Source organism: Humulus lupulus, chromosome 7 (assembly GCF_963169125.1).
Source record: "Humulus lupulus chromosome 7, drHumLupu1.1, whole genome shotgun sequence".
Lineage (NCBI taxonomy): Eukaryota > Viridiplantae > Streptophyta > Magnoliopsida > Rosales > Cannabaceae > Humulus > Humulus lupulus.
This window is the reverse complement of record NC_084799.1, coordinates 28,805,447-28,949,625: the sequence shown is the minus strand read 5'-3', so window position 1 is coordinate 28,949,625 and position 144,179 is coordinate 28,805,447.

The following is a 144,179-nucleotide window of genomic DNA, read 5'->3' as shown; positions in this document are numbered from 1 at the left end:
TTGGGAGATGTTCGTAAAGGAGTTTTACGGACAATTCTATGCGGGTCGTGTGCACCCAACTGAGGCAAACCAGCTGGTCGAGAAACGCCAGCAAGAAGGAGAGCCACTGAAAGATTATGTCCAGTGTTTCATGCGAGCAGCGGCTGGGGCCAAAACAGTGGGAGACAAAGGCAAAATGATGGCTCTAACTACAGGAGTTAGGCGCCGTACGCCTCTTTGGAGTAGCCTCAGGAAGCATGGGGTTAAAACTACCCAAGAATTTTTGGATCAAGATGATCGATACATCAAGCTCGAGGATGCAATTGCCAGCGAGGGAAAGACCCCAAATATAGATAAGGGGACTGAAGACCCCGCCAAAGCCGCCAATGGGTCAAAGCCCAATGGCAACGGCAAGAATGGGGGGAAGAGGCCCCATAACGAACCCTCTACCTCCGAGAGTAAGCGCACTAAGGTCAATCGTTATGAGCCAAGGTTCACCAACTACACTGCCCTTGTCGAGTCTCGAGCAGAGGTGTATCAGGGCACAAGTTCCAGTGTGCCTTACAAAAGACCCGCTCCCATTCGAAAGGATATTTCAAAAAGGGATGCAACCAAGTTCTGTCATTTTCACAACGATTACGGACACGATACGAATGAGTGTAACCAGCTGAAGGATGAAATCGATTTCCTTATTAGACAAGGACACTTGAGGAGATACGTGCGGGCCGCGGGAGCTTCCCAACGAGAGGCTCTAGGTGGCAACGAGCAGGCGCCTACACACCAACGCTCGCCACCTTTACAGCCTGACCCCGTGGCTGGCACCCTACTCACCATCTGCGGAGGCCCGCACCTTGCGAGAAACAGCGAAAAGGCAAGGGAACGATACGCTCGGACCCTACGTCATGACCAGGACATCGAGATGATGACTGTGGAGGATCGGGCATCAAAGAAGTCTCGGACAGAGGACAGTGCAATAACTTTCTCTGATTGTGATGCCCAGCATGTCCGGTTCCCACATTCCAATCCGCTGGTCGTGGATGTTCAGATTGCCAACATGATGGTGAAAAGAATATTGGTCGATACAAGAAGTTCAGTTAACATCCTGTATAAATCTTTGTTGGAACGGATGAAGTTGTCCGTCAAGGACTTGGAGCCCAGCAACCAAACAATTTATGGTTTCTCTGGGAAGGGACTCGCTCCAACAGGGTCAATCAAGCTTCTAGTAACAGCAGGTATTGCGCCCGCCACCAGGACATTACTCACTACTTTCATAGTAGTTGATTGTCCTTCAGCCTACAATGCTGTAATTGGAAGGCCAATACTGGTCGACCTTCGGGCCGTCACCTCTATATGGTACTTAGCCATGAAATTCCCAACAGACGCAGGGGTAGGACGCGTATTGGGAAACCAGAGGGAGGCAAGGGAGTGCTACAATGCCTCAATCACTAAGGCCAAGAAGGGTATGTCGAGGAGCGCTCCCCCAGAAAAGTTACAGATGGCCATTGATGTACAAGCCCAATCAGGTGATGAAGTCACCAAATAGAGTGTTGCCCAAAATGAGGATAGAGACTTAGATCCTCGCTTTGGGGATTTTGAAGAAGATATAGGACCTGTCGAGGACCTTGAGGAGGTCCAGCTTGATGAAGAGTTTCCGACCAGAGTTGTAAAGGTCGACAAAAATTTAGAAACAACAACCAAATACGCACTGGTGGAATTTTTGAGGAAGAACCAGGAAGTTTTTGCCTGGTCACATAAAGACATGGTTGGGATAGATCCTGCAGTCATCAGCCATGTCCTGAACGTCGACAAAAGCTTTCCACTCGTGCAACAGAAAAGAAGGCTACTCGATAAAGATAGATCAAAAGCCTTAAAGGAAGAAGTTGAAAAACTAAAGGAGAATGGGTTCATCAGGGTGGAATTTTATCCATCATGGGTCTCTAATCCAGTACTGGTTCCCAAGCCGAATGGAAAATGGCAGACCTGTGTGGATTTCACAGACCTTAATAAAGCTTGCCCTAAAGATTGCTTCCCACTCCCAAGGATCGACCAGCTGGTCGATGCAACTGCAGGCCATGAGATCCTCTCTTTCATGGATGCATACTCAGGGTACAATCAGATTAGTATGCATCCCCCTGACGAGGATCACACTAGCTTTTGGACCGATACAAGGCTATACTGTTACAAAGTAATGCCCTTCAGATTGAAAAATGCTGGTGCGACTTACCAGCGACTAGTTAACCACATGTTTAAGGAGTTGATCGGAGTAAACAAGGAGGTATACGTTGATGACATGCTGATGAAGTAAAAAAAGGCAGAAGGACATGTGAAGGATTTACAAGAGTGTTTCAATGTTTTGAGCAAATATCAAATGAAGCTAAATCCTCTCAAATGTTCCTTCGGAGTAGGATCAGGGAAGTTCTTGGGGTTCATCGTCAATTCGAGAGGAATCGAGGCTAATCCTGAAAAGATCAAGGCCCTGATCGATATGAAATCGCCAGTAAAGATCAAAGATGTGCAAAGTTTGACTGGAAGGATTGCCGCGCTCAGTAGATTTATTTCAAAATCAACAGATAAGTGCGTCCCTTTCTTTAATCTACTTAGGGGCAACAAGAAGTTCGAGTGGACTGAAGACTGCAAACAGGCTTTCCAAGCCTTAAAAGCCCACATGGCGTAGCCTCCCGTCTTATCAAAGCTTGTAGATGGGGAAACTTTGTTCATATACCTGGCGATCACCGAATATGCTACTAGTGCGGTGTTAGTGAGAGAAGAAGAAGGCGTACAAAAGGCAGTGTATTATGTGAGCAAGAGGTTAATTAGAGCCGAATTGAGATATCCTCCCATTGAAATATTAGCCTATTGCCTAATTTTGGCCTCAAGGAAGTTACATCCTTACTTCCAAGCCCATCCAATCACAGTCTTGAATGATCAGCCCCTTCGGCATGTTTTGCAAAAGCCAGAGGCTGCTGGTTGTTTGTTGAAATGGGCAGTCGAACTCGGGCAGTTTGATATAACATACTCACCGCGAGCAGCAATAAAAGGACAAGTCTTGGCTGATTTCATTGCTGAATTCACTGAACTCCCAGACAGCGAGCAGGGTGAAAAGCCTAGTGCGCCTGAGACTCAAGTTGAAGCTCCTTCGTGGAAATTATTCACAGACGGATCACCCAACGAATCCTACGCAGGAGCAGGAGTGATATTGATAACGCCAGAAGGGCATCGATTTCATTGCGCAATTAGGTTTGATTTCTCCGCTTCGAACAATGAAGCTGAGTATGAAGCCCTACTCGCTGGGTTAAGGTTAGCCAAAGACATGACATAAAAGTGTTGGATATTTACAATGATTCACAGCTGGTAGTGAATCAGGTCTTAGGGGAGTATCAAGCACGAGGCCTAAAAATGGTGGCCTATTTGAACAAAACAAAAGATCCGTTGGCACAATTTGAGAAATATACCCTCCAACAAATACCTCAAGATCAGAATTCAAATGCAGATGCCTTAGCCAAACTCACGGGTGCAAAAGATGATGACACTTTAAATATAGTGCCAGTTGAGCGGCTACACGCGTCAAGCATATGAGCAGACGAAACCAATATGGAGGTCTAACGACCCAAATTCGCTAATAAGGCTTAAGGGCCTTTATTAGTGTGCCTGGAGGGCATAATGGGAATTATGTGTGACTTTAATGAGTAAAATGCATGATTATGATTTAAAGCATGTTATATGACTATTTGAATATTCGAGATGCATGACTATGTGTATTAGTATGCATGTAGGCCCCGATTAAGTTAGAAGGGCATAATCGTAATTTTGGCCATAATGGGCATAATTGTATACATATATGTGATAATTGTTGAGACCACATTATTATGTGGATATATCTGCGATCTGTGACTCGAGACGATCCTAGTAAGCAGATTAGCGAAAAAGTCACGGCGAAGATTTATACCCGGCTCGGGGTGAGCCTAGGGGTATAAATGAGAATTTAGTGAGTATATTGGAGTCTATTTTGACATCGAGGAATATAATTGGTGATTAATTAGGTATCGGGAATTAAGCGGTAAATATTAGAGACACTCGAGGAGTTAGCGGGAATTGGGATGAAATGACTAAAATGCCCCTAAGTGGATTAAAGGGTTTAGAATTAAAAGGGAGGTCATTAAGGTCATTTGGCTTGTTAAAGATAGGTATTACTGAGGCTTTATGTTAGTGGAAGTGGTAGAATACTACAGAAGTCTGAGGAAAGAAAGAAAAGAAGGAAAAGAAAGAAAAGAGAAAGGGAGGAAAACAGAGCTGATTTTCTAAGGGTCGGTTGGTGATCTCCTTCACCATTTATTTGTGTCTTCTTGGAGCAAAATTCAGAGGAGAGCTAGGTCAACTAAGCCATAAGGTTTCTGAGCTAAGCTTGAGGATTTGGCAAGGGTTAAGCAAGGATAGGCCATCACTTGAGGTAAAATTCTGTAGTTTCTTCAGTTCTGGTTTTGGTTTTTAGCAAAGATATCTAAGCTGTGTTGATGGGGAATTCTAGGGAAGTTAGAGCCAAGGGTTGAGGAAGAGCAAGCTAAGGAGGTCTAGAGGCAACTTAAGGTCGAATTTCTATCAAAGGTATAAATTCTGAGCTTTTAACTTTGATGTTTTGACTGGTTTCTGCTGAGTTCTGAAGTCTAGAAGTGGCTATGGTGAATTTTGAGATTAGGGATGCATGTGCTTGGGTTTGGAGTATTTGGGGTGCTTGGGATGAGTGGAGTGTGTTAATAAGCTTGTTTTTGAGTTTGGTGGAGGTTTGGAGAAGTTTTGGTTCGAGGAAATCGCAGGAAGGAAAATTGAGGTATTGTCTGTCTGTGACTAGCGCTAGCCTTTGGGCGCTGTAGCTCTAGGCCAAGCTTTCTGGGGGATTTTGGTTCTGCTTGTAGCACTGTAGTGCCCTCCTAAGAGCGCTGTAGCGCTACCCTGTTTCCAGAAAGGGATTTTAGGGTTATTTTCAAGGGTTTTTGACTAAGGGTTCGGGGTTCGATTCCACCACCTTGCTTAGTGGAACTAGGACTTCCCGGGGGGCTCGGGATTGGTCCCGAGGCTAGATTTTGAACTTGAGGTTTGGTGATGACTTTGACCTATGGTTGTGTTTAGGTGAGCGCTACAGCTCGAGAGGGATCGTTCTCAAGGAGTCGAGTGATCAAAGCTAGCGAATCGAAAGGTAAGAAAACTGCACCCGATTATATGTTTGTGATGGGACTAAGTGCTCCCGATATTTGTATTATGTCAATGATGGTATTATGCCATGGGACATGTGAAAGAGGCCTTAGGGTACATAATATTTGCGCACGCGACTTGGCCACTGGTAGCCGAGGACAGCTTAATATTCACTGAGCTCGGTTTAAGCGGGCCGGAGTCAGTGGGATAATGGAGGGTGCGACTTGAGGGTGCTAACCCTAGTTATCATATGTGATTTGGTGTATGCCATAGATTGATATGTTTAGTATGTTGAATACTTGACTATTCTGAATGTTAATATGGTTAAGAATATGTGATACAATATGAGATATTGACTTGTCTATTGATTGCTTATGCTCTTTTGTTGTGTTTTCTTGCTGGGCCTTGGCTCACGGGTGCTACGTGGTGCAGGTAAAGGCAAAGGAAAGTTGGACCAATCCTGAGGTGGAGGGCTACAGGGTGGAATGTACATAGCCAGCTGTTCGGTCACCATGGTCGAGGAGTGGATCAGGACAGAGATTGCCTAATTGTCTGTTTTGCCTTAATATGGCTAATACTGTATTTAGTCCTTGAATCTTTTGTGAACAGTTTCAAACTTAACATTTTTGGGATCCCGTGTAAACAGGAAATGTTTCTTTATGAAAATGTGACTTTTGAGACCAAAACATTTTAACCCTAGCTCCTTTATAATTTCAATAACACGTTTTTAATTAAATGACTTGATTAGCAAGTCTAGCACTTTATAAACGCATGGTGTAACGATCTTGGCTATCCAGGGCATTACAGGAGGTCCGGTTAGCAGATACATGGACGACACCATACTTGGAGTATCTCACGAGCGGTATACTACCAGCAGATAGAAACAAAGCCAGGACCCTTCAGAGACGGGCTGTTAGGTATATCCTGGTCGATGGCATTCTATACCAAAGAGAATACTCAATGCCACTGCTCAGGTGTGTTACACCAGAAAAGGATAAAGAGCTGATGAAGGAAGTACATGAAGGCTTCTGTGGAGACCACGCTGGGGGGCAGAGCTTATCAAAGAAGATTCTAAGGCAGGGTTATTTCTGGGCGACCATGAACGAAGACTCGATGGAGTTTGTGCGAAAATGTGATAAGTGTCAGAGGTTTTCCAAGATCCCACGGGCAGCTCCTAATGAGTTAAAGAAAATGCAAAGTCCATGGCTCTTCGCAGTATGGGGTATAGATTTAATCGGGTCCTTGTCGACAAGAAAAGGTGGGGTGAAATACGTAGTGGTGGCGGTCGACTACTTCACCAAATGGGCCAGGCTGAACCACTCGCAACCATAATGATGAAGAAAGTACTTGATTTTGTCATCAAGAACATTGTTTGTCGATATGGATTGCCAAGAAAGATTGTCTCGGACAATGGCACCCAGTTTGATAGTGACATGTTCGCAGACTTCTACGAAAGGCATGGTATCATCAAGAGCTTTTCTTCAGTTGCTCATCCGCAAGAAAATGGGCAAGTCGAAGCAGTAAATAAGATATTGAAAGATACCCTAAAGAAAAGGCTCGAGAAAGCTAAAGGAGCATGGCCAGAGCAGCTGCTTGAAGTCCTCTGGTCGTATAGAACTTCTCACCGAACAGCAACAGGCCATACCCCATTTTCCTTAGCATACAGGTATGAAGCTATGTTGCCTGTCGAGTTAGATCCGCCCTCGCATCGAAGAATCACATACGACCAAGACCAAAACAACCAACTGATGATGGATTCCCTAGACCTGATCAAGGACAAACGAGAGAAAGCCCAACTCCGAGTAGTTGCGTACCAGCAGAAAGTTGCTCGATATTTTAACTTCAAAGTAAAAGAAAGAAAGTTCAACGTTGGAGACTTAGTACTTCGAAGAGTTTTCTTAAACACCCGCGACCAAGCTGCTGGAGTACTCGGACCAAACTGGGAAGGACCTTACTAGATTGAAGAAGTCCTTCATCCAGGCACTTAAAAACTTGCACGCTTAAATGGAGATCTCGTTCCGCATTATTGGAATGGAGAACACCTACGTAAGTATTATCAGTAAACAATCCTTCTTAAAGGACTGACTTGTATTAATTTTTACTTTTTACAAGTTTTGAAAAAGGGTTAGTCATGTTATATGGCTAATCGCTTATAAGTGTAAGATCTTTCAAAGATCACTCGTAAAGACGTGTTTAGTCCATTTAAATACGAGAATTATAAGGGACTGTGCGCAGCCAGTCATTCTTGCCAAACTTTGTAAATTTTTACAAGTATTTTTTCATTACGTGTGTTGTTTTGTTGTATTATAAGTTTTACATTGTATATCGAGCAGTAATGTTCGTACAGGTTATGGTCAAGGCAATTAACCAAGGACCTAAAGCTCCTCGATCACTTGGGGGGCATATAAGGTACATAGAAAGCAAAGCATACCAAGAGGTATGTAAACACATGAACAAAATAAGTGAAAGCATGCTACGGTACTTAGAGTATTTTTCAAAATTTATATTTTGTTAAATCAAGCCAAAGTACTATGCTAAGTTCGGTCATGTGAACAGATGTTATAATAAAGCAGAAATATTATAATATCAAACGAATCCTTTTACACTGCGAGCAGTACTGCTCGGATGTAAATGTTAAGTTAAAAGGAAAAGTTGCCCATGCAGCAATAAGAAAATAAATATTGTTTTAACATCATGACCGGTGGGTCATGTAAGAAAAAGAAAATAAAACAAGTAAAAAGAAAACAAGCTAAGGAGCAGCGAGAGGATCTTGGGGAGCATCTTGGTCAACTGGGTCTTCTGCAGCTTCCCCTCCATCCATCCCCGTGGCCAGCGAAATCTCTGGCCTTTTCTTCGGCAGCCAGTCGAGCAGCACAGCGAGCCAACTCAGCTTTCCTGGCATCCTCTGGAAGGCAGCCGAAATTGGCACTTTGATTATGTTTCCAGAAGTCATAGAAACATCGAAGTGTCGTATTCTTGTACCTCTCTAGGTCCTTGGCGTTCATGAGCTTGAGTTGCTCCACTTAGCTCTTGAGGATGGCGATGCTCCTGTCCTTCGCAAGATTTTCCTCCTGGAGCTTTTTGACTTCGCGCCAGTGGATTCGGCTGGCCTCCTGGTATTCATCTCTCTGTTTTCTGGCATTTTCCAAAGAGGCCTGTTTCTCCACCAGATCCGCAGCCAAAGAATCCTTCTGCTGGGTCACCACCTCCAGCTATCTCGCGTGCCTTGCCTCCGTAGCTTGAAGCTCCTCCATTAGCTTCGCCTCCCGAGCACGGGACTGCTCGGCTCTTGCACATGCACGGGCGCGAGCAGCCGTCATGGTTAGCATTGCCTGCAATAAAAGAATAAGAGTTAGACTGACTTCAAAAAGGAAAATCAAGACCATGAACACAAAAGAGAAGGAAGATTACTTACACTGGTCACTTCATTGAGGGCTCTATTGAGGATCTGGTCGACCCCCATTGTTTCTGCTTTAGCCATGGCCTTTTTGCAGCGGTCATGCTTGAGAATGTGTGTAAGACGATCCTTGGCCGACCTTAGGGAGTGGCCCGATAGTTTAGCCTCAGGGGGAACACCCTCAACTTGTTGAGCCTGTTCAGTAGGGGCCGGAGGTGATGGAGTCGTGGCAGCAGGAGCAGGTGGAGGCAGAATTTCCTTCTTGAGAGGAGCAGGAGGCTGGGCAGATGTTTGACCAGAGGGCCCATCCTTCGAAGGATCAGTGGCTCGGTTCTTCTTAGGCATCTGACTGGGCTCCCCATCATGTTTCCTAGTCAATCTCTTCTTTCGGACCAAAGGAACTTCCTCTTCCTCCTGAGTGCTGTAGAGATCGAAAACGTTTGCAGAAGCCATTTCTGCAAAAGAGGTAAACATGTGGACAGTAAGCCAAAAATAGATGACAAGTTATGTTGTATCAGAAAAGAAATAAAAAAAATTACAAAGTCAAATACCCGAGCTATTACTACTGGTCGCTATACTATTGAATCTACTAGTCATACACTCACTCTCTGGCATGAAGAAGTCTGGCCCTAGGTTTGGAGCATATGTAAAATTGCCGTCCCCGTCGAATAAATGACAGGGAATTGGCAAGTTATCTAAGAGTGAAATAACAATACCGTTTTCGTCAGAGGACTCGTCTAAGTCTATGACGGGCTTGGCTGCCTTTTGTTTTCCCTTTCCTTGGGGGGCAGAAGACCTTTCTGCTGGGGGAGTGCCAACGGGTTCCCTAATTGTAACCCCAGTCGGTCTCTATCGAGGAGGAGACGCTGGTGGTTGCTACTTGGGATTTCCCTCGGCAGTGGCACTTCCTGCCGCGGGTTCCCTCACATCCTGGTGAGGGGCCAGGAGGCCAGCTAGCCTCAAGTTGGCCTCGGTGACCATGGACTTGACGCTCTTCTCAACGTCCGTCATACTGACCAACATGGCAGACCTCAACACCATGTCTGGTGTTGGGTCTGGTCGCAACCATGGGCCTGAAAAACACAAGAAGTTTCAGAAAAATACAAGGAAAATTGCTAAGTAAAAATAGCGACCAGTGGAAAAAGACTTTTACCTCCTCGAGTGAAGGCCAGGTTATTCGCGACCATGTCAAGCGTGAGGAAATACTCCTGACTGTATTTCCCCACGTTGGAAATATGGGTTGTGTCACTCAGGAAGGTTCGGTTGGTCTCCTGGTGACAAAAGTGAAAAAACCCCGTACCAGATTGTTGGGGGTTGGACTTAAGGTCAAAAAGGTAATTGACCTCGTGGGGGGTAGGCTCTGGCCATTTCTTATGGTTATGAAGGATATAGAGTGCAGCGAGCATTCTATATCCATTTGGTGTAATTTGGAAGGGGGCGACTCCAAAATAGTTCGCCACCCCCTGGAAGAATGGATGGAGAAGAAGGGTAGCCCCAGCCTCTATGTGATACCTCGACCAGGCGCTGTAAACGCCTCCAGGCAAGTTCGCCCGCTCATCTGCAGTATGAAGTTTGAGGGTTACCCCAGTAAGGCCGTACTTTCTGAGGTAGTTGGCTAGCATCCTAGGGGTTACTTGGCTGAGTGGGGAAAGATACCACTCGACGTCGGGAAGAACTGAGTATCGAGGACGGGCCCTAACTTGGACGTGAGGGTCAGGAACAATGTTTTCTCGACCGCTGGTCGAGGGAACCCCAGCCTGCGAGTCAGGCCGGGCTGGAGGATTTGAAAGGTTTTCAGGATTTTTCTTCTTTTGGGCGGTGGACTTAACACGACCCATTCTAACTAGAGTTGGTTGAGGTTTGGAATGAGAAATTATGGAGAAAGGAATCTCGTGGATGCACTGGGCTGGCTGTTCTTCGCCCTCGAGCAGCTGCGCAAGTAGATCGTCGTCTATTGGCCTCTCACCTCCCCACAAATCTGGCATCAAAAGCTGCGAACAGAAAAAGGGGGAGGTGAGGATGAAGAGCCTAAAAAGTTGGTCAGAATAACGCTGCTCGTGTGTAAAAGTCTAACTTTTATACAGCAGCATTCTAACGAAAACTAAATTTTCCATACGAACAGTTTGAAAAACAGATCAAAAAGTGAAAGTAAAAAGTTTTCTCTGAAAAAGCTTTTTCAACTTTAGTAAGGGCGGGAAAAACCCAGTTTTTCAACTAGCCTAAAAATCGAATTTTTACTTCGATTTTGGGCTCAAAATGGGGAAAATGCAACTATTTGGCTGCTGGTGGCAGGCGTTGGGCTCATGGCAGGCTGGGAGGACTTCTGTGGCCAGGGAGCAACGAATGGGTGCTGAAGCTTGGCGTGCTGGTGGGCTGGAGCAAAGGAGCTGCTGAGGCGTGATGGCTGGGTCGAAGGGATGCACAGGTTGGCCTGGAGTGGGCCACGACTGGGCAGGGAGGCACGGGCCTGTGGGCTTGGCAGGATTTTATTTCAAAAATACCACTTTTCTTTACTTTTCAAAGCCCAAAAATACCATAAATTCCCTACAAAATAAATATAAAATAAATCATAATAAAATATTTTCACTATAAAATAAATCAAGTTAATTCTTTGAAAATATTTTTTTATAACTTGTACGCCCTAAATATCCATGAGTTATTAGCGAGCTGGAAAATGGCATACATTCAGTCCACCACGTGAAAACCATCTACCGGAGCCGCTGTTACGAGTCTCCACCTCTTTAGCCTGAGCTAATCAATGGGCTAGCAAGTATGCTCGAAGGCATCGGGTCAGCAGTATAGATATCACGAGCTAGCGCTACATCAAGCTCAAGGTGCGACATAGATCTGGCACCCCCGACCATTTGTGAAGTCAACCACGCAATGTAAACATGCGCATATCAGACATCACGTGTCTGCTCCATTCCTGAATTCTCGGACACGCAGCATAAACGTGCGTGTTCAGGCACCCCACGACTGGTTTGGGCCATGCAGCCCATTATCCCCCTTACCTATTGATTAGACAACACTTCATTGTCAGGTTTTAGGAATTAATCATAAGTGTCACAGAGGTGACATGATGGGTAAGAAGCTCACGGGATGACCCCCTTTACCAACACCCAGATGTCCTCTCCCTATAAATATGGAGACCCTGGGCATTGCAAGGGGTTGGCGTTTTGATTGTAAAGAAACACCCTGTAAGGAATACTCAAGAGATATCAATAATATTGACTGGTGGACTAGAGAGATTTTAACCTTCGAACCACCTAAAAAAGAAGGAGTGATAACCTTCCCACCATACTAATTTCGCCAGTTTGGAATATAATTATTTACACATTACGGTTCACTATCTAGCACTAATCCACCCCGTTTATTCGTATAATTACCTGTTGGCGAAGAACCGCGTCAACATAACTTAATTTATATTTAACATTTAAGTTCAATAATACAACATTTTTTTACCACAAATTAAACAATAATAATTCAACTAATTAACTTCAACTTTTTACAACAAAATAATTATAAAAACACACAAAAATATATAAAATCAAAATAAACCCAATAAATTCAAAATTACTTAAAAACTTAATAAATCAATTAAAAACTCAAGAATTAAGCAACAATTAGCATATAAAAAGTCGTAAAATAACTCTATTTTGTAGAGTTATCATACCCCCAAACTTAATATTTTGCTTGTCCTCAAGCAACCAAAAAAATTAAAGACACACATTTTTTTTAATTGGTGATGTCAAATGTTTTCGTCAAAAATTACATAATGGAAATAGTTAAAAGAAAATCACAAATAAAAGTAAAGCTTATGTAATTAATTAAAATGTTAAAATTATTTTCAAAATAGATATTTAACACAAAAACATCAAATTATCATGTGAACATTTAGACAAGCTTATGCAAACAAAAATAAATTAAATCTCAAGAGATAATCAAGCAAATTCTAGGATTTTTCAATTTTTTTTAGAGATTTAAATAATTTAATGTTTAAATAAACTATATCCAAATATCACAAATTCAAATATAATAGAAAAGTGACATATAAAAAATATATATTTAAACAAAACTAACTTTAAAAATTAAAAGTAAAGCTTCATAATTATTTATATTTTTCTAAGAACTAAGAACAATTTCAATCATAATTCTTATCATTAGAAAATGAAAATCACCAATATTTTTTTTTCAAAAAAAAACAAAGAAAATATATATTTTTTTACATTATATAACAAATGAAAATCACATAAAAACAAAAAGAAAAATAAATAAATAAAATATATATATTTTTTGAATTTTACAACAAATGAAAAACATGCATAAACACAAAGAAAAATACATACACATTACCCCAAAACTCAAATGAAACATTGTCCTCAATGTTTAATAAAATGGAAAAAATTAAGAACTACTCCCTTTGATGAATGCTTCCTTGATTTGACTTTTTATTTTCTTCTCTTCTTTTCTTTTTGGGCAAGAAGTTTCCTTCAAGCTTTTTTGAAAAACATGAAACAAAAACACACAAGAAAAGTGAAATATAAAATGAAACATAAAAAGTATGGGTTGCCTCCCACAAAACGCTTTAGTTTATAGTCTTTAGCTCGACTATAATTTTTTTTTTCCCTTTCAACCTACACCTAATCGATGGTGTAGAATTTCATTTGTAGAGTGAGTTATGACTTTGATGCAAATGCCATAAATAATAATTAATAACATCACACCTACAAGAAAATTAGAAATATGCAATTTTAAGGGAATATCAATAAAATAAGAAAATTGCATATCTATATTAGACTCATTTTCATTTTGAGTAAATATACAAATTTGTTCATTTATGGGCTCTTGAGATATAATTATATATTTTTCATTTTCCTCATGAGCCTCGAAAATTATTTCATCCAACTCTTTTGTTTCATTAGGGGTTTGGATGCATATTACAAGTTCTTCAACAATTTCATTATCCTTTTCACTTTCAATTTGACTATTTGGATTGAGAATGTGTTGGTTGGGATAAACTTGTTTTTCCGACTCTATAACAGTTGCAAGTTGTCCTACTATTATTTCAATTTTTGAGATTGACTGAGACTGGGCTAGTAAGATTTGGTGAGTTGATTGCATGAACTGTTGTAGGGTATCCTCTAAAGATAGACTCGTTTCTTGTTGAATGAGATATGATAGGTTGGATTGGGCATGACTTGGATTAGGCATGTTGAATTCATGCCCTTGATTCTTTTGAGATTGGGTATGACTCCATGAAAAGTTTGGATTATAGGTGGGGGCAAATGAGATATCAAAGGATTCATGCATATCATACATATTATTAGTTTCTTCATAATTTAAAATTGATTGCTCATAATAGTTGTACTCAGAATTCCAACTATAATTAAAATGATCTATTTCAAGAGATATATTTTTTAAAATTATAACAGAAATTAAGAAGAGTACTAAACACAAAAAAAAATTAAGATAACATAACCAATATTAAGAAATGAAAACAAGAGCTAGGACAAGATTTAATTTTTTTTTTCTTTTCAAGTATTTTTTTTCACAATCATATGATAAAATACATTGAAGAATAAGGTAAAATTAAATAATACTATAAAAAATTAGGCAAGAGTAGGGAGGCATAGCATGCCATCAACCATAACAAAAATAAGGTAAAAATTAGGAGGCATAAATGTCATAAACTAAAACAAAAAATAAAAGATTAGGAGGCAAAATTGCCATCAACTAGTAACTTGCAATAATAATAATAATAATAATAATAACAACAAGATAAATTATAAAAAAATTATAACAAAATTAGGAGGCACAAGTGCCATCGACTATAAAAATTAAAATGATAAATAGGAGGCACAAGTGCTGCCAACTAAAAAAAACAATAAATATAACTAAATAAGTAAGTTTTTTATGGGTGGTAGAACCGTCCCAATTTTTTTTTAGTTTTTATATAACTATATATTTTTTTATAGTTTTTTTTAAGTGTAAAAATTAAAGTAACTAGTAGAATAATTCACTAACCTTGAGATAAATTTCGTTTCTTTTCTCTTGCAACTCCCCGGATCACCTGCGTGACAGGCGGGAATACTTACCACTATAGGGATCGAACCCAAAGGAGTTGTCTAAAATAAAAAGAAAACTATTTTAAACTAAAATTAACAAATTCTAACCTAGCTCCAAAGATTGATGAGAGTTTTGTATAATGAAAATAAAATAAAACACAATAATAAAGAAATTTAAGACAATAAATAAAAATAAATTAAAAGTAGAAATCAAGATAGTAAAAGAAAGATTATTAAGATAATAGAATCCACAAAATATAAGTTCAAGAATATTTAAAAGTACATTGATTCCCAAGTTTTAGTAATAGTAGAAATTAATCAAACCATCACTTATTCAAATTAGATATTCTATTTGAGCACAAGTTTTTATAAAAATATAGGATCTATCTTCATTTTTTAAAATTATAATTTTAAAGTATTTAATGTAAATCAATCTAATGAAATAATAAATAAATCAACGAACATTATTTATAAGGCAAAACATAATATTTTTGTTCTAAGCATTGGATATGTACAATTTAATGACACATCTTACGCAAAGAATATTATGTTTTTGCACTAATGAAGAACAAAGTTTAAATATGTGCTAACAATCCAAAATACATGATATTTAAGATGAAAGAAGATATTTGAACAAGAAAAATCCGTAAACTTTGTTGTACAAAATGGGAAATCAACATACAAAATAAATACTATCTAGTTACATATTGTTTCATCATCACCTTAATAATCTTAAAAAGATTAGAAACTCACAACTAAAATAGAAATTACAAACATAAATAGGAAAATTTGGAGGAGAAACCCCCAAATTTTTCCTCTAAAAACTCATAAGAAAAATGACCAAAAAGAAGAAAAAGATGAAGAGAATTGAGAGGTATTGAAAGTGTAGTGTAGCCTCTCCCAATCAAGCACACCTAAACTCCCTTATTTATAGCCAAAAAAATATTTGAAATAATCAATTCAAATTAATTAAATTGATTAAATTAAATTTGAAATGAATAATAATATGACATATAGGGGTAAATTATAGGGTGTAATGATGATTTTGGGGTAAAATGTGTGAGAAAATTGGGTAAAAATGTGGCATTTTAGACATAGGAGACAAAGATACAAAAATGTAATTGTTGGGCTCAAAATGGGGAAAATGCAACTATTTGGCTGCTGGTGGCAGGCATTGGGCTCATGGCAGGCTGGGAGGACTTCTGTGGCCAGGGAGCAACGAATGGGTGCTGAAGCTTGGCGTGCTGGTGGGCTGGAGCAAAGGAGCTGCTGAGGCGTGATGGCTGGCTGGGGCAAAAGGCTTGGGCCGAGTGGGAGGCTGAAGGTGCTTGGGAATCTTCGGTCTGGGCCTGGGGTGCGGGCCTAAGTGGCTTCAGGAGGAAGCAGTAGCTGGCGTTGGCTGGCAGGAGAAAATGGCCTGAGGCAGGTTGATTGGCTGGGCCGAAGGGATGCACAGGCTGGCCTGAAGTGGGCCACGGCTGGGCAGTGAGGCATGGGCCTGTGGGCTTGGCTGGATTTTATTTAAAAAATACCACTTTTCTTTACTTTTCAAAGCCCAAAAATACCATAAATTCCCTACAAAATAAATATAAAATAAATCATAATAAAATATTTTCAATATAAAATAAATCAAGTTAATTCTTTGAAAATATTATTTATAACTTAATTTATATTTAACATTTAAGTTTAATAATACAACATTTTTTTACCTCAAATTAAACAATAATAATTCAACTAATTAACTACAACTTTTTACAACAAAATAATTATAAAAACACACAAAAATATATAAAATCAAATAAACCCAATAAATTCAAATTACTTAAAAACTTAATAAATCAATTAAAAACTCAAGAATTAAGCAACATTTAGCACATGAAAAGTCGTAAAATAACTCTATTTTGTAGAGTTATCAGATATCTTATCAAATGTTACTTTTGAAAACTTAGAAAAATAAAAATTTCAATATTGCGTGAACTTTTCCTTTTCAGGTATATTATTTTTGAAATCTGATATTTTTGTTGATATAGCAAGACAATTTTGTAAATAAAAAGTTGTACATGATTTTTTAATATTATTTTATGTTATATGTATATAGATAAAAAAAATCCCTATTATATAATAATTTTTATTTTAGATTCACTTAGCACCATTTGATGGTATCAGATTGAAAATTCACTATTTTTGAAATTCAATAATAAAGTCGCACCTGGCACTAATTTTTCGTAAGAATCTCACTTAGCACAGGTAATGACTGAGCTAGGGGAACTGAGGGTGACCATGGCCCCCTAATTTTTCATTCTATATTGTTGTACCTTGTATTTTTTTTAAAAAAAAAATTACAAATTTGTATTGGGATGATTACTTTAATATTAACCATTGAATTTAGATCAATGATCCATATTTATAATTGTTAATTAATATTTCTAAAAATAAAATTTGACTTTTTCAAACTATTGGAAGAGTTACCTGATGACATGATGATCACATATTTATTAATTTAAGAATAAAAAAAACATCTTATTTAATATTCATTCTCCATTCCTTCTTCATTCTTGATTCATTCATTTTATCCATTCCATGAGAAAAAAATCATTTTGGAATTAATGAGAATAATTAATGTGACCATTATCTTTCAAACTAATGTTTATTACCTAATTAATCTAAAAAATTTGAAATTATTGATTTTATATATTTTATTTATTTATTTCCATCATCATTATAATCATTTCTCATAATAAACTTGTTTAGTTATTTATAATAACCATCCATGGGTAATGACCATTGAGAAGTCTTCCATATATACATTTATAAATTTTGTATAAATATATATATTAGTATAATTTTTATTGAATTTTTTTGGCCCCCGATGATGTAAAAAGCAACAGGATAATGGTTCACATTGAATTCATTTAGCAGGTCGTTTTCTTGTTCAAGCCAGAAGGTCAGGTACAAAAGCCACTACAACATTTTTGAGCATATATTACGGTAAATAAATGACATATATTCAAAGTGTTATTAATAAAATAAGTAACTACATCCCATAAAAAAAAACACGATTTCATTTATAAAAAAAACACAGAATAAAAAAAAGTTGTAGGGGCCAAAATGAAGCGGCAAACTTAATATCACGAAAATAAAATGAAATCATAATCCCCACCCTCATCTAATCTTCTAAATCCCTAATCCACAACCTAAACTATTCCCAGCCGCCTCCTCCTCTGCCCATTTCGTAAGTTCTCCATTCCTTTGAACTGCTGGAGTAGGAACCCAAAAGCAGCTCCTTCTCCCACAAGCCTCGACAGTTTGAGCTCTGATCTAGTTCCCAAAAGGAAATTCTCTTTCAAGAACAAAGCTCCGAAGAAAGACCCCGACCTTGATTCAAACAGAGAGAAAGAGGCTAAAATTGTCAAACCAGAGAAAATGGGCTACACGGTTCCGGATTCGCCTGGGTTTCGAGACAAGATAGGCGAGGTTTTGGTGATTAAATTCAATGGTTCCGAGATTGGTGAGTTTACAATTTCGGACCTTGATTCTTGCGAGGTGAGGTTTATTGGCGTGTTAGAGCATTGTTTGTTGACAGGCTTCGGAATTGTTGAGTCTATGGAGGTCCTGTAATGAATTCAATTCTGTTCGAGCAAGTTGAGGGATGTGTTTTTGTAATGGCGTCTCATCAGATTCGAATTCATCATGCCAAGGCCACTGATTTTTATCTTAGAGTCAGGAGCAGGCCCATAATCGAGGACAGTAGTGGTGTGAGGTTTCCTTCTTATTATATTTTGTGCTCTAATTATGGATTGTGCTTGTGGTGGTAGCCAAGTGAGATCTGATTCTGATATTAACTACAGAAGCTATAAAGCTTGAGACTTTGTTCCTTTATATGTCAGTAAAATGGGGCCATTTCAAAATCCCAGGTGATTTTACTGTTCATTCATCTATGTCTTTACTTTTAGAAATTTAACTTGTAACTACCAATGCCCTTCTGTATTGTGATTTCATTTGTGAATGTGTTCAAGTTTTAGTTAACTAATTTTGAGTTGGTATTATGATCAATATACGTGGTTTTATTGTATAATTTGTATTATTTTTTTGGGACATAGATACATAACTTGAGCACTAGGAATAAATTTTCTTGTACAAATTTCATACTAATTCAAATGCTATTATTGAGCTTTTGAAAGTCATTTGTGAGCTGAGATGCATAGGGATTTCACTTTGGATTGACTAATGGATTATGCAATTTTTGCCTTTTCTTTTTTCATTGTATTTTCAGTGAAACATACCACTATTTTGATCTTCCATTCTGTAAACCAGGTATTTTCATTTTTAAACTTAAGTTTTTCTTTTCCTCTAATATGTTTTCTATAACCTTTATATATATAAAAAAAAATTCTCTGTATCTCTATCATAATGACAAATTATTTCAAGTAAAAGAACCAAACTTTTGGTGAGATGTTAAATGGAGATCATCTCATCAATGCACCATATGGGCTTGAGTTTCTAGTAGAGAAAAATTTCACAGTGGCATGTTCGCAAAATTTGACCGAGGAACAAGTTTCTCAATTTAAAAATTGTCATTCATCACAAACCACCTCTATTTTGCTTTTAGATTTTATGGATTATTGTATTATAATTGCTTAACTGCATATTTACACTGTGAGTACTAATATATAGAAATCAAAAGTGAGTGATACTTGAAATGACATCTCTTATCTCAAATGTGGCACCAAAAGATTAAATGAATGAAATTGGAGTATAGATGCATTTGATGGGCTAATAATCCACATTTTTCGATTGATTGTTATATAATTTCAAATTTTAGCATTATTTAGATTCTAAGGTTGTCCTTAGGATGTTGGAAAAGGGATTATAGTTCTACATAAGAGTATGCTTAATTGAGTAGGTAGTATTAAGTTTTCTTTATTTCTTTGTAAGGTTATTTGAGTGAATACCAATACTGTTAGAGTTTTAGGTCTGTCTAAGCCTGTTCATGTCATTAGTAGACTAGCTAGTTAAGATAGGTGATCTATGGTGGCGATCCTAAGAGATTTTCAGTATTAATTCTTGCTTGAACTCTTAATTATTATAGTGGTACTAAGTGTTTTTATTTATTATAGCTAGCTTATTAAGTATATTATAATTAAGGAATCTAGAATGGTGTCTCACATTCTTTGTAGCAGCACTAAATGCCTCTCTGTGGCTTACATCTGGCTTTAAAGTTGGGGTGGGTGTCTGTTGTGGGGTTTTGGTGGCTTGTTTTTTTGTGATTGTTTTGTAACCACGGTATTCCTCCGCCAAAAGTGAGGGCTCTCAATAATGTTGAGAGGGGGTCAGTCTCTGACTAAGGCCTCTGTCTCTTTTTCAAAAATAAAAAAGAATAGAACTCTACGTAAACTACTTCAAAGATACTCTTGCTTCTTTCTCACCAAAGTTGTTTTCTTCTGCTTTTACCTGGTATTCCTCAACTTCTAACGACTTAAAGAGAAAAATCAAATCAATGTATTTGTGCTTTTCTCTGTTTTTCTTTTCCGCTCTCTGCTGTTTTCAGTTTGGCTTTAATTGATTATGTTTGTTCCATACACAATTAGTGATTCCTTAAATTTCTTATCAGCGGAAGCAATTTCATTGGGTACTTCAACTTTATGGGTGACACATGGTAAAAAATTTGAGACATGGATTTGTCCGCTTGCCCATTTTCTTTGTGGCTATTGCACAGATGTAATTCTAAGGTATATATGTTCTTTTGAAGTTTATGTGGTATATCTAGATTTATTATTATAATTTATAAAAAAAGCCTTTGGTCAAATTTTTTTCTTCAAGATTATCATAATAATATAACAACAAATTTATTAGATTGTATTTCCTTGTGTTTTTGAAAGTTGAAGTTGCAGAGCTTCTGTTACCAAGTATTTTTGTAAATCTAGCCATGAGGAGAGACTTAGATATTGATATTCAACAATTGATATCCTTGCAGGTTTTTTTTTTCTTCTTTCTCTTTTTTCATTAGTTTATTTTTTGTTTTCTGTCATTTCATGTATTGAAACTATAATAATGCTGCAATTTTTTATTTTTTAAAAATAAATGACCTTTGTATGAAATTAAATATAGGAAACAGATAACTCTAAGCAACTTAATCTAGTCCTGATTTCTAGGAAACAAAATAATTATTAAAACAAGTTTATCAGAGTCAACAATCTATATAAAATCTCATTTTCGTGATATGTTTATGTGTTTTTTTTACAACAATCTAGTTTATAAACTTTGACAAAAGTTGAATCTGCCTTATTCATCTACTTCTAGAGCAGGAACAGAAATTCATTAATTTTCTCAGTCTATTTTTTTTATTCGTTTTTTTACTTTAGTTGATCCAGAAGCAGTAATGTAATGTACCTGAGCACATTTTAGGTAGATATTTAATTCATATTGGGAAAATTGTTCGATTGTTATTGGGTGAATCTTTACTGGTCTTATGCTGCATTCTGTTACATCTGCTCATTATTAGGAGGAAATGAATTGAATTTTTTGTCATTGCTTTATATGCAGGTTCAAGAACATATTATTACAGAGTCTAATAAATTAATGAAATCAATTCAAGTCTTGCTGAATGCCTTGAATGAACTTCGATTATGTTATGTCACAGATAGATCTTATTGTGTACAATCCAAGCAAGGAAATACTAAGGTTTATTATATTATATTATTTTATACAATTTCTTATTTATTTGTTGAAATTTCTGTTGTTTTGAGGTTGTTGAGTATTCTACTCACAATGCATACATCTTTGTGTCGTAATGTTCTAAGACATATTTGTTTAATGCATTAATATTCTAAGTTCATGATGCGACTTTTAGTTTCTGTTACTTCATACATCTTTCATCCTTGGTTTTTCCTGTGTGGAGTTGAAGACCACATCTTTGATTGACCTGTTAAATGTATAGCAGGCAAATAATAGTCTTTTGCATCTAGCCTCTAAGTAGATTTTATTCTCTTTATATTTTTAACCATTTACCATACTTCTTGTAAACTTTAGTTGTCTTTACTCAGAAAATATAGGTATACATGGGTTCTTATAGAACAAGGGCTATAGACACCAACAGGTAACTAGTACAAGATAAGAAAACTAAGGCATATTTACAATAGTGAGTAATACTATGTACAACAATTAATAAAAACACATTCAGTAATATTATTAGTGAATCTTTCTTTTTCAATACTACATATATATGGATCTAGCACAATGCTTTTCTACAATTGATTTGTTACTTTTGAAATTAATATATGTGATTCTTTGTTGCTTTCTTTCTCATTTTCTGACAAGTTTATGTTCCTAGGTGTTTTGACTTTCTATTGATTATCTTGCAGTTGCAAAGTCCGCAGTTGTGAGTTTCGATGCTTTCATACTCTTCTTAAATTTTTCTTCCTGTACTTCTGGTGGCCTTTTGACCTCTGGTTTAATACCATTTCTCTAATGTGTATTATTTGGTCTTTTGCTTAAGTTACCTTAACATATTGAGATACTTGTCTCAGCAGTCACTCATATCAATGAACCTGACAGCTTATATGGGAACATTCTGTCCAACAAGGCAAGTAATACATGTATACTTAGCTTTGAATTGTAGTTAAAGGTAAGTAATGCAGCTGAACAAGCTTTGCTATAATAGTTTTGACCATCTAGATTGGTTTTTTTTTTCTTTTTTTTTTCCAGAGATTGTTGTTTTGAGATTTACTGATTTGTTAGTGATTTATCACACTCTTCCCAAAAAATTAACTTCTTTTACCTTAATTGTCCTTGTATGTTCCATGTGCCAAGGTTATGTGAAAATTTAAAACATTATCACTTGTATTCTGATGGACATCTAAGAAAGAGGAGTGAAAGTTCGTTGTGCTCAACTTTCTTGCATCTGTCCTTAACCTATTGTTATAAATTCATGAAATAAGCATGTACTTATGGTTGTCCCTTTTTTTTCTTCTTTTTCTTAGGGGTGATATCATTATCAGCTAACCTCTCTAGTGTAGTATTTACCATCTGTCTTTTTGGTCATCAATTATTTTGCAATATGAGGCTGCTTGGCATGCTGGAAACTGGAATTTTTCCTTGCTTTACATGGGAGATAATTCACAAAGTGAGCAAAACTAAAAGTTTCCATTTCAATGAAATTTTGCACAGGTACAATGATGAGTTTAGATTTCTTTTTTACTTCAGTATAATTCTACCATCTATATAGTATCTCTACTACAGGTACTTGCTCCACTTTATAACTGAGATGGTCATACTGGACTTGAGGCTTTTTATTGTTAAAGAAATATTTCTTTCTTTTTTTTAAAACAAAAATGCCTTGTATTTCTTGTAGAATAAAACGTAATACAACCATTACATATATATAGGGTTTATACAACTAATACTCTTAATTACAGAATAAAATGTAATAAACATAATTAACTACAAATCCTATAAAAAAGGAAATAACATCTATAATCCTTGATTTCCTCTTACTTCTTTCCAAGGATACTTTGGTAACATGCTATTAACTGGCTCTCAAAGTCAGCTAGAAACCTTTTGCTTGTTATTGTCTTTTATATCTGGCTCTCAAAGTCAGTCAGTTACCTTTTGCTTGTTATTATCTTTTATGTTATATACTGCTGAAATTGTATGATTTTTAGTTGAAAGGATTACACATGACATTGTCATTGTTGTAATTATTATTCCTCAAGAAACTAACAAGTGTGCTTACAGATATTTCGACTGGTTTCCCTGTGGTTCACTCTATCAGATAGACAAGATATCATAACTAACATTGCATGGTCAGCTGATAAAGTCATAATTAGCTAATTAACTTTTTTTATGTACTCTTTTAGTTTACTATTAATTTTAAGTTGAAGTATTAATTATTTAAATTTTATTGTAGCTAAGAAAATGGACTCACAACTAAGACAAGTGCACAAAGGATGATGAATTGAAGGATGGAGCAAGTTTCATGCATGGTTTACTTTTGTGTATCTTGTAATGTTTTTGTTTTTCATTTTTGAAGTAAAAATTGTTCAAGATTATAAAATTTTATTATGTTATGCTTTCAAACTTAAGTTAGAACTAAGATCTCATGAAGTAGACACATTCATGGTTTGAATTAGTTATTGTTTAATGTAATACTTATGGTTTATCAATCTATTGATAATTACATTTTATGATTAATTTTGATTTTTTTTATCAAAATAAAATAATGAAAATCTTTTAATTAAAAAAAACCTTATAAGTATCTTTATCATAATAAAATTTAAAATATATTATCTTGAATAAAGTAACAAATTTTTATTACTGGACTTTTAATATGTTATGATTTTGAAACATATTATAAGCGTAACAAATCATTATGATTTATATAATATAACAAATTAAAAATGTTATCAAAATAATCAAATGTAACAGTTGAAAAGTGTTATGCATAAAGTATAAGATTAAACTTCAAATTTATAACAAAATACTCTAACTAAATGTTATAATTTGAATATTATAGCAACTAAAAATGTGTTATTGAATAGTTTAAGATAACATCGAACATAACATTCGAAAACTGTTATAGAAAAGACAGGACTTTTAATAACATGGGCTATGTTAGCGTTTTCAGAAGCGTTATCAATACTCCCGGTTAGCAGTTTTTAAGTGTTATGAATACTGTTTTTTTCTTGTAGTGAGCTTATGTTCAGTGTTAAGAAAGGTGATTAATGATCTTTACTATATTTTGTACGTTTCGGATACAGCACGTCCCTTTTTTTAACTATATGAAATCCACACTTTGACACCTAAGATTTTGTAATGAATAGATACTTCCCCTAAAAAAGTCCATCCCGGAGCGCCCCCGGTGAGCTAGGGTTCAATTGAAGTATTTTGAAAAAAAGGGTGATCTTCTCTATCTAATGAATGGGGAGTCCGCTTTGAAATCATCCGTCCTACACCCACGTCTCGAGATGGTCAAGCAAAGAACATCTAGAAGCTAGCTTTTGGGATTGCTACATAGAATAACTTTTTATTTGATTGATAATCATATAAAGCATAAGATATTTTAGCCATTTGCATCAAGCTCTAACTTCCTTCTTACATGCGCGCTCCTCCGGAAGCACACAGAAGATAGTGAGTCTTTCTCATCCTGCTTCCACCTCTCGGGAATAGATCATTCTTGATTTGAAAAAAAGTCTAGCCTATCATATCAAAAGGGTTGTAGAAAGAGAACCCGACCACCTATTTCATTCGACGTTTCGCATCTCGGATGGACAACTCCTTCACTTTTAAATAAAGGCTCCGTCGTAACACAAAAAATTCCACAAATAAGTCGCACATTCAAATTAATAATAATGATACACTCGTTATTATTCATCACTAGCTTAATATTATCTTTATTTATAAACACTATGGTGACGTTTGGTTTGACGGAGTGAAAAATGGAGGAATAAAAATGAGAATGGAAAAAAAAATAGGAATAGAATGGAATAAAAATTAATAGGGAAATTGACATTTATCATTACATTATTATTTTATTTTATAATATTAATACATAAATTTTTTTATTACATTTTAATATACAAATCTTAACGTTTTCAAAACTTAAATATAAATGTTTCCTTTTTAATTATCTTTTAATTTTTAATAAATATATATATATATATACATTTTAGGTAATTTTAAACATTCCATAAATTAAGGTATATTATCACATTAATTAACAAATAAAAAAAGAATATATCGTGAATTATATTAACTCACCTTAATTTTAACAAATATAATTTTCTCTCCTTTAGGTGTGTTTGGAAACAAATATAGTAATTAGATATATGAGTAATTATATTATATTTTAAAATATAAGGAGTGTTTGGATGTCAAGTGGTAATTACTTATGTATTCTTATTGTCATGTTTTACAAAACAGTTAGTAATTACACAGAAAAATAATATTATGTAATAAATATTATTTAAAAGTGATAACAATTAATAATTACACACAATTCTCATAGAGGGCTACGAGAATTGGAGAGTATAATTAGGACTCATTAATTACATAGTTACTGTGTAATTACATGGTTAGATAAACACGCCAAATCAATTAATTATTTCGAATTACACCCAAATTCAATTACATAGTGGATTTCCAAACACACTCTTAGTTCACTCATTTTTGCCTCACCTCTCACTAACGCAACTTTTCTTCTTCCAGACAAAAATGGTGATACATAATGTACCTTCACACCTCCATCTCCAATCAAAGAGAGAATGACATAAGGAAGGTAAGAAACCTTTTCCTATGTCTGATATTTTAGCATTTTTTTTTTTAGAATTTTGTGGCTATTCATTTGCTTTTTGAGTGTTTGAGTTTTTGACGGTGTTCTTAGTTCTTGGTCTTGTGCTGCATGTGCTTGTTCTTTTTGAGTTTGATCATTTGTTTCGATTGTGTGAATGATAATTTATTTATATATATATTTTTATTTTGTTTGTTTGAATATTGTGTTTCATAAACTAGTTTGTTTATCTTATCATGGATCTTTATGTTTTTTATTTTTCAGATGATAATTTCAGAATTTAAAATATTAACTCTTAAGTTTATAGTTTTCTTATTTTGATTGAATGTTATCACGACATTTTTATTTTCTTCATATGTTTTTTTTTTGTATTTGGGAGACTATTTCAGCATTTTAATATTTATAAAATTTTTAGTTTATAAATCACAATACTTTTAATACTTTTTTCTCAGTATACACATCTGTATATTTTTACTTTATGTTTATTATATTAACATCTGCGTATAAACATTTGATTCGTTGTATTAGGTATACAGATGTGTTATATTTTTGAAACCATTATGTTTATCTTCTCAAATTTTCAATATTCATTTTGTAAAAATCTTTATTAGCTAACTTTATTTTAGACAAAATACGTGCACATCCTTATTGATTCATGATATAATTGTCACTTGATTTAGCTGGTTTTAGTGTGAAAATACCTTTTAGTGTGAATACAATATTTTTACCATATTTATCACAATTAATCTTTATTGGTAAAATAATATATTTAAATTATCTTGTGAAATTATTTTCAGGGATTATGTTCATTCAGGTTTAATGATGTTTTCGAAAATGAACATGGTCAAAAGAAATGACCAAGTTCGTTCTACCAGATAAGTCTGATGTCATTGCTGACTCAACAGTTTCCTTTTCTGTTGACACAGAATTAATCTAGCTGACAGATTTTCTAAATCAAAGAAAAATTGCAAATCATTTCTTTATTGCTCCAGATTGCAAGAGAGATTCTTGAGAATGTACAATTAGCTATAAATAGATAGCAAGAGCTCTTGGAAAGTGAATATATTATCTTGTGATAAAGAAAATTTGTTTGATTTATTCTGATTGCATATTTTCAGGGATTGAGTTATTCTGGATAAGAAAGATTCGAAAATGATCCTGGTCAAGAAAAATGACTAAATTCGTTACAGCCAGTCAATACTGATGATCATGCTGACTCAGCAGTTTCTTGTTTCGTTGGAACAGAATCAACCTGGCTGGCAGATTTTTTTCAATCAAAGAAATCTGCAAATATCCTTGTATTAATTGCAAGACTTCAAAAGAACTGGCCTTGGGATGTTTTTCTCATCTATAAATACCTTGCCAAGACCTTTGGAAAAATCATCTCCTCCATTTTGTATTTTGTAAACACTTGTTGTTATTTTTTAGGAGTGTTTCTTTGTAAAAAATTAAGTTGTTCACCTTAATCTTTGTGAGAGTGCTGAGTGTACTTGTGGATATCTATCTAGTCCTTGTAAATAGGTAGTGTCTATTGTGAACGTGTTCATAAGGATCTTTGGGAGATGATTCTATCTAAGTCTCACTTCAGGAGGAAGTGAGCAATTGCTATTCTTTGAAGGGATTTCAAGAGAATCAGCGTTTCATCAAAACCAGATTTGTAGAGAAGAGCACAACAAGATTGCGCCAGTAGTTTAAGAGGGAGTCTTACACTGTTTAAGTCAATGCTTTTGTACACATTATTTCTTTACTAATTGGTTTATTCTTTGGGCGTGGCCCCGTGGATGTAGGTTATCTAAAATAATTTCTGAACCACGTAAAAATTCTCGTGTATTGATTTTTTTTACATGTTTTTTCTGTTTCTGTATAAACAGTTGCATAAGTAGTGTTAACAAAACTGAAATCTATCTAAACAACTTAATCAATATTCTGCATTTAATTAAGTTGTTTATTTTAGATCACTTGGTAATATTAAAATATAGAATTTCAATTGGTATTAGAGTGGGTCACTAAACTATTAGTGCAATCTTTTTTTTTTTCCGTTTGTTTTGTGCCTTGTGAAATGTCTTTTTTTGCAGAAGGCAGTTCAATAACACGTCCCCCCCTTTTGAATGACTCTAACTATCCTTATTGGAAAGTTAGAATGAAATCTTTCATCAAATCATTAGATGAAAAGGCATGGAGATCAATCTTAACAGGTTGGACACCACCTACTGAATCTGATGATCTCACAAAGGTAAAATATGAAATCAACTGGACTGATGCTGAAGATAAATTGTCTAGTTATAATAACAAAGCCTTGCATGCTATCTTTAATGGTGTTGGTGAATGATATATAAAATTAATTTCTTTATGTGAGTTCGGCAAAGAGGCTTGGCAAATTCTTCAAACTCAATTTGAAGGAACTGCTGATGTCAAGCGCTTTAGGCTTGTAATTTTAACTACAAGATTTGAAAATCTTAGAATGACTAAAACCGAGTCTCTCACCAAATTCTATGAAAGATTATCTGATATTGCTAATGAATATTTTGCCTTGGGTGAAAAATTGGAAAATAACGTGTTAGGTCGAATTTTTTTTAGAGTTCTTCCTGACAGGTTTCAAACTAAGCTTATGGCAATTGAGGAGGCAAAAAATCTTGACACAATGAAAGTAGTGGAGTTGATGGGTTCACTACGAACTTTTGAACTAAATCAACAAATCCATCAAAAGGAAACAGAATGCTTTCAAAGAAAAATCAGTTGCTCTCAAATCATTAAAGGAGAAAGACTTAGATGAAAATGATGGTGAAGATGAGATGGCTTTGTTGACCAAAAATTTTCAAAAGTACATTAAAAGAATTGGGAACAAGAAACCTACATTCAAACCTTCCAAAGGTAACCACTTCTCTAAACATTTTGATAATAGCAATAAAAGAGGTGTGCAATGTGAATGATTTGGTCATATTCAATCTGAATGTGCCAATACACTGAAGAAGAATAAAAAGGTAATGGCAGCTACTTGGAGTGATCAGGACTCTGAAAGTAGCGATGAAGAAGATAACTCAAACCTTGCCTTAACTTCTGTTGTTTCTTGATTAACTTTAAATCGGCAAGTTAAAAAAAGGTTTGTTTGTCTGAACAACACAGTTCAAGAAGACAATTGTGAATGTGAATCCAGTGAATCCGATTTGGATGAGGATTCTTTGAAAGAATCGTACAAAAACATGTATGATCAGTGGTTACAAGTATGTTCTGATAATCGCTTAATGGAAAGCAATAACAAATCTTTACAAAAATGAATGATGAACTTGAAAATACTGAAAAGAATCTTGAGAATGAAGTTATTGCTAAAGATTGTGAAATTAAGCGATTACCAAATGAAATTAATCATATGGCTTAAGGTGTAAAAATGCTTAATCCAAATTCTAGGACTCTGGATGATGTAATTGTTGCAGGTAAAAAAGCAGGCATTTTTTTTGGATTGGGATCTAATGGGTCCAAATCAAAAGGCAAAACCATTTTTGTAAAATCTAGAATTGTTTCTGGCTCAACCATTAATGTTTCTGCAGGGACATCTCCGTTGGCTGATGCTACAAAAGTACAGTATGTTCCAACAGCTGTTACACAGACCAAGTTTCTGCAGGGACATCTCCCATTTGTCATTTTTGTGGAGTAAAAGGGCGCATCCGACCTAGATGTTTTACTATGATGAATTGTTTCAAAAATAATTATCTTAATTGTTGTAGTAAAACAAAACAGATTGTGAAAAAACCATCCAAAATGGTTTGGATAGAGAAAAAAATAAACTGTCATGCTGCATTTACTTGTCATAAAACCCGTGCATCTAATTCTTGGTATTTTGATAGTTGATGCTCCAGACACATGACAGGTGATATAAGTATACTCACTAATTTCAAATCTTTGAAATGTGGTGCTGTAACTTTGGGTGATGGTATGACATGAAATATTGTTGGAAAATGTACCCTAAATCTTGATGGGATACCGAAATTGAGAAATGTTTTTCTTGTAGAAGGACTTAAGGCTAATCTGATTAATATAAGTCAAATCTGTGACCAAGGCTTCACAGTAAATTTTTCTCCTGATGATTGCAATGTTGTTGATCAAAATGGTACGAGTGTTTTGAAGGGATATAGAGCCATTGACAATTGCTATACACTCTTACCAACACTCACATGTCATTCGACCATAGGTAATACAACATATTTATGGCACGAAAAACTGGGACATATAAATTTCAAAACTTTGAAAAAGATTGCTAGTGCAGGTTTAGTTCGGGGGTTACCAAAATTGCGTAAAGAATCTGCAGGTAAAAGTAAACCTTGCCAGTTTGAGAAACAATTGAAAAATTCTCACAAACGTGTCACAGGAATTAATACTTCAAAAGTTCTTGAACTTTTGCATATGGATCTTTTGGGTTCTATTCAAGTTGAAAGTATTAATGGAAAAATGTACATTTTTGTTTGTGTTGATAATTTTTCACGCTTTACTTAGGTTGATTTCTTGAGAGAAAAATAAGATAATTTTGATGCCTTGAAAACTCTTTGCATGAAATTAAGAGTTGAAAATGATTGCAATATAGGTAAGATTGTAAGAATCAGAAGTGATCATGGTAAAAAATTTGAGAATATTATCTATGATGATTTTTGTAAATCTCTAGGTATTTCTCATGAGTTCTCAGTGCCTAAAACTCCTGAACAAAATGGAGTTGTTGAAAGAAAAAATCGAACCCTTCAAGAAATGGCTAGGGTAATGTTGAATAGATAAACACTTTAAAAAAGACTATGGGCTGAGGTAATTAACACTGCTTGTTACATAATCAACCGTGTATTCTTACGATTAGGTACTAGCAAAACTCCATATGAAATTTGGAAAGGTAAAAAACCTAACGTAAGTTATTTTCATGTGTCTGGTGGTGTGTGTTACATCCTTAGGGATAGAGAAAATATTGGAAAATTTTATGCCAAAAGTGATGTGGGTGTTTTTCTTGGCTACTCCTATAATAGTAGAGCTTATCGTGTTTATAACATGAGAACTCAAACTGTGAAGGAATCTTCAAATGTTGTTATTGATGATTTGAAAGATTTTTCTAAATATTCCAGTGAAGAAGAAATTGACAGGTTTATCGATGAAAATACTCAAAGAGAATCATATGATGTACCTGGAAGTGATTTTGTGCCCACAGTTTCAGAAACAGTCGTAGCAGAACCCGAATCTGTTGCAACAACCTCTGGACAAACAGTGAAGGAGGGTCCAGAAATTATCACTGATTCGATTCAGAGAGAGCCTTCTACTAGAGTTCAAAGGAATCACCCTACTGACCTTATTCTTGGTAACACTAAGGATATTATGGTCACAAGAAGAAGGTATGTGAATCTTGTTCAATTTGTGTGTTTTACTTCATCTTTTGAGCCTAAAAATGTGAAAGAGGCTTTGTGTGATGAATCCTAGATTAAAGCAATGCAAGAAGAGTTGGAACAATTTTCTAGAAATGATGTTTGGACTATTGGGATGGAGTTTCCTAAACATGCCAAAACACCAATGGGAACCACGGTCAAACTGACCAAGGATGAAAATGGTGTAAAGGTAGACCCAACATTGTACAGAAGCATGATTAGAAGTGTAACACCCTAAACTCCGGGGACCGTTACGGTGTGCCTTGTAAACAGTGCTAAACTCGCTAATCGAGTCATTTGGCCAAAATCGTGTAACTAAGTATGATTAGCGGTTTAGGGATTAATTTTTTTGGATAAGATATAATGTTTCATTAAAATGTTTAATATATATGTTGGGATCCCAAAATTATAATTTCAGAGTCTACTACAATGAGTTCACGTAATGTTGAGTATAACACATCAACCAATGATCATAATAATCATCCAGGACTTTCAGTCCAAAATAGAAACGTAACGTTGTGTATAACACATCAACCAATGATCATAATAATCATCAAGGGCTTTTAGCCCAAACAAATAGGTGACAGTCACAAAAGTCACTAAGTTGGGTCTAGCTCCCTTTAGCCTTGTGACGGTAGGGTCACCGGGGCTTAACAGATAAGTGAACCTTCCATAGCTTAAACAGGATAGGTGCATGGTGATTAGTCACCAACATAACCTTCCTCATGACCATAGAGTCATAACCTTGGAACATTGTTCTCTAGCCATGTGACAAGTAGTCACCTGGGCCCTAGGCCCCGACACTAGTAAGTAGTCTTAGACTAGTCAAGCGCTTATAAGGTTGTCGACCTTAGAGTCGGTCCAGCATTAATGCCTTAGAGCCATTCAACGTTGATATCGATTAGATCTAATCTTCATTTGGCTCGGCGTTCATGACGCTATGCCATTTCTGACTCTTAGGTCAATGTCCCTGACTAGTCAGTGCCATAAACAAGTAAGCAATGCCACCAAACATATATCACATATCCAATATCTGTATACAAGGCATTTAGCATGCTTACTAAACAAGTACTAGCACAATTAGGACCATGCATAAACACAGAGGCTCAAGCTTCGAACAATGTCATACTTAGTATACAAAGCATGTCCTAATCACATGTTTCTCGTGCATCATATCCATCATATTTAACCACCTGACATGCCTCAACAATAATTATGCATGCCACATTTCATAATCCAACATGCACCAATAATAACCATGCATATCACATATACACAGGGTGCGGTTTTCTTACCTCAGATTCGAGCTAGAATCAATATAAGAACGACCCTTGAGAACAATCAACCTTTAAGCCCTTAGCGGTCACCTAGTCATAACCAAATATGGGACACCATCAATAAAAATGATCAACATAGGTTTCCAAACCAAAATCTAGCCTCTGGGACATCAACCCAAACTAATCCAAGTAGTAGGAACCATCCCGAGGCCTAAAACTATGTTCCCGAGGTCAAAAACACACAAACGGGCTCAACCCTGCCAAAGAGCCGCGGCCCTGGCACCTTGTGCTGCGACCCCTAGCACAACCTGAAGCAAGCACCACAGTGCTCAACACCAAGGGCCGCGGCGCCCAGCTAGAACAAAACTGAGGCACCTGCTTCATCGAGCTAGGGCTGCGGCGCCCAAGAACAGGGCCGCAGCCCCCAACCCTGGGCCATCCCCAAACACGATTTTCAACTTCCCAAATCCTCTAAAAACATGCCTAAACATTCCCAAATCATCAAATCAAAGTTCCCAAGCTTCCCAATGGTCCAAAACCATCAAAACCCAAGGCTTAAACGAACCAAAAACTCAACGATTCACAAAGTCCAATTCTAAGCTTAAAAACTTTGAAAACTTAAACTTAGATTACCTTCGATTGGATTGTTTTCTGTCAAATCCTCCGGTTAAGAAGCTTCTAATCTTTCCTAGGATCTCTATGCCTCGACCCTCGCTTGATTCCGACTCCTAGAACTCAAGATTCCTTCAAAAAGGCTTCGAACAATAAAATAAGCTATCGGGAAGGGAGAGAGAGATTTTCTAACATACATTCGTATCTGACAAGCTACTTCAAGCTTAAGTAACCTCAAATAAAACCTAGTGCTCGGGGTTTTGAAAACACCCCCGGGGACGTTATAGTCAAAACTTCCAAAATTTCCTCCTAACCTCAAATACTCCAAATCTATCACCAAATAAACATTCTTATTACCCAATAATCGACCCTATTATGACAAAACCGCTAATCAATAATCTAAGATCGTCTCATGCCGAATAGCTCGAATACATCTCCATAATAATAAAATCTCATTCACAAATTACAATAACCACCCAATTTACAAATATGCCCTCAACATGCCAATTTATCAAAATGCCCTTACGATTACAAATACACCCATATGCATGCATTTTTCATCATATAATAATATAATTCACATTAACATGCATATAATCATTTAATACCATGATAAATCAATTATGGCCCTCCCAGCCTCCTAATCAAGGTCCTAAACCCTATTAGGAAATTCGGGGCATTACAACTATCCCCTCCTTACAGAAATTTCGTCCTCGAAATTTACTCAAACAGCTTGGAATAACAATTCCGCATAATTGACTCAAATTCCTCAGGTCATTTCCTCGACCTCACTGTCTCTATAGCGTTATCCAAAGTACACTCTGTTCAGTAGAACCTTATTACTTATGTCACAATCTGAACTGGCTATTCTTTACCGGAATACCTAACCTCAACCTTCAGATTATTATAACTCAACTCATAAGTTCCTTTAACACATGTCCACTGCATGGAAGTACATAACACACAGTATACAACTACCAGTGCCAAAGATAAAGCTGATCCAGAGTCAACCTATCCAGACCTATCCAGGACTCAACTGCTGAGATGAACTAGGGCTTAGCTTGCCTTAATTCCTCACCCCTTTCCATGGTGATACTTTAAAGAAGATACATTCTTCTACTTAGAATTCCACATTCCTACTTTTCAATTCAGTAAAACTTTTCCATTTATTCTGAGAAGTGAGCATCCAAGCTTCAATCTCTAGCAATCTCATTAGTCCCCTGAACCCCCTTAGGATCCAGATATATATATTAACTCATTCATCTTATAAGATGTTCTTCCAATAATAATTGGATAACCTTCTCTCTCTGATTTACCACCAGTCTGAGAGTAATAAACTGTACTGAATTCCATCTATATAGTCATCGCCTTCTTAACCCTTCCAGAACCTGGAAGTCGCAATAGAGTCTTCATTTGATAAGATAGACCTTAAATTTCATGAAGGCACTCTATCCTTCTCACAAAGAGATTTGAACACTGATCAACTGTACTATTTACTTATCCTTACTGATAAAAATGAACTCACTTGGATTACTAGTCCACAATGACTCCATGGCAACTCATACTGGTCCACTAACCTGGAAATCCCACCGCGAAACTCGTCGCGATGCTCTCTTACTCCTATTATGAAATACTCAAAGGCCATAATGGCCTTACTGATTCCTGATACTCTGTCTTGACCTGCTAACAGGTTAAGAACTTTACCACACATCCCATTACATCCCTCTTCATCTCAGGCCACCACTATAAAGCTTTCATATCTTGTTACATTCTCATGATGCCTGAATGAAGCGAATAAAAGAATAGCATGAGATTCATCTAGAATCTCCCAATTAATCTCAATGTCCAATGGATTCCAAATCCGACCCTTATACTACAATAAATTCATATCTGACACTACACTACTCTTAACTAATCCAGCTAAGGCTTTCCATTCAGTTTTTCCTATCTGTGGCTCACTTAACCATCTTTCCTTTTTATCTTCCTTGAGATAATAATCTCAAACAATAAACTGGCCACCTGGCCCACCAGCAACTCTACTCTCGTTCTGGTCAGATCCTTTAATCAACATATTGCATAGGCAATCACTTTTCTCTATTACTGAGATGTCATAACGACCTACTAACTGGTTCTGATCTGCAAGAAGACTCAGAACACTTTCCCAAGGCACCTGAAACATTTTTACCACCAAAGGACACTCCTGCCCCTAAGGCATTCTTCAACCTTGGCAAATCTCCGTAGAGAAAATATCACAATACCATCGTCCAAGACCATCACAAATCCCATTCAAATAAACCTTTGAATGCTCTATTCATCTAATTCATAAACACTTGGCATTAAACCAATTCTCAAAGAATATTTAACACTCTCAGTGCTCTTATCTGATACCAACACAATCTTTTATATAACTTCCTCTCTGACCTCTAACTGGTCCTAACAAGATCCAAGATCCACCTTAAAGAATTCCATCTTACTTCGCAACTAAACCTTTAATTCTTATAACTCCGCTGAGCCATTCAAAACAGTGCCTTAAACCTGAATCTATTCCTGGCACTAATCCGATCACTATTCTAGTCTTCTTTCATATAAAATAAGCCCTGGCAGACCACCTGGAAACACATTCAAAACCCACAGACTAATCCGGTATGTCCTGATCTCACTAGCACAATCTAAGTGGTATCCACCACACTAGCTAAGAGTTCCATGCACCTCCTTGTAACAAATTTCTAGCTCTCACTACAGATATCATAAGCATATAGAACCATGCACCATGCCAACTATCACAAGGCTTTCCACTCTCAAGCCCAAGAGTTACTATACTTTCCTTGCCATTTAAGATTGCTCCATAATTACTTAACCAATCCATATCCTGGATCAAACCAAAGCGTGTCATAACTAGCTTTATCAAAATCACTGATGAGTCTTTTCCATAACCCAACTCATCTCTTAAGTTGCCAATACCATATTGCATTCCCATCATAACATAATCATGTGATCATCATATCATCCTTATGCTTCTATATATGCAACAAACAAAAGGACAGCATGGCACCAAAACCAATCAGCATAACTTAGAAATTAGAACTAGAACTCTAACCTGCCACCCCTGAGGAACTAGTCTCAGTCTTAGACTTTGACTGCCCTAGAATAAACACTCGAGTTGGAATCGAGCTGTCTATCCTCTTTTACTCAAGCTCTCTTAGTCTTGGGCAATCCTTTTTGAAATGCCCAACCATGCCACATGCAAAACATGCCCTTGCTCGGCATTCTCCCAAATGACGCCTCTTGCACCGCGTGCATATTGGACGAGTTTTCCAACTTTCATTCTTACTTGCTCCAATAGGTGGAGATACCACTATCTGAGCTCCGTGCTCCCTGGCACTCTTCTTCTCATCTTTTATGCTTTCAACAGCAAGAGCCTTCTCTACCACCTGAGCATAGGTGGAGACTTCATGCACTGGGGCAACTCTAACGCCCTGAGCTATTCCAGGATTCAATCCCTGAACAAACTTTTCCTTCCGAGCTATATTTGTGGGTATCATATCAAAGGCAAACTTGGCCAACCCATCAAATTTATTAACATACTTGACTACTGTTGCATTACCTTGAACGAGATTCAGAAACTCATTCATCTTAGCCGTCTTAGCTGCATCATAGTAATACTTCTCATTAAACAACTGCCTAAATTCTTTCCAATCCATCACAGCTATGTCTCGTGTCTGGGACACTACCTCCCACCACGTCCAGGCATCATCCCGCAATACATAAGTCGCATAGATCACTCTATCGTGACCTACCTGCCCCATACTGTCTAGAATGGAACTGATCATGCCTATCCATTGCTCAGATCCGAATGGATCTAGGCTTCCCTCGAAGACTGGAGGATAATATTCCTGGAATCTTCCACAGAGGAATTCCCATCTATTCTCAACCCTAGGCTGAGCTAAAGCTGATGCCACTCCTGGCATAGCAACGGAAGAGGTGCTCCCAACAGATTCCGTTGTTGCTTCAAACACCTAATCTCTTCTTCATGCCTCTGCAACTTTGATTGCAAATCTGTAAACATCTGCTGAAAATTCATAGGTGCAGATGAAGAACTGATACCCTGGCTGTAACTCCCAGCCTCATTAAAACCACCACCAGGCCTCATTATCTGCCTTGAATATAACCCTGCTGATTAAATCTCAGTCAATATCTTGACCCATTAATCATGATGAGCATATCAAAAGCTTTCCCCCATGGGATAAATCTTACCACACCACAATCACAAACCACTTGTAGTGCTAAAAACATGCCCATAGCATTCATACATCAACTATAATCCCTGCTCTTCCAATATTCTTACCATGCCTCCAACTCCAGCATGCCATTATCACGATTACATACTCACAGAGCAGGTAATCACATAATCACAATCATATATGCATATTCACGGAGCATATAATCATATAGTCAAGAGCCAGGCTCTATCAGAATCTCATGCTCCCTAATACAATGTGCAGGTAAAGCATTTACATTCTATTTAAGCAACTAAACACATAACTACAAAAATAGTTACCATTCCATGAGTGAAGCTATCTTCAGTAATGAGTATACATGCCCAGCTTGTCTTCAGGAACCATAAACCTTAGCTCGCTCTGATACCAAGTTGTAACGCCCTAAACTCCAGGGATCGTTACGGTGTGCCTTGTAAACAGTGCTAAACTCGCTGATCGAGTCATTTGGCCAAAATCGTGTAACTAAGTATGATTATTGGTTTAGGGATTAAAATTTTTGGATAAGATATAACGTTTCATTAAAACGTTTAATATATATGTTGGGATCCCAAAATTATAATTTCAGAGTCTACTACAAGAAAATATTTACAACAGGCCGATCTAAGCGGCAAAACAGGGTTCAACCCTAGTTCCTCTTCAAACCTCGGCGGTGGTGGACGAGCAGCTGCATATGTACACATCATCACCTAAGCTCTCCAACTCAAGGATGGTCCAGCTTTCTTTTGCCTTTACCTGCACCACATAGCACCCGTGAGCCAAAGCCCAGCAAGAAAACTTAATATGCTCATGAACAGTTATAACATGTCATCAGATCATAAGGCACACGCCTAGCAGATATAGCCCTATCCAGCAGGAAAATGAGTTCACGTAATGTTGAGTATAACACATCAACCAATGATCATAATAATCATCCAGGACTTTCAGTCCAAAATAGAAACGTAAGGTTATGTATAACACATCAACCAATGATCATAATAACCATCAAGGGATTTTAGCCCAAATAAATAGGTGACAGTCGCAAAATTCACTAAGTTGGGTCTAGCTCCCTTTAACCTTGTGACGGTAGGGTCACCGGGGCTTAACAGATAAGTGAACCTTCCATAGCCTAAACAGGTAGGTGCATGGTGATTAGTCACCAACATAACCTTCCTCATGACCATAGAGTCATAACCTTGGAACATTGTTCCCTAGCCGTGTGACAAGTAGTCACCTGGGCCCTACGCCCCGACACTAGTAACTAGTCTTAGACTAGTCAAGCGCTTATAAGTTCGTCGACCTTAGAGTCAGTCCAGCATTAATGCCTTAGAGCCATTCAATGTTGATATCGATTAGATCTAATCTTCATTTGACTCGGCGTTCATGATGCTATGCCATTTCTGACTCCTAGGTCAGTGTCCCTGACTAGTCAGTGCCATAAACAAGTAAGCAATGCCACCAAACATATATCACATATACAATATCCGTATACAAGGAATTTCGCATGCTTACAAAACAAGTACTAGTACAATTAGGACCATGCATAAACACAGAGGCTCAAGCTTTGAACAATGTCATACTCAGTATACAAAGCATGTCCTAATCACATGTTTCTCGTGCATCATATCCATCATATTTAACCACCTGACATGCCTCAACAATAATTATGCATGCCACATTTCATAATCCAACATGCACCAATAATAACCATGCATGTCACACATACACAGGGTGCAGTTTTCTTACCTCAGATTCAAGCTAGAATCAATATGAGAACGACCCTTGAGAACGATCAACCTTTAAGCCCTTAGCGGTCACCTAGTCATAACCAAATATGGGACACCATCAATAAAAATGATCAACATAGGTTTCCAAACCAAAATCTAGCCTCTGGGACATCAACCCAAACTAATCTAAGTAGTAGGAACCATCCCGAGGCCTAAAACTATGTTCCCGGGGTCAAAAACACACAAACGGGCTCAACCCTGCCAAAGAGCCGCGGCCCTGGCACCTTGTGCCACGGCCCCTAGCACAACTTGAAGCAAGCGCCACGACGCCCAGCAAGAACAAAACTGGGGCACCTGCTTCATCGAGCTAGGGCTGCGGCGCCCAAGAACAAGGCCGCGGCCCCCAACCCTAGGCCATCCGCAAACACGATTTTCAACTTCCCAAATCCTCCAAAAACATGCCTAAACATTTCCAAATCATCAAATCAAAGTTCCCAAGCTTCCCAATGGTCCAAAACCATCAAAACCCATGGCTCAAACGAACCAAAAACTCAACGATTCACAAAGTCCAATTCTAAGCTTAAAAACTTTGAAAAATTAAAACTTAAACTTAGATTACCTTCGATTGGATTGTTTTCTATCAAATCCTCCGGTTAAGAAGCTTCTAATCTTTCCTAGGATCGCTATGCCTCGACCCTCGCTTGATTCTGACTCCTAGAACTCGAGATTCCTTCAAAAAGGCTTCGAACGATAAAATAAGCTATCGGGAAGGGAGAGAGAGATTTTCTAACGTACATTCGTATCTGACAAGCTACTTCAAGCTTAAGTAACCTCAAATAAAACCTAGTTCTCGGGGTTCCGAAAACACCCCCGGGGACATTATAGTCAAAACTTCCAAAATTTCCTCCTGACGTCAAATACTCCCGATCTATCACCAAATAAACATTCTTATTACCCAATAATCGACCCCGTTATGACAGAACTGCTAATCAATAATCTAAGATCGTCTCATGCCGAATAGCTCGAATACATCTCCATAATAATAAAATCTCATTCACAAATTACAATATGCACCCAATTTACAAATATGCCCTCAACATGCCAATTTACCAAAATGCCCTTACGATTACAAATACACCCATATGCATGCATTTTTCATCATATAATAATATAATTCACATTAACATGCATATAATCATTTCATACCATGATAAATCAATTATGGCCCCCCTAGTCTCCTAATCAAGGTCCTAAACCCTATTAGGAAATTCGGGGCATTACAAGAAGTCTTCTGTATCTCACAGCTAGTCGTCCTGACATTAGCTACAATGTTGGGGTATGTGCTCGGTATCAAGGGAATCCTATGGAATCCCATGTAACAGTTGTTAAGCGAATCATTCGCTATATGAATGGTACTCATGAGTATGGAATTTGGTACTCAAAGGAAACAAACTCTAACCTTGTTTGTTTTAGTGATGTTGATTGGGCAGGCAATGTAGATGATAGAAAAAGTACAAGTGGTGGATGTTTCTACCTAGGAAACAATCTGGTTTCTTGGCACAGCAAGAAACAAAATTCAATTTCCTTGTCAACTGTTGAGGCTGAGTACATTGCTGCAGGAAGCTGTTGTATCCAATTATTATAGATGAAACAAATGATGATAGATTATGGGTTTGATCTTGACACTTTGACTATTTTTTGTGATAATACTATTGCAATTAATATATCAAAAAATCTTGTTCAACACTCTCACACTAAACACATTGACATTCGTCATCATTTTATCAGGGAACTTGTTGAAATTAAAACTTTGGTCTTAGAATATATTGAGACTGACAAACAAATTGCAGATATTATTACAAAAGCCCCTGATACAGTCAGGTTTGATTCCCTCAGGAAATCCTTGGGGGTTTGTACTAATTGAATATTGTTTGTGTTGTGCCATATCCCTGTGCTAGAAAATATTGTGTGATTTCTTCTTGTTCTTGTCCAAAGAGAAAGTCTCAATCATTATGACAAAATGTATTTTTACTTCATGTTATATATATATCACGCATATTTTTTTAAATAATAAAAAATAAAATCAAAATGAATAGTTTGTAACGACCCAAAAATCACTAATAAGGCTTAAGGGCCTTGATTAGTGTGTCGGGAGGGCATAATTGATTTATGTGTGATTTAAATGATTTAATGCATGATTCTATGATAAGCATGCTTATACGATTATGTGGATATATGAAATGCATGTCTACGGGTATTAGTATGCATGTAGGCCCTGTTTAGCTTAAAGGGGCATATTTGTAATTTTGGCCCGTTGAGGGCATAAATGTGATTATACGATATAATTGTGGAGACCACAATATTATGTGGATATATTTGTAGCATGTGGCTTGAGGCAATCCTAGGGAGCCAGTTAGCGGGAAAGTCACAACGGGACCCAATACCTGACTCGGGGCGAGTCAACGGGTATTTTGGTTATTAGATATTTATTTGGGTTATGGAAATAAATAATTGGAGATATATTTGAAGTTAGAGAGTTTAGGAGGGAATATTGGGGAAATTTACCATTTTGCCTTCGGGGAAATTTTTGGTACCCCGAGGTTTGGGATTAACTTAAGTAGCCTAAGTTAGATAAAGCAAAGCAAAGAAACAAGTAGAAGTTGTTTAAACCGACTCTGCTCTTTTCTCTCTCACTCTTGCTTCCTCTAGAAACACTCTTTCTCAAGCTAACTTTCGAAGCTAAGGAGGGATTTTGGGTTAGGAATTTCTTGAATTGAGGCTAAGGACTTGGGAATTAGCTCAACAACTACTTGGTGGATTTGTTCTTCAGTAAAGGTAAGCTTTTAATTATGGTTTAGCATTTGAATTCTGGGAACTGCTGGCTGTTTTAAGAAGTTTATGAGCTTTTGGGTTTCACGGATTGAAGTGTGATTTTGATGAGTTTTTAAGCTAGATTCTTATTGGGTTTTACTGATGGGAACATGTTAGGGAGTTCGTGATAGTTAAATTATGTCTTTGGGATGATTTTGGGTTAATTTGGTTGGATTTTAGTTGTTGAAAATGGTGACTTTTCTGGGTTCGAAGGGGTCGGGCCGCGACTCTGTTCTTGGTGTGCTGCGACCCTCTAGAACAGATGGGAGCTGAAATGAAGAGCGCACCGTGGCATGGGGAGTGTAGGGTCGCGACCCGTGTGTGTTGTTTGGGGAGGCTGGGCCTCTGATGGGAGGCGGGCCGCAGCTCTTACGAGCATTTTTGGCTTTAAGGCGGTTTTAGGTGTGGGAACTTAAACCTAGGGTGCTCGGGATCGATTCCACTACCGTGTTTGGTGGAATTTAATCTTTCGAAGGCTAGAACTTGGTCCAGAAACCCTTACTCAATTATTATGGATGGAATCCCTTATATTTGTTGTGACTAGGTGTATGCTAGGGCTCGGGAAAGGGATCGCGTTCAAGGGTCATTTATCGTAATCAGAACACTTGGAATTAAAGGTAAGAAAATTGCACCCGGTTGTGTGACTATTTTGGGACTAAAGGTTCCCTATACTTGTATGCATTATTGTGTGATGGTATTATGCCATGCGATCATGAAATAAATGGCCTAAGAGTGCCATAATTAATACTGGTGCACAGGATGCGGCTCAGCCACTGGTAGCTGAGGATAAGTTAATATTCACTGAGCTTGGTTTAAGCGGACCAGAGTCAGTGGGGGTAAACAGAGGGTGCGACCTAAGGGCGTCGACCCTGATTATTATATAACTTGGTTATTGTTGTTAATTTGATGAATTTGATATGATGAGTATCTGAATATTAGACTGTGGATTTATTGTTTATGTTCACTGATTATGCGCATGCCATGGATTGCTGAGTATATGATTATGCTTAATGAATTATTTGGTTATTGTTATTGATCATGCTATGATATTATGGTTTTCTTGGTGGGCCTTGGTTCACGGGTGCAACGTGGTGCAGGTAAAGGCAAGGGTAAGCTTGATTAGCCCTGATTTGGAGAGCTCTAGAGTTGGAATGTACATAGTCAGCTGCTTGGCGGCCACGGTCGAGGGATGGACAGGAACCTGAGAACCTTAAATGTCTATTTTTCCCTTAGAGTGGCTTGTAGTTTATATATAACCTTGAAATTTTGTAAACCGTCCTTTGAACTCTATTTCTTTTGGGATCCCATGTACGAAATGTTTATCTAAATGAAATATATATTTTATGACCAAAATCTTTTAACCCTAGTTCAATTATAGTTTCAGTGACACGTTTTTAACTAATTAACTTGGTAAGCAAGTCTTGCACCTTTATAAACACAAGTGTAACACTCTTGGCTACCCAGGGCATTACAACTTGGTATCAGAGCGGTATAGGTTTAAGGATTCCTGAAGACTAGGTGGACATTTACATTCGCCGCTAAAGACAAGCTTGACTCAGGGTTTGGTAAATGTGTATACATGTTTATATGCTTAAGTGATTGGAAGGAACTAAGATTGTTGTTATCTGTTTGATTAGTAGGGAGCATGATATACTGATAGGGCCTGGCCCTTAACTGATGTGTGACAATATTGAGGCATGCTTATTAGCATTGTTATGCATGTAAATGAATATCTGAAATAATTGTTTGTATATTGCTTATGTATGGATAAATTTATGGATAAATGTTTATATTTTGATTGCTGTATGATGATGTTGAGGCATGCTTATTAGCATTTATGGTGCATGTGGATGAATATTTGAATGAATTGTTATATCTTGATTGCTTGTGTTTGGTGGATTTCCATTGGTGGATTATGGAAAGACTATTACCCTGTCATCATAGTCTGATCGTCGAGTTGTTGATTGTAGATTAACTTGGATAGCTATGCGTCTAAGGCGATCTACACGACTAGTCAGCACCAAGTCTGAGACTAGAGATGATGACCAGGGCAAGAACCCTCTGCCAGTGGAAGTTGGGATTGGGAATAGGTGGGAGCCATTGTATGAGTGGTTCAGGAGACAACACCCTCCATTTTTTGAGGGAGGACCTAATCCACTGAAGACCGAACAATGGATGAGTATGATTACTGTTATCCTGGATTTCATGAAGGTAGAAGGTCATGATAGAGTGGCCTGTGCCACATATATGCTGAGAGAGGATGCCCACATCTAGTGGGAAGTGGCATCACAGACTAGAGATGTTACTACTTTGAGTTGGGATGGATTCAAGGACTTGTTTAGTCAGAAGTATTATAATGTTGCCATCCGGGCAGCGAATGTGAATGAATTTGTGGGGTTAATACAGGGCAACATGACAGTTATAAAGTATGCCCTGAAATTCAACAGACTTGCAAAGTTTGCACCAGATCTTGTGCATATTGATGCAGCTAGGCAAGACAGATTTATCAGAGGGCTTAATGCCATGATAGCCCGAGATGTGAGAATTACAACAGTACCTGGGGGGACGACCTATGCTCAGGCTATTGAGAAGGTTCTTACTGCTGAGGAAGCGAAGAACAAGATCTGGAGGGAGGGTGATGCAAGGCGAGAGGGTCGCAGAGCGATGCCTCCATATTCAAGGTTTGGTAGGGGCGGAGGCCCCAGTGATCTGAAGAGGAAGACCCCTGACACTTCGATCACTGCTGGTCCTAATAGGAGGGGTCGGGGTGTTAAGGGTGGCCGTCAGGGAGGCGGTGATACATGGAGGAGTTACCTAGAGTGCACTAGGTGCAGAAGGCGCCATCAAGGCGAGTGTCGGGCCAAGGCTTGCTTTGTGTGCGGGACAGTGGGACACCTCAAGAAGGATTTCCCAACAGTGAAGAAAAGGGAAGCAGGGAAGGTGGACAGCTTGACTCTAGCTCGAGTGTTCACATTGACACAAGCGGAGGTCGAGGCTAGTCCCTCAATGGTGACAGGTCAGCTTTCTAGCACTGGCTCTCCTTTTACTGTATTGATTGACTCTGGTGCTACACATTCATTTGTTTCTAGTAAGGGGATTGATAGTTTGTGTAGACCTAGTGAGTCCCGTACTGCGGGGTTTGGGACTATATTGCCTACAGGGAAACTGGTAGTTTCTAGGAGGTGGATTAGAGCACTGCCAATGATGGTTGATAGTAGAGAGCTTTGAGTAGATTTGATTGAGTTAGATATGGAAGACTTTGACATGATCTTGGGCATGGATTGGCTGGTCAGATATGAGGCTACTATTGATTGCAGAAAGAAGATGGTGACTTTTGAGCATGAGGGAGAGGATCCCTTTGTGTTCATGGGTATGGTATGTGGACCCCGTATACCTATGATATCAACGCTGAGAGCCAGAGACTTATTACAAGGAGGATGTATAGGTTTCTTGGCTAGTGTGGTGGATACTAGTAGAGTTTTGCCAACAGGGTCAGGAGAGACTAGATTGGTTTGTGAGTTCTTGGATGTGTTTCCTGAGGATTTACTAGGACTGCCGTCACATGAGGAGATTCAGTTTGTTATTGAGTTAGCACCAGGGACAGAACCAGTGTCAAGAGCACCATACAGGATGTCACTATCATAATTGAAGGAATTGAAGATACAATTACACAAGCTTCTGGATTTGGGGTTCATCAGGCCTAGTTACTCGCCATGGGGTGCTCCAGTTTTGTTTGTGAAGAAGAAGGACGGGACTCTGAGGATGTGTATAGACTACAGAGAATTGAACAAGTTGACCATCAAGAATAAGTACCCTCTACCAAGGATTGATGACTTGTTTGATCAACTACATGGAAAGACGGTATTCTCGAAGATTGATCTTCGATCTAGTTATCACCAGCCGAGGATCAAGGATGAGGATATACTGAAGATGACCTTTCGAACGAGGTATGGGCACTATGAGTTTTTGGTCATGTCGTTTGGTTTGACCAATGCCCCGGTAGCCTTCATGGATTTAATGAGTAGGGTGTTCAAAGGCTTCTTGGATCAGTTCGTCATTGTCTTCATCAACGACATTTTAGTGTACTCCAGTTCAGAGGCAGAGCATGAGTGGCATCTTCGACAGGTCTTGTAGAGGTTAAGAGAACATTGATTATATGCCAAGTTTAAGAAGTGTGAGTTTTGGCTACCAGAGGTGACCTTTCTTGGACACATAATTGGCGCATATGGGATAAGGTGGACCCATATAAGGTGGAGGAAGTGAAAGATTGGTTGAGGCCAAGGAACACCTCAGAAGTTTGGAGTTTCCCTGGGTTAGCGGGTTACTATCGACGATTTGTGGAAAGGTTTTTGAAGATCGCTGCACTGATGACAAAATTGACACGAAAGAATCAGAAGGTCGTCTGGTAAGAGAAGTGTGAAAACAGTTTCCAAGAATTGAAGCGAAGACTTATTACTGCACCTGTGCTGAGTCTTCCTTCAGAGAAAGGAAAGTTTTTTCATATATTGTGATGCGTCAAGGTTAGGTTTGGGTTGTGTGTTGATGCAAAATGAGAAAGTTATATCTTATGCATCACGACAGTTGAAGGAGTATGAGCAGCGGTATCCTACCCATGATCTAGAATTGGCAGCAGTAGTATTCGCACTGAATGTGTGGCGACATTACCTGTATGGGGAGAAGTGCGAGATATATACCGATCACAAGAATTTGAAGTATTTCTTCACCCAGAATGTCCTAAACATGAGACAGAGACGTTGGTTGGAGTTGGTAAAGGACTATGACTGTGACATTCTTTACCACCCATGGAAAGCCAATGTAGTGACAGATGCATTGAGTCAGAGGGGGCTCAGGGCAGTTATTTAGTTCTATTCAGATTTCTAGAGAATGTCTTAGCGGGGGTAGCTAAGGACTATTCTATTTCTGAGGTTGGTATGCTATGGTATCAAGGGCGGATTTGTGTTCCAGCAGATGTAGGGATCAGACGAGAGATATTAGATGAGTCCCATACTACACCGTACTCACTTCATTCAGGTACCACGAAGATGTATCAGGATCTACGGACATTGTATTGGTGGCCTGGGATGAAGAAGGATGTTGTGGAGTATGTGGCTAGGTGTTTGACTTGTCAGCAGGTGAAAGCTGAGCATCAGCAACCAGCGGGGTTACTTCAGCCTTTGGGTATCCCTAAATGGAAATGGGAGGATGTTACAATGGACTTTGTGGGAGGTTTACCTAGGACTGTGGGGCTTCATGACTCCGTGTGGGTGATAGTGGACAGATACACCAAGTCAGCTCATTTTTTGCCAGTTAAGTCGACTTATACAGTGGATCAGTATGCAAAGTTGTATGTGAGGGAGATCATTTGTCTCCATGGGGTTCCTAAGTCTATTATATCAGACCAAGATCCTATCTTCACCTCCAAGTTTTGGGGTAGTTTGCAGAAAGCCATGGGGACTCAGTTGAAGTTTAGCATAGCCTTTCATGCTCAGACTGATAGACAGTCTGAGAGGACGATTCAGGTGTAGGAGGATATGCTTAGGGCATGTGTGATCGACTTTGAGGGATCTTGGAGTAAGTATTTTTCCGCTGATTGAATTTTCATATAACAACAGTTATCAGTCAACGATTGGAATGGCTCCATATGAGATGTTCTATGGGAGGAGATGTAGATCACCCATTCATTGGGATGAGATGGGTGAGAGGAAGTACTTGGGGTCGGACATGGTTCTGAAGACTAGTGAAGCTATTGAGAAGATTCGAGCTAGAATGCTTGCTTCACAGAGTAGACAGAAAAGCTACGTTGACCCTAAGCGTAGAGACGTGGAGTTCCAGGTTGGGGACCACATATTTCTGCGAGTTTCACTACTGCGAGGGGTGAGGAGATTTGGGAAGAAGGGCAAGCTGAGCCCTTGATTCATTGGAACTTTTGAGATCCTAGAGAAGATCGGATAGGTGGCTTACAGGTTGGCTTTGCCACCATCGCTGTCAGGAGCTCATGACGTATTCCATGTATCTATGCTTCGGAAGTACGTCTCGGATACAACACATATGCTGAAGTATGAGGACTTGGAATTGCAGACATATTTGTCTTATGAGGAGCAACCAATTCAGATCTTAGACCAGAAAGATAAGGTTCTACAAAACAAGACGATTCCTCTAGTTAAAGTGTTATGGAGGAATAGCAGGGTCGAGGAAGTGACCTAGGAGCTTGAGTCAGCGATGCGGGATCAGTATCCCGAGTTATTCAGATAAATTTCGAGGATGAAATTCTTAGTAGGAGGGGATAGTTGTAACGACCCAAAAATCACTAATAAGGCTTAAGGGCCTTGATTAGTGTGTCGGGATGGCATAATTGGTTTATGTGTGATTTAAATGATTTAATGCATGATTGTGTGATAGGCATGCTTATATGATTATGTGGATATATGAAATGCATGTCTACGGGTATTACTATGCACGTAAGCCCTGTTTAGCTTAAAAGGGCATATTTGTAATTTTGGCCCGTTGAGGGCAATAAATGTGATTATACATTATAATTGTGGAGACCACATTATTATGTGGATATATTTGCAGCATGCGACTTGAGGCGATCCTAGGGAGCCAGTTAGCGGGAAAGTCACAACGAGACCCAATACCTGACTCGGGGCGAGTTAAGGGGTATTTTGGGTATTAGATATTTATTTGGGTTATGGAAATAAATAATTGGAGATATATTTGAAGTTAGAGATTTTAGAAGGGAATATTGGGGAAATTTACCATTTTGCTTTCGGGGACGTTTTTGGTACCCCGAGGTGTGGGATTAACTTAAGTAACCTAAGTTAGATAAAGCAAAGCAAAGAAACAAGTAGAAGCTGTTTAAACCGACTCTGCTATTTTCTCTCTCACTCTTGCTTCCTCTAGAAACACTCTTTCTCAAGCTAACCATTGAAGCTAAGGAGGGATTTTGGGCTAGGCATTTCTTGAATTAAGGCTAAGGACTTGGGAATTAGCTCAGCAACTACTTGGTGGATTTGTTCTTCAGTAAAGGTAAGCTTTTAATTATGGTTTAGCATTTGAATTCTAAGAACTGCTGGCTGTTTTAAGAAGTTTATGAGCTTTTGGGTTTCAAGGATTGAAGTGTGATTTTGATGAGTTTTTAAGCTAGGTTCTTATTGGGTTTTTCTGCTGGGAATGTTATATTATTTCATATAATATAATGTTAGATTAAATAATGTGACAAAATGTGATTTGTCACACCTTGTAACATATTATTGAGAGTCACAAAATTAGACACATGTGTGTGCCCAAATGTGACATATTTTGGACTTACAAAACCAATTACAAATTTGTAACTCCCAAATATTACCCAATAATGTGTATATTATATGTTACACATTTGAGATTGGATTTCACAAAGCCATGATGAAATATGGCTGTTGGAGACATGTTTTTAACTCCCAATAGGTGTTTGGAGGTTACAAAATCATGTGAGAAATGATTTGGGACATCTTGGAACGTTTTGGAAAAATGACTTTTTTTGTGCTGAAAATGGCCTGTGGTCGCACCCTGGGGGATAGAAGCCATTGGCCGCGGCCACTGAAAAGTCCTGGCCGCGACCAGTGAGGCTGACAGCCCATATGATTTTTCAGTTTTTTCCAAATTGAACAGTTCTAACATCCCAAATAACTCCCAAATCTCCATTTTAATTCCATAAACATCCAATTAAAAAATTTGTAACAACCATGGGGGCTGGTGGAATTTGAAAATTCAAAGGGGTATTTCAAACTCTATAAATAGGAGCCTAATGCTCACTTGTAAGACACACCATTTTCCATCCACAAAGCACTTGGCTGGAAAATACACCATAGAGGCTTGATAATTCCAGAGAGCTATTTCCTAGAGAGATCCCTCAGTGCTTAGAGAATAGGGGGAAATAAGATTTTGGACAAAGGTTTTGAACCTTGTTCAAGTTGGTGATCCCCACTACTCTACACTTTGATTGTGTGAGAGTTTGTGTTTTCCATTGATCTTTTCATTCTGTTGTTCTTCTTGTATTATTAGTGTATTGAGTTTGTAATCCTCTTCTCTTATTCCTATTTACATATTCGTTGGTATCTTTTGTTTTAGGGTTTCAGTTCTTATAATTCTCTTCCTTCTCTTATTTTAATTTACTTGTATTTTGAGCAATTAAGTTGTAATATTTATTTAATCAATTACCTTGTCTATTGTATTTTTTTGCATAGAGTTGTATTTTGGTTTTTCCATATTTCCATTGAGTATAAAAATATATTCTCTAACATGGAACATGTTAGGGAGTTTGTGATAGTTAAATTATGTCTTTGGGATGATTTTGGGTTAATTTGGTTGGGTTTTAGTTGTTGAAAATGGTGACTTTTCTGTGTTCGAAGGGGTCGGGCTGCAGCTCTGTTCTTGGTGTGTCGCGGCCCTCTGGAACAGATGGGAGCTGAAATGAAGGGGAGTGTAGGGTCGCGGCCCGTGTGTGCTGTTTAGGGAGGCTGGGCCTCTAATGGGAGGCGGGCTGCGACTCTTAAGAGCATTTTTGGCTTTAAGGAGGTTTTAGGTGCGGGAACTTCACCTAGGGTGCTCGGGATCGATTCCACTACCGTGTTTGGTGGAATTCAATCTTTCGAAGGCTAGAACTTGGTCTGGAAACCCTTACTCAATTATTATTGATGGAATCCTTTATCTCTGTTGTGACTAGGTGTACGCTAGGGCTCTGGAAAGGGATCGTGCTCAAGGGTCATTTCTCGTAATTAGAACACTTGGAATTAAAGATAAGAAAACTGCACCCGGTTGTGTGACTATGTTGGGACTAAGGGTTCCCTGTACTTGTATGCATTATTGTGCGATAGTATTATGCCATGTGATCATGAAATAAACAGCCTAAGAGTGCCGAAATTAATACTGGCGCATAGGACGCGGCTCAACCACTGGTAGCTGAGGATAGCTTAATATTCACCGAGCTCGGTTTAAGCGGACCGAAGTCAGTGGGGGTAAACAGAGTGTGTGACCTAAGGACGTCGACCCTGATTTTTATAGACTTGGTTATTGTTGTTAATTTGATGAGTTTGATATGCTGAGTATCTAAATATTAGACTGTGGATTTACTGTTTATGTTCACTGATTATGTGCATGCCATGGATTGCTGAGTATATGATTATGCTTAATGAATTTTTTGGTTATTGTTATTGATCATGCTATGATATTATGGTTTTCTTACTGGGCCATGGCTTACGGGTGCAACGTGGTGCAGGTAAAGGCAAGGGTAAGCTTGATCATCCCAGATTTGGAGAGCTCTAGAGGTGGAATGCACATAGTCAGCTGCTCGGCCGCCACGGTCGAGGGATGGATAGGAACTGGAGAACCTTAAATGTTTATTTTGCCCTTAGAGTGGCTTGTAGTTGTATATAACCCTAAAATTTTGTAAACCGTCCTTTAAACTCTATTTCTTGTGGGATCATATGTTCGAAATGTTTATTTAAATGAAATGTATCTTTCATGACCAAAATCTTTTAACCCTAGTTCAATTATAGTTTTAGTGACACGTTTTTACTAATTAACTTGGCTAGCAAGTCTTGCACCTTTATAAACACAAGTGTAACGGTCTTGGCTACCTAGGGTGTTACATAGTTCCTCCAATTAATATTCTTCCAAATCATTTGTGTTTATAGTCTATGAGTATTTAATCCTTAAAAAGTATTTTCAGGCTTCATTTTAGAATAGAGCTACCTGCACTATTGTGTAATTTCTATCTTTGAGTAAGTTGGAACTATGTAACAAAAATTATGTAGAAGATACTCTATCACTGATAAAGGCTACCTTCAGTGTAGTGTGAAAGCGTCTAATTTGGGTACTCTTTGTGAAAAATGCTAAAAATTGCCACATAGGGCAATGTCCCTAAAAAAAGCTAATATTGCCATACAGGGTAATGATCTCTGTTTTCCCAATCACACATAAATGCTTATGATATACTGATTGGCAAAAAATTGTAAGTCTCATACACACTTATTAATTTGGATAAAATATTTTTTGTGACATGAGTATATATTTTGTGATATTTTAAAAAAAATAAAAAAAAATAAAAGCATAATATATATTAAATATATTCTATACTCTTATAGTAAAAATATGTTATGGATTAATGTTTGTCACTTTCTCCAAAGACAGGGCACGAAGACATTGGGCACAAATCAGAATGAGATATTTTTGGTACTTTTGGTTATTTACTGTATATATATATAAAATAATAATAATTTTTTGTAAAGAGAACCCAATCTGTGTGTATCAAAAGGGCATGTTGTATCAATTTTGTTTTGTCTCTATCATATTTTTTTTAAGATCAAAGGTTTCCTTTTATGATTTGTTTCCCAATTTTGTTTTGTGTGTTAATGTTGACAGTTATTTTTTTTGGGGATATTATTGTGAACTTTTCAAAAATGTATATTCATATTAATTCTCAAAAAGGAAATAAAGATCAAATCCCTATCTCTCTCATTCTTTATATTTGGACGACTAGGGTCCCATTCTCACAACCGTCACCGTCACCGTCCTTCTTCTTCTTTTTTTGTTTCTCTTTTCCTTGTGGCAGTTTTCTCTCTATTTTTGTTTGTTTTTAGCCATGGTGAAAACTCAAGGCAGTGCAGTCCAGGCATTTCCCATTGGTAACAAACTTCTCGGTCACCACAAAGAAGCTTGAAAAACTGTGTTGTCATTACCTTTTGGCCTTTTCGATAGACAAAGAAGGGGAGTAGTAGTATTATTTTATTTTGGTTTGACTCTTTGGATTTTGTTTTTGTGTTGGTACTACTCCTTTGGCTTATTGATAGACAACAAGGGGGGGTAATATTTATTTTGTTGGGTCTTTATCTTGTCTTGTTAAACTTTCTCAAAAGGTTAACATTGTTTGTGATGTTGGTTATGATTGAGATGTCTTTCGCATGGGGGGTAATTGCATTACTTTTTTGCTCTAACCACTTTGTCTTTGCAGGATCTTTCAAAATAAAGCCTTAAAATATTTTTGCCTATCAAGTTGCCAAAGGGGGAGATTGTAAAATCCTTTATTGGCTAACTTTATTTTAGAGAAAATATTTTAAAGTAATTGAGAAAAATCAGTGGCATGTCCTTATTGATTCATGATATAATTGTCACTTGATTTAGCTGGTTTTAGTGTGAAAATATCTTTTAGTGTGAATACAATATTTTTACCATATTTATCATAATTAATCTTTATTTGTAAAATAATGTATTTAAATTATCTTGAGATATTATTTTCAGGGATTATGTTCATTAAGGAATAAGGATGTTTTCGAAAATGAACATGGTCAAAAGAAATGACCAAGTTCGTTCTGCCAGATAAGTTTGATGTCATTGCTGACTCAACAGTTTCCTTTTCTGTTGACACATAATTAATCTGGTTGAAAAATTTTCTAAATCAAAGAAAAATTGCAAATCATTTCTTTATTGCTCCAGATTGCAAGAGAGATTCTTCAGAATGTACAATTAGCTATAAATAGATAGCAAGAGCTCTTGGAAAGTGAATATATTATCTTGTGATAAAGATAATTTATTTGATTTATGCTGACTGCATATTTTCAGGGATTGAGTTATTCTGGATAAGAAATATTCGAAAATGAACCTAGTCAAGAAAAATGACCAAATTCGTTACAACCAGTCAATACTGATGATCATGCTGACTCAGCAGTTTCTTGTTTCGTTGGAACAGAATCAACCTGGCTGGCAGATTTTTTTCAATCAAAGAAATCTGCAAATATCCTTGTATTAATTGCAAGACTTCAAAAGAACTGGCCTTGGGATGTTTTTCTCATCTATAAATACCTTGCCAAGACCTTTGGAAAAATCATCTCCTCCATTTTGTATTTTGTAAACACTTTTTGTTATTTTTTAGGAGTGTTTCTTTGTAAAAAAATAAGTTGTTCACCTTAATCTTTGTGAGAGTGCTGAGTGTGCTTGTGGATATCTATATAGTCATTGTAAACAGGTAGTGTCTATTGTGAACATGTTCATAAGGAACTTCGGGAGATGATTCTATCTAAGTCTCACTTCGGGAGGAAGTGAGCACTCGCTATTCTTTGAAGGGATTTCAAGAGAATGAGCGTTTCATCAAAACCAGATTTGTAGAGAAGAGTACAACAAGATTGCGCCAATAGTTTAAAATGGAGTCTTACATTATTTAAGTCAATGCTTTTGTACACATTATTTCTTTACTAATTGGGTTATTCTCTGGGCGTGGCCCCGTGAATGTAAGTTATCTAAAATGATTTCCGAACCACGTAAAAATTCTCGTGTGTTGATTTTTTTACCTGTTTTTTTGTTTCTGTTTAAACAGTTACATATGTAGTGTTAACAAAATTGAAATCTGTCTAAACAACTTAATCAGTATTCCACATTTAATTAAGTTATTTATTTTAAATCACTTGATAATATTAAAATACAAAATTTCACATTTTTTGTTAACATATTTGTTTATTTGAGGGAATTATTTTTCTATTATACATATTTATCTGACAATTTGTTTGATAAACTTTATTGTTTATTTTTTTTTATTAATATAAGATTTATGAGTTTTGTTATGAACCACTCCCATGACACGTCATTCTCGGAGCTTACAACTTCGAAAGCTAGAGAATGCATCATCCTATTACCATTTTGAGTATCCAACGTTCATCTCAAATATCATTGTAATAAATGTATATTATTCTAAGTTTCATGTTGTTAAACCATAAACAAAAATGTTTATATTATTAAATCGGGATGTTGTTTAGTCTTAGCAATATTGTGTAAGACAATAAATAAGAATGTAAGCATTTCTAATTTGTTAAAAATAAACAATTAGTTTGTCAAGATTGTTGATTTAATCCGTTTATGTAATAAACTTGATATCATATAAACAAATTTGTTTATTTAAATTCTTCTGTGTACTGGCAACCGAATTTATTTCTAGAAAAAAAAAAACAAATGTATAAATTTACTATTAGTCAAATTATTCGTTAGGGTTGATTAACCAATCAATGGTGCCATTGGCTTTTTTAGAATGAACAAATAGTATAAATTTTCATAAAACAAAATTATTGTGTTTATACTATCTTAAAAAAATATTTAGAACGTTAATATATTTATTTAATAATCTGTGTAACATAATAAACAATTTTGCCTATTTAAATTAAATTTATGTAACATGATAAACAATTTTGTTTACACATTCATGCGATATGCTATTTTAACTTTGTTATACCCATTTTTGGAGTATCACTACCATCAGCCGAGATCATGTCTAGAGCCTAGTCAATTGTAACTTTGTATAATTCTTGGGCCAAGCCAAATAACTTAAGCCCACACTCAAATGTAACCTTAACTCTTTAATATAAATTAGAGGAGAGGGGAGAGAAAAAAGGGGGCGATAACTTTTCACAGAGAGAGCTCTCTCCATCATCAATGGAGCCTGTTGACGCGGTTTTTCGCTAACAGGTAATTATATGAATAAATAGGACGGATTAGTGCTAATTGGTGAATCGTAATATGAAAATAATTATATTCTGGATTTGAGAAACTAATAGCATGGGAGGATGGTCACTCCTTTCTTTTTAGGTGGTTCGAAGGTTAAAATCTCTCTAGTCCACCAGTCGATATTATTGATATCTCTTGACTATTTTTTACAGAGTGTTTCTTTACAAAAATATGCCAACCCCTTGCACTACCCAGGGTCTTGGTATTTATAGGAAGAAGATATCTGGGTTGGCAATGGGGTCATCCCGTGATCTCTTTATCCTTCACGTCATCTCTGTGACACTGATGATTAATTCCTAAACCTTACAGGGAAGTGAGGTCTAATCAATAGGTAAGGATGGGTAATGGGCCACCTGGCCCAAATCAGATACGAGATGTTCGAATGCGCACGTTTATACTGCACATCCGAGAAATAAGGAATAAAACAGACATGTGATGTCTAATATATGCACGTTTATATTGCGTGGTTGACTTTACAAGGACTCGGGTGTCAGATCTCTGCCGCATCACGAGCTTAATGTGGCGCTAGCTCGTGACACTCATACTGCTGACACGATGCCTCCGAGTAGCAGTTAACTTTCTAATCAGCTCGGGCTGGACAGATGGAGGCCCGTAACAAAACAGCTCCGGGTGGACGATTTACATGTGGCAGATCGAATTAGGCCCTTTTCTAGCTTGCCAATAGTACGCGGATATTTAGGGTGTACATTTGCCCCCAAGCCCCTGCTCGTGACCCATGACGTCATCTGTGACCTTCACAGCGGGGGCTTTTAAGTTTCCCTTTTGACTCTTCATGTCCCGCCTGCATGGGTATCGGACACGTGGAGCGCCGTGGTTGGCGACTGTTCGGTTTCCGAGAATTGCATTAAATGGCCTAGCCTGCTTTCGGCCGTCGTTTCGCCTCTCGAGTTATGACCCTCGTATCTCGCATTAATTTGATCGAACGTTCCTCATTCCTTTATGTCTCTTACATATATATAAGGTTGGCCATCTTCTGTATTAGCCACCCTTCATTTGAAATTTTTTCCTTATTTTCTCTCATTTTTAGTCTCAGAAGTTTTTCTTCTTCCGGTTATCATCCTAGAGATCCCTACGCTCTCGTCACAAGAGTTTCTTCACCAGTCCAGCTTTAAAGACTCCACCAGGACTCCGAGTCCTACGCCTTTTGTGACTTTCACACGGAAAATACACTGTAAGTCCTCTACCTGTTGCATGTTTTGATCTTTCCGTTTCTCTATTAGGTAAACCTCTTTCTTAGTTGCACATTGTAGGTTGTTTTTGGCTGGTTTTTTGGTGCATAGGTTTTGATCCTAGGCATATCGACTATTTGAGAACATGTGTAGGAATGTGATGTTTATGACAAGATAAATTCTGGGTAATTATTCTGGGTAGCTTTAGGGAATGCCTGTTAGGAAAATGGAAGGTGAGAGGTTTCTAGGGTGCAAAACCGAGTAGCTTAGGGGTCACGCTTCCTAGGCGGTTTTGCTTTTTAAAACTTTCCCTCCAAGGCAAGCATTATCCTGACCCTCCTGACACACAGATCTCGAGCAATCGGGGATCTGTTGGAAACGTGGGCGCGTGACCATGGCAACGCGTGGCTTCACATACCGCGAGCTGAGATTACCTTAGCCTGTGTACAAAAATCATTTCTCGCGCTATTTTCCCTTTTCTATTTTTAGGTCGCCTATTTAAACTTTTCTTCATTCTTGTTCGTTAGGCGACCAGATGGGACCCAGGAAGAACATACCCAAGAAGAGCACGACTGGCTCGTCATCCCAGTAGGCCAGCAAGGGGAAAGGGATTGCGGTGGATTCTCCCAACCCCCACTTCAGTCCCACGGTGGAGAAAGAGGACGAGGTGGGACCTGATGCTTTCTTTCAGGCAGAGAGGATAGTCTCGAAGATTACGACCCAAGGGAGGGCCAACAAGATCCTGCTGTCCCATAACATCGAAATTGGGACGGGCGCTCTTGTTGCCCGACCTCCCCTAGAGGGCGAGAGGAGCTGCATGCCTCTCAACGAGGAGTTTGCGGCTTGGAGCGACGAACACCTCAAGGCTGAGGCCTTCCTACCTCTGGACCCGTACTTTGCAGATTTCCTGAATTACATGAAGCTGGCTCCCTTCCAATTGCCCCCTAACTCCTACCGTCTGCTAGCGGGGCTGAGGTACCTCTTCCTGAGGCACGAGTGGGAGGTCCCTATACCAGTGGACATCCTTTTCTTCTTCTGCCTCAAAGCCAGCCCGGATCAACGGGGGCGAGGCAACGAGTTCTACTATTTGACCCGTTTTCCCAACTCTCCTGCAGTCGTCGAGCTGCCCAGCCACCTCAACAACTTCAAGGACCAGTTCTTCATGTCGACGGGGTTTCGCAACTGCGAGTACCACTACTTCAACCGTCCTCGTAAGTTCTCTCTATTCTCAGCTCACGAGATCACCATATTTTTTTTATTTCTCTTCGCACGTATTGACTTGAACATCATCGTGCAACCATTTTTGCGAGGATGACCAAATCAGTGACCCTTGGGGGTCAATACGAAACCTTGGTGGGGCTTCCGCCAAGCGAGAAAGACTACCGCTAGCTCGTGTCTGATGAGACGATGTTGGCGTGTAAGTTAATCTTTGCGGCCCAGACGCTGGCCATGAGGAGAACATGGGCTAATCAACTAGTAGCCCGTGAACTGGCGCTTATCCCCGAGGGGGATGCCGCAGATGGTGACGACGATGAGCTGGGCGAAGAAGATGAGGTGCCGCTCGTGAAATGAAAGAGAGCTCTCAAGGCTGCTCAGGGCCTCGACGTGGATCGGGTTCTGTCAGGGGCAGCAGCTGGCCCCTCTGGCCAAGGTAACCCATACCTGTTTAGGGACTTAGACAGGGCTGCCGCAGACTTAAGGCTTGCTAGGTTTAACCCCAGCCAGCTCGTACATCGTCACCGAGATGACCCAAACCTTAACATAACCCTACTCTAGTGTGTAGATCAACTAGTCTTATGCCATGATATGGGCCGTCCTAGGGGCACCGTAGTAGTATATAACACCTCGTCCTTTAGGTCAGCCTTTTTTTAGGAGTACGGGACCAACCTTAGGTCGTGGCCCTCCCTCTTGGAGGGTGTAGTCTTTCTAGGGCTTAGGCAATACGTAGAGGAGTCCAGTCCTAAGGCGGATCCGGACCCAGAGCCCCCTCTTATCCGTGAAGTAATAGACTTAAGATCCCCTATAGAAGCTCCGAGGCCGGAGGTCGTGGCAATAGATTCTTCCTCTAGCTCGGAGGGTAGGACCTTTTCAATACATCTTTAGATTTTTCTTGTAATAAAGTAACCTTACATGTATATTAACATTCCCTTCTTTTGTTTCAGGTGAAGAGATGGCACAGCCCGGAGACAACGTCCTACGATCCATCTTCCAGGGGGGGAATCCTTCCTCCAGACCATCCGGGCCACTGGTCAAGAAACCCCGGCTGGCCAAGAAGACTCCTCCTTCCGGGACCACCTCCAAGTCTCCTGCCAAGGGGAGGGGCCAGGTCCTTGCAGCCACAGAGAACATGCCCCCACCTCCCCTGCGACCTCCAGCCCCTACTTGGGAACAGGAGGCACCAGATGGAACCCCGCCAGTTCTTCCTCCCATCGTGCGCATCCCGGTTAACGCCCAGGCCCTGGAGAAAATCCCCGAGGCCTTTCGAGGGACGGTCTATGAGACCGCGAGCTATACGGTGGAGCATTATTATAATGCCACCCCAAGGGACTTGAGGGAGATCGAGACGAGGAGCCCCGAGAATGTCATGGAGTCTTCGTTGGGGATGACCCTCACAGTAAGTTTACTTAGTTAAATTTCTTCGCTTTCTTCCCATCACGTGCCTTACTATCTATGACTTTGCAGGCGGCTTTGGCTTTACACCACATCATACTTGGTCCAGGGCCAGGATTGACGAGATTAGGGGCGAGTTCCAGACTGCTCAGGCCGCTCTTGTGTCTGCCCAACAGCAAGAGCAAAGCGCCAAGGCTGCCTTGACGGCTGCCAAAGAAAGCGAAAAGGCCGCACAGGTCTCCTTGGCCGCTGTGAAGACCAAGCTCGAGGAGGCCAAGGCTAAGTAGTTAGAGGCTGAGGCCACCACCGTGGCGGAGAGGGCGTCTTCCAGCTCCTCCATGGAGGCCATGCTCTACCATTGCTGTGCTTTCAACCAGGATGGAGACTTCTCCTTTTTGGCGCCCGAGGTGTGGGAGCCATTCCTTGAGAAGTTGAAAGACTGTCTTTAATAGGAGCTGCCTTCTAAGACTGGGGAGACTTCCGCTGCTGGCGAGCAAGAGACCGAGGGGGTGACCTCGTCGGAGCGGCCTGGGGGGCCTAGTACTTTTGTATTTTTCTTTTATTTTCCTGTAATAATTTACCACGAGGTTTTTCCTCCTCGAGACAATTGCTTTCAATTATCCTGAATTTCATCATTTATTTTTCTTTTTAATATGATGTGATTGGTAAAAACCTAGTTCGCCTTAGTTTATTGACTTTTTCTTCAAAACTTCAAAGCATTGCCAGTCAATTTTAACCAACTTATATGTTTCGGGACCTGGTCGTACCTAGGACATTAATTTGTTAAATACTTAGTTCGCGTTAGTTTTATCGACACCTCGTGTTCTTTAGGAAAAACACTAGATCAATTTAACCAACTTCTAAGTTTTAGGACCTGGTTGTATCCAGGACATTCATTTAAAAAACTTAGTTCGCATTAGTTTTATCGACACCTCGTGTTCTTTAGGAAAAACAGTGGTTAGTCAATTTAACCAACTTCTAAGTTTTAGGACCTGGTCGTATCCAGGACATTTATTTAAGAACTTAGTTCGCGTTAGTTTTATCGACACCTCGTGTTCTTTAGGAAAAACACTGGTTAGTCAATTTAACCAACTTCTAAGTTTTAGGACCTGGTCGTATCCAGGACATTTATTTAAGAACTTAGTTCGCGTTAGTTTTATCGACACCTCGTGTTCTTTAGGAAAAACATTGGTTAGTCAATTTAACCAACTTCTAAGTTTCAGGACCTGGTCATATCCAGGACATTTATTTAAGAACTTAGTTCGCGTTAGTTTTATCGACACCTCGTGTTCTTTAGGAAAAACACTGGTTAGTCAATTTAACTAACTTCTAAGTTTTAGGACCTGGTTGTATCCAGGACATTTATTTAAAAACTTAATTCGCATTAGTTTTATCAACACCTCGTGTTCTTTAGGAAAAACACTGGTTAGTCAATTTAACTAACTTCTAAGTTTTAGGACCTGTTTGTATCCAGGATATATGCCCCGCAAGTAAACAGAGTGGGATCTTTCTTGGTTACTTGGAACACGCTCTTCTAACACTACAGGCACACAGAAATATACAACGATATACAACAGTACTCCTCATTTTTTAATAAAACAAGGTGGCTTTCATAATTAAGCCTCACAAAAGTGTGACTACTGATATTATTTCTTTAGGTGTATAGCGCTCCATGTTTGTGGGACTGCTTCTCCATTAGGATGAGCTAGTTTAAAGGCTCCTTCCTTCACAACCTCTATTATCTGATAGGGACCTTCCCAGTTTGGTCCCAAGACTCCATCCTTGGGATCCTTACCGGCTAAGAAGACTCTTCGGAGCACCAGGTCGCTTAAGTTAAAGATGCATCTCTTGACCTTTGAGTTGAAATAACGAGTGATCTTTTGTTGATAATGCGCGAGCTGCAGCTGCGAAGCTTCTCGTTTTTCGTCAATTAGGTCGAGGGATGGGCTGAGCAATTTGTCGTTCTGGTCTTGGTCAAACGCCCAGACTCTATGTGAGGCTATCTTCGTTTTGACAAGAAGGACGACCTCGCTCCCGAAAGTGAGGGAGAAAGGAGTGTGCCCTATCGAAGTTCAGTGCGAGGTTCGGTACGTCCACAGCACCTGGGGGGGCTGTTCAGGCCAAACTCCCTTGGCTTCATCCAACCTCTTCATAAGGCTCGCTTTTAGTGTCTTGTTCACAGCCTCGACCTGTCCATTAGCCTGGGGGTAGGCCACGGAGGAGAAACTTTTAATTATGCCGTGCCTCTCACAGAATTCGGTGAAGAGATCGCTATCGAACTGGGTTCCGTTATCCGACACGATCTTCTTTGGCAGCCCGAATCGGCAGAAAATATTCTTAACCACAAATTCGAGGACCCTCTTTGATGTAATCGTCGCCAGGGGCTCTGCTTCTTCCCATTTCGTGAAGTAGTCAATAGCCACCACTGCATAACAAACTCCTCCTTTTATCGTGGGCAGGGCACCAACTAAATCGATTCCCCAGACCGCGAACGACCACGGGGACGAGATCATCTTCAGCTCGACTGGAGGGGCTCGGGTGACCGTGGTGAACCGCTGGCACTTGTCGCACTTTTGGACATAAGAAATCTAGTCCTTCGATAGAGTGGGCCAATAATATCCTTGCCTTAATATCTTCAAGGCCAGGTTTTGCCCCCTAGCGTGATCTCCACAAAATCCCTCATGTATCTCCTGCAGAATAGTTTTTGCTTTGCCTGGAAGAACATACCACATAAGAGGTAAAGAAAGGCCACGCCGGTACAACGTCCCGTCTACCATTGTATACCTCAGAGCTTGGTAAAGTATCCTCCTCGCGTCATTTCGCTCTTCAGGTAACTTTCCTGTTGTGAGGTACTCGACTATGGGAGTCATCCAGGTCATCCTGGCGTCGATCATCTTGACCTCCCTCTTGGTTTCCTCTATGCTCGGCCTTTCCAAGAATTCCACCGGTACTAGGCCCAAGGTTTCGGCCTCCCCGGACGTGGCGAGCTTTGCTAAGGCGTCAGCATTGGCATTCTTCTCCCGAGGTATCTGTTCAACTAGGCTGTGCTCAAATGTGGACAACCCCTTTTTTACCTTGGCCAGGTAGGCCGCCATCTTGGTTCCCCACGCTTGGTATTCTCCTGATACCTGATTTACCACCAGCTGGGAATCGCTATAGCACTAGATGGAGCTGGCCTTCAGCTCCTAGGCCACCCTTAGCCCAGGCAATAATGCTTCGTACTCGGCCTCCTTGTTGGATGCTTCGATTCCGAACCGCAATGCGGAGTGGAAACGATGTCCCTCTGGGGATATCAAAATGATTCCAGCTCCAGATCCGTTCTCGTTAGACGAACCGTCCACAAAGACTTTCCATGAGGCTCGTACCGGTTCTTCCACTGGTTCTTCTTGGAATCCCGTGCACTCTGCGCCAGAGCTTGGCTTTTGATCGCAGTTCATGACACGTACAATATCTCGAATTGGCTGAGCTCAATAGCCCACTTCAAAAGACGCCTCGATGCCTCAGGTTTCTGCAAAACCTGCCTTAAAGGTTGATTGGTTATGACGTGGATTGAATGGGACTGGAAGTATGGCCTGAGCTTTCTGGAGGCCGTGATAAGGCAGAACGCCATCTTTTCCATCATCAGATATCTAGACTCGGCTCCAATAAGCCTCTTGCTAATGTAGTAGATCGGCTTCTGAGACCGGTCCTCGTCACGAACCAGCACGGCGCTGGCTGCGTCTTCTGTTACAGCTAGGTAAAGAAAAAGAGGCTCTCCTGTTGTTGGCTTAGATAACCAGGCGGCTCAGCTAAATGTGCTTTTAGGCCGAGGAAAGCACGCTCACACTCATCGGTCCACTCGAATTTTTTATTTCCCCGGAGCAGGTTATTGAACGGCAAACACTTGTCGGTTGATTTGGAAATGAATCGATTAAGGGCTGCCACCCTTCCTGTTAGACTTTGGACGTCTTTTCACGACCGAGGTATTGGCATTTCGAGTAGCGACCTGATTTTGTCGGGGTTCGCCTCTATTCCTCTGGTGTTGACTGTGAAACCTAGAAATTTTCCTGACGCGACCCCGAAGGTACACTTTTGGGGATTCAGCCTCATACCGTACTGTCTTAAATTCTTAACGCACTCCTTCAGGTCCGGGATATGGTTATCAGAAGTTTTCAATTTGACCAACATGTCATCAACGTACACTTCCATGTTTTTCCCGATCTGATTAGCAAACATCCTGTTGACCAATCTCTGGTATGTAGCTCCCGCATTCTTCAGCCCGAAGGGCATGACCTTGTAACAATAAACGTTAGTTGGAGTCATGAAGCTAGTGTGTTCCTGGTCCACAGGATTCATGGCGATCTGGTTATAGCCCGAGTATGCATCCATAAAGGACATGAGCTCGTGCCCCACGGTGGCATCTACCAATTGGTCAATTCTCGGCAAGGGGAAGTAATCTTTGGGGCAGGCTTTATTCATAACGGAAAAGTTGATGCAGGTCCTCCATTTCCGATTAGGCTTCGGGACCAAAACAGGATTGGCGACCCAGATCGGGTATTTTGCCTCGCGAATAAAACTGCACCTTAGGAGCCGAGCTACTTCCTCTTCTAAGGCCTCAGCTCAGGTCGTGCCCAGGCGCCTTTGTTTTTGGGACTTCGCAGGCATGTTTTTGTCGAAGTTGAGGGTGTGCATGATGATGCTTGGGCTAATTCCTATCATGTCTTCATGAGACCAAGCGAACATATCTAGATTCTTTTGTAGAAATCTCAGCAGCTCCACCTTCCTCTCATTACACAGGTTTTTCCCGAGCTTCACCACCTTCTAGGGGTCTTTCAGATCGATGCTCACCTCTTGGAGTTCTTCAATGGCATGCAGCTCGGATCTATCTTCGCCTATCTTGGGGTTGATATCATCATTCAAGGTTATCCCTTCCCCATTGGCTTCCTGAGGTTTTTCTATCTAAGGAATAGGTCCTACTTCCTGAGATTCCTCATGTCCGCTTTGAATGGTCATCGTCCGCTGCTCGGGTCATGATTTTCCCTTCATGGAAATGCTATAGCATTCCCTGGCAGCGAGCTAATCACCTCGGACTGTACATATCTCCGTAGAGGAGGGGAATTTGACTGCGAGATGGCGGATAGAGGTTATGGCCTCAAATGCCATCAATGTAGGTCAGCCCAAAATAACGTTGTAGGTGGTGGGACAATTGATGACCACGAACTCGAGGAGCTTAGAGACAGTTCGGGGCCCCTCTCCCAAGGTTTTTACTAGCTTGATTGTTCCTATCGCTGCCGACCCTTCTCCGGAAAATCCATACAACATCATGGAGGTGGCCTTCATCTCGGTGACAGACAATCCCATTTTCTACAGCGTAAACCAGAACAGCAAGTTCACTGAACTCCCATTATCGACTAGTATCCTTCTAACTCTTCGGTTGGCGAGCTGGGCGGTTATGACTAGAGGATCGTTATGGGGGAATTGGACGTGACCAGCGTCCTCCTCGATAAAAATGATTGGTTGTCGCTCCAATCGTTGTTGTTTGGGTAGATGCCACTCTGGGACGAATTCCACTCTGTTATGAGCCTTCAACTCATTGACATATCTCTTATGGGCACCTCTGCTCGTGCCAGCCGAATGGGGGCCTCTGGAGATTGTGGATATCTCTCCTCTTATTACAAGAGGAGGGGTATCCTGACTGATCCGGGGCATGGGATGATTTACCGGAGCTTCCGGGGCCAGCTGACTAGTAGGAACCCGGTTCCGCACATACTGAGCTAAAGGTCCGGCTCTGATGAGTGTCTCGATCTCATCCTTCAAATGTCTACAATCGTCAGTGTTGTGGCCAATGTCATTGTGGAATCGACAGAACTTGGAAGGGTCCCTCTTAGCCTACTGGTGTTTCCAAGTTTCCGGCTTTTTCCAGGGGAGGTGGGCAGAAGTTGCTAGGAAAATATGTTCCATAGTGTTTGTGAGCTCGGTATAGGTCGCGTAGACTGGCTTAAACTTTTCCATGGGATTATTCTTCTTCAGAACGTGTTGGCCGCCCTTGCCGCTTCCCTTTCTCTTGCCTCCACCCCCTTGGTTATTCTGGGCAACGGTTTGAGTCGTTTTCACGACATCCATTTCTGCTCCAATGAGCTGATCAAGGGTTTGGCCGGTTCCCGCAACCGATGCTCGTGCCTCTTCCAGGTTTATCCATTCCTAGGCCTTGTTTAGGAATTCATTCACGGTGCTGACACCTTTTCTCTATATCTCTTTCCATAGCCCGCCTCCAATGAAGATTCCAGTCCTCAAGGCCATAAGCTTGGAACTATCGTCCACGTCCCTGGCTCGAGCCGCGACGTTTGCGAACCTACTTAGGTAAGCTTTCAAAGGTTCCCCAGGTTGTTGCTTCACGTTCTCCAGGGTGTCAGCTTTGACGCGGGCAGCTTGAGAAGCTCGGAATGCCCTCTTGAAGTCAGCAGAAAAATTCTTCCACGAGCTGATGGAATGCTTCTTACACTGCTTGAACCACTGCCTAGCTGGCCCGGTCAGGGTGGAAGGGAATATCAAACACCTCAGCTCGGGTCTGATATTATGGGCCATCATCAGGGTATTGAACATACCCAAATGATCCGACGGGTCTCCGTCTCCATTGAATTTAGACAGGCGGGGCATCCGAAAACCCGACGGGTACGTTGTGGCTGTCATGTTGAAGGCAAAAAGCTCGAGTTCGTCCCCCGAGTCATACTCTTCCTTCTCCTTTTCTTACAAGAGCTTCTTCATTAGCTCCTCCGTCTAAGCTAAACGTTCTAGGGTCTGGTCCTTAATCCCTTGGTTGTTCTGGGGCTGTTCAACAGCTCCAGTTCCATTGTACGCGTTAGGCGGGTTATTGTCCCTTCAAGCTTGAGCTTGGTTAGGTGGGACATTCCCACTATCACATACTTCGGAAAGACCATCCTCTCAGCGGGCATGACTTCCATTTCTGGCCGGATTCCCCCTCTGCGAGTTGAGGCGATCTCGAAGGTCGGCCCTTGAGGTGGCCCGAGGGCTTTGCGCCGAACTCAAGCGATTACGCAGGTCTCCACTAGATCTGCCACTTTGGTGGCTCTCAGTCCAGTAGCTCCCATTGGAAAAGCTTGGAGCCCGCTGCTGGGGGTGAGGATCCGGGATCTCCCCGCGTGCTCGGTGGCGATGGGAAGGATCGGTGGGAGGAGGATTTCTTCTGCTGCTCTCGTGTGTCGGAATGTCTCGAACTAGACGGGGAGGAGACGGGTATCTTATCGGCGATGGGGGATACCTAACTAGTGAAGCGATCCTAGTCCCATCCGGGCAGATCAAATTAGCTCGCGGGCGTTCTACTATACCATCTCCAGCATCCTACGCCGGCGGTCTGACCGCGGCACGGGAGGGCTGGCCGAAGCAGGTTGTCTGCGCCGGATCTCCTCCACGAGCTGCCACGAGCCCTTCTGGGCGCGTTCGACAGTGGAATTGAGGTTCTGACTAATCGGTTAAATTGCTGATTGGCCCTGGGAAACTCCTCAAACCTAGCTTCCTAGTTATGGTGTGACATGGGTGCATAACTCGGGGTTGAGGTTCTGACCGATCGACTGGGTCTGGGCCGATTATCCCTGCGGGACTCGTGAGTCTCACTTTGCCTCTTTCCAACGTTAACGTCGGTTACAAGAGGGGGTAGCCGGGCCAAGACTTCTTCGATTTTCTTACTTGCTCTGGATAGCTAACCCCTCAACTGTATGTTCTCCATCTCTATCGCCGTCAGGTAACCCGGGTTCGGATTTGGCGATCGGGGCGCGAAACTTCCAGTGTCGTTCTGGCCCATCGGCTGCTTTCTCGATCGTTGCTGGATCTCGGGGTTCGGTTCATCGGATATGGCGGCATGGTGGGCCTCTTACCCATCATGTTGATCCGTCTCGTTACCATGCCTCGAACGAGTAACCACCATGATCAGGTTTTTGTGATAGCACCAATCTAAATCCTCTCAATGAAAACACCAAACTGTTGACGCGGTTCTTTGCCAACAGGAAATTGTACGAATAAATAGGACGAATTAGTGCTAATTGGTGAACCGTAATATGAAAATAATTATATTATGGATTTGAGAAACTAATAGCATGGGAGGATGGTCACTCCTTTCTTTTTAGGTTGTTCAAAGGTTAAAATCCCTCTAGTCCACCAGTCAATATTATTGATATCTCTTGACTATTTCTTACAGAGTGTTTCTTTACAAAAATATGCCAACCCCTTGCACTACCCAGGGTCTTGGTATTTATAGGAAGAAGATATCTGGGTTGGCAATGGGGTCATCCCGTGATCTCTTTATCCTTCACGTCATCTCTATGACACTGATGATTAATTCCTAAACCTTACAGGGAAGTGAGGTCTAATCAATAAGTAAGGATGGGTAATGGGCCGCCTGGCCCAAATCAGATACAGGATGTCTGAATGCGCACGTTTATACTGGGCTTCCGAGAAATCGGGAATAAAACAGACATGTGATGTTTGATATATGCACGTTTATATTGCGTGGTTGACTTTACAAGGACTTGGGTGTCAGATCTCTACCGCATCGTGAGCTTAATGTGGCGATAGCTCATGACACTCATACTGCTGACACGATGCCTCCGACTAGCAGTTAACTTTCTAATCAGCTTGGGCTGGACAAATGGAGGCTCGTAACAAAATAGCTTCGGGTGGACGATTTACACGTGGCAAATTGAATTAGGCCCTTTTCTAGCTCGCCAATAGTGTGCGGATATTTAGGGCGTACAGAGCCAAATAGTTAAAAGCTAAATACAAATGTAATTCATGGCTTGCAAGATCAATGACATTGACTAAGTGGATGTAGGCCATCTTTTTGGAGCCGAACCACTATAAAACTCTCTCTATCCATTATTTCTGGGCACTAAACACATTTCTTATACTTTATTTAGCTCTAAAAAATCTTCTCAATATTTGGGTGTTAGATGATTTAACGTAAAAATGAGTAAATATTTTGGTGCTTTCATTGAGAGCAGAACACAAGGAAAAAGACGTTGATGTCATTGAAATTCACCCTATCAACAGGTTGCCCCAAACCATCTATGTTCAGCAATATTTTAGACATATATGAACAATATCTAGCAGATCCACATGTCCAGGGTCGCTTGGGAGTTCCTGAAGGGAGTAGTTACTTTGGAGCATTCCTTCTCCTAGGTTCCTAAAGGTCATCAAGCCTGGAGGACCTCTTGCCCGGGGGACCTCTCGCCTGGGGGACCTCTCGCCTGGGGGACCTCTCACCTTGAGGATCTTTCTCCAGAAGGATCTCTCGCCCGGAGGACCTCACCTGGATGAACTCGGGCCTGGAGGACCTCTCCCGAACCACCTCAGGCCTGGAGGATATCCTCGGCCTTGGAGGACAACCTTAGGCCTGGAGAACGACCTCAGGCCTGGAGGAAAAGCTCAGACTTAGGGGACCTCAGACAGCTCGGTTTTTGGAAAACCTCGAAACCTGGAGCATTCATCTTGCTCGGTTCCTGGAGAACCTCGGAACCTTTGAGCATTCATCTTGCTCAGTTTCTGGAGAACCTCGGAACCTTTGAGCATTCACCGTCTCAATTTCTAAAGAACCTCGAAACCTTGAGCATTCATCTTGCTCCGTTCCTTGAGGTCCTCGAAACCTTGAGCATTCTTCTTGCTTGGTTCCTAGAGGCCCTCAGAACCTAGAGCATTCATCTTGCTCGGTTCCTGGAGAACCTCGGAACCTAGAGCATTCATCTTCCTGGAGAATCTCAGAACCTTTGAGCATTCATCTTGCTCAGTTCCTGGAGAACCTCGAAACCTGGAGCATTCATCTTTCTCGATTCCTAGAGAACCTCAGAACCTTTGAGCATTCATCTTTCCCGGTTCCTAGAGAACCTTGGATCCTGGAGCATTCATCTTGCTCGGTTCCTAGAGAACCTTGGAGCTTGGAGCATTCATTTAGCTTTGTTCCTAGAGGTCCTTGAAACATGGAGCATTTTTCTTGCTTGGTTCCTAGAGGTCCTCAGAACCTTGAGCATTCATTTTGCTTGGTTCCTAAAGGTCCTCGAAGCATGTAGCATTCATCTTGCTCGGTTCCTAGAGAACCTTGGAGCCTGGAGCATTCATTTTGCTTGGTTCCTAGAGGTCATCGAAACCTGGAGCATTCTTCTTGCTTGGTTCTTAGAGGTCCTCAGAACCTTGAGCATTAATTTTGCTTGGTTCCTCGAGGTCCTCGGAACCTTGAGCATTCATCTCGTCTGTCTCAGTTCTTGGAACCGCTCGCCTAGCTTAGAAATGGAGCGTCTCGGACAGGCTCACCCAATTAGCCTACGAGCATCTTAGATCTTCCTACTGTCACTATTAAAAGATCAACGAAGTCAAGTAATGATACGTCCAAGGCCTAAAGGTCTGGTCCTCGTGAAGAGAAACCTGAATAGAGTTCACATGATAAATCAGCCTTATGCAAACATGAAGACTGACTTGGGGGGCAATTGTTATACCCATTTTTGGAGTATCACTACCCATCAGCCCAGATCATGCCTAGAGCCTAGTCAATTGAAACTTTGTATAATTCTTGGGCCAAGCCTAATAACTTAAGCCCACACTCAAATGTAACCCTAACTCTTCAATATAAATTAGAGGAGAGGGGAGAAGAAAAAGGGGGTGACAACTACTTTTCACAGAGAGAGCTCTCTCCATCTTTAATGGAGCCAAATAACTAAAAGCTAAATACAAATGTAATCCATAGCTTTCAAGATCAATGACAGTGACTAAGTGGATGTAGGCCATCTTTTTGGGGCTGAACCGCTATAAAAAATATTCTCAATATTATTCTTTGGGTGTTAGACGAGTTAACGAAAAAGCGAGTCAACAAACATTTTTGTGAATAATCGGTTAGTGCTATTATTTTTGTTGACTGCTTTTTTTGCTATCAACCTAATCCGAGAGTTTAAAGAAAACACTGAAAAAGAACACAAGGATTTTACATGGTTCAGGTTATAAAAGAGCCACAGCCCACGAGTCTCTGGTATTTAGTGAGCTTGAAGCTTTTTTGAGCAAGCTCCAATGGTGGTTCTCAGGCATATTTATTGCACTGGGTTACAGAGTTTCTCTCTCTAAAATTCAGACCATTTACAAGTAGATACCTCAGCCCTATTTATAGAGGCTAGGATCATTAATGTTAATCATGTATTATTAATACAAATTCTCCTATTAATGAGATATTAATGTTGAATTAATACATAAAAGGTTACACTAAATAGAGACTACGGCCTAGGAAAATTGCATGGGGCCTATTGTAGAAGGTTGTTTACCAGCTTTATGGGGAACATGCCCCTGACAGTGTCAGGGTGCGGCTGCACACTTTCTCCATGTCAGGTGACATAGTGGGAAATGTCAATTGTCGAGTGAACGACTCGACACCACCACTCGAGTTTCTTCCATAAGGTTGTCAGATGATCTTCTAGTGGCTCATATGCGTAGTGTCTGGCACCTGACAACTTGCCTAGGTTCGGAGGACAAAATCTTAGACCTGGAGAACAGCTGACTGAAGAAGGCGCGATGACCTCTAACCGGTCCTCAGAGCGTAATCTCACTTGGAGACATCCACACCTTGAGGGCGGACCTCGGCGATGACCTCTAACGGCTCGGGGTACCTAAAGGAGTTCATACTACGAGAACATCATACCATGTCTTGTCGCTAATTACTCCTAATTGTCATGTATTGGGTGGTGAAATCACGAACAACAATCTTTATTAGGGAGATTTCAAAAAATTTGTAATGAATGGTCGATTGATTTAATTTATTTTCAGAATATTTACTAATTAATGAAGTTTTTATTTACTAACATAATTAATTGTATCAACATATAAATGGAAAGTTGCTAAGAAAATAGAAAGAACTAAAACCAGAACAATAATTAGGATGAGATATATATATATATTATAATGTGATATATTTTGTATATATAATGTAATTATAATATTTTGTATTATAGTAGTAGTTTCTTTAATTTAGTTGTATATAAGTAAAAAATGCCCCAATTAATATTAATAAAAAGAATTGATAAAAAAATTAATAATTTTGTTTCAATATTGCATTAAAATAGTATTTCCTCCTATTTTCAAATGGAATAGTCATTCCACTAAAATAGTGGAAAAACTATTCAATTGGAATGACATTCTAATAGTCTAAAATACAACCAAACAAAAGAATGGAATGAAAATAAATCATTTCCGTTACATTCTTTTTTATTACTCCCAACCAAATATCACTTATGATTTTTTATAAAATTCCAATGTGATTTTGGCAAGTGAAAGGTCAAAATTGTATATTTATAAAAGAAAAAAGAAATCTTTTAATAATTACAATATGAAGGATATTAGAAAGATAGATGAAATTGAATAATTTAAAATTTTACTCTTTACAAGAGTTTTCATTATTATATTATTTGTTTATAATAAAATAATTAAAAATAAATATCCTATAAGTATTACATTTCTAATATCTAGTATATTATGGTATGACACATTTAAATGTACTAGATATAAGTAACGTGCAATGCACGTTTGCTTAGTTTTATTTATAGAATTTATTAATTATTTTTATTAAATTTGTATCATTGTCATATAAATTTCAAATAAATAAACAATATTATATATAAAAGAATTACATAAACATATTAAATAAAAATTAAACCAAACATTGTTTATGATTTTTTTAAAAATATATACATAAATGATACTTTTTTTTAATAAAAATTAAGATTATGTATTATATATTATTATTATAATGATATTTTATAATAATTAAATTTATATTAATATAAGTATTAAATATCTACTCTTGTATTGAATATTATTATAATAATATTTTATAATATTTGAATTCATATTAATATAATTAGTAAAAAATTAGAATTATATATTATTATCATAATGATATTTTATAATATTTAAATTTATATTAATATAATTATGAAATATATAATTATATATTATTATAATAATGATATTTTATTACACTTAAATTTGAATTTGAATTTATATTAATATAAATAGTTTTATATTAAATATTATTATAATAATGATATTTTATAATATTTGAATTTATATTAATATAATTAATAAATATATATTTTTAATTAGTTTTAATTGTATATTCCATTAAATATTTAGAATATTCTGTTAAAGTTATCAAAACAAACCGTTAAAACTAATATCTATACACTTTTTATATAGAAGAGATGTAATTATCCTTTATTTTTCAAATGATTTATTTTCTAAAACTAGAAAAGTTTAATTTTATATTAAATAAAAGGTGTCTAGATTTAATGTGGTCTAATTCTTTATTATTTCCTCTGATTATTTGTTATCACATAATTTTTTTTAATTAAATTATTTTCTAAAATTAGGAAGTCGAATTGGATATTTAAATAAATTACCATCCATGAAATCTTATTTATCTCAATTAGTCATTTTTCTTCTTTTGCGATCAACTAATCGTTTTTTAATAGCCAATACTAGTATTTCTCAATAAAAATTTTAACAAACAATTCCACTTCTGGAATTATCTATCCTACAAGTTAACAAAAATTTAGTCAATTTTAGTTCTTGAAACATGTAAAATATTAAATACTTGTTATAAAATCAATACTATGCTGGTTTATTAAGAGAATTTTTACCAGTCTTGTCTTTTGACATGGTTTTGTTTCGGTAGTGCTCTGTTTACAGTATTTGAGAGGTTTTGGGTGTTACTATCAGTAGTTTCTTTGTGCAATATTTCTTTAAGATTTTCGAGTCTTGGTTGGGTTATTGGATGGAGCCTAGCACCTCTGTCATGCAGGATATTGAGGCCCGATACGCTGAAATAAGCATAAAGGAAGAGGAGCATGGTGGAATCTCGTATGACCATGTAGAGGGTGACGAAGGAATTGATGCTCGATGGTGTTTGGTAGGGAAGTTTCTAACAGAAGGGATCATTGACTTCAATGTTATGCAACATCAAATGGCTGCCTTATGGCGTCCTGGGAGGGGTATGTATGTGAAGGAAATACAACATAATCTATACATTTTCCAATTTTACCATGAGTTTGATATTAAGCGGGTGATTGACGGGAGCCCATGGACGTTCAACAGAAAGCAATTGATTTTTACAAGGCTGAAGGAAGGAGATGTGCCCAGGAATATACGTTTGCATAAACTTGACATTTGGGTTCAGATTTTTTATATGCAACCAGGTTTTATGTCAGAAAGAGTTGCAAGGGATGTAGGCAATAGCGTTGGTGAGTTTGTTGAATCTGATCCTAATAATTTTGTTGGGGTTTGGAGAGATTATTTACGCATCTTAGTGACTCTGAATATTGATATTCCTCTGAAACGAAGATTGAAGATCCGGAAGACTGGCAGTGACTGGTTCTGGGTGACATTTAAGTATGGGCGAGCCCCCACATTTTGCTTCATTTGTGGCCTCATTGGCCACTCAGAAGGATTTTGTGAGAAGTTATTTGATAGACCAGTCGAGCATGTGGAGAAGCCATATGGAGCTTGGATGAGAGCCCAGCCCCGTCGGAGTAATCAATTGATTAGGGCACGGTGGCTGCGTTCAGGGGAGGCGGCTCAAACGGCAGGGGCTGGAGGAGGAGGAGTAGCTACCTGAATGCCAAATATGGGAAGTGGCTCTGAACACGTTGATATGGAAGTTATTGCGAATCCTGTGGAGATAGCAGCGAACGTGGGTGCTGATTCTATAGGAGTTGGCAATCCATTGCGGTTGCCTTTTTTGAGAGGGAATCGTGGGATTTCAAGCAATAATGGTCGACTTATAGCTGATGATACAGCTGGTGCAATTCAAACAGATGGGCTAACTGTCATGGATCCAAAACGTAGAAGAACTATAGAAAAGGGTTCTGTTGGGCCTAGTGAGGAGGTGGGCCATGAGCAATTTGGGCCTGAGTTGGAGAATGAAGTGAGTATTACTGAACACTCAAAAAACGTGGAAATGGCGGGCCTTGGCAGTGGGGTTTGCCTATCATCATGAGTATATTAAGCTGGAACTGCCGTGGGCTTGGGAACCCACGGGTGATTCAGTTCCTTAAAGAGTTGGTCTCTCAAAAGAAGACCAGTTATATTTTTTTGTGTGAAACTCTATGTTCTCAAGAGAGGGTGGAGAATGTACATCATCTTCTTGGTTTTGAAGGTAGTTTTGCTGTGGATGCTCATGGAAGAAGTGGTGGTATAGCTTTACTTTGGAAAAAGGTTGATGAGGTAAGTTTACTTAGCTTTTCCTCCAACCCTATTGATGTTATGATTAGAAGTGTTGGTCCCTATGAGCATCAGTTGACTGGTATATATGGGGAGCCGAATAGATCCTTACGCAGTAGAACTTGGGAGCTAATTCGGACCTTGCAGCTGCAAAGGGACACACCTTGGTGTTTGATTGGGGATTTTAATAACATCATTAGTCATGAGGATAAAAGAGGTGGTTTACCTTATCCTAACTGGCTGGTTCAAGGCTTTCAAGATGTGATTCAAGAGTGTGGTCTCCATGATATTGACTTAATTGGATACCAGTTCACTTGGGAGGCTAGTCGTGGTACTGATAGGTGGATTGAAGTGCGGCTGGATAGATGTTTGGCGAACCAGCGATGGCTGGATCTTTTTGCCTTGGGAAAGCTTTTTAACTTGGAGGTGTCTTCATCAGACCACTGCCCTTTGCTTTTAGACCCCTGTTATTGGCAAACGGTGTTCCTTCATAGAGGTTTCAGGTTTGAAAATGCCTGGATCCGTGAGCCTTTGTGTCATCAGATTATAGAGGATAGCTAGAATTCTTGTAGGGGTCGTTCCTTTCAGGTTAAAATGCGGGTATGTAGCGAGAAGTTGGCCCAGTGGGGCAAGGAGATTACTGGCAATTTCAAGGCTAGAATTCAGTCTTGTAAAGAGGCTATTACAAGAGTTAAAAGAAGGAGGGATGCAGATGGGGTGAGGAGATATGCTTCTGAACAACAAAACTTTTTGAAGTTTTGGAACAAAGGGAGGTGTTTTGGAGACAGAGATCGAAGCAATTATGGTTAAAGGAAGGGGACCAAAACAGCAAATATTTTCATGCATCTGCTAGTGCAAGGAGAAGGGGAAATCAGATTCATCGCCTTCAAAATAAGGAGGGGAACTGGGTGGAGTGGGAGAGTGGTTTAAAAGATGTCATGATTGAATATTTCCAAGAGTTGTTTCGAGCCTCTGAGACTGAGTGGGGAGAAGTTATAGATTGTATTGAACCAGCTATCTCTAGTGAGCATAATGATGCGTTACTTAAGCCTATTTCTGAGGAGGAAGTTCATGTGGCTGTCTTTCAGATGCATCTCGATAAGTCTCCAGGTCCAAATGGGATGACCCCAACTTTCTACCATAAATATTGGCGTATTGTTGGTAAGGATGTGGTGGAGGTAGTTCATAATTTCTTTGAATCAGGGGTTCTCCCTAATACTATTAATGATACCAATATTGTCTTGATCCCTAAGAAGAAACATGTGGAAAATATGGGAGACTTGAGACCGATTTCCCTCTGTAATGTTTTGTACAAAGTGGTGTCGAAGGTTCTTGCTAATCGGTTGAAGAAATTATTAGACCAAGTTATCTCTGTCACTTAGAGTGCTTTTATTCTGGGACGGTTGATAACTGACAATATTATGGTTTCATTTGAAGTGATGCATTATTTGAAGAGAAAACAACAAGGAAAGGATGGGTATATGGCGCTTAAACTAGATATGAGTAAGGCTTATGATAGGATAGAATGGTCTTTCCTAAAAGCAATTTTGAGCAAGTTGGGTTTTCATGATAAATGGGTGAGTTTGATTATCCATTGTTTAGCCTCCGCCCAGTACAAGATCGTAAGTGGTGGTCAGGAGATGGGTCCTATTGTGCCAACTAGAGGAATCAGACAGGGGGATCCGCTCTCCCCTTATTTGTTTAAATTATGCGCAGAAGGTTTCTCAGCTCTACTTCAAAAATATGAAAGGAAACGTTGGGTTCATGGGTGTAAGGTGGCTAGAGGGGCGCCTACGATATCGCATATGCTCTTTGCAGATAATAGTTACTTGTTGTAATGCCCCGGATTCCCTATTATGGTTTAATGGCTGGATTAGTAGGCCAGGAGGGCCATAACTGTTTAATTATGCCATTAAATGTGTTTATGCACGTTTATGAGAATTATATTATAATATGAAGTTAAATGCATGCATGTGAGTCCACATTTGTTTACAGGGGTGTTTTGGTAATTTGGCCCGTTGAGGGTATAATTGAATATCTGTTTGCATGTTAATGATATATTGTGAGACCACATTATAATGTGGATTGTTTCGAGTATTTCGACATGAGACGATCTTTAAACATGATTTAACGGTTTGGTCATAACAGGTTTGAGCTCGGGGATTTTAGGGTAATGGGATATGAATTGTTGGCGTTTGAGGATGTTGAGATTAGCGGGAATTGGGAAGCGTTAATTATGATTAACGGGATAAGTGGAATGTGCCAAAATTACCCTTGAAGTGGCTTTAGAAGCTTTAAAAGACCTAGGGGTATTTTAGTCTTTTGGCTTGGATATATATCATGTTTGAAGGCTGTAGAATAAACAGAACAAAACAGAGACACTTCCTCATCCTTCCCGTACATCATCTTCTTCACTTCTCCTTTGAGGGTTTTGAGTTCTTGGTGGGGATTCAAGCTAGGGAAACTTAAAGGCTGGGTTGAAGACTTGGTTCAGCTTGTAAGGGAGGTCCAAAACTGGTTTCAAGGTGAGCTTTAGTCTTTGATTTCAGGTGTTGCTCTGTTTTCGTTTAAGTTTTTAGCTCATGAATCTTGATGTGGGAAGTGAGAATCAAAGGGAGTTTTTTTATGTTGGTTTGATTGGAATTTGATGAGAGTGAGCTACGGATGTTATTTGGGGGTTTAATTATATGTTTGGAGGAGGGTTAAAGATGGTTTGAAGGACTGGTTTGAGAGGGAAAACACAGGGTCAAAATTCTGGTGCGTGTGGCCGACTTAGCTGGTCTGGGCTGGACGCCGCGGCGCAGCAGGGGTGCGCCGCGGCCCTTGGCGTTTGGCAGGCAGGGAGCCCTCTCTGTTTGAGGGCGCGCCGCGGCGCAGCAGGGGAGAGCCGCGGCCCTTAAGGCCAATTTTGCCAAAATGTGGTTTTTAGCTTGGGGATTCAAACCTTAGGCCTCGGGGTTGGACCTAGTACCCGGTTGGGTAGTATTTGATGTCTCGGGGGCTGGGATTTGGTTTGGGAACCCTCGGTTATCATTTTTATTGATGAATCCTATAATTTGGTTATGACCAGGTGACCATCAAGAAATATAAAGGTTGATCGTTCTCAGGGGTCGTTCATATAATCATTCTCACTCTAACCAGAGGTAAGAAAATAGTGTATGATTACAGTTGCACCCTGTATAGGTATATGACATGCATGGTTTGATAGTGAGGCATGTTGGTTGATATATGTGGACGTGGATTGCATATTAAATGCTGATGTACGTTGATTACCTGTTCAAGACACTGACTAGTCAGGGACCGACTCTAAAGTCGAGAATCATGCATTGAATGGCTCTATGGCATTAATGCTAGACCGACCCTAGAGTCGAAGAGCTTATAAGCGCTTGCCTGGTCTAGGACCAGATGATTATAGCCAAGGTATATGACCCCGGTGACCGTTTGTCACATGGCTAAGGGACGTTGTCCATAGTTTCGACTCTAGAGTCGTGAGGAAGGTTATGTTGGTGACTAATCACCATACACCTGTCCTGACCAAGCTTATGAAAGAATCACTTATCAGTTAAGCCCTGGTGACCCTATCGTCACATGGCTAGAGGGAGCGATGCTCATTATTGTGACTTTTGGCTATTGTCACCTATTTGTTGGATTGTTAGTCCTCTATGGTTATTATGATCGTTGTTGATATTATATCACGCTTTATGGTGTTTTCTTGCTGGGCCTTGGCTCATGGGTGCTATGTGGTGCAGGTAAAGGGAAGGAAAAGCTTAACCAACCCTGAGTGGAGGGCTTGGGCGATGTGGTGTACATACTGGGCCGCTTGACCGCCACGGTCAAGGAGTTCTCAGAGGGACTAGGGGTTTCCCTATTTTTGCCGCTTAGGCCGGCGGGGATTGTAAATTTGAAACAATAGCGACTCTTTTGTATTACGAACTACTTGTAAACATTTTGAAAGGCTCATGAGCAGTTTATTTAACTTAATGAGATATGCCCTTTCCTTTTTATTGGTTTTTCACCTTAACCTGATAATAGCACCTAGATCACGTTTTTAACCAAAGGACTCGGGTAGCGAGTCAAATTTCTGGTTCACTGTTCACTGTAACTGTTCTGGGGTAACCAGGGCGTTACACTTGTATTGTAAGGCTACTGTAAAGGAAGCAGGAAAAGTTTCTCAGCTCCTTAAGTGCTTTGAAGAAGCTTCGGGTCAAAAGGTTAATCTTGCTAAGTCCTCAGTTTTCTTTAGTCCCAATACTGATATTCAATTGAGGAGGGTGATTTGTGATAATTTGGGAATGCAGGAAGCTGGTTCGGGCAGTATGTATTTGGGACTTCCGAATATACTGGGACGAAATAAAGGACTTCTTCTGGGGTTCCTGAAGGAGAGGGTTAGGCAGAGGCTAAAAAATTGGCAAGGGAAGCTTTTGTCTAGAGCAGGTAAGGAGATCCTTATTAAGATTGTCATTCAAGCTCTTCCAACATATGCAACGAATGTTTTTTTGATCCCGCTGTCTATTTGTAAGGACATTGAGCGTATGATGAGCAGATTCTGGTGGAATGTTCCCGAAAACAGAAGGAGAGGCATTAGTTGGATGAGCTAGGATCGCCTTAGTACTCATAAAACTAATGGCAGAATGGGATTTAGACACTCGAGGGACTTTAACTTGGCCTTATTGGGTAAGCAAGGTTGGCGCCTATTGTCAAATGAGAATAATTTAGTTGGATAGATTTTCAAAGTTAGATACTATCCTAGTGGTAATTTTTTGACTGCAGAACTAGGCCCCAATACAAGCTTTATTTGGAGAAATGTTTGGGAAGCTCAGAGTTTGGTTTGTCTTGGGGCTCAGAGAAGTGTTGGCTCAGGGGTAGAGATCGATATTCTTAAAGACCCATGGCTCGCTAATGATGATCATCCATTTGTCACCTCTAGGCACCCTGGTCTTATCAATAAGAAGGTGACTAGTTTGTTCTATCCAGGGCATCGTATGTGGGATGTTGAGCTCTTAAATGATTTGTTTGAAAGTAGGGATAGGGATCTAATAATGGGTATTCCTTTAGCTGGTGAACCAGGTGCAGACTTTTGGCATTGGTCTAAGGAATTCTCAGGATTGTATTCAGTTAAGAGTGCCTATAAGTTATCTCAGTTGATCAATGGTAGATGGCAGGAGGATGGGAATGCAGCCTTCTGGAGAGTGCTTTGGAAGTTGAAAGTACCACCTAAAGTGAGAAACCTGCTATGGAGAGCATCTTCAGGTTGTCTTCCCATCCGTGTCCAGCTTAGGCTTAAGCATGTGGAGGTGGACTCGTCGTGCCCGCTGTGTCAAGGAGCGCCTGAAACTGTTATTCATATACTGGTTAACTGTCCGTTTGCTCAAAGATGTTGGGAGAAGGTGCGGATAGGCATCCCAGGGATTGATTCCTTAGTGTTTGCTAGTTGGCTTCAGGTAGCGTTTGGCCAGGCTTCAGAAAGCAATAGAGGCCTTTTAGGTACGATGTGCTGGGCTCTCTAGAAGGCTTGTAATGAGCTGGTTTGGAGTCAGAAGCACCTCTCTGTGGAACAGGTGGTGATTCTTGAAAAATCTAATCTGTCTCAGTGGCTTCAAGCTCAGGAAAAACAAGTGATTATGCCTTCCATTTCAGTTGTGGCAGGTGATGGTGGTGACTGTTGGACCAAGCCTTAAGTTGGCCTTATCAAAGTCAATGTTGATGCTTCTCTGTTTCTCAATGATAATCACTATGGTTTTAGTTGTGTAGCTAGAAACCATGAAGGGAATCTGTTAGAAGCTATTGTCTGTTATAGACAAGGGGTACTCTCTCCTGTGGTGGCTGAGGCTATTGGCGTGAAGGAGGCCTTGAGCTGGATTAAAAGGAAGGGGTGGAGTCGCATGGTGCTGGAATCAGATTGTTTAGTGGCTGTACAAGCTATTAGGAGTAGTGTTTCAATGCCTTCTTCTTTTCGTTTATTAGTTAAAGACTCTCAATGCCTTTTGTCTAGTTTAACAAATGTTTCATTGTTTTTTGTTAAGCGGTCTGGGAACAAGGTTGCTCACTATTTAGCGAGAACCTCTTGTTTGTATGCTGACCGTATATTTTGTGGGAACGATATTCCTGCTGATCTTATGGTTGTTTTGTTGGCAGATTGCTAATTAATGAAGATTGCATTTTTATTCAAAAAAAAAAATACTATGCTGGTTTTAAAAGTTTCTGAAGAATTCTATCACTAGATTCTGTGGAATTTATAAGTGATTGCAAAGTAACGAGTGAAAGAACTAACACTATTTTTGTAAAGTGTTCTCTAGACTAGAATCTTTAACACTAAAAACAAATCCCCAAAAACATATTATTAGTAATAGTACTGTAATTTTAAAATAAATTAAAAAAAAATGAAATTTTACAAAAATACAGATAACAATTTGTAATAATTCTGTTACAACTTGTTACAATTTTCTATTTATTTTGTAAATATTGTTTACAAATTTATAAACTTTGATTACAAAAAAAAATACATCTCTTCTTTTATATAAAAAGTGTGTAGATTACAGAAATTCTTGATTTTAACGGTTTTTTTTGTTAACTTTAATGGAATATTCTAAATATTCAACGGAATATACTTTTAAAACTAATTAAAACTAAATATTTATTAATTATATTAATATAAACTCAAATATTATAAAATATTATTATTATCACTACATATTTTTAATTATATTAATATAAATATAAATGTTATAAAATATCATTACTATAATAATATATAATTTAAAACTAGATATTTATTAATTATATTAAATAAATTCAAATGTTATAAAATATCATTATTATAATAATATACAATACAAAACTAGATATTTAATAATTATATTAACATAAATTCAAATGCTATAAATATTATTATTATAGTAATATTATTATCCCTCAAAAATCCAGAGATGACGTGGCGAATAAGAAAGTGGCACGCGGCATCACAAATCAAGGAAAAACGACGAAGTATTGAAAAAAAGAATGATGAGCAAAAAAGATAGGCCAGGACCTACAGAAAGTCAACAAGGCCTAAACCCCCCTAGGGGTGGTCGGCCTAAACATGCCCAAGAGCCCCTTGGGGTGGTCGACCCACCCTATCCTTCATAGGGTGATCAACCTACACTCCCAAAGACACTTCACTGGGTAACACTCACATTCGTTCAAACTAAGATCAACAGGCGTTTCACCCAACAGATCAACAGGCCTAGCACTTAGAAGATCACAGGCCTAGCACCCAGAGGACAATCGGTTCTAGCACCTAAGCTCTAAAGGGTCGTCGAGCCTAACACCTAAGTCTCATAGACCAATTAAGACTTAGCGTTTTCTCGAAGGTCTCAATCATGCATTATCGACCAGATCCAGTGAAGACAACGGGAAGACCCATGATCTCATAATCTTGGGAAGGTGGACACGTATCTCCACTCCCAATGATCGTGTACCAAACCATGATCCCACTCTTATTGATCATGTAATAGCCCCTGGGAACTATAAATAAAGGACCCAGGGCTTCATTTAAAAATGACTCTTTTTCTGGACTTTTTGGATGGATCTTTTGGACGAACTTGTGAGGAGTGAACTCTGAGTTGATATTTGTAATTGTCTATCAAGAGATTCAATACTAAGTGGATTAGGTTATTACTGTTCAGAAGAACAGGGTTGAACCACTATAAAATTTATGTGTGTTTATTTAAGATATTTGTACTCTGTCGTATATTAGATTCATTCCGTTCAAAATGGGTCATATATTGTACATACGACCGTTGGCCGATTTCACAGGGCAACATTTTGGTGCTTTCATTGACAGTATGAAAGTAAGAAACACACTTTCATCAGTTTTAAGATGTCTCCAAAATCCAGTAAGACAAAGAAGACAGCTCCAAGGGATTCCACCACTCAGGATCCCATCGATCCTGTTAATGAACCTCAGGTGGAGGTTGGAGATCAATCTGATGCGGAAGATCCACAGGACGCTCACCAGGAGGAGATGGCGCAATTTCTGGTGAGGCAGGAGGCCTTTGCTGCAGAAATTGCCCTCCAGAGGGTGACTATGGAACGACAACGATGGGACATAGATGAGCAGGTCTAAATGATGATCCAGAGGGAGCATGAAGCTGACCGGAGTCACCAGGAGGCTGCTGTGGCCCTTGAGGCGACTACCCAGTTAGCCCGAGCTAACGCAGAAGCCACTGCTTAGGTGGTGAGGGAGGCTCAGGCCAAAGCAGTAGGAATGTAGGACATCAGTAACAGGGAGTCCCAGGGAAGGAGTCGAACCCCAAGGACACTCTCAGAGCCACTTCCTAGAGACGGGATGAAGAGGCACAGTCCAAGACTGCCTCCTCCATGACTAAGAAGAATAACACTACGGGTGCACACGGGTCAGGTTTTCAGGTTTCGGGTGCATCGGGTTCGGGTTTTGCAAGTTTTGGGTGGAAGAAAGTGGTACTGAATCTAGTTCGAAATTTTTGGGTTTTGGGGTGATTTCGGGCTTCAGGTTTGGTCGAGTCGAGTTTGGTCGGGTTTCGGGTGGGATTGGTCCAAAATGGGCTTTGGGCTGAAAATGGGCCTTGGTAAAAAAATTTCAAAAATACCATTTTTTTTACACTTTTTGAATTTTTTTTTATTTTCACAAGTTTTTTTTTAAACTTTTTTGTTTGTTTGGTAATGTTGATTTTTTACAAATTGGGTCTTGGTAATTTTTTTTAAAAAGGCATTAATTTTTTCAAAAATTAATTTTTTTAATTATGTTCGGGTTCAGGTTACACCCGAACCCGTGTGCCCTTAATTTCAAAATCTGAACTCGACCCGAACTATGTCGGGTTCGGATCAGATTTCACCTGAATTTGATGGGTTTTGCAAAAATTTGGGTTGGTCGGGTCGGGTTTGCAGGTTTTTCGGGTCAAATGTTCACTCCTAAATAACACTTCATCTCGGAGTAAGAGTGTTACCAACCCGAAGGCCCCCTCCCAGGGGGATAGACGAAACAATGCAGGAGATGAGGGTCAAACATCTGAGAGGCGTGATAGGAATAGAAATGGCCGCTCAAAGTCTCAAATTCATGTAGGAGGAGAGGCTCAGAGGCAGGGTCGCACCGACAAGGGCAAGGCAGACCTACCACCCCTACATCCTCAGTCTCGCAAGGGAAAGGAACCGATGAACAACACCAATATCATGTTCGATAGGCTCGAGAAAGATGCACAACCTCAGGATCTGAGGGAGGTCATCAACAGGAGGACCAACGCTCAAGAGGGGGAACTAAGGATGTCTACCCCACCTGGAGCAGCGATCCCACCAGCAGTGCAGGCTCAAATAGATGCACTCGTCATGGTTGTCCAGGGTCTGACAAAGAAACCTTCCGATATCGAGCTAGCTCATAGAAGGGGGAATCCTTTCAGTGCCAAGATCCAAGCTGCTTAACCACCACCAAAATACAAGACCCCGAAACTTCCAACATACACTGGGAAAGAGGACCCAGTACGACACATTGGAAATTTCAAGGATCAGATGAAGTTACTCTGTGTGGAGCATGATTATAGGTGTAGGGTATTCCGTACCACTCTCTCTGACTCAGCTCAGGAATGGTATTGGAAATTCAAACTTGGATCCATCACTTCTTGGGAGCAGTTCAAGAAGGAATTTTGCAAGGTCTTCAGTGCCGGACAGATTCAACCAATTTATGCCAACCAGCTAGCTGACATCAAGCAAGGGAAGGATAGATCCCTGAAGGACTACATCTCAAAATTCATGAGAGAGGAAAACCAGCGTCCACAGTAGGAGATGAGGGGAAGTTCGTTTCCATCTTGACAGGAATAATTTATCGTAGTCCCTTGTGGGATAGCATACACAAGAACCCCATCAACACCTTGCAGGAGTTCCTGGACCGAGCAGAAAAATAGATGAAGCTAGATGACGCTATCATGAAGGAAGAAAAATACATAAACCATCCGACCACTATCAAGACAAACAAGAACGATGCAAACCCTTGGGGCAGAAATGGGGGCAACGATAAAAAGAGGAGTACCTCAGGAGCCGAGCATGGTGGAGAAAATAAAGCTAAGTCAACACAAGCCGACAAATAGCCTAAGCATCAGCCCTACCAGCCCATGTTCACCAATTATATCGTACTGACTACATCAAGGCCTGAGATTTACTTGGCATCATACCAGGAGGTATCATACCGAAAGCCACCACCCTTGCGTTCAGAAGGAAAAAAGGGACAAAAATAAGTTTTGTCGTTTCTACAATGATTATGGGCATGACACAAACAAATACATATAGTTGAAGGATGAGATAAAGTTTCTCCTTCGATCAGAAAAACTCTCGAGGTACTGAGTCAAGACTAAAACCCTGAGCAGGAATCCAGAGTTTCGAAGGCAGAAGAGTCCACCACTAGAGCCAATGGTCGTGGGCTTCACATTGGATACCATATGCGGGGGCCCCCACATAGCAGGCAACAGTAACAATGCTCGTGAGCGATATGCAAGGACCTTAAGACATGAGGCAGGGGAATCTTCCCAGTGCATGGCAGACGAGGAGCGGTCTCCAAAAAATCTGAAGTATGAAAGTGAAACTCTCACTTTTACAGAGGATGACGCCAGGCATGTGAGGTACCCCCACAATGACCCTCTGGTCCTTACCATTCAAATTTCCAATGCCTGAGTGAAGAGATGCTTGGTGGATATGGGAAGCTCAGTAGATATCATCTACAAATCATCCATCGAGAAGATGAAGCTCACGGTCAAGGACCTGACACCTTGTTCCCAAGTGATATATGGGTTCATGAGAGAATGCCTAGCACCAGCAGGAACTATCAGACTATCGGTCACGGTGGGGGATGCCCCTAAGCAGGAGACTGTGATGACAAAGTTACTGGTGGTATATTGCTTATCAGATTACAACATAGTGCTCGGGAGACCCCTCTTGATGGCATTACACACATCAATGTCTATCTGGCATCTGTCTTTGAAGTTCCCCACAAGCGCAAGGCAAGGATGCATACATGGTAACCAAAGGGAGGCACGAGAATGCTATAACGCGTCAGTGGTCAAGGCAAAGAAAGGACCATGCGTAAACAACATGGTAGTAACCTGCTGCGAAGGGAATGAAGGAACCGATGAGGTTGTCAACATGGAAGTTGACGTTGAAAGAAACAATCTACTGGAGCGGGGGGCTCCTTTTAACGTAAATTTGTTATTATAGCAAGTTTCCCAAAGCAAGGGAAATGACATCGATCCTTGCTTTGGGGATGACGTCATAGGGGTAGGACCAGTTGAAGATCTTGACGAAGTCTTACTATATGAGGAGGACCCGACTAGGGTCATTAAAGTCGGGAATGAGCTAAAGGTGGAAATTAAGGCACGATTGGTAGAATTTTTGAAGAAGAACCAGGACGTCATTGCCTGGTCACATAAGGACATGGTTGGAATTTCTCCATCCATGATAAGCCATGTCCTCAATGTGGACAAGAACTACCCAACGGTGTAACAAAAAAGGAGACTACTTGACAAATACCGATCTCAAGCCCTGAAGGAGGATGTTGAGCGGCTCAAGGAAAACAATTTTATAAGGGAGATCTACTGACCAGATTGGGTATCAAACCCCGTGCTGGTCCCAAAGCCAAACGGGAAGTGGAGAACATGCGTGGACTTCACAGATCTTAACAAGGTCTGCCCCAAAAATTCCTTCCCACTACCCAGAAAAGACCGACTGGTCGATGCCACTGTAGGACATGAAATACTCTCATTCATGGATGCGTATTCTGGGTATAATCAAATAAGTATGCACCCTCCCGATGAGGAACATACCAGCTTTCAGACAGACAAGGGATTGTACTGTTATAAGGTGATGTCATTCAGCTTGAAGAATGCATGAGCCACCTACCAGAGTTTAGTGAATGGCATGTTCCGAGACTTGATCGGCAAAAATATGGAGGTATACGTCGATGACATATTGGTCAAGTCCAAAGTAGCTAGAGGGCATGTTCGAGACTAGGAGGAATGCTTTGCAATACTTAGAAAGTATATCATGAAGTTAATGTTGGGGTTTTATGCCCTAATAAAAACCCAAATTCTTTGTAATCTCATTATTATCAATAAAAGAATAGAAATCATGTTTTGACTTGGTTAATCACTTTGCTCACATGTTTTATTTTCATGATTATTTGTTTAATATAAACTTATATTAAATCCCGAGCATGTAGCTAATCTTATTTCTAGAGACGTAATCACAATGGAATATAAATATAATTATATGTTTAAAATAAGTTAGTCCTAAGATTAGTCAGTGCACTGGATTTACACTAACTTGCCAATCTACGATATGATCCACTTACACATTACAGTGTTATGTTCTTTCCAGAACATTAGCAAAGTAGATAAGATCGGATGTATTTGTTACATCGGACTGGACCGATATTGACAGTTGATAAGATAAGTAAACATACCATTATTATCTATTCTAGTCATATCATATAGTTGACCACATGTCAATTCAATCTCAATTATGAGTGGTTAGTATTCTAAATGATTGTATTATTTGAGTTCTTTGACTTGTTCGTTACCAGCTTACCCTACGGACTAGCCCATACTTACATCTTGGGAACTCAGTAGTATAATTGAGTGGGAGTGTTAATCGTAGATATGAACATCTATAGCTTTTGATGAAGAAGTGAAACAATGGTTTCCTTTTAGTTTGGTTCAAGGTGTTAAATGATAGAGATCTCATTTCAGTAATTAAATTAGTTTACTGAAATATCATTTACAAGGAACTAAGTGTTTTAAGGATAAAATACAATGAGGGGTAAAATGGTATTTTAGTCCTATCTCAATGTAGACCGTCTATAGAGGATTGAGTGACAATTATGGTTCTAACAATGGATAATTAATAGCGTATCTATATTTGTTATAGAGCGTTCTATGAATTCAAGAGTGCAATTTCGAGTCTATAGTGGAGTCACGAGGAATTAATAAGTTAGTAAATTTATTTGTTAGATTTATGATAACTTATTGGAGCTTGATTTCATAGGCCCATGGTCCCCATTGTACCTTGGATAAAATCATCTAGATAGTCTCAATTAATTGATTTAATTATCAATTAGAATTATCAAAGTTGACCAGGTCAATTTTGGATAGTTTCACAGAGTTATGTAATTTTGAGAAGAAAAGAGAAATTATGGCAGATTTATTAATTAAGATAAATTGGTATCTAAATTAATAAATAAGTTTAAATCAAAGTTCAAATTATAAATAATTAATTTGATAAAGGATTTAAATAATTATTTAATTAATTAAATCAATAGAAAATAATACATGGCTTGTTTTTAAGTCCAATGAGCTTATAATCAAATGGGAAATTTCACGGGCCTAAAGCCCATGATAATTTCGACCTAGGACTTTAAAATAGCTATTATTTTATTGATTTTTTAATTAAATTAAATGACCTCATTGAGTCTATAAAAGGAGTGCTCAAAGAGAAGTCAAAACATAAGTTTAATCACTGGTTTTCTGATAGTTTTAGATTCTCTCTAAACACAAGTCCTTTTCTAAGCCTCTTTGATTATTTTCTCTTCTTCTTCTCTGTATCTATCTCATGTGTTGAGAATCACCCACACTAGTCTAGGTGATTCTAAGGATACATTGGAAGGCTGTGAAGAAAATAGAAGATCGGTTCAGTTTCTTGATAATACTCTGCGACAGAGAGGATACAAGAGTTAGAGAAACTGAAGGAAGGACTCTTTAATTCAGCTGTGTATACTGTAAGTATTCTGATCTTTGTTTCTCTTTGAATTCAATTTTAGAAACATGTTTTAGGCTACCTCGTATTAATTTCTTTAATATTAGATATACATGAAAATAAATCAAGATCTTGTATAAAGCTAATCTAACAGTTAAACCCTCTCAAGTGCTTGTTTGGAGTTAGTTCTGGTAAGTTTCTCAAATACATAGTCAATTCACGTTGAATCGAGGCTAACCCCAAGAAGATCAAAGCATTGATTGACATGAAGTCACCCACCACAATAAAAGAAGTGTAAAGCTTAACAAGGAGAGTAGCTGCACTAAGTAGGTTCATATCAAAGTCAACAGACAAGTGTGTCCCCTTCTTTAACCTACTAATGGGCAGCAAGAAGATCTAATGGACCGAGGAGTGCGAGAAAGCTTTCCAAGCATTGAAGGAGCATCTCGCTCAACCTCCCATCCTAGTGAAACCAATATATGGTGAAGTACTATTACTCTATTTGGAAATCATCGAGCATGCATTCAGCGCTGCTTTGGTAAAAGAAGAGAACAGGGTACAACACCCTGTGTACTATATACGTAAAAGGCTAGTAGGTGTGGAGTCTAGGTATCCCCTTCTTGAAAAGCTAGCCTATTATTTAGTAATTGCCTCTCGAAAGCTGCGTCCATACTTCCAAACTCACTCGATCGAAGTCCTAATCGATCAACCACTGAGACAAGTTCTTCAGAAACCAGAGGCCTCAGAACGATTGCTCAAGTGGGCAGTGGAACTAGGACAGTTTGATATCACTTATTATTCGAGAACGACACTAAAAGGACAAGCATTGGCAAATTCATAGTCGAAGGCACCAACCTTGAAGACCCTTCCTACCAATCGGAGAATGGAGATACCGAGAAGGAAGGAGATACTCTTGTATGGAAGCTATATGTTGATGGAGCATCCAATGAATGCAAGTCAAGCGTAGGAATCATACTGATCACTCTAGAGAATCATCGAATTCACTGCGCTATCAGATTTGGATCCAGTGCTTCAAACAACGTTGCTGAGTATGAGGCATTATTAGTAGGATTACACTTATCTCGGGATGTGCATGCACAGTCCCTGGAGATATTCAACAATTTCCAGTTAGTGGTGTACTAGGTATTGGGGGAGTATCAAGCCAAGGGACTTAGGATGGTGTAGTACCTGAACAAGGTGAAGGACTTGTTGACACAGTTCAAGAGATACTTGATTACACAAGTCTTGAGGGAGCAGAATGCCAATGTTGGTGCCTTAGCCAAGCTTGCTAGTGCCAAAGATACGGACACCTTGAACATTGTTCCCGTTGAATACTTGGCAGAAAGAAGCATAGTCGAGCAGGAGGAAAATGTATTATTTTCAAATTATCTATGTATTAGCCATTGTGCTTCAATGAATGAATGAATTTCATTTCTTAAGTTTCACTAAATTCATTTAAATTCTTTCAACAAAGGACTAGTCACTTTAGACCTGTCAACCCCATGGATCATGTTCGATTCTGGTCCTTGAGGGACCTATCGACCCATAAGATCCAAACAAGAGACTGGTCCGAGGACCTGTCGCCATTATGGATCATGTTCGATCCTGGTCCTCGAGGGACCTATCACCCTGTAAGATCCAAACAAGAGACTGGTCCTAGGACCATGTCACCAAATTAATGGATCATGTTCGATCTTGGTTCTTGAGGATCCTGTCGACCCATACGATCCAAAGGAAAGACAGGTCTGAGGATCTTGTCACCAAACTCTTTGATCATGTTCGATCCTGGTTCTTGAGGAACCTATCTACCCATACGATCAACAAGAGAGACAGGTCCTAGGACCTTGCTGTCAAATTATTGATCATGTTCAATCTTGGTTCTTGAGGAGCCTATCGACCCATACGATCCAAATAAGAGACTGGTCCGAGGACCTTGTCTCCAATTTATTTGATCATGTTCGATCTTGGTTCTTGAGGAACCTATCGACCTATACGATCAACAAAAGAGATTGGCCCGAGGACCAGTCGCCATTATTTGATCACGTTTGATCTTGGTTTTTGAAGAACCTATCGACCCATACGATAAAAAAAGAGACTGGTCTAAGGACCAGTCGCCATCATTGAATCATAATCGAATTTGGTCCTTAAGGGACCAATCTATAATTTGATCTAAGACTCGTCACAGGCTTGATTAGCCCATCTAGACCCGGTTGGTCCAACTTAGACACTTCTGTCCACAATCATTATAACGAGTACACAAGAAATTACATAGATCGTGATCGACACTTGCTACACAATCTGCATCTGTGTATAGGTATCATTACTACTGAGTATGAAACCATCACCTGACTACCAATGAGGGACAAGTATTTGCTGCTTGCATCATTGGTTGAAAAGGATAGTACTATGTGTCTAAATGCTCGAAGCAAGGTATGGTCAAGTAGCAAGTGACCAAGGCTTTTAAACCCATGATCACTTGGGGAGCATATATTACATACCGATCAAGGTATACACAATCAATGAAGATGTGGCCTTAAGTACTAAGCAAGCTCAAGTTTTTCTAGGACATTTGTTCAACATATGTTTCGAAAGTGCAAAAAAAAAAAAAAAACAAAAACAAAAACAAAAAAGGCATTAGTGTGGAGACTCCTAGCCAAGTCCCTTATAGGGTGGTCGGCCAGATCATCAACCCTATAGGGTGGTCGGCCTATCACCCATGGGATGGTCGACCTGATTGTTTTGTTCATGGTACTTGGTGAAATATCACACCATTCACATTACCATGGTTGTTAGCATGAAAAACATAAAAGAGTAAGGTTAGTATGGCACGTGAATACGCGTGTTCAGAGTATATTGATACCTGAATCAATGAGGGTTGTGAGTTGATATACTTAGTAAGCATTGGAAATAAAAAATTTCAATCAATACACTAAGTACTCATAACAAAAAAAGCATAAAGGCATAAAATGTCATATGTAAAAACTGTCAAGTACAAGGTGCCCCACCAATGGTACAAAAGGAAAGACAAATAATAAAAGACCAAAATGAAGACTAACTAGGGCAAGGAGTATCATCTAAAAGATCACCCTGAGCCTCGACAGCCTCAAAAGCCAGACACTTCTTAAGCTCCTTCGCTCGCGTCTTCTCGGGAAGGAAATCCAAGCTCAGATCTTTGTTGGACTTCAAGATCAAGTAGAAGCAAGAGAAAGCTGTCTCTGAATACTCCCTTTGAGCCTTATCCCAGGAAGTCTTGACCTTTTGCTCCTTCTCGACAAGAGAATCCTTCCGCAGTTTGTCCGTGTCAGCAATCAACTTCTTTTTCTCAGCTTCAGACTGTTAGAGCTGATCGGCAAGTTTCCCCTCCATCTGGGTTATCCTGAGAGTCAACTCGGTCACTTCCTGCTGTTTGAGCTCCATGGTACTGCGAAGAGTGTTGATCTTTTCATCTTTCAAAGCAATGTCCGCATCCCTTGAGCCAAGAACGCACCTAAGGTCCAGCACCTCCTGGCAGACAGCTTCAAGCCCAGAACGAAGGTTGGAAAGTGTAGAGATATACTCTACAGACCTATCACGGACATGGGAGACCAACATCAGCACCTGTGAAAAACATACAAGTGATAGATAAACGTCAGCACACAAGCTAACCAGATAAGAAGAAAACTGTAGAGGACTTACACTTTGGATGTCAAGGAGTGACTTTGGGAGGATGGTGCTCAAGTCCTCATTCTTAATCCCATTAAAAGTTGTTGTCATCTGCTCCAGATGAGATGCTCGGTCCATGATGTCACCTAGGCTCTGTATGGCAGACTGGTGTGGCTCAGATAAAGGAGAAGCCGCATAATAGGAGGCACCCGCATCAATGAAAATGGGAGGAAGCGTGTAGGCAACGATGGCTCTACCTTTGTGACAGGACTAGACGCCAAAGGAGTTGGAGGAGGCACCTTGGGAGGAACCTCCATTATCGACTCAGCCTCAACCCTGGCCCTCTTAGCCGCTCGGACAATAGGACTGGCCTTAGTGGGAGTCAACCTCTGCTAGGTATGGACAAAGTTGAACATGTCTAAACCTGCAAAAGAAGATCATATGTTAGAAGGATATCAAGCATAGATGAATCATAAAATCAAGGTGATAAAGTGTCGAACCTTCTGATTGAGATTCGGGTTCGAACATAGTCTCATCAAAGTCATCTGAAGTAAGCAATGATTACACGACAGATGCACCCACCTCATCACCCTCCTGTTCAGCTAGCACAGGCAAAGAGGGTACCTCCTCGACATGAATAGGTCCTGGGTAGTCTGGGATTCTCGGGCACGGGACCATCTTCATCCGAAACATCGACTATAGTAGGGGAAACAACCCGACCTTCCTAAGGTTCTCTGAAGTAACAAGGATCTTGACATTCTTCTCCTCAAGTATATGGCAATCAACACCTTGGCCCTAACTTTCATAGCCTGGGCCGGGAGCGGTCTATAAAAAGGCTTGACGTGCTTGAACTTGGAGTAGATGGCCTCTGCATCCTTAGTGAAGAAATAGTTGTCGGCATATCTAAACGCCTTGCTATTTCCAGATATCTCTTCCAAGAAGGTGTCGGTACCCTCACTCGTATAATGGTGGAAGTGGAAATACCCCGAGTTGCACTAAGAAGGGTTTGTCTTCAGGTCAAATAAGTAGTGGATCTCATGAGGCACTGGAGCAGCCCATTTTCTGCGATGATAGATAATGTACAACACAGATACCACCAAGATTGCATTGGGAGCCAGCTGAGAAGGACTAATACCAAAATAATCCCCCACGCTCCAGAAGTATGGATGAAGAGGAAGTAGGGCGCCAGACTTGATGGCAAAATGTGTCCAGACGCACATACACAAAGGGGGGTCCTCAGCTCTGTCATTTGGACCAGGGATAGTAAAAGATACACTAGAAAGGTCAAAGGTCTTCCTTAAGTTCTTTACCTTCTCTTTAGTCATGTTAGAGGCAGCCCCTTTGAACAAAACCACCTTGTAATAAGCATGGCAAGGCTTCTTAACTGGTTTCCATATGGTCTCACTAGCAAAGGTGGCCCTAGCATCTGATGAATGGAACTCTTTTTGTCGTCTCTTCCTTTGCTGCGCAGTTGGCGAGACTGTCTTGCTCTTGGAAGGAGGGCGAACCACCTTAGGCCGGAACCTGTGAATAGAACGCTCCTGAGGATGAGTAGCCTGGCGATGAGAGCCCTCGGTATGTTCTCGCTGAGAAGATGAGTGATGGGGAACACGATTGGTATCCCAATGCCAAGAGCATTGCAATGAGTCTCGCTGACCAGACATATTCTGCGGAGAAGAATGACTTCGCTGAGATGTTCTTTGAGAGCCACGAGGTGTACCATGTTGAGAAGAGATCTGAGAAGAGCCAGGCGAAGAGCCTTGAGTGATGTGCCTAACAATATGAGGATCATCTTTGGAAGGTTGTCGAGTTGTCTGTTTTACTCTCGCCATTGGGCTATACCTTTTTAAGAAGTCTTCCTCACTGAAAAAATATAAAGCGGAGCGAGGAAAAATCCTTTTCACCCTTTCCAAGAACTCCTGTGGAGTACGCTCGTTTACAGACTTATCTGACGAAGTGGAGCTGGACATCTGCAACAAAGGAAAAATAAAGAGTAAAGTTAGTACGTGAACATAATGAAGCCAATAGCTGGGGGCATATCCATTAACTAAAGAGAAAAAAATGAAGAAATCAGGGGAAAAATATATATAGTGGGTCGGCCTAGTGATACTAAGCTTAGGACGACCACCATAGGACTCCCCTAGACTTGGAAAAATCGATCGAAATCACAAAGAAGGGTTAACCTAGGCCCTAAGCTTACATAACGTAAAAGAAAGGGTGTAGGTGGCCGGCCTACCACCTTAGGCTGAACACCCTAGGGATGCAAACCTCAGAAAAATGCCAGAGGACTAAGGTTTAAGTCTCCAATAAATTATACAGTACAAGGAAGACCCCAACGAGATAAATAAAAAAGGAGAAGAATTTTTTTAGGGTCCTAGGTGGTCGGCCTATGCTTGGGCCGACCACCCTAGACCCTGGATCCCTGGAAATCGCCCAGGGTGTGGTGGTCGGCCCATGATGGAAACCCTAAGGTGCTCAGCCCATGATGGGGTATGTAAGCCTGGAAGTCGCATAAGGCAAGGGAAATGCAAGGGAAGTCCTAGAGGCGGTCGACCCATGATGGAAACCCTAGGGGTGGTAGGCCCATGATGGAATTTACATCCCTGGAAAACACCTATGCCTGGATCTGAATTGAAAATCGCCCAACCCTAATGTTTATAAGCCTGGAAATCTCCAGGCCAAGGGAATTTAAGGGTGGTCGGTCTAGGGTTTTACAAGCCTGAAAATCGCCAGACCAAGGGAACCTAAGAGTGGTCGGCCTAGGTCAGAGTTTTACAAGCTTGAAATCGCCTATGCTAGGGTTTGGAACCCTTGAAATCGCTAGGCTAGTGAATCTTAAAGAAGTGGTCAACCTAGGGTTTTACAAACCTAAAATTGCCTATGCTAGGGTTTGGAACCCTGGAAATCGTCCAGACTAAGGAAATCATAGACTTTATTCAAACAAGTCAATTATTTTGGATCAAAATAAAACAAAACAAGGAGATTCAGACAGATTGCTCAAAGATTCAAAGTATTTCTTCTAAATCTAAGCACATTTAAATTAAATGATGTAAAGATCAGGAGAAAATACTTACCCATGTAAAGATCTGAGTTTGATGAAGAATTGAAGAAATCACACTTGGAGAATCCTACAGCTTAGGCGCACAGAACAAATAATTGAGAAATGAATACCCTACTTATAGCCTTTTAGGCTAACAATATATTTTTAGGAATTCAAAATATTTGAAAAATATTTGGTATGGTTAAAAATTCAAATTCCTTGAAAAATATCTGATACTTTTAGGAATTCAAATTCCTTAAAAAAATATCTTATATTTTTAGGAATTCAAAATTCTTGAAAAATATTTTGTATTTTTATGAATTAATATCCTTGAAAAATATATTATATTTTTAGGACTTCAAATTTCCTTGAAAAATATACTAGATTTTTAGGAAATTAATTTTCCTTGAAAAATCTAATTATTTTTAGGAACTACGATTATCCTTGAAAAATTCGTGCTGAGCAAATTATCAATAGTTGATAAAAGTACTACATAATGTCCCGATGGACTTTGCTATTAAAGTACTGCTACGATATGTTTCTCGGGCCAGATCAAGTTTACCGTAATGTTAAACACATTATGATAAACTTGGGGGGAAAATGTTATCCCTCGAAAATCTAGATATGACGTGGCGAATGAGAAAGCGACATGTGGCATCACAAATAAGGGAAAAACGACGAAGTATTGAAAAAAGACCGATGAGCAAAAAAAATAGGTCTAAGACCTATAGAAAGTCAACTAGGCCTAAACCCCATAGGGGTGGTCAGCCTGACCCCAACCCCTAGGGGTGGTCGGCCTAAACATGCCCAAGAACCCCTTGTGGTGGTTGGCTCACCCTATCCTTCATAGGGTGGTCGCCCTACTCTCCCAAAGACACTTCTCTGGGTAAAACTCACACTCGTTCAAACTAAGATCAACATGCCTAGCACCCAGAAGATCACAGGCCTAGCACCCAGAGGACCAACGGGTTTAGCACCAAAGCTCTTAAGGGTCTTCGAGCCTAGCACCTAAGTCTCATAGACCAATCAAGACTTAGTGTTTTCTCTAAGGTCTCAATCGTGCATTATTGACCACAACCCAGAGAAGACAATGGGAAGACTCACCATCTCATAATCATGGGAAGGTGGACACGTATCTCCACTCCTAATGATCATGTACCAAACCACGATCCCACTCTTACTGATCATGTAACAGCCCCTGGGTACTATAAATAAAGGACCCAGGGCTTCGTTTAAAAATGACTCTTTTTTCTGGACTTTTTGGATGGATCTTTTGGACGAACTTGTGAGGAGTGAACTCTGAGTTGATCTTTGTAGTAGTCTATTGAGCGATTCAATACTAAATACTAAGTGGATTAAGTTATTACTGTTCAAAAGGACAGAGCTGAACCACTATAAAATTTATGTGTGTTTATTTATGATATTTGTACTTTGTCGTATATTAGATTCATTTCGTTCAAAATGTGTCGTATATTGTACATACGACCGTTGGCCAATTTCACAAGTCAACAAATATATAACATATAATATATAATCCTAATTTATATAAAATTTCGCTAGAATAAATATTTAATAATTATATTAATATAAATTCGCATGTTATTAAATATTATTATTACAATAATATATCATACATAATATATAAGTGTCCTATGTGTACAAATAGTATGACTGTGTAACTAAATAAGAAATTAATATAACATTTATCTTCAATCTTTCTTCTCCAATCATTGATGTGTTATTTGAATAATATCATGAATGTTTTGTATCTTGAATATTGTAGTTTGTGATCTAAAATATTATTGTATTATTTTTTTAAAAAAAAAATCTATAAACAATGTTTTGGTTTAATTTTTCTTTTAATATATTTATGTCATTATTTTATATATAATATTTTTATTTATTTATTTAAAATTTATATGACAATATCATAAAAACTTAATAAAAATAATTAGTAAATTTTCTAAATAAAACGAAGTAAACGTGTATTGTACATTGACTACACCTAGCATATATATATTTATGATTATGCCCCTTAATAATTATGTAATTTTTTCTAGATTTAGTATTTTTTTTTTTAAATCTTAAATATTTTTGTAAACTTATCATTTTATACTATCTACAGAATTGGGCCAGAAACTTGGATGAGATAGCCAACTAGAGGCCTTTTAAAGTCATATTTAGGCCCAACAAACATTTGTGGACCAAATTGGACCTGAGTTTGGTGCACGTCCCCATTTTGTTAGTCAATAATTAATAGGCTCTAAGCTCATTTCAAAACTAGTTAAGATTTGTTCCATCGCAATCCTCTATTCGCCAGTCAAATCTTGATTGTTTCAGGAGAAAATTAATTGAAACTCAGACCTTCATCGTTGGTGAGCCTTTCAAATAAAGCAATATTACTAATAATTGAGTAGTGTACATTATATCATATGTACAAAGGATAATAAACAAGAGCATCTCCAAGGATAAGACTTTGGCTTGTGGTTCTGCTCCAAACAATTGTTACACCGGAAAATTCATACATTTTAGTCCAAAAGTTCTTTTATTACATAAATAAGCTACAACATTTAACACATGTGGGAAAATCTCAGGTGCACCCCCTAAAAAGGGACAAACTAGTGCACCCCTCTCTAACTTTTAGCTTGGAAAGTATTGTGGGGCAATTTTTTTTATGACTGTGAATATTGTAGTTATTTAGAACATCCTGTAAATTTTTAAGAAATCCCGAATAATTTACAGTACCAAAGACAAGGTTCAAATAGTTTGTTGCACTCTTAATTGTTTTTGTATGTGCGTGGAAAATAGTTTATTTGAACATTGTTTTTGGCATTGTAAATTATTTGGAATTCCCTCAAAATTCGCAGGATGCTCTAAATTACTATAATATACATGGCCATAAAAAATTTTGCGCTGAAAATACTTCCCAAACCAAAAACTGGAGAGGGAGTGCACCAGAGTACCTATTTTTGGGGCTGCCCTGGGAAGTACCCAAAACATTTTACAGGATATTTTGAAATTTACTATTATTCTTACATTTTTTATACATATTACGGAGATACTCGATAATAGTGAAATTATCCTCCTTGATAGATTGCAATAAGGTTCGGAGTTCAGTATTACAAATTATGATCATCGAAGCAAAAAAATTGCTCAAGAGCTGCCGAAATTTACTGCGATGTGGTGTAACTAATAATTTTAGTGAGCATCTCTTCAATAAGACATGTATAAGCAACAAGTTGAATTACTGCCAGGAGCTACCCATGCTATGGATCGAGAAATCTTAGAAAATAGGGCTTTGAACCACTGAGATAATCAACCATCATGTGAGCCACAACGACATCAAGGAGTTCATTTTTCCAATAAAGGAAATTAGTGCGATCTAATTTGAGTGTGAGTGGTTGGTTTACAAATGAAAAGAGAGAAAACCGTTAGTAAGAAGAAGATGTGTGAGCATTTGGAGCGAAGAGAGTTGGATTAGGGATAGACTTTGTGATGCTTTTTGTGAATTGGAGGCCAATCACTTGTCTTAAAATAAATAAAATTCATAATACAATACAATATTAATAAATAAACTCACCTATAATATAGAGCACCCGTGAGCCGAAGCCCAGCAAGAAACCTTAACACAAAACAAATAACATATGTATAACTATAAAAAAACATACAACAAAACATCCAACAAGCTAAACACATAGCGGCCATGCCATCCCAGGAGCTTTACTAGACCCTGGGTTCACGGTCTTCACCGAGAGGATGTCTCCAGCATCCTAGGACGGTATCGCCCTAACGACCTGCACTCCACATGCTCAACAACAATCTCAGCCCCTTGCCGTACACGACTCCCTGTCGTTCTTGGCCTTCGACGTTTCTGGCCTTCGCCATTCCTGGCCTTTGCCGTTTCTGACCTTCGTCGTTCACTCAAAAATATGCATCACATAACATAATAACAGTAGATATTTAAACATATACTAAACTTAAACACTAGGGCTATGCTTAACAATTCAATTAATAAGGCCACGCCCCACAATACAAACAATAGGGCTACACCCTTCAATACAAACAATAGGGCCACACCCTGCTCTATGGGTACAATAGTTTTCTTACATGTGCCCCGAGCTATTTGAGGACTGCGATCACGAGCACAGTCTTCTATCTCGAGCCTTGATGAAATCCTAGTCACAACGCTTTTTAAATAACCAACCATCAAATTCTAAACCAATAAATATCTTCGGAACATAAATCTAGCCTCCGGGACCTTGGGTTCTACCAATCTGGGTAGTAAAATTTGTCCTGAGCCTTAACATTTGAGCATCCGAGCCTTAAAGCCCTATTCTCCCTTTTTCCTCAATTAGGGCCGCGGCATGCCCCATAAAGCCATGGCCCGCTACTTGGTCAGAGGGCTAGGTCCTCCTTGTGGAGGACACGGGCCGCGACCTGCACCCCAAGTGTCGTGGCGCGCCTGAAGAACAGAGGCCTCCCCAGGCCTTCTTGCACACACGAGCCACGACGCTTGATGAACAGGGTTGCCGTGCAAGTCCCAGAAACCCAAAAAATCAAGCTATTTCCTACATTTTCCTCGAACCTAAACCCCAAATCCATACCCCAAACTTCAGCCAATCTCATAATTAAGCCCATAATTCATACTCATATAGCCTAAACATCCTAACAAACTCATAAAAAATTCTTACACCCATTAAACATCCAAAACCAACCTTGGAAACCATATTCATGGAACCCTAAGTTCTAACAACAAAGCCAACAGAATTCAACTTGATGATCAGGTTTAAGAGCTTACCTTTGACTTAACTAAGCCTCTGAACTAATTCCTTGAGTTCCAAGCTTCTAGCCTCCCAAGTTCCATCCTTGAACCCTTGAATTTCTGGCCTAAAATTCTTTAAAAATTCGTCAAACACCACGCACCATTGGGAGAGAATGTGAACCAAATGAGAGAGAGAGTTGTGAGTTCCTTTTCCTTCTGTTTTCCGCTAAGTCCTTCTAGAGTCTCAGCTCCCTAAACCGTGTATATCCTTTTGCCAAAAAGTATAAATTGCCCCCTTAAGCCTATCTACATCCTTAAGTGCCACCAAGGGCAATTATGTCATTTGCCGTGTCTTGCTAATTCCTCAAGTGTTCCAATAAATCCCCGTTCAATCCCAACATGTCCAAATCATTGCTAAACTGCTACCCGTTACTCGATAATTCCCGAACACATATAACATTCCCAAAATACCCCTAGGCTCCTCTCGAGCCGGGTATTTGACCCCATTGTGGCTTTATAGATAAACTGCTCCCTAGGACCGTCTCGGATCGTACATCCCAAATATATCACCACTCACTCGTGGTATCAATCTCAATCAACACATATATCACATTGATGCCCTCAATGGGCTAAAAGTACAAATATTCCCCTAATAGCCAAATGGGGCCCACATGCATATTTAATTCACCTAAACATGCATTTCTAATCACATAATCATCAAATTCATATATTAACGCAATTAAGTCAATTATTGCCCTCCTGACATGCTAATCATGGCCCAAAGCCTTATTAGCAAATTTGGGACGTACAATTATCCCCTCCTTATAGAAATTTTGTCCTCAAAATTACCTGAATAACTCGGGATACCGATCCCGCATATCTATCTCAAGTTCCCAATTCACCTCCTCCACAACACTTTCACTAAGGCGATGATCTTGCTCCGCAAGACTTTATCCTTCCAGTCGAGAATCTGAATCGACTTCTCTTCGTATGATAAATCTTGATCCAGCTCCAAGATCTCATAACTCAGCACGTGCGTAGCATCTGATACATACTTCCGGAGCATGGATACATGAAACACATTGTGAACCCCTGATAGAGTTGGAGGCATCACCAATCTGTAGGCTACCTCTCCAACCCGCTCCAAAACCTCAAAAGGGCCAACAAACCTAGGGCTCAGCTTGCCCCGTACACCAAACCGTTTCACCAATCTCAAGGGAGAAACTCTTAGAAACACATGGTCACTGACTTGAAACTCCACGTTCCTACGTCTCAAGTATAAGTAACTTTTCTGTCAACTCTGGGAGGCGAGCATTCGAGCTCTAATCTTTTCAACTGCCTCATTGGTCTTCTGAACAACCTCAGGACCTAGATATCTCCTCTCACCCGTCTTATCCCAATGGATGGGTGATCTACACTTCCTTCCATACAACATCTCATACGGAGCCGCTGTAGTAGTCGCTTGATAACTATTATTGTACGAAAACTCGATCAAAGGGAGATACTCCAAGACCCCACAAAATCCAGCACACAAGCTCGTAACATATCTTCCAGTATCTGGATCATCCTTTAGACTGTCCATCCATTTGAGGATGATAAGCAATACTAAACCACAACTGTGTACCCATAGCCTTCTGCAGGCTCTCCCAAAACTTAGAGGTGAAGATGAGGTCCATGTGAGATACTATTGATCTTGGAGCCCCATGTAGTCACATGATTTCCTTCACATATAATTCAACATACTGCTCCACAGTATAAGTCTTCCTCACAGGAAAAAAGTGGGCAGATTTGGTATACCTATCCACAATCACCCAAATGGAATCATGTTGTCCCACGGTCTTCGGTAATCCAAACACGAAGTCTATGATGATATCCTCCCATTTCCACTCCAGAATCCCTAGAGGCTGCAACAATCCTGCTGGCCTCTGATGTTCAGCCTTTACATGCTGACAAGTTAAACACTTTGCCACATAATCTACCACATTCCTCTTCATTCCTGGCCACCAATACAGAGTTCTTAAATCTTGGTACATCTTCATCGTAACTGGATGTAAAGAGTAGGGAGTGGTATGGGACTCATCCAAGATCTCTCGCCGAATACCAGAATCCATTGGAACGCAAATCCAACCTTTGCACTTTAGTAGTCCCATCTTCGAAATAGAGAAGTCTTTAGCCGCTCCGGCTAAGACACTCTCTTTATGCCCTCTAAACTCGAGATCCTCCCCCTGTGCCTCCCTGATTCTTTGAAGGAGCGTAGACTGTAGAGTGATGTTGGCTAACTAACACCAACTCTATACCCACTCTAGTCATCTCTTCAGCTAACTTATCTGATATCTGCCTCGAACCAAACAAATGTCCTGGGCCCTTCCGACTCAACACGTCGGCCACCACATTGGCCTTCCCAAGATGATATAAAATATCACAATCGTAATCCTTTACCAATTCCAGCCAAAGTCTCTGGCGCATATTCAGATCCTTCTGAGTAAAGAAGTACTTCAAACTCTTATGGTCAGTGTATATTTCACACTTCTCACCATATAAGTAATGTCTCCAAACCTTAAGTGCAAATACCACCGCTGCCAATTCCAAATCATGTGTAGGATATCTCTGCTCGTACTCCTTCAGCTGTCTTGAAGCGTAGGCTATTACCTTTCCGGCTTGCATCAGAACACATCCCAAACGTTGTTTGGAAGCATCACAATAAACTACAAACTTCTCATTGTCTGACGGAAAACTCAATAATGGAGCAGTGATCAATCGCTGCTTCAATTCCTTGAAACTGTTCTCGCACCTATCTGTCCACGCATACTTAGTATTCTTACGCGTCAATTCAATAAATGGTGTGGCTATTCTAGAGAACCCCTCGATGAACTGCCGATAGTACCCTGCTAATCCCAAAAAGCTCCTAACCTCCGGTACACTACTTTTCCTAGGCTAATCCCTCACTGCCTCAATCTTACTTGGATAAACCAGAATCCCCTCCTTATTGACAATATGACCCAGAAATGTTACTTGGGGTATCCAAAACTCCCACTTGCTGAGCTTAGCATATAACCTATGCTCCCTTAACCGCTGTAATACCAGGCGTAGATGCTTCTCATGCTCTATCTCTGATTGAGAGTACACAAGTATGTCATCAATGAACATGATTACAAACTTGTTCAAATAGTCCTTGAAGACCCTGTTCATCAAATCCATAAAGGTTGTTGGGGCATTGGTTAATCCAAAGGACATAACCAAGAATATGTTATCCTCTTTAATCCTTAACTGGTGGTAGCCTGACATATGGTCAATCTTAGAGAACACCATCTTCCCTTGTAGCTGGTCAAATAAGTCACCAATCCTAGGTAGTGGGTACTTGTTCTTAATGGTTAACTTGTTCAACTCTCTGTAATCAATACACATCCTTAAGGATCCATCCTTCTTTTCGACAAACAACACTGGAGCACCCCATGGTGAAAAACTCGGTCTGATGAATCCCAAATCCAGTAACTCTTGCAATTGAATCTTTAGTTCTTTCAACTCTACCGGAGCCATTGTATAAGGTGTCTTATATGCTGGCTCTATCCCTGGCGCCAACTCTATGATAAACTCAATCTCCCGATGTGGTGGCAACCCTGGCAAGTCTGCGGGGAACAAATCTGGAAGCTCACATACCATTCCGGTCTCACTCGGCCCAACCGACATAACTCTAGAGGTATCCACAATGTTTGCTAGGAACCCTATGCAACCCATCTCGATGAGGTCTTTAGCCTTCAATGCCGAAATCATAGGTACTCGTGGTCCACTTACTGTCCCACGAATACAAATGGTACCTCCCCTTCCGATTCAAAGGCCACCATCCTGTACTTGCAGTCAATCGTCGCCCCGTACTTCGATAACCAATCCATCCCCAGGATCATATCGAAGTCATCCATCGCTAACTCAATCAGATCCACAGACAACTCCCTACTGTCTATCTCAACTAGCAATGTTCTAACCCATCTCCTAGAGACTACCAGTTCCTAGTTGGCAACAAAGTCTGAAATCCCCTAGCATACAAATCACTAGGTCTACACATTTGATCTATCACTCTAGCAGAAACAAATGAACAGGTAGCCCCTAAATCAATCAATGATGTAAAAAAAGAACCAGCACTAGAAATCTGACCTATCATGGCCAAGGGGCTAGCCTCAATCTGGGTCAAGGTAAATACTCTGGTAGGAGCGAGACTACGCTTTGTTTCGGCTCTTCCATCTTGGCCTATGGGCAGTCCTTCCTCAGATGATTAATACTCCCACAAGTAAAGCAGGCCTTGATCCTACACTCTCCCTGATGTTGTCATCTGCACTGAGGACACACTGGGAAACTCCTCCAGTTGTCTCCCCCGTCCTGACGGCCACTGAAATCTCCCCGTGCCCTCCTATCCAAGCTAGGAGGAACAAAAGAGTATGGGGCCTTTCTCTTCTTCTCACTGGGGCCACTACCCCGACTAGATCCAGTGAAAGGAGGCACCGTCCTCTGAGCATCGCGCCTAGCAGCACCCTCTCTCCATATTTGATCCTCGACCCCCTCAGCTGTAAGGGCCTTGTCCATTACATGTGCATAGGTGGTAGTCCCCAGATCCAAAGTTATCTTGACATCACGGGCGATCATGACATTCGATCCTCGCACAAACTGATCTCTCAATTCCATGTTAGTTGGCACCAAATCTGGCGTAAACTTTGCCAACCAGTCAAACTTCAATGTATACTCAGTTTCCATCTTCCGGTTCTGAGTCAGGTTGGTAAACCCATCGACCTTCGGAGCTCAGACTACGACACTGTAATACTTCTCATTGAATATGTTTCTAAACTCTTCCTAGGTCATAACTGCAACATTCCTTCTCTGCGACACAACATCCCACCAGATGCGGGCATCTTCTCTCAACATGTAGATGGCACGGGCAACTCTCTCATTCCTTTCCACCCTCATGAAATCCAAGATGGAAGAAATCGTGTTCATCTACTGCTCTGCCCGTAGTGGGTCTGGTCCACCCTTGAAGGTGGGAGGATGATGTTCCTAAACTACTCATACAAATGTTCCCATCTATTTTCCATAGCAGGATGGCTGGCACTGGTGCCACAACTTGTGGAATCTGTAACCCAATGCCCTAAAGAGGGGCCTGTTGCCTCAACTGTCGAAGAACTTCTTCTGTTTGGTGAAGTCTAGCTTCCATCTCGACAAATAATTGTTGCCAATTTGGTGCGGCAGGTGGAGGATCCTGACCTTGGTTTTCATCCTCGGCCCTATTGCTGCAGAGTCTGAATGATCGCTGAGGCATCACAACAATATGCCTACAATCAATGACGCCGCTCACCAGGCATGATAACAACATCCAAAACCCCCTCCCAAATTCATCAACCAATCACAACCAGCAAACCCACAATTACAAGCATCATACAACAATCAAGGGGGCCAAGCCCTAGAATCATGCATATGTTAACTCATTCATCATGCTTTATTTAAATACTTAGGCAAACAGGGAACTTTCACAAGCAATTAAGCATATAATTCAATAATTATCAACCAAACATGAGTTGAGCTTATCACTGGCAGCGAGTGTACATGTTCGGTCAATCTCCAGGAACCATAAACCTTGGCTTGCTCTGATACCAAGTTGTAACGCCCTACTTCCTTAGAGCCGTTACTAAATGAATTAAAAAAAATTGCCATCAACTCCCTAATTAAGGTTTAATGTTAAAAGTGTAGCTAAACTGTGACAAAAGTCGTTTAAAAAGCATTTAATATAAAAAAATGTGGTCATTCCTTGAAAACATAAAGAGTTAAACATTCGGGATCCCAAAATACTTTTTAGAAAATACTTTACATCTCAAAATACATTTAAGATTGACCTAGGTGACGAATCCACCAATACAGTACATTTTTAAAAAAATAGCCCTAGCCGTGGTGGCCAGGCAAGCCGAACATGTACCCATCGCTCCACGCTCTCCGTACTCTTGGTTGGTCGACTTTTCCCTTGCCCTTACCTGCACCATAGAGCACCCGTGAGCTGAAGCCCAGCAATAAAACTTAACACAAAAACAAATAACATATGCATAACTATCAACAACATACAACAAAATAGCCAACAGGCTAAACACATAGCAGCCATGTTGTCCCAGGTGCTTTACCAGGCCCTGGGTTTGCGGTCTTCACCGAAAGGATGTCTCCAGGATCCTAGGAGGGTCTCGCCCTAACGGCCTGCACTCCACATGCTCAACATCGATCCCGACCCTTTGCCGTACACGACTCCCTGCTGTTCTCGGCCTTCACCACTTCCGGCCTTCGCTGTTCCTGGCCATTGCCAATTTTGGCCTTCGCCGTTCACTCAAAAAATATGCATCACATAACATAATAACAACAGATATTTAAACATATACTAAACTTAAACACTAGGGCTACACCCCACAATTCTATTAATAAGGCCACACCCCGCAATATAAATAATAGGGCTACCCCCTACAATACAAACAACAGGGCCACGCCCTACTCTACGGGTACAACAATTTTCTTACCTGTGTCCCAAGCTATTTGAGCACCGCGATCACAAACACTGTCCTCTATCCCGAGCCTTGATGAAATCCTTTTCAAAATGAATTTTAAATAACCAACCATCAAATTCTAAACCACTAAATATCTTCGGAACATAAATCTAGCCTCCGGGACCTTGGGTTCTACCAATCCGGGTAGTAAAACTCGTCCTGAGCCTTAACATTTGAGTTCCCCAGCCTTAAAATCCTATTCTCCCTATTTCCTCAATTAGGGTCGCAACATGCCCTATAGATCCACAACTCGCTACTTGGTCAGAGGGCTAGACCCTCCCTGTGGAGGACACGGGCCGCGAGCTGCACCCCAGGGTCGCAGCGCACCTGAAGAACAGAGGCCTCCCTATGCCTTCTTGCACGCACGGGTCGTGACACTTGATGAACAGGGCCGCGGTGCAAGTCCCAGATACCTAGAAAATTAATCTATTTCCTGCATTTTCCTCTAGCCTAAACCCCAATTCCATACCCCAAACTTCAGCCAACCTCATAATTAAGCCCATAATTCATACTCATATAGCCTAAACATCCTAACAAACTCATAAACAAATTCTTACACCCATCAAACAAATTCCCAACTTTATAGAAGGAGAAGATCATGTATCTCACGTTAACAAGTTTGAGATACAGATGGACATCCAAAATTTGTCAGATGATGCTCGATGCAGGATTTTTCCTGCCACGTTATCCGAATCTGCTTAGGAATGGTATTTCAAGTTCCCTCCGGCCAACATAGTTTCCTGGGAAATGTTCATAAAGGAGTTTTATGGAAAGTTCTATGCTGGTCGAATACACCCAACAGAGGCTAATAAGCTGGTCAAAATTTGGCAAAAGGAAGAAGAAACCCTAAAAGGGTATATCCAATGATTCGTAGGAGCCGCTGCTCGGGCCAAGACTGTTGGATATGAGGGAAAGATGATGGCGCTCACGGCTGGAGTACGACGCCATTCTCCCATATGGAGTAGTTTATAAAAAAATGGAGTCAAGAGCACTTAGGAATTACAGGATCGAGTAGACAAGTATATCAAGCTCAAGAAGGCTATCACTAATGAGAGGAAGTCTCCCGTGGATGACCAGGGCAAGAAGGAAGACCCCACCGAAGCCACTAATGGAACTGGTAAACCCAACGACAACGGCAAAAATAATAGAAAAAATAGGGGGGGGGGGGGAGGGCGAACAAAGAGCCAACAATATCTAATATCAAGTGCCCCAAGAAAAATAGATACGAGCCAAGGTTCACCAATTACAATGCCCTGGTTGATAGTCGAGTTGAAGTATATCAGGCCAGTCATACCACTGTTCCCTTTTGGCGGCCATCACCGATCTGAAAAGATATCTCCAAGAGGACACGACCAAGTTTTTTTGTATTCACAACGACTATGGCCATGACACCACCGAGTGTAACCAACTCAAATATGAGATCGAGTTCCTTATCCGACAAGGACATTCAAGGAGGTATGTACGAGCTGGTGGAGGATCTCAATAGGAAGCTCATGGAGGCAATGAGTAGGCGCCTGTACGCCAACGCTCGCCTCCTTTACAGCTAGCTCCGGTTACTGGTACATTGTTGACCATCTGCGGAGGACCACACATAGCAGGTGACAGTGGTAAGGCAAGGGAAAGATATGTCAGAACCCTACGTCACGATCAGGATATCGAAATGCTGAATGTCGAGGAGTGAACTCCCAAAAAAGCTCGAACAGAGGAAGAGTTGATAACTTTCTCTGAGCTGGACGCTCAGCATGTTTGATTTCCCCACTCATATCCTCTAGTCATAGATGTTTAGATCTCCAACATGATGGTAAAACGTGTGCTGGTGGATACAGGAAGCTCGGTCAATATTTTGTTTAAATCTTCACTAGAAAGAATGTAATTATCACTGCAAGATTTAGAACCATACAACCAAACCATCTATGGTTTTTCTGGCGAAGGGCTAGCGTCAACAAGGTAGATCAGACTCCTAGTCACAGTAGGACCTGAACCTACAAACAGGACATTTCTTGCTACTTTCATAGTAGTTGATTGTCCTTCTGCATATAATGTCGTGATTGGGAGACCTATACTTGTCGATCTACGAGCCATAACCTCGGTCTGGCATTTAGCCATGAAGTTTCCAACTAACACATGAGGTTGGTGCGTATTGGGAAACCAACAAGAAGCACGAGAATGTTACAATTCCTCGATCACAAAAGCAAAAAGAGGCGGATCTAGCGATAGAGTCGAAAAAAAGTTGCTGGTAATAAATGAAACACATGCCCAATCAGGTGAACAGGTCACCAAATAGGGTGTTTCCAAAGGGAGGATAGGGAATTATATCCTTGCTTTGGGGATTTTGAAGAAAGCATTGAACCCGTGGAGGACCTCGAGGAGGTCCAACTAGAAGAGACAGATCCGAACAGGGTTGTGAAAGTCGGTAAAAACTTAGAAACAACAACGAAACACAAGCTAGTGGAATTTTTTAAGAAGCACCAGGAGGTCTTTTCCTGGTCGCATAAAGATATGGTTGGGATAGACCCAATAGAGATCAAGCATGTCTTGAATATAGACAAAAACTTTCCACTTGTATAACCAAAAAAAAGGCTGCTCGATAAAGATAGATCTAAGGCCTTAAAATAAGAAGTTCAGAAGCTGAAGGAAAGTGGATTCATTAGGATAGCGTTTTATCAATCTTGGGTCTCAAATCCCGTACTAGTTCCCAAGCCAAATAGCAAGTGGAGGACGTGCGTAGATTTCACAGACCTTAATAAAGCATGTCTGAAGGATTGTTTCCCACTTCCAAGAATTGACCAGCTGGTCGATGCTACACCAGGAGATGAAATTTTATCGTTCATGGATGCTTACTCCAGTTATAATCAAATTAGTATGCATCCATTTGATGAAAATCACACTTGCTTTCGAACAGATACGAGACTTTACTACTATAAAGTAATGCCCTTCGGTTTGAAAAACGCTGGTGCGACTTACCAACACTAGTTAACCATATGTTTAAAGAGCTGATCAACATTAACATGGAAGTCTATGTCGATGATATGCTGGTCAAGTCGAAAAAAGATGAAGAACACATCAAGGACCTACAAGAATGCTTCAACATCTTGAAAAAATATCAGATGAAGTTGAACCCTCTTAAGTGTTCCTTTGGTGTTGGATAAGGGAAATTTTTGGGATTCATAGTAAACTCACTAGGAATCGAAGCAAATATCGAAAAAAATTCAGGCACTGATCGAGATGCAGTCTCCTGCCAAAATTAAAGATGTCCAAAGTCTAACCGGAAGAATTGCGACCCTGAGTAGATTCATATCTAAATCAATGAACAAATGTATTCCATTTTTTACTCTACTCAGAGGCAACAAAAAGTTTGAATGGACAAAGGAGTGCGAACATGCCTTTCAAGCGCTAAAATCCCACATGTCGCAACCGCCTATTTGTCCAAACCAGTCAAAGGAGAAACTTTGTTCATCTACTTAGCAATCACAGAGTACGCTGCTAGTGCTGTTTTAATCAGAGAAGAAGACAACATCCAAAAGGCAGTATACTATGTAAGTAAGATGCTAGTGGGAGCAGGATTACGATATCCGCCCATAGAGAAATTGGCTTATTGCTTGATTCTGGCCTCTAGGAAGCTGCAACCCTACTTTCAGACTCACCCCATCATATTACTCACCGACCAGCCACTACGACAAGTCTTACAAAAACCAGAAGTTGTTGGTCGATTATTAAAATGGGCAGTCGAATTAGGGCAGTTCAAAATTTCCTATGTGCCATGAGCAACTATAACGGGACAAGCCCTAGCAGATTTCGTTGTTGAATTCACCGAACTCCCTGCCAACAAACCGATGGCAGAGATCGATGGTCAAAATCAATCCTGTACCTGGAAGTTGTTCGTAGTTGGCTCATCCAACAAGCACAACGTAGGGGCGGGATTGATTTTAATCACACCTGAGGGACATTAGTTTCACTGTGTGATCAAATTCGACTTTATAGCTTCCAACAATGAAGCCGAGTACGAGGCTCTGCTCGCAGGATTAAGAGTAGCCAAGGATATGGATATAAGATCACTAGAAGTATATAGTGATTCTCAACTAGTAGTTAATCAAATTATTGGAGAATACCAGGCCATGGTCTCAAGATGGTGGCATATTTGAACAAAGCAAAGGACTTGATGGCACAATTTAAGAAATATACTCTATAGAAAGTACCTCACGACCAGAATTCAAATGATGATGCCTTAGCCAAGTTGGCAAGCGCTAAAGATGCTGATGCCTTTAACATAGTACCAGTTGAACATTTGTTGGCAGCAAGCATTCAAGTGGAAGTATCCTCGCACGTGATACAAGCATCAGACACATGGATGACACCCATCATCAAATATCTCGAACAAGGAGTATTACCAACAGAAAGAAACAAGGCGAGGATTCTTCAAAGACAATCAGCCCAATTTATTTTGGTCGACAGAATCTTGTATAGATGAGGGTACTCAATGTCTCTATTATAGTGTGCTTCTAAGGTGAAGGTTAAGGAATTGATGAAAGAAGTACATCAAGGTTTTTGTGGAGATCACGTTGGGGGGCAAAGTTTGTCAAAAAAGATTCTCTGGCAAGGATATTTCTAGCCTACCATGATCGAGGACTCTGTGGAATTTGTTAAAAAGTGTAACAAGTGTCAAAGATTCTCCAAGATACAACGAGCAGCCCCAAATGAGCTTAAACAGATGCAAAGCCCGTGGTCGTTCGCAGTTTGGGGAATTGATCTATTGGATCTTTACCAACTGGTAAAAGGAGTGTCAAGTATGTAGTATTTACTGTCAACTACTTTACTAAGTGGGTTGAAGCTGAGTTACTCGCAACAATCACGACCAAGAAAGTATTAGATTTCATCTTCAAAAATATTATATGTCGGTGTGGGTTACCGAGAAAAATTGTCTCAGATAATGGCACACAATTTGACAGCGATCTTTTTACTGATTTCTGCGAAAGGCATGGTATTATAATTTTTTTTTTCATCAGTTGCTCATCCACAGGCCAACAAACAAGTTGAAGCCGTTAACAAGATTCTGAAGAACACATTGAAGAAAAGGCTAGAAGAAGCAAATGGGGTATGGCCAGAGCAATCGCCAGAAGTGCTCTGGTCGTATTGATCAACTCACTGAACAACAACAGGCCATACACCATTTTCTCTAGCCTATGGGTATGAAGCCATGTTGGCTGTTGAGCTAAATCCATCGTCACATAGAAGGCTAACATACGACCAGAATATAAATAACCAATTATAGATGGAGTCTCTGGGCTTAGTCAATGAAAGGAGTGAGCAGGCTCAACTTCGAGTAGCAGCTTACCAACAAAAATTCGCTCAATATTTTAACTCTAAAGTACGCGAAAAAAAAAGTTTGACATGGGAGATTTGGTGTTTAGAAATTTTTTTCTTAACACTCACGAGCAGAATGCTGGTGTACTCTGACTAAACTGGGAAGGTCCCTATCAAATTTAAGAAATCCTTCACCCAGGCACATATAAACTTGCTCACTTAAATGGAGGTCTCATTCCTCACTATTGGAATGGAGAACACATGCGCAAGTATTATCAGTGAACAATTCTTTTTAAAGAATTAGCTTGTATTAAGTTTACTTTTTACAAGTTTTTGAACAAGGGCTAGTCAGTAAAATGACTGGTCGCTTATAAGTGTAGGATCAATCTTTGATCACTCGTACATACACGATTGTGTCCATTTTATTTTGAGAAATAAAAGGAACTGTGCCCAGCCAGTTATTCTTGCCAATTATTGTATTTATTACAAGTATTTGCTCATTACGTGTGATGTTTTGCTATATTGTCATTAATTGTTTATAAGTACGCGAGCATAAATGTTCGAACATGACTTGGTCATGGCAAGTGACCGAGAACCTTAAGCTCCTCGATCACTTGGGGGGCATATAAGATACTAAGCGAGCAAAGCATATCAACAGGCATATGTAAACAGTTGAGCAAAATAGGGGAAAGCATATTACGACACTTAGAATATTTTGCAGAATTTTAGTTAATTTTGTGAAATATTTATAAAGTGTTATGCTAAGTTCGGTTATACGAGCATATGTTATAATAGAAATAAGTATATTATAATATCACAACGAATTTTCTTTACACCGTAAGCAATTGCTACTCGGATGTAATTAAAATATTAAAAGGAAAAGTTGCGTTATGAAGTAAAATTGTCTCAACATCACTAACAATTGTTCGCGTGTTTTAATTACATAAAAAAAAAATTATTGTATAGCTGGTGGAGGATCTTGCTGAGATTGTTGGTCGACTGTTGTTCCAGCATCTTCTTCAGCACCATCGATGCCTGTCGCCAGGGAAATTTAAAGAGACTCCTGAGCATTCCTTTCCCCTTCTAGGCGAGCAACGCATTTCTTGAGTTCAACTTGCCTCATCTGCTCGGGAAGATAGTCGAAATTTTCCCTTGAGTTGTTCTTCCAGAACAGGAAGAAGCAGTTAAACGTTGCTCCTCTGAACCTCTCTAGGTTTTGGGAATTTGTTTCCTCGAGCAGCTTGAACCGCTCCTCTAGCCCAGTAGCCTCCTTCATGCTAGCCACCAAATCCTCCTAAAGTTTGGCTGCTTCCTTGAACTTCTCCTTGTCAGCAATGGCTTTGGCTAGCTCTTCTTGGGTCCTCTTCAGCTCCTCGGTTAAAGTAGCAACTTTTCCTTCAACTGCCTTAATTTCCTTGGCATGTATGGCCTCGATCTCCTCAGCATGATGCCAACCATTGCTCATGGTCAGGATACCCTGCAAATAGAGAAAAAGTGACAGTTAGAGGCAATTATAGAAAATGTTGCTCGACTAAAACAATGTAGAAAAAACACTTACACTGATGATTGTAGTAATCTCGCGACTAAGGACCTGGCTGTGCTTCAGTGGGGGAAGATGGGCAAAGGCTTCCTGGCTGCGACTGTTCTTGGACAATTTTTGTAGCTTTTTGTAGGTATAATAAAAAGCATTGTTCAGCAAGTCAGCGGCTAAGGGTCTCCCTGTCTGCTCGGAGGAAGGGACACTGCGAGGAGGAGGAGGAGGCGTTGTAGATCTGGACGAAGTAGGAGCCGGAGGGTCTTCTGGTCGAGCCTTTTTCTTGGAAGGCTCACAACTGATCTCCCAAAGATACTTTATGCTCGACTTCTTCTTGCTTGAAGGAGCTTCAGCAGAGGCGTACATATCAAAAGTGTCTTCAGATGGCATGACTACAAAATAGAAACAAACGAGCAAATATGTTAAGAAGTGGTTTGGAGCGATAATAGAATAATGTAAAGAGAAATACTAAGTAATATAACCGAACTATTATTACTGGTCGATATATTATCTAAAGAACTACAACTACACTCAATATCTGTCTTGAAGAGGTCCAGGCTAAAATTACTGGTCGTAAGTTTAAAATTGCCATCTCTATCAAATAAATGATAGGGGATGGGCAAAGTATCTAGAAGTGAGAAGTCTATATTGTTCCCTTCTAAGGATTCAAGTGTAGGACTGACATATTTCGATAGTTTTGTCCCCCTCTCATGGTGGGCAGGGACAGCGGTAGGTCGAGGGTTGTTGGATGGCTCTCGGATGGTCACTCCCATTGGTCGTCACCTCTGGGGTTGTGACACATCTTGCTGTTGCTTGGGGATTTCCTGCCCTTCGGTGCCCTCTCCATTGGCACTCCCCGCAGTGGATTTCCTCACTTCTTGATGAGGTTCCAAATGGCTGACCAGCCTTAAGTTGCTCTCCGTGACTAACTCCATGACACTCTTTTCTATGTTCGTCATGATGGCTAGGGTGGTGGCCCTTATCTCCATCTTAGGAGTGGGGTCTGGTTGATGCCATGGACCTAAGCATAACACCAAATTACTAAAGGACAAGAAAAAAATGAACGAATAGAAGTTCCGACCAGAGATTGAAAAGTTTACCTCCTCGTGTGAAGGCTTAGTTGTCAGCGACTAGGTCTATAGCGAGGAAGTAATCTTGGAAGTATTTTCCTATGTTGTACTTATGGGTAACATCACTTAGGAATATGCGAGCAAATTCCTGGTGGCAGAAGTGTAAAAACCCCGTGTTGTTTTTGTTGGGATTGGATTTAAGATCGAACAGATAGTTGATCTCGTGTGGGGCAGGCACATGCCCTATTTTGTGGTTATAGAGGATACAAAGTGTTGATAGTAATCTATATCCATTGGGTGTCATTTGGAAGGGGGTGACCTCGAAATAATTGGCCACTCCTTGGAAAAAGTTATGCATGGGCAAGATTGCCCCTACCTCTATATGATACCTCGACCAGGCGTTGTAGGCCCTCCAGGCATGTTTGCCCTCTGGTCGGGTGTGGGTTCGTATAGGGTAATCCCAGGAAGTCCGTACTTCTTGGGATATTTTGCCACCATCCTGGCCGATATGGCACTAAGAGGGGCGATGTACCAGTCTACTTCTGCTCGAGGGCCATCGCGAGGACAAGATTTTGGCTGAATGTCTGTTGGTGAAAAATTTAGAGGTTGAGGGTTGTTCGAAGGACCCTCGGTAGTGGTTACAGGTTGGTTATAAGGTGAATTGGTCATTTTCCTTTTCTTACGAGCAATGTATTTGACATGATGCATGTTTGGTTGACTGGCTGAAGGACTGGTAGTAGGCTTTTGTTGTAAAGGCTCGGGAAAAGGCAAAGAAGGTTGTTCATGGTCCTCGAACAACAACGCGAGAAGATCATAGTCTATTGGTCTCTCACCTCCACGGGGAACATGCATGAATGTCTGAGAAGAGCAAAGGGGGAGTGAGAATCTACGACCAATATTTAGAAGAAAGAGAAAAGCAAGGACAACGCTGCTCGTATATAAAAGTTAAGCTTTTATACGACTAGCAGCATCCTGATAAAAAATACAATAAATGTGTGACTAGTTTGAAAAAACAGATCAAAAAGCGAAAGTAAAAAGTTTTTCAGAAAAACTTTTCAACTTCGAAAACAGGCTGGAAAAACCCAGTTTTTCCAAAAAAGCTTAAAATAGAATTTTTACTTCAATTTGGACCTGAAATCAGTACTCCTATATCCCACATTTCCTTATAAGCATTGCCTAGTATTTTATACTACCTAAAATCCCTATTCTAGCATACTCTTAATACGTATCTTTGTCTAAACTAGATTGCCTAGAAACTTTTTCTCAAGAACAGTGGAGACACAATAACAAAAATTCATGAAAGCAAGACTGGATTACATAAAAGAGAAAGAGGGTTTGAAACTTACTTGGAATATGAGTTGTAGGAGAAATCACGAAGATTTTTTCTCGGAGTTTGTCGACGACGTCTCGGATCACAGAGGTTTTCTGGATTTTCTTGGAGGTTTTTTTTGAGTTCTTGAGGAAAGAGAAAGTTTCGGTAAAAAATGAAAAGGCTGAAGAGTAATATATTTATGCTGCTCGGGGTGTTATTGAAGAGTAATGCTGGGGATGGGATTTCAATGTATGGGGAATTGCAATAACCATCAAAATATTTTTGGGAAACTAAAAAAATCATAATTGCTTGCTTTTTTGAAAAGGTTCTGACAGACATGACAAGTCAGACGGGTTGATGGTCGAGTAAGTTTATTAAATGCTAATCGCAGTAAAATAAACTTGGGGGGCAAATGTTTATTCTAAAAAATACTACTCGCTGACGTGGCAAGATTTGTGTACACGTGGGTTGCACGTGATTACTTAGTGACTACATTCAGGTCGACCAACGACCAGGATACCACGTGTACATATCATATATTTCAAAAGATATTTGATCCTATTTTTATGTAAAGATGATGTTTTCTATTATTTTTAGATACGCTTAAATCAACATGTATGTAAAGCCCATTGAACCATATGTATATCTTGGAGCCTATAAATAAGACTCGAGGAGCTCAGAAGGGGAAAGGGATCGATTTTGGAGAGAATCAGTGTTATTGATATACAAAATTTTGTACTTTTTTGGAGCCTGTGAAACCCAGTAAACCCTTGTTTATTGATTGCAGTTTTCATAATACGTCAATATAAACACTAAGTGGAAGTAGGTTATTACCAATATCTGGGGCCGAACCACTATAACATTTGGTGACGTTTATCTTCTTGAATTGAATTGATCTTACTTCTATCATTTTGATTGACTCTGTGTCATTGACCAAATCGAGGGTCAACATATTTGATGTTGAGATCATTGCAAACCTAAGTAAAGAGACCAAGGTCAATGCATTTGATGTTGAGATCATAGCAACCTTGAGTGAAGTTAATACAAACTAATAAAAAGTGCAAGGATGGTGGTATGATACTTGTGCCACCATTCATGCAACCTATGATAAAACTCTTTTTAAAACTTTTAAAAGTGCAAAGGTGGGACTTGAAGTCCAAATTGAAAATGAAAAGAGATTTGATGTACTTGGAATGGGCTGCATAGATGTGTTCTTCACTAATGGAAAGAAAGTGTAACGTCCCAAAATTACCTAATAAGGCTTAGGGCCTTGATTAGGGGACCAGGATGACAATATATGGAGTTATATGTTTATTTGATATATTTGTTTGTGACTATGTGAGTTATATGATAATATAACTAGTGGTGCATGTTTAAGGGTATTAAATATGCATGTGGGCCCGTTTCTTATTAGAAGGACCACTTTCGTAACTTGGCCCGTTATGGGCATAATTGTATATATATATCTATATGTGCATATATGTAATATATGTGCGAGACTAGATTATTATGTGGGTTTATTTGAGTTACTCGGCATGAGACGTTCCTAGCGAGCAAGTTAGCGGAAAAGTCACAAAGGGACCCAATACCTGATTCGAGGCAAGTCAAGGAGTATTTTTTTGTATTTGGAATTTAATTGGGTTATCGGGTACTGGGATTGAATATTTGGGGATATATTTGGAGTTAGTGAGTTTAGGAGGGAATATCAGGAAATCTGACCATTTTGCCCCCGGGGAGGTTTTTGGTACCCTGAGCCTCGGGATTAGTTTAAGTCACATAAGCCTTAAGGGAAACAAAAACAAAAGCACCTTAAACCTCTTTGAAACCGACTCTCTCCTTTCTCTCTCCCTCTTTCTGTTTTTCTCTCAACTCTTCTAAGGAAATTCATTGAGAATTTAAGGGAAATTTGTTGGCTGAAGCTTGAGAGATTGAAGGCTTAAGCTTAGGAGTGGATTAGCTACAGCTGGGGAGACTTAAACCACAGTTGAGGTAAGCTTTGGACCTTGATTTCCATTGATTTTTATGCTTAGTTTAGCTGTTCTTGAAGAGTTCTTGAGCTTTATAGCTCAAGAGTTGAATTTGGTAATTTGATGAGTTTTGCAACTAGGTTTTGTTGGGTTTTGTTGTTGGGAAGATGTTAGAACTGTTGTGATGATTGAATTATGGTTCTGGGAGGAAAGTGGAATAGTTTAGGTTGGATTTGGTTGTTAAAAATTGAAGGAAATCTGGGTTCACAGGGTCCAGTCGCAGCTCTGTTCTTGAGGGGTCACGACTCAGATAAACCCAGGGGCCTGGGAGGCCTCTGTTTGGGAGGCACACTGCGAACCTCTTGGGCAGGTTATAGCCCACATCCCTTTGGCAGAGGGAGAAGGCCTTGGATTAGAGGGGTGTGCTGCGACCCTCAAGGGCAGGTTGTGGCCCACCTGGGCAGTTTTGGCCTTCGGGAGTTTTAAAGGACGGGAACCGTTTCCTTAAGGCTCAGGATCGATTCCACTACCCAGTTTAGTGGAATTCGAGGCCCCGGAGGCTAGGATGTGGTCTGAAAGCCTTTATTGATCATTATTGATGGAATCCTATATTATGGTTGTGACTAGGTTATCGCTAGGGGCTCGGAACTGGGATCGTGCTCGAAGGTCGTCCTTATTTTATGCTATACTCGGACTTGAGGTAAGAAAACTGCACCCAATACGTGTTATATGTGATTAGGGCTTCGCTTGAATGCTATCAATAATTATGATTAGGGCTTAAACCCTGAGAACGTTTATGTTTAAGCTTGTTGGCGCGATTTTTTGCCAGCAGTGTATTAAGAAATAATAAGGTAGATTAGTGCTTAATAGTAAACCGTAATGAAAAATAATATGAATTCACTCAAGAACACAGAACTTTTACATGGTTCAGCAGTTAAAGTCCACCTAGTCCACGAGTCAATATTATTGTTGTTCCTCTCTATAATTTGGCAGAGTTTTGGTATTACAGAATAATAGTCCCTTTTCGTGTCCAATATTCCTAGTATTTATTAGGGAATTCCATGGACAGGTTTGGGTAACCACATGAGTCAATCACACATTTAACATAATGATTATATTTCATACAAATAATACCCATTTATATTGAGTTATGATTTGATAATAGAATAAACAGGTTCCCACTATCTCGAATAATAAATATGACAGCCTGGTCATAAATAAACGTATAAAGGGATCTCGAGTCACTGGGGATCTGTCGGTATACCATATACTAGAATTACCACGAGCTTGATATCTCCTCCAAGCTCGTGCTTCGACAGCTATTTAAAAGTATGAGCTTGCGCTTCACATCCATTCCATCTTTATTTTGGGATAAACTCAAGATGCCTTACACCACGTATGACCACTATGAATCTCGAGTTGTCAACGTGGATAATAGGCAGATATCCTTCTCGTTGGCTATTTCTCCGTATATTTATCTACCAGCTGTACCCGAGCTGAGTGCATGGACTCGTGCTAAAATCAGGGTACAACATTTTCCCCCAAGCTCCTGCTCGTGTATGATGTCATCACTTTCTGACCTACATAGTAGGGGCTTTTAGACTTCTGCTATTTAAAACCACTCCTGCCTACTACTCGAGTACTAGACAAGTGGTGTACCGCAATTGGCGTCTGTTCGGGTTTCGAGGACTGCAATAATTGTCTTGTCAAATTTTTGTCACAGTTTGGTCTATTTAATCTTAGCCCTTGGATCTTGAACTAACCCAATTGGATGGCCCAGCTTAATTTCCACAATTTACGTATAAATAGGATGGCCAAATTTCAAACTTCACACCTTTGAATTTAAAAATTTCCCTTTTCTGAACTTCCAAACTTCCCTTCTTTCCTAGAATCCCCAAAACCATTCATCGTGCTCAAATATTCAGAAGCTTTCCTGGAGCTTCCCGTTGCCGAGTCGACTCCCTCCAATCTACGAACGCACTTTCCTGTAAGTATCTCATTCTTTGGTTTGAAGAGTTTTTTCCTTCTTTTTTTATCCAATGGAATTTCTGTTCTTAATCATGTTCATCCGCAACACTTATTGTAGTTACTGGTAGGCTATTTCTAAATGTTCATAGGGAATAGTTTTTGATTTAGGCTCAACGGGTGAGTCCAAACATGCTTTAGAAATATGATGTCCATAAAACTGGGGAAATTTCTGGGTAATCCTAATGGTGAATTGATTTAAAGAATACCCATTCGGGGTAAAGAAAATGAAGGGTTTTTAGGTATAAAACCAGATAGCTTAGAGGTTACATTTTATTGGGTGGTTTTGCACTAAACCGCTTCCCAAAGAAAATAGTGGTCTGGAATTTCTAACACACGGATCCCTAAATATTAGGGGACTATTAGGAAACCAAGGTGCGTAGCTTAGGACATCACGTGGCATCACGCGATGGGGCTGAGGCTAACTTTAGCTCGGATAACCAAAATAACTGTTTCGTTCTTCGTACTCTCGCATCATATTTTTAGATCATCTTAGGTCGCCTACTAACTACATCATTTTATCATTAGGCGATTTGATGGCTCCTCAAAAGAAGAATGCTTCGAAGAAGAATGCCTCGAGCTCGTCCTCTCATCAGAAGAACAAGGTGAAAATGGTCGCCCCCGAATCTCCCATCCCCCACTTTGGTCCGGTGGTGGAGAAGAAGCTCGTGGTCGATCCCAATGCATATTTCGAGGATGAGCGTATCATCTCCAAGATCACGACTCATGGAAGAGTGAATAAGATTATGTTGAGTCACAAAAATAGAGGCTGGAGCTGGAACTCTCCTTGCCCGACCTACGTTCAAAGGGGAAAGGAGTTGTTCCCCTCTCCAAGACGACTACACGGCTTGGAGTGTTGAGCACCTGAAGGCTGGGGCCTCCCTTCCCCTGGACCAGTATTGCGCGAATTTCTTGAATTATGTGAAGATGGCTCCATTACAGCCCCCCCCCCCCCCCCCCCCCTCCCGAACTCCTACAGGCATACGGAGGGGTTGAAGTACTTATTTCTGAAGCACGAGTGGGAGGTCCCCACTCCGGCAGACATACTAAACTTCTTCTGCCTCAAAGATAGCCCTGATCAGAAAGGGCGAGGTGACACACCTCACGTAGTTTCCGAACTCTGCCCCCATCATTGAGCTTCCCAGTCATCCAAACGACTATAAAGATCTATTCTTTATGTCGAATGGCTTCAAGAGCAGCGAACACCGGTACTTCAACTGTCCTCGTAAGTCTTCTACTCTTATGAACTCAGCTCGTGAATTTTTTTACTTTAAAACATTTCTTTTTTGTACATGTTTTAATTGATTTTGTTTCTTGTGCAACCATATTTGCGAGGACGAGAAAATATGTGACCCTCGGGGGTCAATACGGAAAATTATCCAGACTTCCCACTGGCAAAAAGGACTATCGCTAGGTCGTGAATGGTGCCACCATGTTGGTATGCAAGCTGATCAGAGAGGGGGGGGGGGGGGAGACATTAGCTCTATGGACCCGGGCTCTACTCCCAACCATCCCCGAGCTTCCCGCTCCTCAAGAGGCCTTATCGGTCTATGAGAACAGCGAGGAGGAAGAGGTCGAGGTGCCTCTTGTGTGAAAAAGACAGGCTCCCGAGGCTGTTCGGGAGCTCAATCTAGATCGAGTTGCATCAAGGGCAGCAGCCAGCCCCTCCGGCCAAGGTAACCCATACCCCTTTAGGGAATTAGATAGGGTTGTTGCCGACTTTAGGTTAGTTCGTTATAATCCAAATCAGCTTGTCCACTGTCATCCTTCCAACCTGGATCTAAATGTAACCATGATCCTGTGCGTAGATCACCTAGTGGTATGCCATGACAATAGTTATCCTAGGGGCACAATCGTAGTTGACAACACCCTAAATTTTAGATTCGCCATTTTTGAAGAATACATGAAAACCCATAGTTCTTGGCCTTCTCTGCTCCAGGGTGCATTTGCCCTTGGATTCAGACAATATGTAGATGACTCCAGCCCTAAGGAAGAACCTGAACCCCTTAGGATCCAAGAAGTATTAACTGTAGACTCCCCTTCTCCTCCATTAGTTCCAAGGCCGGAGGTAGTGCCTATCCCGGTCAAAACACCCAAGCTGGTGATAATAGACTCCTCCCCCAACTCGGAGGGAAGGATATTTGTTTTCTTTCTTTCTTTATAAATGCTTTTTGAAACATTATTTTTGTGTACAAACTCCTTTTGTTCTTTTTAGGCGAAGAGATGGAACAACCAGGAGCTCCCGACCCCCGAACTACTTTCCAGGCTAAGAAAGTTGGTGTGGGCCCTGTCGTGAAGAGGCTTAGGGTGGAGAAGAAGACTGTAACGACCCAAAATAGCTAATAAGGCTTAAGGGCCTTGATTAGCATGCCAGGAGGGCATGTTGGGATTTATGTGTGACTTTGATGAGTTAAATGCATGATTATGATTTAAAGCATGTTCTATGACTATTTGTTTATCTGAGATGCATGACTATGAATATTAGTATGCATGTAGGCCCGGATCGTGTTAGAAGGGCATAACTGTAATTTTGGCCATGTTGGGCATAACTGCATTGATATGTGATGATTGTTGAGACCACATTGTGATGTGGATGTATCTGTGAATTGTGACTCGAGGCGATCCCAGTGAGCAGGCTAGCGGAAAGTCATGACGGGAATTTATACCCGGCTCGGGGCGAGCCTGGGGGTATAAGCAGGAATTTAGAGAATAGATTGAGATTAATTTTGATGATGGGGAATACTTATTTGGTGATTTATCAGGTGTCGGGGAGCAACGGGAAATTATTAGAGACACTTGAGGATTAGCGGGAATTGGGTAAAATGACTAAAATGGCCCTACTTGGAAAAAAAAGGGCTTAGAGTTAATAAGGAGGGCATTTTGGTCATTTGGCTTTTAGAGATTTATTTATGAGGCTTTATATACTTAGTGGGATTGGTAGAGAGAGAGAGTGAATGGCTGTGGAAAAGAAAGAAAAAGAAAGAAAAGAAAAGAGAGAAAAATATAGGGTTTTCCAAAGGATCGGTTTGTGCATTTTGCACCATTCCTCTCCATTTTTCTTGGAGCAAAGCTTAGTGGAGAGCAATGATAGGCTGAGCATCAAGGATCTTGGGTTAGACTTGAAGATTTGGCAAGGATTAGCAAGAACACATCAACTCTTGAGGTAAGTTTTTAGAGATTTCAGTTTTAAGGGTTTTGATGGTTTGAGCTGTGTTTTGAGCTGAGTTGATGGGAATTTTAGGGAATTTCTGGGCAAGCTTTGAGGATGAACAAGCTAAGGAGGTCTAGGGTTGAATCAAGGTCGAAATTTGCATCAATGGTAAGAATTCTAAGCCTTTAACTTTGTTGTTGACTGAATTTCTGGGTTTAGGGTTGTTCATGGTGAATTTTGAGATTTGGGATGTTTGTGCTTGGGTTTTGAGATTTGGGGATGCTTGGGTTGAATGGAGAGTGTTTATAAGCTTGATTTTGGTTTTGGAAAAGGTTTGGACAAGTTTGGGGTTGAAATGGTTGAAGGAAATCGCAAGAAGCGATTTTTGGGTTCTGCTGGGCTGCAACTAGCGCTACAGCGCTAGTCAGTGGGCACTGTAGCGCTAGCCCCTGTTCTGGGGGGTGTGTTCTGCTTGTACGCTACAGCGCCCTGTTTAGAGCGCTGTAGCGCTGCACTGTTCACAGAAGGGGATTTTTGGGTTTTTGTTGAGGAATTTTGACCTAGGGTTCGGGCTCAATTCCGCCACTTTGTTTTGGGGATCTAGGACTTCCCGGGGGCTCGAAAGTGGTCCTGAGGCTAGGTATTCGGACTTGGGGTTTGGTGTTGACTTTGACCTATGTTTGTGCCTAGGTGTGCGCTAAGGCTCGAGTGGGATCGTGCTCAAGGAGTCAGGTGATCTAAGCTACTGAATTGAAAGGTAAGAAAACTATAACACCCGTAGGATAGGGCATGGGCCCATAGTGTGATTGCGGGGCACGACCCTGTATTGCATGATGAGATGATTGCAGGGCACGGCCCTATATTTTTCATTACATGTTAGGGTGTAGGCTTAAATGAATTGATATTTGTTTGAATGTTGTTTGAGTTATACTATATGTGGTTATAGTGGAATGATACGGCGCGGAGCCGAGAACGGCAATGGAGCCGAGAACGGCGAAAGGCCGAGAACAGGAGTGGGGGCCGGAAGTAACACTTAGCACATGGGATGCTTATAGTCAGGGTAGGACCCAGTGGATACATGTGAGATCCTTACGGTGAGGACCGCGACCCCAGGCTTTGGTAAGGCTTCTGGGGCGGCATGGCCGTGTTTGCTTAGTCTAATGGTTGACTTGTTTATCTGTGGACTATCTGATATGATTAACTGTATATTTTGCATATGTTATGAACTGCTTGAGTTTTCTTGCTGGGCTTCGGCTCACGGGTGCTTCATGTTGCAGGTAAGGGCAAAGACTGAGTCAACCAACCATGAGTACGGAGAGCGTGAAGCGACGCGTACATGTTCGGCCTGCCCGACTGCTTTGGTTGGGGGTTTATTCGAGAAATGGCTGTAATAATCTATGATTTTTATAATTAATCAACTGTAAACTTATCTCAAGATGTAAATAGTTTTCAAACCTTATTTTGGGATCCCAAATGTTTAATACTAGAAGTTTTTAATGAAACGACGCATTTTCAAAGATTACAGCCTTAACTTTTTATTAGTCACCCTTTTGTTTTAAAAACCTCGGTTAGCGAGTTCATTGCACTGTTTTGTCTTAAAACTCACTTGGTAACGGCTCTAAGGGAGTAGGGCGTTACAAAGACCACCCCTACAATAGGGAATACTTCAAAGTCCCTCGCCAAGAATAAGGACACAAGCTTGACACGGGGGCCAGCTCTGGTGGCCAATGTCGCTGTTAGGCAGTTTCCTCCTCCCCCACCTAGATTCATGCCTCCTCCTCCCCAAGTCACTCAAGTCGACGCCTCGACCGTATGGATACCAGTAGATCCCCAGGACCTAGAGAAGATCCCTGAAGCCTTTCGGGTTATCATCTATGAGACTGCGAGCCCTATGGTAGGGCACGCCTACAATGCCAATGTGAGGGACCTGAGGACCATCAAGGAAGGCAGCCCGGAGAATGTTATGGAATCTGCCATGGGGATGAACCTCACTGTGAGTTCTCTTTCCTTACTTGGTGATTTTTTTTTACTCTGACTATGTGTATATCTCTGACTTGTTTTGTTATTTTGTAGTTTCCCCTGACTCAGTACCGCAGCATAGCTCGTTCTAGGGCCAGAAATGAGGAACTCCAGGATGAGCTGAACGCTGCCAAAACAATCCTGACTACTGCTCAAGAAGGTGAGTAGGCCGCCAAAGCTGCCTTGACAGCTGCTCAGAAGAGCGGGCATGATGCCAAAGCTGCTCTCGCTTCATCCCAAGAAAACAAGTAGGCTGAAAGACTGCACTGTCTGCCTCCCAAGCTCAAACTGCATAACTTCAAGCTTAGATTGACGAGGTCAAAGAAAAACTACTCGAGGCTGAAGTCACAGCAAAAGAAGAAAAGGCGACGTCATCATCGGCCATGGTGGAGATGTGTACCATTGATGGGCCTTCAGCCCAGATGGGAACTTCTCTTTCATGGAACCCAAGGCTGTGGGATCCGTACCTTGCAAAATTCAAGGCTCAGCTCTTGCAAGAACCGTCAGAGACTGGTGATGCATCCAGAATGGCAGAGGGAGATGGTGAGGAGGTCACATCTTTGGGGCGAGCTGATGGAGCCCAATGATATCTCCTTTGTATTTGTTTTTCTTTGTAATTGTTTATCAGTTCCTTGGATATTAAACAATTTCCTTCAGGCTCAATTTGAGATTCATCCTATTTTAATATATATCTAACTTTTGATCCATTTAACTTTCCTTTATTATCTCTCATGCTTATGAATCCTTAGACTTGTACATTCGAGATTTTAAGAATCGATTTTTAGATCGGGATAGATTTTATCAAGCTTGGTTATATCCAAGTTTTTGTTTGATTATTTGCATCATACCTGTTAAGAATCAGGCCTCGAACATGGTTATATTCAGGGTTTTTTAATGATTTAAACTTATTTCGGTTTAGGTTCAGTGATAACTAGAGCTTTAAAAAGCCCTTGAATAATCGATTTTCCCAAATGTCCAAGTCTTTTACCAAGTTATGTCTAGGGTTTTAAATGATTTAAACTTAGTTCGCGATAGGTTTATTTAACACTCGAGCTTTAAAAAGTCGTTGAATACTCAATTTTTTTAAGCTTCTAAGTTTCGGACCTGGTTACGTCCAGGGTTTTAAATGACTTAAACTTAGTTCGTGTTAGGTTTATTGAAAACTTGAGCTTTAAAAAGTCGTTGAAAATAATCAATTTTTCCAAGCTTCTATGTTTGATTACCGAGCAAGCTTAATTTTGCCAACCTCGGGTTATGTGCCACCAAACAACCAGAATGTATAAACTTTCTTTGTTGCTTCTCCAAATATGAGAACACAAGCTAATACCACATTTAAATAAAACATTATTTAATAATCCATCTGTTATTTAACCAAATGGCATTTATAAATAAGCCTTACATTGATGGGGGTACTATTGATAATACTTTTTCAATTGTAGGGCATTCCAGGTCCGCATGACTACTTCCCCATTTAGTCGAGCTGTCTTGAAAGTTCCTTCACGGAAAACTTCAACGACCTGATATGGTCCCCCCCCCAGTTTGGGCCTAATACACTGTCCTTGGGATCCTTATTTGCTAAAAAGGCCCTTCGGAGAACCAGATCGCCCAATCTGAGTCCGCACCTCTTAACTTTAGAATTAAAATAGTGAGTGATTTTTGGTTGATAATGGGCTAGTTGTAACTGCGACTCTTCTTGTTTTTCTTCAATCAGATCGAGAGATGCGTTAAGTAGTCCATCATTCTGTTCTTGACTAAATGACCTTTGCCTGTGGGTGGCTACCATGGCTTCAACTGGAAGCACGACCTCGCTTCCAAAAGTTAAGGAGAAAGGAGTATGCCCTGTAAAGGTTCTGTGAGAAGTTCAGTAGACCCAAAGTACTTGTGGAAGCCCCTTGGGCCATAATCCTTTGGCTTTACCTAACCTTTTCTTCAGGCTCGCCTTAAGGTTTTTGTGCACAGCCTTGACCTTCCCGTTGGCCTGTGGATATGCTACTGAGGAGAAACTCTTACTGATGCCATATTTTTCACAGAAGTCAGGGAACAGATTGCTATCGAATTGTGTCACATTTTCTGACACGATCTTTTTAGGAAGCCCAAACCGACATATAATAATCTTTACCATGATGACTACGACTCTTTTTGAAGTGATGGTTGCCAGAGGTTCGGCTTCCATCCACTTCGTGAAATAGTCGATCGCCACCACCGTGTAACGAACTCCTCCCTTTCCCATAGGTAGGGATCCTATTAGGTCAATTCCCCATATCGCAAATGGCCATGGGGATGACATCATTGTTAGCTCAACCGGAGCAGCTCGGGCAATCATAGTGAAACACTGGCATTTGTCGCACTTCTGAACATACGAGATTGAGTCTTTCGTTAAAGTAGGCCAAAAATATCCCTGCCTCAATATCTTCAGTGCTAGATTTTTCCCCCAGCATGATCTCCAGAAAAGCCTTCGTGTATTTCTCATAAAATGGTATTGGCTTCCTCGGCCAAAACGCATCATAGGAGAAGCAACGAATGACCACATCGATACAAGGTTCCATCCACTATTACATACCGTGGAGCTTGATAAAGTATTTTTCTTGCGTCTTTTTTGTCATCAGGTAGCTTTCCTATTGTGAGGTATTCCATTATGGGAGTCATCCATGTCAGTCTTGTGTCGATCATTTCTACCTCTATCATTTCTTCTGTTACACTCGGGCTATCCAAGAACTCCACTGGCACTACATGTCTCAGCTTCTTTTGTGGTGGCAAGCCACGCCATAGCGTCAACATTAGAATTCTGCTCGCCGGGTATCTGTTCAACAGAACTGTATTCAAATTCATACAGTTCTTCCTTCACCTTAGCTAGGTAGGCTGCCATCTTGGTACCTCGAGCTTGATATTCTCCGAATGCCTGATTGACCATTATTTGAGAATCACTGTAGCAATGGACGGCTTTCGCCTTGAGCTCCCTTGCCACTATCAGCCCAGCTAGCAAGGCCTCATATCCGGCTTCGTTGTTGGATGCTTCGAATCTGAATCTCAGAGTTGTATGAAATTGATGCCATTCTAGTAAGATTAAGATGATCCCAGCTCCCAATCTGTTCTCGTTTGATGATCCATCCATGAAGATTTTCCATAACTGCTGCACCGGCTCCTTCAAGAGCTCTTGAAATCCGATGCATTCAGCCACAAAATTAGCAAGGGGCTAACTTTTGATTGAGGTATGTGGTATGTACAATATCTCAAACCGGATAAGCTCGATAGCCCATTTTAAAAGACTCCCCGACGTTTCAGGATTTTGCAAAACCTGCCTTAAAGGTTGGTCGGTCATGACGTTGATTGAATGAGACTGAAATATGGACGATGCTTCTTGGAAGCCAATATCAGACATAATGCCAGTTTCTCTATCTGTGGGTATCGTGACTCAGCTCTGAGAAGTCTCTTGCTTATATAATATACTGGCTTTTGAGCACGGTCTTCCTCTCAAACTAACACGACACTAATTGCATTTTCTGTCACGGCCAGATAAAGGAATAGAGGTTCTCCAGACATCGGCCTAGATAACACTGGGGGCTCGGCCAGGTGCATTTTTTGGTCGAGGAACGCCTGTTCGCACTCCTCAATGCACTCAATTTTTTTGTTTCCTCTGAGCAAGTTGTAGAATGGCAGGGACTTGTCAGTAGATTTTGAAATGAAATGATTCAAAGCTGCTATCGTTCCAGTCAGGCTTTGAACTTCTTTACGCGACCTGGGGGAGGGTATTTCTAATAATGATCTGACTTTCTCAGGATTCGCCTCTATCCCCCTCGTGTTGACTATGAACCCCAGAAATTATTTAGATACCACTCAGAAAGTGCACTTCTGAGGATTCAGCTTCATGTCATACCTTATCAATATTCCAAATTATTCTTTTAGATCAGATACATGGTTATCAGCAGTCTTTGATTTGACAAGCATGTCATCGACATACACTTCCATACTTCTCCCGATCTGATTAGCGAACATCTTGTTGACCAAGCGCTGATATGTTGCTCTGGCATTCTTTAACCTGAAGGGCATAACTTTATAACAATATACGTTATTTGGGGTTATGAAGCTAGTATGTTCCTGGTCCGCAGGATTCATCGCGATCTGGTTATATCCAGAATATGCATTCATGAAGGACATGAGCTCGTGACCTGCCATGGCATATACCAACTGATCAATCCTTGGCAGTGCGAAACAATCCTTGGGACAAGCTTGATTCAAATCGGAGAAGTTGAGACAGGACCTCCATTTCCCATTTGGATTTGGGACCAGCATGGGATTGGCGACCCAAATTGGGTATTTTGCCTCACGGATAAGCCCGCACTTTAATAGTCGAGCTACTTCTTCCTCAAGAACTTCAGCTCGGACCGTTCCCAAGCATCTCCATTTTGGGATTTTGCAGGCACATTCTTGTCCAAATTTAAGCTATGCATGATTACATTCAGACTTATTCCCACCATATCTTCATGCGACCAGGTGAAAACTTCCAGATTCTCCTGTAAGAAATTGACCAGCTCATTCTTCCTTTTATCATCAAGATTCTTCCCAACCTTTTCGACTCTTGAAGCTTCTTTAGGGTCAATGTTTACTTCCTCGAGCTCCTCTATGGCATGGATTTCTGACCTGTCTTCACCCATTCGTGGGTCAATGTTATCGCATTAGGCGATGTCACTATCCTTTTTTTGTTGAGGTTCTTCCGTCCCATAAGTAACCTCTACTTCCTGGGACTCCTTACCTCCGTCATTTATGACCATAGCTTGCTGCACGAGTTGTGATTTTCCCTTCATAGAAATGCTATAGCATTCTCTAGCAGCGAGTTGATCACCTCTAATTGTGCATATTCCTGCAGCTGAGGGGAACTTTATTGCTAGGTGGCGGATAGATGTTATGGCTTCAAACGCCATCAGCACAGGTCGGCCCAAAATCACATTGTGCGCAGCTGGACAATCGATTACCACGAACTCAAGTAACTTGGAAACAGTTCGTGATTCTTCTCCCAATGTCACTGCCAATTTGATCGTCCCGATGGCCACCGATCCTTCACCAAAAAAACTGTATAAAGTCATTGAGGTCGCCTTCAAATCTACTACAGACAACCCCATTTTTTCCAAGGTGGACATGAAACGTAGATTCACAGAACTTCCATTATTTGCCAGTGTCCATCGGACCCTCTGGTTGGCAAGCTGAACGGTTATGACCAAGGGATCGTTATGTGGGAATTGCACGTGGCTAGCATCCTCTTCTATGAAAATTATTGGTTGCTTTTCCAATCATTTATGTTTCAATAACCGTTGCTCCAAGACAAAATCCACTCCGTTATGGGACTTCAATTCGTTAATGTACCTCTTCTGGGCCCCGCTGCTCGTGCCTGCCAAGTGAGGTCCTCCCGAAATGGTAGTTATATCTCCCCTACTATCGGAGGAGGGTCGACCTGATTTGCTTGAGTCCTGGTTTAACTTACTGGAGCTTTGGGGACTAATGGAGTGTTTGGTCCAGTGGTCTCATTAGAGACCACCCAATTTCGGGCATACTAGGCCAAAGGTCCTGGTCTAATGAGAGTTTCAATCTCATCCTTCAGCTATCGATAGTCATCAGTGTTATGCTCGATGTCATTATGGAATCGATAGAAGTTTGAAGAATCTCTCTTCGCCCTCTGGTTCTTCAATGACTCTGGCTTCTTCCATGGAAGGCAAGAAGAATTTTCCAGGAAGATGCACTCCTTAGTGTCCGTTAGGTCGGTATAAGTAGCGTAAACATGTTTTAATTTCTCCCTAGACTTATTTTTCTTTGTCCCTCTCTAGTCACCCTAGCCATTTCCCTTCCTCTTGTTATTTCCCCCTTGGTTATTCTAGGAAACGGTTTGAGTCGTAGCTACAACATTCGTTACCGCTCCAATGGGCTGGACAGGGGTGTGGTTGGTTCCTGCGACGGAAGCTTTCACCTCCTTTAGGTTAATCCACTCTTGAGCTCGGGCCAAGAATTCATCCACACTCTTAACTCCTTTTCTCTGTAATTCTTGCAACAAGTTGCCCCGAACAAGGATTCCCGTCCTCATTTCCATGAGCTTGGAGCTGTCATCAGTATAACTAGCTCGTGCAGCGACATTGGCAAACCTACTTAGATATGCCTTCAACGTCTCACCAGGTTGCTGATTTATGTTGGCCAGTGAATCGGTATCAACCCGAGCTACCTGTGAAGCTCGTAATGCTTTTTTGAACTCAGAAGAAAACTTCTTCCATGAGCTTATGGAATGCCTCTTATATTGCTTAAACCACTGTCTAGCTAGTTCGACCAGAGTTCCAGGGAATAAAATACACCTTAGATCGAGTCCGACATTGTGGGCCATCATCATGGTGTTAAACATTACGAGGTGGTCTGATGGATCTCCATCTCCATCAAATTTTGACAAGTGTGGCATTCTGAAGCCTACCAGATATGTGGCCACCGCAATATTTGGAGCGAAGGGCTCGAGCTCATCCTCTGAGTCGCAATCATCTTTGCCTTTTCCAGATAAAAGCTTCTTCATTTTCTTTTCCGTTAGAGCTAGTCTCTCGAGGGTTTGGTCTCTAGTCCTTAGGTTACCTTGAACAACCCCCATTCTATCGTATGCATTTGATAGGTTTTTGTCCCTTGAAGCTTGAGCTTGGTTTTGTGGGGCATTATTCCCATTATCGCGTACTATGGATGGACCTCCCTCTTGTCGAGTATAACTAACATCTTCATTCCGAGCAAGATTCCTCCTCTGTGAATTCAGACGATCGTGCAAATCGGGTTGTGGATCGTACCGAGGGCTCTATGCTGAGGATCTGGATTTCGTTCTAGTAACTCCCATTTGCGAAGCTTACAGCTCATTGTTGGGGCCGAGGATCTGGATTTTCAACATGTGTCTGTGGGATGTAAGTATTGACAGATGAGGGAGGATTTCTCCTACTGTCTCCATAAGCTGGAATGTCCCATGTAGGATGAGGTGGAGTCAGATGTCTTATAGGTGATGAGGGATGCCCTATTTGTAATGACCCAACTATTTCTATGACCTTGGAGTAGTTTTTAGAAAACATACTTAAGAAATAATCATAACTTTATTAAAACCCCAAAATAAATATTGTATCAATAACATACTTAAGAAATGTGATATGGTATGGATACCCATTGTTTATAAATCATAAAACATAAACTTTAAATTTATTTAACTACTATTTACGGAATTACATCAAAACATAATTTAAAAGACATAAAATAAATAATGTCGTCCTCGATCAACACACAGTCCATTGAATCCATTCATCCTTAACACACAAGCCAAGCTGCTAAGAATCCTTCCGCCTTCCATATTTATTTTCCTGCATCATACTAAAATAAAGGAGTGAGCCTAATCCCCAGGAAGGAAAATCTATTATAACATAAATCATAAGCATAAGACTAAATCATAAACATATACTATAAACATATGACTATAAAAAAAAATATCATATAGGACTACAATGGTCATCATAACTTCTTGGGGCTTGTTAGGTAAGCAAGTCATATGCCCATAAATTTGTGGGGCTTGCTAGCTAAGCAAGTCATATGCCCATAAATTCTTGGGGCTTGCTAGCTAGACAAGTCATATGCCCAAGGACTATAAAACATATAACATAACATAACATATATCATATCATAGCATAAAACATATTATAACATAAACATATAAACACATATATATGGCCTATTTTCCTTACCAAAAGTCGGGATATTTTGGAACAAGAACGAGATTAGAAGACTCCTATAAACCAACAGTAAAATGGTGAGAATCTAAAGAAAAAGAGATGAAAAGAACACTAAACCATCCAAGAAGAAACTTACCAAGAAGAACCTTAAGTTTCAAGAACTTAAATACCTAATTAAGAATCATAAACAGGAGTTAGGATCTGAATAAAGAAAACTAAAGAACCATATAGAACTGAACTTAGGAATATAAATACCTTGAATGATCTTATGGTTTGGTCTAAACCTCAATACTGAGATCACACTAAATCTCACTTCCCAGGTGTTTATAAAAACTTAGAATGATAAAGCTTTAACCCAAAACCTAAGTGTATCTCTCTATAGTAACACTAGCACCTTGGAGGCTCTGATCAAATGCTTGAAGAATGAAGAAAATGGCTGAGCACTAGGAGTTCAAGGAGTGAAACTAACCCCTTTTAATTTGAATAAATAAATGATTATAAAATGAAAAAGATTTTAATTTTTGTTCAACTGACGCACAGAACTCGGTCAAAATCGTTCAAAGGAAGGTCTAAGTGGTTATGGGTAATTTTCAAAATTAAAAATCAAACTTTAAAAAAAAACCATCTTGGAGCCCATATATCGCCTCCCCCTATATTCTCGAGCCCCGTTCGATCGTTCATGCAAAGTCGACGTGTTTTCCGTATCTTCCGTAGGCGATATATCGGCCCCTATAGCTGCGATATATCAACATACATTGATATATCAAAACGTATTTGCAGATTTTCAGCATATTTTGAATTGATAAAACAGCTCTGACTGAGTCATAATACAATCCTAACAGTTTTTGGAAGGTTATAGAGCTTCTAGATCTTTCTTTTATTAAAACTATTCATCAAAATACTTAATTCCTTAATAATCATGATTACGACAAGTGTCATGCTCTTATTGGCTCTATCTAAACCTTAGGTTATAATAAATATATATCTATGGCCAACAATATTAATCAAACCTTATGTTATAATTAATATTCTTAAACTATAGATTAAACTTATAAAATCCACAACTGTTGCTATGAGTTTCCAACTAAGTCCCGGCTTGAACCAAAATCCACGGTAACTAACATACTACTAACTAATACTAACTACTACTACTATCTAGCTAGCTAAGTAAATATTCTGGGACACTACATTATTGGATGAGGCAATCCTTGTTCCATCAGGGTGGACTAAATTAGCCGACCTATGTTCTACTCCATTGTCTCTAGCTCTCTACGCCTGACGATCCGATCGCGACGTAGGAGGGTTTGTTGGAACATTTTGTCTTTGTGAGCCTGTCCCAGCCCTTCCTCATGGATTTCCATGGGCATTTCTAGGGACCTGTGAAGGAGGCACCGAACTTGGGGTTGCGGTTCTAACCAACCGACTGACATACTGATGACCCCTATGAGGGCCACTGGGTTGAGTATTATAGAAATCTCGCCCTGTAGCTACAGAACTTGGGGTGGCTTCTGACTAATCGACTTGGTTTGGATTGATTATTCCTGTGGGACTTATGAAACCCACTTTGCCTCTTTCCGACATTAACGTCGGTTGCAAGAGGGGGTAACCGAGCCAAAACCTCCTCAATCTGCCTGTTTGCCTTTGTGAGATGGCTTCTCAATTGCATGTTTTCCAATTTGACGGCTGTTAGGTAGTCTGGATTTGGATTCGATGGCAATGACGTTGAACTCCCAGTGTCGCCATGAGCCGCCGGTTGTTTCCTTGGATTATGCTGGATCTCGGGGCTACGCACGTTCAAAACAGTGGTATGATGGGTCTCCTGCCCACCAGGCTGTTCTATCTCATTATCGTGCATTGAGCGAGTGAGCACCATGATGAGAATCGACTGGGATTTTGATAAAGCACTAATTTACTGTCAATGAAAGCACCAAACTGTTGACACAATTTTTCGCCAATAGTGTATTAAGAAATAATAAGGCAGATTAGTGCTTAATAGTAAACCGTAATGAAAAATAATATGAATTCACTCAAGAACACATAACTTTTACGTGGTTCAATGGTTAAAATCCACCTAGTCCACAAGTCAATATTATTGTTGTTTTTCTCTCTATTTTGGCAGAGTTTTGGTATTACAGAATAATGGTCCCCTTTCCTGTCTAATATTCCTAGTATTTATAAGGGAATTCCATGGACAGGTTTGGGTAACCACATGAGTTAATCACGTATTTACATAATGATTACATTTAATACAAATAATTCCCATTTATATTTGGGTACGATTTAATAATAGAATAAATAGGTTCCTGCTATCTCGGATAATAAATATGACAACCTGGTCATAAATAAGAGTAATGATATGTGCACCTAAAACATACACCCAAACATTACACACAATGATGTGGAAGATTAGCCTAGCCAATCAAATTTATTAAAATTGTGACCCACTATTTTAAAAAGCAGTGAGACGTCACTGTGTGTAATGTTTGGGTGCAGATGTTGGGTGCACATATCATTACTCCATAAATAGACGTATAAAGGAATCCTGAGTCTCTAGGATCCGCGAGTACGCAATATACTAGAACTACCACGAGCTGGATATCTCCTCCAAGCTCGTGCTTTGACAGCTATTTAAAATTATGAGCTCACGCTTCACAACCATTGCATCCTTAGTTCGGGATAAACTCAGGACGCCTTAGACCACGCATGACCACTATGAATCTCGAGTTCTCCACGTGGATAATAAGCAGATATCATTCTCCTTGGCTATTTCTCTGTATACTTATCAGCCAACTGTACCTGAGCTGAGTGCATGGACTCGTGCTAAAATAAGGGTACAACAAAGCTATTGTTTCACATGTTGATAGATCCTACTTGAATATTCTATACCTGTTTAAGTGTTTCATGTCTGTTGCATGGATTCCGTGGTTAGGGCATGTGGCCCTGTTAAATAGGTATGATTAGTATTATGAGTACGGTTACTCGATGTTGTTATGTGATTAACATACATGTGTGCTCGTTTTGTTGGGATATGCCTATTCATATATGTTTCTGTATTGAAGTTTGAATACCTGGATCAGGGCTTGACTTATTAGTCAAGGATGAAAAAAGCACAATGCGTGCTGGTCGACAGGCTCAGGCCTAAATTAGCAACGTACTATTATGTTGGCCGACTCTATGGTCGTTGGAAAACCAAAGGTGTTGGGCTAGCTCTATGGCTAGTTACTCAGAGGTAAGGGTGAGGGCCCTAGGTGAATCTATGGTCACATAACTAGGGCATAGGCCAAGGGTTGGTTCTATGGTCAATTGTGCAGGGCAGCGACCCTAAATTGGTCCAATGACCATTTTTTTTTGTAATAGAATAATTGTATGTGTAGGTTGTTACTACTGGACATGCTAAACAAGTATCTGGAAATCTGTATTTTATGTTTATGCGCATGTGGAGTTTTCTTGCAGAGCCTTGGCTCACGGGTGCTTTGTGGTGCAGGTAAGGGGAAAGGAAAGCTTGACTAGCCATGAGTTGGAGAGCTTCGGTGGCGGCGTGTACATATGCGGCTGCTCGACCACCACAGCTGAGGATATCTCAAAGGAACTAGGGTTGTAGCCTTGTTTATGTCGCTTAGGTCGGCCGGAAGTAATTTTTGATATACATACACCTTTTTAAGAATTCAGTTGTAATATTTTGGGTTCCCATAAATGTTTGAAACTTTTTAAATATAATTCAACGGTTTATTTGACAAAAAAATTTAACCTTAACCCTTGACATTAACCATAGTTACACGTTTTAAACCAAATGACTTGATTAGCAAGTCTGAGACAATTTAAAGTACACAGTGTAACGGTCCTGGATTAGGAGGACGTTATAACTTGGTATCAAAGCTGCCAAGGTTTAAGGGTTCCTTAAGACTGGCCTGGCATGTACAATCACCACTAAAGACAAGCTCGACTCAGGGTTCGATAATTATTATGTGGTTATGTGTTTAAATGTTTAAACATGATATGAATGCCTAATCTGCGTGCCTGTTTAGGAAGCATGAGATAATCTGATAGGGTATGGCCCTTGACTGCTGCATGAATAATATAAACGTGCTTATTAGCATCGTTACAGCTTGTGAATGCAAGGGAACCGTTCATTAGTGTTATTATTTGTATATAGGCCATGAAATGCTTATTGGCACTATTAACATTGGTAGGGATTAAAAGAACATGCTTATTAGCAATGTTACACTTGCATAAATGTTTGGATATGTTTATGTGCATTGTTATTTTCTCATGGATATGAAGAAGTGCTTATTAGCACCATGAATGTATTTGTTGAGTGATGGTATGCTTATTAGCATTGCACTTGCTTGTTTATCTGTTTGATCTTGGACCATCAGGCGACAAGAGATATAGTTATAACTTACCTAATGGCCGATTTGATCACTGTACGGTGGATTGAGTAACAGTATGAATCCTCGAAGGTCGAAGAGGTTGGCTGGCAAAGAATTATAGGCTAGTGAAGGGAATGATCAGGGCGAGGCCCTATCGCTAGCTCCAGAAAATTGGCAGCAGGTGCTTGCTGACATGCAAGCCAAGTTAGAGAGGTAGGATGAAGAGATACGCCTCTTGAGACAGCAACAGGTTCCAGCAGGGAACCCACATCTCGCGGTACCGGCAATGATACAGCCAGAGGTACCAGTAATAGTGCAGCCTCAGGCAGGGGGAGATAGGTGGAAACCTCTGTATGAGAGGTTTATGAAGCAACACCCTTCAGTCTTTGAGTGTAGCTCAGATCCAATGAAGGCTGAGCAGTGGATGACCATGATAACCATCATCCTAGATTTTATGAGGGTAGGTGGAAACGAGATAGTGGCCTGCGTCACTTATATGTTTTGGGAGGATGCATGAATATGGTGGGAGGTGGTATCCCAAACTAGAGCGGAAACCACCATGGAATGGGAAGAGTTTAGAACCTTGTTCAATGAGAAATACTACAATGACGCAGTTAAAGCTGCGAAGGCTGAGGAATTCAGCAAGTTACTTCAGGGTAAGATGACAGTGACTGATTACGCCCAGAAGTTCGACAGATTGGCAAAGTTTGCCGGGGATCTGGTGCCCACTGATGGGACTAGAAAAGAGAGGTTTCTTCTGGGGCTACAACCTATGATAGCCTGGGATGTTCGTATTACCTCTATGCCAGGATTGACTACCTATGCACAGGTTGTGGAGAAGGTGCTTACAACTAAGAGCGCAGAGAACAAGATCTAGCGTGAAAATGCAGCCAGAAGGGAGTCTAGGAGGTCGGGACCTCCATTTACAGGTTTTGGTAGGGGTGGAGGCCCTAGTGATCAGAAGAGGAAGACTTCATATACAATTTCAGCTTCAAGGCCAAATAGGAGGCCACGGTGCATACAGATGGGCCGCCATAGTGGCGGTGAGACCTGGCGAGCATTCCCAGAGTGTACTCAGTGTAGGAGGCACCATATTGGGGAATGTCGGGTGAAAGCCTTCTTTGTTTATGGTAGTAAGGGGTATATTATGAAAGATTGTCCGAGATCTAGAAAGAAGGAGTCGAAGAAAGTGGATAGCCTGACGCCTTCTCGGGTGTTCACCTTGACCCAGGTAGAGGCCGAAGCTAGTCCCTCGGTAGTTACAGGTCAGCTTTCTAGTGCTGGAACCCTCTATACTATTTTGATTGATTCGGGTGCTACGCACTCTTTTGTTGCTAATAAGATTATAGATGGATTGTGTAGACCATGTGACTTCTATCTTGTGGGGTTTGGTACTATGTTTCCTACTGGGGAGTAAGTGGTTTCCAGGAGATGGGTTAGATCACTACCAGTTACAGTGGATGGCAGGGAATTATCAGTTGATTTGGTAGAATTGGTGATGACAAATTTTGATATAATTCCGGGTATGGATTGGCTAGAGAAGTATGGGGCTACGATATATTGCAAGAAAAAGATGGTAACCATAGAGCCCGAGGGTGACGACCCCTTTGTATTTGTTGGCACTGTGCATGGACCCCGTATACCTATGACATTAGTACTTAGAGCTAGAGACCTATTGCAAGGGGGGATGCATAGGGTTCTTAGCTAGTGTGGTGGATACCACTCAAGTCATGCCAATGGGACTAGAACAGACCCGACTAGTCTGTGAGTTTCTGGACGTGTTTCCAGAGGATCTGCCAGGGTTACCTCCACACAGGGAAATTGAGTTTGTAATTGAATTTGCGCCAGGGACAGAGCCAGTGTCTAGGGCGCCATATACGATGGCTTCAGCTGAGTTGAAGGAACTAAAGGTTCAACTATAGGAGTTACTATACTTGGGTTTTATCAGGCCCACTTTCTCGCCATGGGGCGCACCAGTTCTCTTTGTGAAGAAAAAGAATGTTTCTCTGAGGATGTGTATCGACTACAGAGAATTGAATAAGTTGACTATCAAGAACATATATCCACTACCAAGGATTGATGATTTGTTTGATCAGTTGCAGAGTAGAACAATATTCTCTAAGATAGATCTTCGATCTGGTTATCACCAGCTGAGGATTAGGGAGGAGTATATACCGAAGACAGCTTTTCGCACCAAGTATGGGCATTATGAGTTTTTGGTGATGTCGTTTGGATTAACTAATAGCCCGGCAAATTTTATGGATTTAAAGAACAGGGTGTTCAATGATTACCTGGACCAATTTGTGATAGTCTTTATTGACGATATATTGATATACTCTCAGACAGAGACAGAACACGAGCAACACCTCAGATTGGTACTACAGAGGTTGAGAGAACACATGTTGTATGCGAAGTCCAATAAATGCGAGTTTTGGTTGCCACAAGTGACTTTTTTAGGTCACATAGTCAGTAAGGATGGGATTAAGGTGGAACCAGCGAAGATTGAGGTGGTAAGAGATTCGCCAAGATCAAAGAACGCTTCAGAGATCAGAAGTTTCTTGGGATTGACAGGGTATTACAAACGCTTTGTGGAGGGATTTTCGAAGATTGCGCCTTTACTGACAGAGTTAACACGGAAGAATCAGAAGTTTGTATGGTCAAATAGGTGTGAACAGAGCTTCGAGAACCTCATGAAGAGTTTGATCACCACTCCAATTTTGAGCCTTCCTATAGATCGGGACAAGTTTGTAGTTTATTGTGAGATCCTCTATCACCCTGGGAAGGCCAACCTGGTAGCAAATGCCTTATGCCGAAAGGGTCCGGGCCAGTTATATGGTGCTAGATACTTACGTAGGGAGTTGCCTGATGATATGGCTAGAGGAGGAATCAAGTTAGTGGTGGGCCAGATAGCAAACATCACCATACAATCTACTCTTTTGGAGAGGATCAAGGAGAAGCAGTTAGATGACCCACAATTGGGGCCAATTAGAGGGGATGTTCTAGTTGGAATAGCTAAGGACTATATAGTGTCAAGCATGGGCTTGTTGAGATACAAGGATTGGATTGGCATTCTGATGGACACTGGGATCAGATGGGAGATTCTAGATGAATCTCATACTACCCCTAATTCTCTACATCCGGGCACCACGAAGAAGTACCAAGATCTGAGAGGTCTGTATTGGTGGCCTGGGATGAAGAGGGATGTGACTAGGTATGTGGAAAGGTGCTTGACATTTCAGCAGGTCAAGGTTGAGCAATAGAGGCCAGCAAGGTTGTTACAGCCTCTGGATATCCCATAGTGGAAGTGGAAGGATATCACGATGGATTTCATGGTGGGGTTGCCCAAGACAGTGGGCCAGCATGATTCTATTTGGGTCATCATGGATCGGTATACGAAATCAGCTCATTTTCTACCAGTGAGGACAAATTACATGGTTGACCAGTATGCAGATCTCTATGTGAGAGAAATTTTTCGCCTTCATGGGACTCCGAGGTCTATCGTGTCAGATAGAGACCCAATCATTACTTCCAAGTTTTGGGGAAGTTTGCAGAGGGCGATGGGTACACAGCTGAAGTTCAGTACAGATTATCATCCTTAGACTGATGGTCAATCTGAGAGGACTATCCAAATATTAGAGGACATGCTGAGAGCATGTGTGTTGGACTTTGAAGGGTCCTGGAGTAAATATTTTCCCTTGATAGAGTTTTCCTATAACAACAACTACCAGTCTACCATTGGAGTGGCACCTTATGAGATGTTGTATGGTAGGAAGTGCAGATCGCCCATTCACTGGGATGAGATGGGTGAGAAGAAATATTTTGGTCCTGATGCAGTTCAGAGGACCAATGAGGCTATCGAGAAGATTAGAGCTTGAGAGTAGACAAGGGAGCTATTCAGACCCAAGGCGAAGGAATGTAGAGTTCTAAGTCGGAGATTATGTCTTCCTTAGGCTTTCACCTCTGAGAGGGGTGGGGAGGTTCAAGAAGAAGGGCAAGCTGAGCCTTAGGTTTGTGGGACCGTTTGAGATCCTGGAGAGGATCAGGCAGGTGGCCTATAGGTTGGCCTTACCCCCTGCACTATCTAGTGTGCATAATGTATTCCATATTTCCATGTTGAGGGAGTATGTGTCAGATGGAACTCATGTACTGAGTTATGAGGATTTGGAACTTGAGGCAGACTGATCCTATGAAGAACAACAAGTTCAGATTTTAGACAGGAAGGACAAGGTCTTGAGGAACAAGAGTATACCTTTAATTACGGTATTTTGGAGAAATAGTGAGGTCGAGGAAGCGACCTGGGAGTTGGAGGCAGGTATGCAGACTCAATATCCTGAGTTGTTCAGGTAAAATTTCGAGGACAAAATTTTTGTAACATCCCAAAATTACCTAATAAGGCTTAGGGTCGTGATTAGGGGGCCAAGATGGCAATATATGGACTTATATGTTTATTTGATATATTTTCTTGTGATTATGTGAGTTATATGATAATATATCTAGTGGTGCATGTTTAGGGGTATTAAATATGCATGTGAGCCCGTTTCTTATTAGAAGGGCAACATTCGTAACTTGGCCAGTTATGGGCATAATTGTATATATATGTGTGTGTGTGTGTGTGTGTGTGTGTGTGTGTGTGTGCATATATGTAATATTTGTGTGAGACCACATTATTATCTGGTTTTATTTGAGTTACTCAACACGAGACGATCCTAGTGAGCAAGTTAGCGGGAAAGTCACAACGAGAGCCAATACCCGACTCGGAGCGAGTCGCGGGGTATTTGGCATTTAATTGGGTTATCGGGTAATGGGATTGAATATTTGGGGATATATTTGGAGTTAGTGAGTTTAGGAGGGAATATCGTGGAATTTGACCATTTTGCCATCGGGGACGTTTTTGGTAAACCGGAGTGTGAGGGTCGCACCAATGTATGAGATCTTCATCTGTGTTTAGGCAGCAGGTGAGGGCCATGTTACTTGAGATCTAGGGAATGAGGTATAGAGCACGAATGTCGTAGGGCAAGAGATGCAAAGGACAATACTTCCATTGGTAGAATTTAGTAAGGAAAGATTCTCGATTATCGAGGTAGAAGAACCCCAGACAGTGCTATGGCACCTAGTTTTTTATAGGAAGGGGTTTGATTGTAAAGGTAGTTGTCAGGATGGTGATGGGAACCAGTGAGGTTATTTGGTATACACCTGAGGCAGAGGACGCCAACTGGAAGGATGTCAGGTGAGGGCACGACTTCCATAAGAAATGATTCGATATGTTAGTATGGATTTCCCATGACTAGGAAATGGAAGACGGGAATGCCTTGTTATATTCGAAGCCCGAGGCTAGTTCCTCGGAGATGGTCAGTTGACTGGATAATTCACTTTTTTGGTTATATAACAAGCTGGAAGAACTCGAAGTTGAGAGTGACCCAAGAGAGATTCAGACATAGAGAATGTGCCTCAAGGGTATTGTGCAAGAGGCTGAAGATATTAGTATTTATTGAGGAGGAATTAGAAACTTCTGGCAGAGGAATTGGGATATAAGTAATCGAGGGGTTCATGGTGAGAGCGACAGAGCTCATAATATGGAAGCTTCGACATGAGTCAGAGTGAGAGTTGATATGTTAAGAGACAACCATGGATTGTAGGGGATATCACTCGAAGAATATTACTTTGACTGAATGGAAACTAAGCCGACCAGTAGGAATTCAGATGGGTACAAGGAAGGATTGGGTATGCTTCAGGACTGGGCTACAGACAGGCTTGGTATTAGGGACATTATGGAAGATGGTAATAGTTTGACAGGAAGAATTACTTAAGAAGTCGAAGGAATTTGACCTCAAGTTAGACAGAGCATCATATTGTGGGAATTATCAGCATCGCCTGTTAAGGATGAAGAATTTTAAATGCCCGGTTACAAGGCAGGACAATGTCTTCAAGAATTGATCTACGATCTGGTTATTACCAGCTGCATATCAAGGGAAGAGACATTTTAGGAGTTACTACTTGTACCAAGTAGGGTGTGATGAATTGGTAACAAAGGTTCTCAATTGATTCAAGCTTCAACAACACATGTAAGTTCTACAAGTAGAGAATATAGGAGCAGTGTGAACAAGTCACCTTCAGGTTTATTGGCAATATTTTGGACTACTCTCCAGTCAGAAGTGGAGAGCGAGCGACTATTACACTGACGATGTTAGTACAAAGGAAGCAGGGTCACAGGTAAGGCTCCATGAAGTGTCAGTTTAGTCTCGCCAGAGGTATTCAAAATAATGCTACAAGAAGAAGATGGGTTAGGTATGAAGAAATTCAATCTAAAGCCACAGAGAAGTTGTTGAAGAATGTCCGAAGGATAGGGAGCACAACAAGACTGGCAACACGTCATCTATTACGTAAGTATCTTCGCAGACAGCTACACCAGAGATCAGAATGACAGTAAAACTCGAAGATAGACTGAATGGATAGTGTCAGATCAGAAGTTCAAAAGACTGAGTGAGAATTGATTAGTGCTTGGTGATGTAGGAATATGCATGTTGTGGTTGAATACAGAAGGGTAGCATGAAGGACCTAACTTTTGATAAAGATATAAAACTGTGAGGGGTGCATCATAGGTTGGGGCACGCCCAGGCTTAGACTGATGCGATAATGGTTTAAGCCTCGCGGGAGATGAAAGAATGGGAACGTGGCTCACATACAGAACTATAATTTGGCAGTGTATGCATAGCGTAAGGTATTTAAGCGTTTGAACATTTGTAAGAAAGATAACCTTGAGGCCAGGATTTAGTGAAACGTAATGGAATGGACAAGGTAATATGGGTTAGGGTACAAGGATCGGATGAGTGGTCCAATGGGAATTTAGCATGGAGATGAGAATTCCAAATGGATGTCGTTCCACCTCCTAGGGTATGTTGTATTGGGAGGTTTAAGCGGTTGACGGAATTTAATATGCTTGAATATTGAATGGTAAAGTGATATGGTGGTGGATTATAGGAGTGGACCATGTTAGACTATAAGTAAGGTAATTGGACAGGAAAAGTTATAACTCCACTGAATGAGTTAACGTAACTTGGGTTCGTATGAACTAGTAATGGGACAGGGCATTGATAATGCTGAGTTGAGAGCCTATAAGTTTTCCAAGTTTTGGAAAGGAATTAGAGAACGAAGAGAACAGAGTGGGAATCTGGAATTACTAATTGATTGCAGATAGAACAGCGATCTGAAGGCTTATCAGTTATTTTAAGGAATTAAGCGTTAAGGGTGAGAATATTTGAGGCATTAAGGAAGGTGTAATCTTTCGATGGAATATTCATGGTGATGATTGCTGGAGTATAGCTAAGGTGACATGGCATATGACATGGTAAG